General features: G+C 46.1%; 2 protein-coding genes across 2 annotated transcripts in view; one reads left to right on the forward strand and one right to left on the reverse strand.

The window, feature by feature from the left end:
- Positions 1-18720: 18720 nt before the first annotated feature.
- LOC309548317 (tRNA wybutosine-synthesizing protein 4-like) lies at positions 18721-86914 on the forward strand (the record flags this gene model as incomplete). Its single annotated transcript, XM_082248256.1, has 14 exons — positions 18721-18830; positions 21656-21780; positions 25150-25231; positions 26636-26822; positions 32235-32391; positions 40796-40985; positions 44918-45025; positions 46603-46702; positions 48677-48913; positions 51163-51366; positions 59115-59215; positions 84907-85094; positions 85670-85805; positions 86684-86914. Exons 1-14 carry the CDS (start codon positions 18813-18815, stop codon positions 86912-86914), a joined length of 2064 nt encoding a protein of 687 aa, XP_082104382.1. The 5' UTR covers positions 18721-18812.
- Positions 86915-98809: 11895 nt separating this feature from the next.
- The window catches only part of LOC309545660 (tyrosinase-like), a 44000-nt gene continuing 22828 nt past the window's right edge, over positions 98810-119981 (reverse strand). Inside the window, exons 4-5 of the mRNA XM_082244931.1 lie at positions 118598-118700; positions 98810-99031 (exon numbers count right to left, since the gene is read on the reverse strand). Of these exons, the coding sequence (XP_082101057.1) occupies positions 98863-99031; positions 118598-118700 (272 nt within the window). The 3' untranslated portion in view covers positions 98810-98862. The remainder of the gene's footprint in view (positions 99032-118597; positions 118701-119981) is intronic.

The following is a 119981-nucleotide window of genomic DNA, read 5'->3' on the forward strand; positions in this document are numbered from 1 at the left end:
TCCCCTCTTTAACCTCTTCCGGACGAACGGCCGCCTTTTTACTGTGGCAGGGAGGCCCCTGCGCAAACTGACGTAGCCTGCAGCTAGGGGAAGCCGATGCATGGGGCAGGCGGCTCTGATTGCCGCCTAACACCCGCGATCATTCCCCGCTGAGAGAGAAGAACGGTCGGCTGTTGTAAACACATCTGACCGTTCTTCTCCCTGGAATGATCACAGAGCGCCTGTGATCCTTCTATATAGGATCACATGTCTCTATGGTCATTTCACAAGTCACGCCCCCCCACAGTTAGAATCACTCCCCTAGGCTCACATTTAACCCCTTGATCACCCACAATGTTAACCCCTTCCCTGCCAGTGTCATTATTACAGTAACAGCACATATTTATAGCACTGATTACTGTAGTAATGTCACTGGTCCCCTCAAAAAGTGTCAAAAATGTCAGTTAGGGTTCCGATCTGTCCGCCGCAAAAATTGCAGATCACCGCCATTATTAGTAAAATAAATAGAAATGACATAAATCTTTCCCCTAGTTTGTAGACGCGATAACTTTTGCGCAAACCAATCAAAATACGCTTATTGGGATTTTTTTTTACCAAAAATATGTAGCAGAAAATAAATTGGCCTGAAAGGATGAAAAAATTTAGATTTTTAATTTTTTTTTTGGGAATGTTTTAAAGCAGAAAGTGAAATATATAGTTTTTTTTTTCCAGAATTGTCGCTTTTTATTTGTTTATAGCGCAAAAAATAAAAATCACACAGGTGATCAAATACCACCAAAAGAAAGCTCTATGCAATGTCAATATCTCCTAAACACTGCAAGTTTAGGAGATATTTATAGCACCTATAGGTAAGCCTTATTATAGGCTTACCTATAGGTAAAAGTCATCAAAGTGGGTTTACAACCACTTTAAGGGGGCAAATTCTTCCGGTCCAGAACTGGTTAAAGGGGCGTAACAGGGTGTGTGTCCTATGCCCATGTAGTTTTGCTAATAGGTGCCCTTCGTTCCCATCTCAAAAAGTTGGGAGGTATGTGATACTTTTTGGCATACTACACAATTTTAACTACTTGACGTCCGCGCTATAGCCGAATGAAGGCTACAGCACGGACCTGAATTGCCAAAAAGGAGAGGTATTATTTGTGCCCCCAGTGCCACCTACTAGTGCCCACCAATGTCACCCACCAGTGCCCACCAGCTCCACCTACCAGTGCCATCGACCAGTGCCCACCAGCGCCACCTACCAGTGTCACCCATCAGTGCTCACCAGTGCCACCTATCAGTGCCCCATCATGTGCCTCCTACCAGTGTCTTATCATTGCCCATCAGTGCCACCTATTAGTGCCAATCAGTGCCGCCTATTAGTGCCCTTCAGTGCCATCTACCAGTGCCCTTTAGTGCCGCCCATCAGTGCTGCCCATCAGTGCCACCCATCAGTGCTGCCTTATAAGTTCCACCTTATCAGTGCTGCCTTATCAGTGCCCATCAGTGTCACCTATCAGTGCCCATCAGTGCAGCCTCTCAGTGCCTAACAGTGCAGCCTACCAGTGCCTATCAGGGCCCATCAGTGCCGTCTCATCAGCGCACATCAATGAAGGAGAAAATTACCTGTTTGCAAAATTTTATAACAAACTATAAGAACTTTTTTTTTTTTTCAAAATTTTCGGCCTTTTTTGTTTATTCAGCAAAAAATAAAAACCCAGTAGTGATTAAATACCACCAAAAGAAAGCTCTATTTGTTTGAAAAAAATGATAAAAATGTCATATGGGTACAGTGTTGCATTTGTCATTCAAAGTGCGACAGCGCTGAAAGCTGAAAATTGGCCTGGGCAGGAGGGGGGTTTAAGTGCCCGGTAGACAAGTGGTTAAACTGTTCCCATAACAAATTTATCTATCAACATGTTCTTATGGGCAACTATTTCTGCAGAGTCAGACATAGCCTAACAAACAAGATGTTATGACTATAAATCAGGCATAATTGCAGGAAGAATAGAGAAGAATATACAGCATAAAACACCATTAACCCTTCAACTTTGTGAGATGCTTTTACTATGGGAAGAGAAGTGCGTGGCACACAGGTGCCGCCCTGTAGCAGTAAGGGCCGGTTCACACTATTGCGAGTGCGGCGATTGCATGTAATTCGGAGCGCACTGCTCCTTCATTACATGCGATCGGATGTGCGGATGCGAATTCAGCCATACACTTTGTATGGCTAAATTCGCACTGTATCCGCACCAAACTCGCACATGACCCTTTTTTTCAGCCGCATCAGGATCGGATCGCACTTGTGTGATCCGATCCTGTGCGAACTCTCAGATCTGACAGTTCGCACTGCGATATGCGATCAAACTGCAGGTGTCGTTAACATTTAATTGACTCCCCCTGCGTATCGCATATGGCAGTGTGAACTGCCAGATGTGCAGATGCAATGCGGGAACGCGATGCGGGAACACGCTGCATATTCGCAGGCTTCCCGCATCGCACAAGTGTGAACCGGGACTAAAACTGCTCTAGGGTGGACTTAAAGTAGTTAATGGTTTCTATGCATTAAAAGAGAAGTGTGGGATTCTTTTATTTTTCCCCCTCTACACTGAGAACCAAGCGATCAAACACTGCTGATCACTCAGTTCTGACAGCTTTCTGCTCTGCCCCCCTGTGGAGGGGTGGGGAGCAGCCGACTATCAGCGCTGGAAGTCGGACATGAAGTCGTACGGCAAAGTCGTCTGACTTCCATGTCGGAGCGGGGATAACCCGGCCTTCCATGTGTTGATTCTGAGATTTTTTTAGAATAAAGACAATATCTGATCCCTGTGGAAGGGGGAGTTCTTTCTACTGATGGCTCTTTTATGCTAATATAAAGTGCAGCGCTAGATAGTAACTGATACAAAGCAATGACAGTGTACCAAAAAATGACAAAAGTGAAGAAAAATAAAAATAAATTTAAAGGTGAAAACATAATAATAAGTCCCAAGTGTTGAGAAGTGAAGCATATAAGTGGAACCATCCAAAACTGGTACAGGTAATCAAACCAGGTAGGGAATCCCACACCAACGCGTGAATATAGGAATAAGCTCACCGGAGGATGTGTACCAAAGTACCATATAGCAAATGGGTCCATAGCGCTTGATATAATCCGTGGAGTTCACAATCAATTGTTGTCCTAGAACAGTGATGGCGAACCTTGGCACCCCAGATGTTTTGGAAGTACATTTCCTATGATACTTGTGCACTTTGCAGTGTAGTTGAGCGTCATGGGAAATGTACTTCCAAAACATCTGGGGTGCCAAGGTTCACCATCACTGCCCTAGAAGGTATCATTCATAGGATAGTGATGAATCCCTGGGAGTGGGTGGCACTAATAAATGGCACTGATAGGTAGCACTGTTGAGGAGGCACTTACAGGCATTACTGATGGGCACAGATTGGCATCTGTGATGTGCACTCACAGGCAATACTGATGGGCACTGATTGGCACCTGTGATGGGCACTGACAGGTATTACTGATGGGCACTTATTGGCACCTTCTCTACTTTAGTCCACAGCTCACCTCCCCTCCCCTCCCCTCTACAGCTCACCTTCCCCCATCCACAGCCCACCTTCTCTCCCCCTGTTCACAGCGAATCCCCTGTCCACAGGTCACCCTCTCTACTCTCCTCCACAGCTCACCCTCTCCCCCCTGTCCACAGGTCACCTTCTCTACTCTTGTCCACAGCTCACCCTCTCCCCCCTGTCCACAGCTCACTCCCCAGTCCACAGGTCACCTTCTCTACTCTCCTCCACAGCTCACCCTCTCCCCCCTGTCCACAGCTCACTCCCCAGTCCACAGGTCACCCTCTCTACTCTCCTCCACAGCTCACCCTCTCCCCCCTGTCCACAGCTCACTCCCCAGTCCACAGGTCACCCTCTCTACTCTCCTCCACAGCTCACCCTCTCCCCCCTGTCCACAGCTCACTCCCCTGTCCACAGGTCACCTTCTCTACTCTTGTCCACAGCTCACCCTCTCCCCCCTGTCCACAGCTCACTCCCCTGTCCACAGCTCACTCCCCAGTCCACAGGTCACCCTCTCTACTCTCCTCCACAGCTCACCCTCTCCCCCCTGTCCACAGCTCACTCCCCTGTCCACAGCTCACTCCCCTGTCCACAGGTCACTTTCTCTACTCTTGTCCACAGCTCACCCTCTCCCCCATGTCCACAGCTCACTCCCCTGTCCAAAGGTCACCTTCTCTACTCTTGTCCACAGCTCACCCTCTCCCCCCTGTCCACAGCTCACTCCCCTGTCCACAGCTCACTCCCCTGTCCACAGCTCACTCCCCAGTCCACAGGTCACCTTCTCTACTCTTGTCCACAGCTCACCCTCTCCCCCCTGTCCACAGCTCACTCCCCTGTCCACAGCTTACTCCCCTGTCCACTGGTCACCTTCTCTACTCTTGTCCACAGCCCACCTTCTCTCCCCCCCATCCACAGCTCACTCCCCTGTCCACAGCTTACTCCCCTGTCCACAGGTCACCTTCTCTGCTCTTGTCCACAGCCCACCTTCTCTCCCCCCCATCCACAGCTCACTCCCCTGTCCACAGGTCACCCTCTCTACTCTCCTCCACAGCTCACCCTCTCCCCCCTGTCCACAGCTCACTCCCCAGTCCACAGGTCACCTTCTCTACTCTTGTCCACAGCTCACCCTCTCCCCCCTGTCCACAGCTCACTCCTCTGTCCACAGCTCACTCCCCAGTCCACAGGTCACCTTCTCTACACTTGTCCACAGCTCACCCTCTCCCCCCTGTCCACAGCTCACTCCCCTGTCCACAGCTCACTCCCCAGTCCACAGGTCACCTTCTCTACTCTTGTCCACAGCTCACCCTCTCCCCCCTGTCCACAGCTCACTCCCCTGTCCACAGCTCACTCCCCAGTCCACAGCTTACTACCCAGTCCACAGGTCACCTTCTCTACTCTTGTCCACAGCTCACCCTCTCCCCCCTGTCCACAGCTCACTCCCCTGTCCACAGCTCACTCCCCAGTCCACAGCTTACTACCCAGTCCACAGGTCACCTTCTCTACTCTTGTCCACAGCTCACCCTCTCCCCCCTGTCCACAGCTCACTCCCCTGTCCACAGCTCACCCCCCCCCCCGTCCACAGATCACCCTCTCTACTCTCCTCCACAGCTCACCCCCCCCCCATGCACAGCTCACCCTCTCCCCCCTGTCCACAGCTCACCCCCCTGTCCACAGCTCACCCCCCTGTCCACAGCTCACTCCCCTGTCCACAGCTCACCCCCCCATCCACAGGTCACCCTCTCTACTCTCCTCCACAGCTCACCCTTTCCCCCCCGTCCACAGCTCACCTCCCCTTCCATAGGTCACCATCTCTGCTCTCATCCACAGCTCACCATCCATAGCAATCACTTCAAGCACCCACCATTTGTTCAATGTACTGTGAGGAGAGCATCTTCTATTTGTATTTTATCGTGCTTCTTCTCTCTGACAACTGAGATAGTCCTCCTGTGTTACATGGCCAGGGAAGGATCTGGGTGAAATCTGATAAAAGGCTTCCACTCCTAATTATATTTTATCAGAGTCATGCCTGCTAAGCAATGAGTTCTGATTGGTTGTTATGGGTCACTGGACAATCTTTAAATTGTATAAATCTCAGCAAATCAAATGTGTTAACAGACTCATATTTGAAAGTCTTGTTAAATTCATATGAAGAGAGTTTCAAAAGTTCTGCCCTATATTTGTTGTGAGAAGCACTAACTCCTTCATTGGAAATACTTACCGGTCAGCTTCATACTTTTCTTCAGCCATCTTTCCCTGTATATGACGGAATGACAATACACATTACACTCATTGCACTTTGCTGCTTTCTTCTGGACAATGTATATAATGTACATTAACTGTACAGACTTTATATTCATTATACTATGTTGTCATCTGCTAGAAACTTCTTTATAATATTAGGAATAATTGTACTGATTTTACATTATATTCTGCTGTCATCAGCTGGAGAATTTTATATTCTTTACAAAAATTGTATTGCCATTACATTCTGAGTGAGGATCTAAAAAAAAAAGAATTGTTGCTCTACATAAAGATGGCCTAGGCTATAAGAAGATTGCCAAGACCCTGAAACTGAGCTGCAGCAAAGTGGCCAAGACCATACAGCGGTTTAACAGGACAGGTTCCACTCAGAACAGGCCTCACCATGGTCGACCAAAGAAGTTGAGTGCATGTGCTCAGTGCCAGCTATCAGTGCTGCATACCAGTGATGTATAACAGTGCCACCTCATCAATGCCAGCTATCAGTGCCACATATCAGTACTTTATATCAGTGCAGGCCCATCAGTGCCCATCACTGCTAGCTATCAGTGCTGTATATCACTGCCTCCTCAATAGTGCCCATAAGTGCAGCCTCATCAGTGCCACCTCAATAGTGCCCATTGGTGCAGCCTCATCAATGCCCATCGGTGCCAGCTATCACTGCTGTATATCAGTGCCACCTCATCAATGCTTATCAATGCCAGCTATCAGTGCCGCACATCAGTCCTGTATATCAGTGCCACCTCATCAGTGCAGCCTCATCAATGCCCATCAATGCCAGCTATCAGTGCCACATATCAGTCCTGTATATCAGTGCCACCTTATCAGTGCAGCCTCATCAATGCCCATCAGTGCCAGCTATCAGTGGCGCATATCAGTCCTGTATATCAGTGCCACCTCGTCAGTGCAGCCTCATCAATGCCCATCAGTGCCAGCTATCAGTGCCGCACATCAGTCCTGTACATCAGTGCCACCTCATCAGTGCAGCCTCATCAGTGCCCATCAATGCCAGCTATCAGTGCCGCATATCAGTCCTGTATATCAGTGCCACCTCATCAGTGCAGCCTCATCAATGCCCATCAGTGCCAGCTATCAGTGGCGCATATCAGTCCTGTATATCAGTGCCACCTCGTCAGTGCAGCCTCATCAATGCCCATCAGTGCCAGCTATCAGTGCCGCACATCAGTCCTGTACATCAGTGCCACCTCATCAGTGCCCATCAATGCCAGCTATCAGTGCCGCATATCAGTCCTGTATATCAGTGCCACCTCAATAGTGCCCATCAATGAAGCCTCGTCAATGCCCATCAGTGCTGCATATCAGTCCTGTATATCAGTGCAGCCTCATCAATGCCCATCAATGACAGCTATCAGTGCTGTATATCAGTGCAGCCTCATCAATGCCCATCAGTGCCAGCTATCAGTGCCGCACATCAGTGCCACCTCATCAATGCCCATCAGTGCCAGCTATCAGTGCTGCATATCAGTGCCACCTCATCAATGCCCATCAGTGCCAGCTATCAGTGCCGCAAATCAGTGCTGTATATCAGTGCAGCCTCATCAATGCCCATCAGTAAATTACTTATTTGTCACATTTTATAACATAAACTAAGAAAAAAATGTTTAATTATTTTTTTTCTTTTAACAATTTTTGGTCTTTTTTTGCTTGTTTAGCAAAAAAAAAAATAAAAAAAAAACACTTACTGACTGTTTGGTAATTACCACTTACTGTCATTTTCATTTTTTTTTTTTTCTTTTATCATTTTGTAAAGCTGTGACATTATATTGTGCACTGAGTGATTAACTTCTATGGTTCCAACTTAGTACAATCACAATAAAGATAAACTGCAATCTAAATCTCCCCCGCTAGATGTCGCCATTTCCTATGTGTCTGGCTGCAGGAACGTTTCTTCACCAGGAACCACATATCACTGTATAGAGTTGCCGGGAGGAGGGAGATTGGGGGTGAGCGGTAAGTTGCACCATGTGTCTGATATGATGATTATTTATTATATATATATATATATATATATATATATATATATATATATATATATATATATATATATATATATATATAAAACACCCAACAGCTTTGCAATATAAATATAAATAGTATGATTGCAATATAATTCATTATAAGAGGATTTGGAGGGCCTTGCCCATAAGAGCTTACAATCTAATAGGGGGGATGTTTGCAATATAATTCATTATAAGAGGATTTGGAGGGCCTTGCCCATAAGAGCTTACAGTCTAATAGGGGGGATGTCTGCAATATAAATAGTATGATTGCAATATAATTCATTATAAGAGGATTTGGAGGGCTTTGCCCATAAGAGCTTACAATCTAATAGGGGGGATGTTTGCAATATAATTCATTATAAGAGGATTTGGAGGGCCTTGCCCATAAGAGCTTACAATCTAATAGGGGGGATGTGATAGTAAAGGTGAGAATAACAGGAAAGTTACAATAAGAGATACATGATTGCGGTGATATTAGGGATTGGGGCTGCATGGAGTATGTTTGGGTGTGGATCCTGCTGGGTTGTCATGCTCCCAGCCTTCTCCCTGACATGAGGCTGTGGGGGACTACAAGTCTCAGCATGCACCATCATACCTCTGGCTGTGGAGGGGGTGGTTGCTGAGACTTGTAGTTGTCTGTCAATGTACGAAAGAGAAAATTGGATTTTTGACTTACCATAAAATCCATTTCTCTGATGTTCATTGACGGACACAGCACCCACCCCTCTGTTTTCTTCTGACACTGCTTGTAACAAAACTGAGTGCCTATAGCAGAGAGAGGGATTATACCCCCTGGGACAGCTCCATAGGTGTAGTAAAGCTTTTTCCTGCCTAGTTTCCTACTCCTGTAGGGGGCAGTATAACCCAATGGTTAAGAAGAATCAGGAGCTGTGTCCGTCAATGAACATCAGAGAAATGGGTTTTACAGTCAAAAATCCCAATATTGCTGCTGACCTCACTATCCATGTCTGATTCTTCTTCTTCGAATGCCTGTCATTTTGCTTTTATTTTTTAGGCCTTGTTCACAGCACGAGTGAATGTGTGCATAATGTGCCATGTGAACGCACGCCTTTAACCACTTGCCGACCGCCCACAGTATATTTACATCGGCAGTCAGCCCCTCAGACAAAGCGACGTAGGACTACGTCACTAGCCTGTGAGGCTCTAGGGAGCGAGCGCGTGCCGTTGGAGACGCGTCCCCGCTCGTTCATGGACCCCCCCCCCCCCTGCGTGTGTGCCCAGCGGACCCGATGTCCACCGGTCACTCGCGATTGTCTGTTAGAGTGGGAGAAAGGCAGGCGGCTAATGTAAACACAACCGCCTGTCAGTCTCCCCTGTGTAAGAATTGAGATCATACGGTCCTGCTATGCAGAATCGTATATCTCTGTTCTTACACCACAAGCCACATCCAATCGCAGTAAGAACCACTCCCCTAGGGACACACTTAGCCACTTAAGCCCCGGAAGATTTTACCCCCTTCCTGACCAGAGGTTTTTTTGCGATTTTTTTTTTTTTTTTTTTTTTTTTTTACTGTGTGACTTAACGGACAATTGCGCAGTCGTGCGACGCTGTATCTAAACAAATTTGACGTCTTTTTTTTTTTTTTCCACAAACAGAGCTTTCTTTTGGTGGTATTTGATCACCTGTGCGATTTTTTTTTTTTTTGATCATGCGCTATAAACAAAAAAAATAGCGTCAATTTTGCAAAAATAACAATATTTTTCACATTTTTTTATATGAAATTCCCCAAAAAAAATGTAAAAATCAAAATTTTTTAACATTTTAGGCCAATTTGTTTTCTGCTACATATGTTTGGTAATAAAAAAAAATTGCAATAAGCGAATTTTGATTGGTTTGCGCAAAAGTTATCGCGTTTACTAACTAAGGGAAAGATTTTTGTCATTTTTGGTGTTTTTTCTTTTAACGCGTAATGGCGGCGATCTGCGATTTTTTTTTTTTTTTTTTTTTGCGACATTGCGGCGGACAGATCGGACCCTTGACTGACATTTTTGACACTTTTGGGGGTACCAGTGACATTACTGCAGTAATCAGTGCTATATATATGCACTGTTACTGTAAAAATTACACTGGCAGGGAAGGGGTTAACTGTATTGGAGAGGGAGGGGTTAAGCGTGTCCTAGGGGCGTGATTCTAACTGTGATTGGACATGGCTACTAGTGTAAAAACGGAGATCAATGGTCCTACATAGTAGAACCGTCTGATCTCCATCTTTACACAGGGGAGAATGACAGGCGGCTTGTTTACCTTAGCCGCCTGCCTTTCTCCCTTCCCGGCGAACGATCGCTGAGTGACCGGTGGACATCGGGTCCGCTGGTCACACGCACTGACTTTTCTGGGAACGAGCCGGGTAGGCGCGCTCCTCAGCGGGCGCGCGCTCGCCCGCTATTGGCTCACAAGCTAGTGACAGGCTGGTGACGTATATATACGTCACTTTGCCTGGCCGGGGCTGACCGCCGCAGTATATGTACTTGCGGCGGTCGGCAACGGGTTAAAGCGGAGTTCCACCTAAAAACCAAAAAAAAAATACATAAAAATACCCCCAGGACAGTCAGGGCTAGTACATTCCACAATGGCTACCCTCTGATCTGTCCCAGGTCGCACTTACCTGCACGAAGAAATACAAACCTTGAAAAAGTATTGGCCAGCGCTGCCATCTTAGGTGTGGGCAGCTTGAAGCCAGCGTGATCCTCTTCTGCGTCCTCTTCGGTCCCACGATGCACTGCGCCGGCCCCGTCGTCACTTCCGGTTCCGCAGCGTCACCCCTGCACAGCTTCTGGGCATGCCCAGAAGCTGTTTAGCAAGGTATGACGGCGTCAGCACCGGAACTGACGTCGGGGCCGGTGCAGGCGCATTGATTCCTGGGAGCGGTGACGTTCAGCTCCCAGGAATCATTGCAAAGCCAGGAAGTGACGACTCGCCGTGGCCGCCGAGGGGAGGAAGAGGAAGTAAGGTAAGTATATTTTCTTCTAAACAAGGTAAGAAAAAAAAAAAAATTGCGATTATCCATTTGTTTTTCAGGTGACCCCGGGCATGAAGATGGAACGAACTTTCATTTTCAGGTGGAACTCCGTTTTAACCCCTCCTTCTCAAATAAAGTTAACCCCTTCACTGCCAGTGTCATCATTACAGTAACAGTGCATATGTATAGCACTGATTACTGCAGTAATGTCACTGGTAACCCCAAAAGTGTCAAAAATGTCAGTCAAGGGTCCGATCTGTCCGCCGCAATCTCGCAGTCCCGCAAAAAAAAAATCGCAGATCGCCGCCATTACTCGTTAATAAAAAAAACACCAAAAATGACAAAAATCTTTCCCTTTGTTAGTAAACGCGATAACTTTTGCGCAAACCAATCAAAATACGCTTTTTGTGATTTTTTTTTTTTTACCATACAAATTGGCCTAAAATGTTAAAAAATTTGATTTTTAAATTTATTTGGGGAATTTCATTCATAAAAATATGAAAAATAGTTATTTTTGCAAAATTGACGCTCTTTTTTTTTTTTTTGTTTATAGCGCATGATCAAAAAATCGCACAGGTGATCAAATACCACCAAAAGAAAGCTCTGTTTGTGGGAAAAAAAGGACGTCAAATTCGTTTAGGTACAGCGTCGCACGACCGCGCAATTGTCCGTTAAAGTCACGCAGTGCCGAGTCGCAAAATAGGCCCTGGTCAGGAAGGGGGTAAAATCTTCCGGGGCTTAAGTGGTTAAAATGCTACGGTATGCATTTCTTTGTGCACATGCAGCTAGGCGCTGGGTCCATATGCACCATATCCCAGTGCTTTAGTGCACCCCCGGAGGCACATGTGCAGCATCCAGCCCCACTGCCTGCAGCCCATCAAAGTCTATGGCAGGCTGGAATGCGCTGTGGCTGTACCGGGCTGACCGCTTTACTGCATGGTACGTTCAGGGAAAGATTCTACATTCCTGAATGTCCTAAATGTGAGTACCACGCAGTATAGCGGTCATCTCTATCCAGCCACAACGTATTTCATCCTGTCCTAGACTGCACCCTGGCTGTAGGCGATGGGGTTGGATGCCGCACCTGTGCCTCCCAGGCGCACTAAGTCTCCACAATTGGAAGCACACGGGATAAACGCCAAGTGTTCATATGTGCTGCAGTGTGTTGGAATGTGCTGCACAAAAATGCATCCTGGCCTTCCTTCCCTGGATCACCCCCTGAGAAGGTTTATGTGAGAGGTGGCTCTGCTCACTTGCAAGAAACAGAAGACTATAAGGGTTTAAAAAGGCCCCGAGGAGTTCTTGTGTTTCCTGACTACTTGTTCACACACTACATATGATGTGACCAGGCTGGTAGGAGTTTCTTGCTATTTCTCCAGCTCCTCTGGCTGCCCCCCCCCCCCACATTGTCTTATTATGAGGGGTTCCCACCATCCCTGTGCCGAGTTCCTGGGTCTGTACACCCGCTGTGCCCATTATGAGGGGTTCCCACCATCCCTGTGCATAGTTCCTGGGTCTGTACACCCGCTGTGCCCATTATGAGGGGTTCCCACCATCCCTGGGCTGAGTTCCCGGGTCTGTACACCTGCTGTGCCCATAATGAGGGGTTCTCACCATCCCTGGGCTGAGTTCCCGGGTCTGTACACCTGCGGTGCCCATAATGAGGGGTTCTCACCATCCCTGGGCTGAGTTCCCTGGTCTGTACACCTGCTGTGCCCATAATGAGGGGTTCTCACCATCCCTGGGCTGAGTTCCCAGATCTGTACACCTGCTGTGCCCATAATGAGGGGTTCTCACCATCCCTGGGCTGAGTTCCCAGGTCTGTACACCTGCTGTGCCCATAATGAGGGGTTCTCACCATCCCTGGGCTGAGTTCCCGGGTCTGTACACCTGATGTGCCCATTATGAGGGGTTCCCACCATCCCTGTGCTGAGTTCCTGGGTCTGTACACTTGCTGTGCCCATTGTGAGGGGTTCCCACCATCCCCGTGCTTAGTTCCTGGGTCTGTACACCTACTGTGCCCATTATGAGGGGTTCCATCCATCCCTGTGCTGAGTTCCCAGGTCAGTACACCTGCTGTGCCCATTATGAGGGGTTCCCACCATCCCTGTGCTGAGTTCCTGGGTCTGTACACCTGCTGTGCCCATTATGAGGGGTTCCCACCATCTCTATGCTGAGTTCCCGGGTCTGTACACCTGCTGTGCCCATTATGAGGGTTCCCACCATCCTTTGTGCTGAGTTCCTGGGTCTGTACACCTGCTGTGCCCATTATGAGGGGTTCCCACCATCCCTGTGCTGCTGAATTGTCAGGTCTGTACACCTGCTGTGCCCCCATTATGAGGGGTTCCCACCACCCACCATTAACTTTCTTAGCGGTATTCCCGAGTGTAGCTCGGGGTTAAACTTCAGAGCCAAAAGCGGTAACCCCAAGCCACACTCGGGGTACCGCCAGAAGCATCGCTGGATCCTGAAAGCAGGGTTACTTACTAGGGCTGCAACGACTCGTCGACTACGAAAATTCGTCGACGTGCGTGAAAGGCGTTGACGCGTCACGTCACACGCCCCCTGCTCGCATTGCCGGCCGGGCCGCTCTATTGATTGGGGCCGCTGCAGGCTGCACTGCCCCGCCCCCGGCCCCCGCTGCGCTCCAGTCCAGAGTGTCCGGCTCTTCTACATCAGCCGCTGTGAGCGGCATGATGTCCCGGGGCAGCTGCACCTGCGCATCAACTGAGCTGATTCTCTGTGGCTGCAGACTGCCGCCAACGTTGATGATCCCTCCCACTCCAGCAGCATCATGTGATCGCAGGTGAGCCTAAGGGGTCTACACTGGGAGGGGGGCTTACTAAGTGGTCTGTACTAGGTGGGAGGGCTTACTGAGGGGTCTGTACTAGGTGGGAGGGCTTACTGAGGGGTCTGTACTGGGAGGGGGCTTACTAAGGGGTCTGTACTGGGAGGGGGCTTACTGAGGGGTCTGTACTGGGAGGGGACTTACTGAGGGGTCTGTACTGGGAGGGGGCTTACTGAGGGGTCTGTACTAGGTGGGAGGGGGCTTACTGAGGGGGTCTGCACTGGGAGGGGGCTTACTGAGGGGTCTGTACTAGGTGGGAGGGGGCTTACTGAGGGGGTCTGCACTGGGAGGGGGCTTACTGAGGGGGTCTGTACTGGGAGGGGGCTTACTGAGGGATCTGTACTGGGAGGGGGCTTACTGAGGGGGTCTGTACTGAGAGGGGGCTTACTGAGGGGTCTGTACTGGGAGGGGGGCTTACTGAGGGGTCTGTACTGGGAGGGTTGGGCTTACTGAGGGGTCTGTACTGGGAGGGGGGCTTACTAAGTGGTCTGTACTAGGTGGGAGGGCTTACTGAGGGGTCTGTACTAGGTGGGAGGGCTTACTGAGGGGTCTGTACTGGGAGGGGGGGCTTACTAAGTGGTCTGTACTAGGTGGGAGGGCTTACTGAGGGGTCTGTACTGGGAGGGGGCTTACTGAGGGGTCTGTACTAGGTGGGAGGGCTTACTGAGGGGGTCTGTACTGGGAGGGGGCTTACTGAGGGGTCTGTACTAGGTGGGAGCGCTTACTGAGGGGGTCTGTACTGGGAGGGGGCTTACTGAGGGGTCTGTACTGGGAGGGAGGCTTACTGAGGGGTCTGTGCTGGGAGGGGTCTTACTGAGGGGGCTTACTGAGGGGTCTGTACTAGGTGGGAGGGGGCTTACTGAGGGGTCTGTACTAGGTGGGAGGGGGCTTACTGAGGGGGTCTGTACTGGGAGGGGGCTTACTGAGGGGTCTTTACTGGGAGGGGGCTTTCTGAGGGGTCTGTACTAAGAGGGGGGCTTACTGAGGGGTCTGTACTGGGAGGGGGCTTACTGAGGGGTCTGTACTGGGAGGGGGCTTTCTGAGGGGTCTGTACTAAGAGGGGGGCTTACTGAGGGGTCTGTACTGGGAGGGGGCTTACTGAGGGGTCTGTACTGGGAGGGGGCTTACTGAGGGGTCTGTACTGGGAGGGGGCTTTCTGAGGGGTCTGTACTAAGAGGGGGGCTTACTGAGGGGTCTGTACTGGGAGGGGGCTTACTGAGGGGTCTGTACTGGGAAGGGGGGCTTACTGAGGGGTCTGTACTGGGAAGGGGGGCTTACTGAGGGGTCTGTACTGAGAGGGGGCTTACTGAGGGGTCTGTATTAATTACAGGATTAATTAGCTAATCAAAAAAACACTCAATTAAGCAAACAAAATAAAATAAAAATAATCGTTAGATTAGTCGACTAATCGACAGACAAATTAATCGTTAGTTGCAGCCCTATTACTTACCTTGTCCCCGGTATCCAGCGATGTGTCCCGGCGGTGTGCGGCGGCGGATCTTCCTCCCAATCTTCTCCGTGCCCCGGCTTCTGTCTCCTGCGATGTGACGTTCTCAGGGGGGTGGAACCGGCGGCAAATTCAAATGTGAAACACACCAAACACACTGATACAATGCAAAATAAAATAAATTCACATTAGTTTGCCCCCCCCCCCCCCCACCCCCAGTGCCCTTTCCTGCAGTTTTACTGTACTTTTTATGTATATATATGTGTGTGTGTGTGTGTGTGTGTGTATATATATATAAACTTATTTATAGTCATTTATTACCGTATATACTCGAGTATAAGCCGAGTTTTTCAGCACATTTTTTTGTGCTGAAAACGTCCCCCTCGGCTTATACTCGAGTCAAGAAAAAAAAAAAAGTTCCCGGCCGCTCCGACGTGCTTGAGTATTAACCACTTGCCGACCGAGTACGGTAATAGTACTGCGGCAAAGTGGCTCGTTATCGTCTGACGACGTAGTATTAACGTCGTCAGACACTCCCCCTTCTGGGCGGCGCTTGCGCGCCGCCGGAGGCTCGCTCCCGCTGTTTTCATTCACAGCGGGAGTCGGGCCAGGGGAGGAGCAGCGGCGATCGCCGCTGCTCTGCCCCGATCGCCGGGGATCTAGTGTGGAGATCCGCCCGCTTGTGTAAACACAGCGGGCGGATCTCCATAGTGACAGGGACTGACAGATCGGACTGTTCAGCATAGCTGGACATCCGATCTGTCCATGACTCACTCAGTCACCTCCCCCCACACACGTCAGTAAGCACCAGGCATACATTAACCCCTCCCTCTCCAATAAAATTAACCCCTTCCCTGCCAGTGTCATTTTTACAGTAACAGTGCATATATATAGCACTGATTACTGTAGAAATGTCACTGGTAACCCCAAAAGTGTCAAAAATGTCAGTCAAGGGTCCGATCTGTCCGCCGCAATGTCGCAGCCCCACAAAAAAAATCGCAGATCGCCGCCATTACGCGTTAAAAAAAAAAACACCAAAAATGACAGAAATCTTTCCCTTTGTTAGTAAACGCAATAACTTTTGCGCAAACCAATCAAAATACGCTTATTGTGATTTTTTTTACCAAACATATGTAGCATAAAACAAATTGGCCAAAAATTTTTTAAAAAATTGGTTTTTACATCTTTTTTGGGGGGAATTTCATATAAAAAAATGTTAAAAATATTGTTATTTTTTCAAAATAAACGCTCTTTTTTTGTTTATAGCGCAAAAAGTAAAAATCGCACAGGTGATCAAATACCACCAAAAGAAAGCTCTGTTTGTGGGAAAAAAAGGACGTAAATTTCGTTTGGGTACGGCGTCGCACGACCGCGCAATTGTCAGTTGAAGTCGCACAGCGCCGAATCGCAAAAAGTGGCCTGGACGGAAGACAGCAAAATCCTCCGGTGGTAAAGTGGTTAAAAATGGCGCCGCCCGGCGCATACATGTCATTGCGCACGCGCCGCCGCCGCTCGGGAGAGGCCCGGGAATAGCCGAAAGTATACGAGCGGTGACGGCGCGTGCGCAATGACGTGTCGGCGCCGGGCAGCGCCATTTTGAAAATGAAGGCGCCTCTGGAACAGGTAAGGGAAACTGCTGCACTACCTGCCATTCTGCAGGGCTGCGGGTATACTACAAGGGATGCAGTGCTGCGGGCATGGTCCACCTGTACCATGCCCACAGCACTGCATCTCCTGTAGTATGCCCACAACCCCGGATCCTCTTGTACCGTGCCAGTCACCCTGCATTATCCTGCACCATGCCAGTCACCCTGCATTATCCTGCACCATGCCAGTCACCCTGCATTCTCCTGCACCATGCCAGTACCCTGCATTCTCCTGCACCATGCCAGTACCCTGCATTCTCCTGCACCATGCCAGTCACCCTGCATTCTCCTGCACCATGCCAGTCACCCTGCATTCTCCTGTACCATGCCCGCCGCCCTGCATTCTCACCCTAGGCTTATACTCGAGTCAATCATTTTTCCCATCTTTTTGTGGTAAAAGTAGGGGCCTTGGCTTATACTCGAGTATATACGGTATATTATAATTTATGATTTTGTGTTTCAAACTTTATCATACCCGAGATGTTATAAAGAAGAACGCACAGTAAAAAAAAATCATATGTAAATAGTTGGTTTGGGCTGCTCATTCTTAAGAATTACATGCAAAATAATGGTACCGCTTTCAGCACCTAAAATCGGAAAGAATCATACCGCCAGGGAGGTTAAAATAAAAAATGTTAGAACTCCACTTTCTAGTTCAGTGAAGGTGACCTATTTGTTGAGCAGAGCCCGGGGCTGCTGATATGTTAAAACGTGTCTGATTACACAAATAAGAACAGGATTGTTAAAAAGGTGCAGATTCCAGGGCTCTCATCCTGGCATCATCACTCACTGATCCGCTGACCTGGAACAATCATGTAGACAGTGAAGTCTGAAAAGCATGAACTTTTGTTGGGATCAGATTCTCACTGGGTGGTAAAGCCAGCATTATGATATAGATGTCTGTCTGACTCGATGGTGATTGTGTCTTCACTCTTCTGTGTCTTGTCTTCTCTCTCCAGGGACCGGACACACAGACACTATTCCCAGGGATTGGAGTGCAGCAGGCACAGTCATCCTATATCTAGGAATTGGGCACACTGGTACTGTACCCAGAGAGGAAACTGTGATACCACCTCCAGGGACTGGAAACACTGCCACTATACCAAGAGAAGAAACAGTGATACCACCTCCAGGGACCAGACACACTGGCACTGTACCCAGAGAAGAAACCGTGATACCACCTCCAGGGACCAGATACAATGGTACTGTACCCAGAGAGGAAACGGTGATACCAGGGACCGGGCACACTGGCACTGTACCCAGTGAGGAAACAGTAATACCACCTCCGGTGACCCGCACACTAGCACTGTACCAAGAGAGGTAACGGCGATATCACCTTCAGGGACCGAACACACTGCTACTATCCCTGGGGTTTGGAGCGCAGCAGGCACAGTAATATCTGCAGGAACCAAGCACATTGGCATTATATCTAGTGATTGGGAGTGCTATGAGCACAGTCACACTACCTACCTCCAGGGACTGAATTTGAGTTCAGTGGGCACAATTTTCTTACCTCCAGGGATCGGGCACACAGACACTATTCCCAGGGATTGGAGTGCAGCGGCACAGTCATCCTATATCTAGGAATTGGGCACACTGGTACTGTACCCATAGAGGAAACGGTGATACCACCTCCAGGGACCAGACACACTGCCACTATACCAAGGAATCCGAGTACCAGCAGACACAGTGATACTATCTCCAGGGACCGAGCACCCTGACACTATACCAAGAGAGGAAACAGTGATACTATCTCCATAAACCGGGTCACTGCCACTATACCAAGGAATCAGAGTACAAGCAGGCACAGTGAAACCACCTCCAAAGACCGGGCACACTGCCACTGTACCCAGTGATTGGAATGCAGCAGGAACAGTGATACCACCTCCAGGGACCGGGCACACTGCCACTATACCAAGAGCGGAAACAGTGATACCACCTCCAGGGACTGGGCACACTACCAGTACCCCAGGAATTGAAGTACAGCGGGCACAGTGATACCTCCAGGGACCAGGCAGGCTGGCACTGTCCCCAGGGATCGAAGTGGAATAGGCACACTACCAGGATGAAGAGTCATGTGTGTGTACGTTGCCTCTTATTTCATATCAGAGATTGGGTGATTGGAGGTTGCATGCGGGGTGATGGAGATGTTGGGCATGAATGAATGACTAGATCACGGATAGCTGGAATAATCATACATAAGCCATGTTGGAATACTTTCCCGTCTGTGTGATAACCGCTATCGGCATTATTAGGTCTTGTTCACACAGGCTTCAGTTTGTGGAGTATCGGTGTGTACAGCAAGCTTTGGTAAAGTCCTTTCTCTTACTCCCCTAAGCAGATGTAGCCACCCGGCCCACCTCCTAATTCTCTATACTGACCACAATACTTCTCTAGTGTCCAGCCCCCCTACAAGTCTATGGGGCCGAATTGCTCACACCTGGAAATCCGGTGCAGATCCCAGCGGGGGAATGTAAACCTGGATGCAGGGTCTTAGTGTCAAGGTCAAGGGTAAGTATAAAGATTTGGAGGGCGAGGAGGCTACGTTTCCTTATGGGGCGAGCAAACATTCCAGGCCTTTTCTGGCACTTTTTGTTCACAGCAATTGTAACAATCTGTATTTTTTGCTAGAAAATTACTCAGAACCCCCAAACATTATATATATAATTTTTTTTTTTTTTTTTTAAATAGGCCCTGGAGAATAAATTGGTGGGTGTTTTGCAATGTTCTGTCACACGGCATTTGCGCGGCTGTTTTTCAAACACAATTTTTTATTGTATTTTTTTGGAAAAAATACATTTTTTTGCATTTTATTGCAAAAAAAAACAGAATACATAACGCAATTTTTTTGTAAAATATAAAAGATGTTATGCCGAGTAAATAGATACCAAACATGTCACGCTTTAAAATTGCAACAGTGGCAAATGACATAAAATTAACTTTCCATGGGCAACGCTTTAAAAGTCTTTACAGCTGACCACTTAAGATGCGCAGGGGAGGTCTGGTGGGAGAATTGCTGCCCATGATCTGACGTTCCAGGTGATACTTTACATGGGTGGGACGATCGTCCGTTTGACTTTGCCTTTGCAAGGGGGGTCAATGGCACTTCAATTTTTGTTTATTTTTATTTTATGTTGCATTCATATTTTTTTTTTTAATTCTATTGCTAGAATGTAAAAAATCCCTTGGGACAGCAATAGGCATGTGACAGGTCCTCTTAATGGAGAGATCGGAAGTCTATTAGACCCCAAATCCCTCCTCCAGCATTTGATCACACTAATGCCTCGTACACACGCATCGATTATTGGCCGGGAATTTTTGGCCAACGTCCGATCGGCCGATTTTCGTCTTGTTAGTATGATGCTTCCGACAACCGACTCCGACTTTTCGGCTGAAAAAAATCTGGTGTGCAGGCTATAAAATTTTTGTTGGCCGTCAACACAACGGCCGATTTTTCCGTCAGTCAGTACAGATTTCGGCAGACAAAAATCTGATGAGCAAGACTGGGCATGCTCAGAGAAGAAAAAACACACGGAAAGTAAACCATCACATGACATCACTTCTGAAGTTGGTTTTTGTTGGCTGAGAAAATTTGTGTGCAGTCTAGGCACATTCCAACCAACAAAACACCACTCTGGACAAAAGTCGGACGATCGGTCGGCCGATAATCGCTGCGTGTGTACGAGGCATAAGATTGGTGTTTTCAAATGCTTTTTGATTTTTGAACATGGCGCTGTTGGCATTCGGAAGTGATGTCAGCTCATTGCTTCCAGGTTACCATAGCCAAGAGCTGATGAAAGCCCATCCCGGCTTTGGCCAGCTCTCTGATCAGCCAGGGGAAGGGCCAGCTGGTAGCTCAGGTCACCCACTGGCATGGGGGAGCCCGATAAAGCTGAGAAAGGTTGGCAAAGGTGGGTGGGGGCGAGGGGAAGGGGGTCATAACGTCCCCTCCTGCTGCTTGTAAAAGCAATCCAGTGGCAACCTAGCCGCTAGGATTGCTTTTACAAGAGAGCCGACCAACAGGCATCATACCGGTATAACCACTTGAAGTTTACCAACATATGGGTACCTCGCTGGTCCGCAAGTGGTTAACCTTTTCGCAGCCAGAGACATTTTTGCAGGGTTTTTTGCACGTATTTAAAAAAATTTAAATTTTTAGGCCTGAAGATTACTTGGAACCCCCCAAACATGATACGTTTTCTGAAAGCAGACCCCCCCTGGAGAATTAAATGGCATTAGTTCCAATTTTAGGTCACACAATATTTGCGCAATGGTTTATGAAGAGCAAATTGTCAGTTAAAAAATAATACAGCCTACGGCCACATCACCCTGAACACGTCCGATCTCCTCTGATCTCGGAGGCTAAGCAGGGTCGGGCCTAGTTAGTACCTGGATGGGAGACCGCCTGGGAATATCAGGCGCTGTAGGCTTAAAAAAAAAAAAAATACAGCAAAGTTAATTTTAGTGCACACAAACACTACGGGGTGATTTACTAAATGCAAATACCCACAGATTGGGGTGAAGCCCATGTGATCAACGCTTGGTGTACCCACCCATTGGGGTGAAGCCCATGTGATCAATGCTTGGTGTACCCACTGATTGGGGTGAAGCCCGTGTGATCAATGCTTGGTGTACCCACCCATTGGGGTGAAGCCCGTGTGATCAATGCTTGGTGTACCCACCCATTGGGGTGAAGCCCGTGTGATCAATGCTTGGTGTACCCACCCATTGGGGTGAAGCCCGTGTGATCAACGCTTGGTGTGTGAAGCCCGTGTGATCAACGCTTGGTGTACCCACCCATTGGGGTGAAGCCCGTGTGATCAAGGCCTTACAGGCAGACTGGTGAGAAGTCATGTGACCTCTATGTTTGGTAATCGTAAAGGTTTGATGATTATTATTCCTTTGCAGGTCCAGAACACAAATGATTTCAGCACCGTCAGTAAAGTGTCGGCGGCAGCAATGGGCTACTTCACCGATGAATTCCAGAAATATTTTGTAAGTCGGACCAGCAGAAGATCCCCGCTCATCCACAGGTGAGACACCGACACCCTCCCGCAACCCGTGACTGCGGACAGGAAATCTATTTTTTAACCTGGGACAGCTACAGCGCAGGCTTCCAGTGCTGGGAGGGTGTCCATAGACGTCCTCCTGTGATCTTGGTGCGCTCTTTGATCGTTGAGTCCTTCACACTCGGCTGATCACAGATCGGGGTAGAGGGCCAATCACAGTGGCCCTTTACCACATGATCAGCTGTCAGCCAATGACAGCTGATCACGGAAGTAAACACAAGGCGTTTATCTGCTTTTTTCTCCTCACACTGAGAAAAGGAAAAAGCCGATAACCGGCTTCTGTTACAGAAACATCAGTCCCAAAAGTGTCCGCCTGCTAATCAGTGCTGCTAATCAGTGCCCATCAGTGTTGCCTATTAAAGCTGCCTCATCAGTGCCCACCATTGCTGCCTTTATCAGTGCCCACCATTGCTGCCTTTATCAGTGCCCACCATTGCTGCCTTTATCAGTGCCCACCAATGGCGCCCCATCAGTGCCCACCAATGGCGCCCCATCAGTGCCCATTTGTGGCGCCCCATCAGTGCCCATTTGTGGCGCCCCATCAGTGCCCATCTGTGCCGCCCCATCTGTGCAGCCCCATCAGTGCCCATCTGTGCAGCCTCATTAGCGCACATCAGTAAAGAAGAAAAATGACCTGTTTTCAAAATTTATTTATTTATTTTTTTCCATGTCTTTTTTTTTTTTTTCTTTTTTAGTAAAAAATAAAAACCTCAGTGGTGATTAAATACTACCAAAAGAAAGCTCTCCTTGTGTTAAAAAAAAAAAAATATATATATATATATAAATTTAGTTTGGGTACAGTGTTGCATGACTGCGCAATTGTCATTTAAAGTGCGACAGCGCTGAAAGGTGAGAATTGCGCTGGGCAGGAAGGGGGTAGAAGTGCCCAGTTGGCGAGTGGTTAAATCCTAAAACGAACCAGGAAATGAATTTGTTTAAGGCCCATGGACGCTGAGGCTCGTAGATGCGTTGGTGGGGCCTCAGCCGTGACATTCTGAATGAAGGGAGCCCATGTAAGTTATGGGGATGCAGCGGCTGCATGGACACAGCCGCTCACCCAAATTTTAAAGGCACGCTGTTGTGGCTGCGTGGCCCCAGATGCGGACAGTGTGCCTTTGTGAATGCGATCCTAAAGCTGAACATCCAGTATTATCCTTATTGCATAGTCACATTGCTCCAGCTTGGCACATTGTATATGTTACGCCTGAAGGGCCACTGGGGACCCAGACCATCGCTGTAGTAGTCACTCTACTACAATGATCAATGATATCTTCGGGGTCCTGTGCTGAGCGGCTGCTTCACTGCATACTGACCACATAGGGTCGCTTGCTTCACGCCACTGCCATTCACAAAATGCCTTGTATTCTATTCACAAATACAAGCCATTCTCTGATTGGATGAGGTGGTGTCTCAATCGCCTCCTAATCCAATCAAAGAATGCCTTGTATTCATTGAAAAAAAATACAATGTGTTCTGCCCACAAGGAATGAACTCTCAGGGATCGGATATGCATACTTCAATTGTAAATGTATAAGAACACTCGCGCCAATTGGTATAATAAATGTGGCAGTGGGATTGCTGCTGTGGACAACCCCTGAGGGTGATTAATGGAAAATATGTAATACCAAGTATTACTCACAGCGCATATCCTTGAACAGCTAAAATATGTGATCCTGAGTATAAATATGTGTAATGTGCTCTTGTGGTTAAAATAAAAGAACTCTATAACTGCTTATAGCTCTATTTGTGTGCACCCTATAAACAGGTTAACCGCTTGCCGACCGCCGCACGACTATTTACTGCGGCGGTCAGCCCCTCACAGGCAAAGCGACATAGGGCTACATCGCTAACCTGTGAGGCTCTAGGGAGCGAGCGCGCTGTCACAGACCCCCCCCCCCCCCGCACGCGCGTGTGCACTCGCGATCTTCCGTTACACCGGAAGAAAGGCAGGTGGCTAATGTAAACAAAGCCGCCTGTCATTCTTCCCTGTGTAAGAATGGAGATCAGACGGTTCTACTATGTAGAACCGTTGATCACTGTTCCTACACCAGTAGCCATGTCCAATCACAGTTAGAATCACGCCCCTAGGGACACACTTAACCCCTCCCACTCCAATAAAGTTAACTCCTTCACTGCCAGTGTCATTTTTACAGTAACAGTGCATATGTATAGCACTGATTACTCTAGTAATGTCACTGGTAACCCCAAAAGTGTCAAAAATGTCAGTCAAGGGTCCGATCTGCAGTCCCGCAAAAAAAATCGCAGATCGCCGCCATTTCCCTTAGTAAACGCAATAACTTTTGCGCAAACCAATCAAAATACGCTTTTTGCGATTTATCTTTTTTTATTTTTTTACCAAACATAGGTAGCATAAAACAAATTGGCCGAAAATGTTAAAAAATTTAGATTTTTACATTTCTTTTATGGGATTTTCATATAAAAAAATGTGAAAAATATTGTTATTTTTGCAAAATTGAGGCTCTTTTTTTTGTTTATAGCGCATGATCAAAAAATCGCACAGGTGATCAAATACCACCAAAAGAAAGCTCTGTTTGTGGGGAAAAAAAGGACGTCAAATTTGTTTAGGTACAGCGTCGCACGACTGCGCAATTGTCCGTTAAAGTCACGCAGTGCCGAATCGCAAAATAGGCCCTGGTCAGGAAGGGGGTAAAATCTTCCGGGGCTTAAGTGGTTAACTCGTGCTTATTTTGACTTTGCAGTCATATACCAGAATACATAAAAAAATATATAAAGAAGGATGCAAAAATCAAACCATATAGTATAAAGAAATACTGGTGCTAAAGAAATTACTGGTGCAGAAAAAATAGTGAAAATTATTAAACTGTGATTGGTGTCCAATATACTGCTAACTACGGGAAAGATTTATGTCATTTTTATTGTTTTTTTTTTTAACTAGTAATGGCGGCGATCTGCGATTTTTTTTTTTTTTTTTTTTTTTTTTTTTTTTTTTTTTTCTCGGAACCGCGACATTGTGGCGGACAGATCGGACCCCTAGCTGCCATTTTTTACACTTTTGGGAGTACCAGTGACATTAGTACTGTTAATGTACTAATGACACTGGCAGCTAAGGGGTTAACATTGTGGGTGATCAATGGGTTAAATGTGAGCCTAGGGGAGTGATTCTAACTGTATGGGGGTGGGGCTTATGGAATGACCACGCACGACTGAAGGAGGGCCAGCCTGCCGCAGTATATATGTGGTGGGCGGTCCGGTTAATGAGATAAATGGCCTTGTTGGAATGGGGAGCGTGAGTTTGGGATTAACTGATTCAATTCAACCACTATAATCTGCTGTCTCCCTTTTGTCCTGCAGGGGGTACTGTGTCCGCTCGCAGGCCATCAATCACTGCATCAAGGAGTTTCTCCAAGACACCAAGGATTGTGCGCACAGACAGGCGAGTGATCTGCGAGGGAAACCTCTGCCAAAAGCACAATGGGGTTTATTTACTGAAACTGGAGACTGTAAGATTGCCTATACATTTACATCACCAATAGAGGCCCACAAACCAAAAAACAGTAAACCAGGGGAAAAAAAACATACATAATATCCTAAATAACTAAAATATACAAAAAAAAAATAAAAAAGATGTCAACAAGACTCTTCATTTCAACAGATCTTGAATAATAATACTAATATTAATATTAGTCTTCTGCCATATCAAATAATAGTTTGATACAAATTATAGTGAAGTATACTTGTGTTCTATGGCAGGGCTCAAAGGCTACTAGCCAGGTCTTCAGGGTTACCCGCCACCAGTTGCCCCACCCAACCTCTACCCTGCCCTGCCCCTAATTCCACCCCCTAAACACGCCCTCATAAATTATCTCCTGAAATGACACTGGTAAATGTTTTATGCAGAATTGGGTTACAAAAATAAATATTAACAGCAACTTTATCAGTGTCCATCAATGCAGCCCAATTAGTGCCGATCAGTGCAGCCTGACCGGTGCCCATCAGTGCAGCCTGACCGGTGCCCATCAGTGCAGCCTGACCGGTGCCCATCAATGCAGCCTGACCACTGCCCATCAGTGCAGCCTGACCGCTGCCCATCAGTGCAGCCTGACCGGTGCCCATCAGTGCAGCCTGACCGGTGCCCATCAGTGCAGCCTGACCGGTGCCTATCAGTGCAGCCTGACCGGTGCCTATCAGTGCAGCCTGACCAGTGCCTATCAGTGCAGCCTGACCGGTGCCTATCAGTGCAGCCTGACTGGTGCCTATCAGTGCAGCCTGACCGGTGCCTATCAGTGCAGCCTGACCGGTGCCCATAAGTGCAGCCTGACCGGTGCCCATTAATGCTGCCTCATCAGTGCCTATCAGCGCAGGGGATCAGAGAGAGGAAAGGAAGAGGAGAGCCGGCCGGTTCATCAGAGAGCGGGGATCACCCGCTGTGACAGCTTTGAATTGAATCGCCTGGTGTTCGCAGTCACACAAAGTCCCGCCTCCTGGATTGGCTCGTTTGATAGATGTCACAGGTCCCGGCATTGGACCAGTGTGCTGTCGATCAAAGAAGCCGGTCCAAGAGGCGGGACTTTGTGTGAGTGCGAGCACCGGGCAATTTAAATCAAAGCTGTCACAGCGGGTGATCCCCGCTCTCTGATGAACCGGCCGGCTCTCCTCTTCCTCTCCTCTCTCTTCCCCACATTTTTATTTTTTTTCTGCCAGTAGTATCTGATGTTTGTACATGAGTACCACGTGTAATTACCCTAAAGGTCTCTATAAAGAGGAACACAGACAGTATACAGTACATGCGTGATGTTGATGGATGGTAATGGTGTGATCTCTCCTGTCCTCTGTACAGGTGCTGTCTTTGGGATGTGGATTTGACTCGCTGTATTTCCGGATGTGCGGGAATCTGGAGGCGCGGGGAAGCACTTGTTTCTGGGAAGTGGATTTTCCAGCAGTGGTGAAGAGAAAATGTCGGGTGATCGCAGGGACAGAGGAACTAAAGAGGATGCTTAGCGATAAGGCAGACTACGATGGCTCCGGTCAGCACAGTATCCATCATGTCATGTCTCTATGTGCCATTTAGGCCCCTTTCACACTTGTGCGACCTGAAAGTCCCACGACTTTGACGCGACTTAAAGCAATGCCTGTGTAATCTTGAGGTCTATGGAACTCAAGTCTCATCAAAGTCGGACCAAAGTAGTGCAGGGGCTACTTTTGGAGTCGCTGCGACTTGCAGTCACATATATATGAGCGGTATTCATTAGACATTATGGGGTACGACTTGTCATGCGACTTTGCAGTCCCAAGTCGCACCAGTGTGAAAGGGTCCTTAATGCTTTAGCAACTGATTTATTTAAATTGGAGAAACAAAAGTAGAATTGTTGCCTAGTGACCAACCAAAATTCTTGTTTAAAGGGTAACTCCACTGTGTAGAAAAAAAAAAAAAATATATATATATATATATATATAATGTGTGTGTGTGTGTATTGTGTGTATATATATATATATATATGTACAGTACAGACCAAAAGTTTGGACACACCTTCTCATTCAAAGAGTTTTCTTTATTTTCATGACTATGAAAATTGTAGATTCACACTGAAGGCATCAAAATTATGAATTAACACATGTGGAATTATATAACAAAAAAGTGTGAAACAACTGAAAATATGTCATATTCTAGGTTCTTCAAAAGTAGCCACCTTTTGCTTTGATTTCTGCTTTGCACACTCTTGGCATTCTCTTGATGAGCTTCAAGAGGAGTCACCTAAAATGGTCTTCCAACAGTCTTGAAGGAGTTCCCAGAGATGCTTAGCACTTGTTGGCCCTTTTGCCTTCACTCTGCGGCCCAGCTCACCCCAAACCATCTGGATTGGGTTGAGGTCCGGTGACTGTGGAGGCCAGAGGTCATCTGGCGCAGCACCCCATCACTCTCCTTCTTGGTCAAATAGCCCTTACACAGCCTGGAGGTGTGTTTGGGGTCATTGTCCTGTTGAAAAATAAATGATGGTCCAACTAAACGCAAACCGGATGGAATAGCATGCCGCTGCAAGATGCTGTGGTAGCCATGCTGGTTCAGTATGCCTTCAATTTTGAATAAATCCCCAACAGTGTCACCAGCAAAGCACCCCCACACCATCACACCTCCTCCACCATGCTTCACAGTGGGAACCAGGCATGTAGAGTCCATCCGTTCACCTTTTCTGCGTCGCACAAAGACACGGTGGTTGGAACCAAAGATCTCAAATTTGGACTCATCAGACCAAAGCACAGATTTCCACTGGTCTAATGTCCATTCCTTGTGTTCTTTAGCCCAAACAAGTCTCTTCTGCTTGTTGCCTTTCTTTAGCAGTGGTTTCCTAGCAGATATTCTACCATGAAGGCCGGATTCACACAGTCTCCTCCTAACAGTTGTTCTAGAGATGTGTCTGCTGCTAGAACTCCGTGTGCCATTGACCTGGTCTCTAATCTGAGCTGCTGTTAACCTGCGATTTCTGAGGCCGGTGACTCGGATGAACTTATCCTCCGCAGCAGAGGTGACTCTTGGTCTTCCTTTCCTGGGGCGGTCCGCATGTCAACCAATTTCTTTGTAGCGCTTAACCACTTGCCGACCGCCGCACGACTATCTACGGCGGCGGTCAGCCCCTCACAGGCAAAGTGACGTAGGTCTACGTCGCTCGCCTGTGAGGGTTTAGGGAGCGAGCGCGCGCCGCCGGAGGCGCGCTCCCGCTCCCGCGTGGTCACGGACCCCCCCCGCGCGTGTGACCGGCGGACCCGATCGCCGCCGGCCACTCTGCGATCGGCGGGGGAGAGGGAGAAAGTCAGGCAGCTTGTGTAAACAAGCTGCCTGTCATTCTCCTCTCTGTATGAGAGCTGATCACATGGATCTACTATGTAGATCCATTGATCACTCTGCATACAGTTGAAGCCACAGCCAATCACAGTTAGAATCACGCCCCTAGGGACACACACAGCCCCTCCCTCTCAAATAAAGTTAACCCCTTCACTACCAGTGTATTTTTACAGTAACAGTGCATATGTATAGCACTGATTACTGTAGAAATGTCACTGGTAACCCCAAAAGTGTCAAAAATGTCAGTCAAGGGTCCGATCTGTCCGCCGCAATGTCGCAGTACTGCAAAAAAAATCGCAGATCGCCGCCATTACGCGTTAAAAAAAAAAACAACAAAAATGACAAAAATCTTTCCCTTTGTTAGTAAACGCAATAACTTTTGCGCAAACCAATCAAAATACGCTTTTTGCGATTTTTTTTTTACCAAACATAGGTAGCATAAAACAAATTGGCCGAAAATATTAAAAAATTTTGATTTTTACATTTTTTTTTGGGGGAATTTCATATAAAAAAAAAGGGAAAAATATTGCTATTTTTGCAAAATTGACGCTCTTTTTTTGTTTATAGCGCGTGATCAAAAAATCGCACAGGTGATCAAATACCGCCAAAAGAAAGCTCTGTTTGTGGGAAAAAAAGGACGCCAAATTCGTTTAGGTACAGCGTCGCACGACCGCGCAATTGTCCGTTAAAGTCACGCAGTGCCGAATCGCAAAATAGCCTCTGGTCGTTTAGCAGCCAAATCCTCCGGGGCTTAAGTGGTTAAAGGTTTTTGTGACTGCACTTGGGGACACTTTCAAAGTTTTCCCAATTTTTCGGACTGACCGACCTTCATTTCTTAAAGTAATGATGGCCACTCGTTTTCCTGTACTTAGCTGCTTTTTTCTTGCCATAATACAAATTCTAACAGTCTATTCAGTAGGACTATCAGCTGTGTATCCACCGGACTTCTGCACAACACAACTGATGGTCCCAACCCCATTTATAAGGCAAGAAATCACACTTATTAAACCTGACAGGGCACACCTGTGAAGAGAAAACCATTTCAGGTGACTACCTCTAGAAGTGTGACTCTACAATTTTCATAGTCATGAAAATAAAGAAAACTCTTTGAATGAGAAGGTGTGTCCAAACATTTGGTCTGTACTGTGTGTGTGTGTGTGTGTGTGTATATATATATATATAGTGTATACAATTGTGACACAAATCATATTGTAATTGAATGGCATTAAAGATGACCTTTCCTTTTCAATCTGCAGCTGTGTAATTTTCTGCACAATGCAATGCAATATGGCCGCCTGGAGGTGTTCTGTACACAGAATGTATACTGACCACACCCCCAGAAACATCATTTCCTGCTTGTGTGATTGGCTCACCAATTTTCCCAGAAGTCTGCACTAAGATACAAGTCAGATTTCTGGCATCCCCTGCAACAAAAATGTCATTTTTGGAGAGTTACTCCCAATAGGAACACATCTAAAGAGATGCCATTGTCACTTTCCTCATTAACACCCTGCAAGTGCAGCAGGTGGTTGATTAATTATGAAACCACTCCCATTAGATTCACTCTGGACCTGGACACAGACAAACACACAGGGCACAATTCACTAAAGGTTATCGCATGCGTTATGACCGTCACGTGACCACTTAACGCATGTGATAATGTAAATTCACTATTGCTCGTATGCGGTATTTAGCGAAAACACCAAAAACACTTGTTAAATACCACACAAAAATACATTAAAGTCACATGAAAAAAAAGGAAATGTATGCATTAATCAACCACTTCTGTACCTGAAGTTTTGCCCCCTTAATGACCAGGCCATTTTTGGCGATTCAGCACTGCGTTACTTTAACTGACAATTGCGCGGTCGTGCGACGCTGTACCCAAATAATAATTTATTTTTTTTTCCCCCACAAATAGAGCTTTCTTCTGGTGGTATTTGATCACAGTGCATTTTTTTTATTTTTTTGCGCTATAAAACAAAAAAAGAGCGACAGTTCTGAAAAAAAAAAAAAAACAATATTTTCCACATTCTGCAATATAACATCCCCCCCCAAAAAAATAAATAAAAATCACATTTTCTCATCATTTTAGGCCATTCTGTATTCTGTTACATATTTTTGGTAAAGAAAAATCCCAATAAATGTATTTTTATTTGGTTTGCGCAAAAGTTATCGCATCTACAAACTACGGGAAAGATTTTTGTCATTTCTATTTATTTTTTTTACTAGTAATGGCGGCGATCATCGATTTTTTTTTTTTTTTTTTTTTTTTGCGGGACTGCGACATTGCGGCGGCAGACAGATCGGACCCCTAACTGACATTTTTGACACTTTTGGGGGAACCAGTGACATTACTACAGTAATCAGTGCTGAAAATATGCACCGTTACTGTAATAATGACACTGGCAGGGAAGGGGTTAACGCCAGGGACGATCAAGGGGTTAAATGTGAACCTAGGGGAGTGATTCTAACTGTGGGGGGGCGCGGCTTGTGAAATGACCATAGAGACATGTGATCCTATATAGAAGGATCACATGGCCTCTGTGATCACTTCAGGGAGAATGACAGACGGCTGTGTTTACATCAGCCGTCCATCCTTCTCTCTCAGCTGCGGAAGATCGCGAGTAGCCGGCGACCATCGGAGCCGCTGGTCACACGCACTGGCTCCCCGGGTGACGAGCGGGGACGGGCACGCTCACCCCCTAGAGTCTAGATTCTAACTGTGGGGGGGCGTGTGAAGTGACCATAGAGACATGTGATCCTATATAGAAGGATCACATGTGCTCTGTGATCGTTCCAGGGAGGAGAACGGTCTTCTGACACTGGCAGGGAAGGGGTTAATACCAGGGGCGATCAAAGGGTTAAATGTGTCCCTAGTGGGTGCTTTCTGACAGTGGTGGGGGGGGGGGATGGGCTTGCTGCATAAACACAGAGACCTGTGTTCCTAAATAAGAGGAACACAGGATCCCTGTGTTCATAATGGACAGAACAGCGGTCTGCTGTGTTTACAATGGCAGACCGCCGTTCTGTTTCCACGAGGAGCGATCGTGGGTGCCCGGTGGCAATCGTGGGTGCCCGGTGGCAATCGCGGCCTCCGGACCCACGAATTGGCTTCCCCTGGGGTAAATGGGTGTGTGGGCGCGCCCCCGCTAATGACGGACCGGTACGTCGTTTTGTGGGACAGAGTCGACATGCCCCAGTATATGTAAAGCGGCTGGTCGGCAAGTGGTTAAGGAGAATTTCTTCGTGAATTGCACAAGTTTTTTTTTTTCGGAACGTTGGGCAATTATTTTACCGCATACTCGGATGCGGTAAAATCTCACTTAGTGAATCGTTCCCACTGGGATTTCTTCAGAATAACAAAAGGCAGCAAGGTTTGTTAAAATCCTTGCACTGTACATTGATTATCCTGAGGGAAATGTTTTTTTCTCAACAAAACTGGAGTTACTCTTTAGATATTGCTTCAAATGAAAAGTGATTGGTTTTCAATGATCACAACTCCGCTTTTGTGTTCATTCTTTATCCAGTTTCAGTGGTTCTTCCTCTTCTTGTCGTCATTCTTTAGTGCATCTCTTTCTTTCTTCCACCCCCCCAGGATGTTCTGTCCTTCTCTCAGAGGGCTATAAGCTCCTTGGCGTGGATCTTGGTGACATTGCTGCCCTGGATTCTGCACTGGATGGTGCTGGGATGAGATGGAATTGTCCCACTCTTGTACTAGCAGAAGTAGTTCTGTGCTACATGGATCCCACCAGGTAGGTGCAGATACTGAAACACTAGGCTCTGTGTATTCCTTACGACCAGATCTCTTGTAAAAGCTAACTAGACGGGAGGGGACCCCCCCTCCCCCCGCCTTCCACACCTTTACCAAGATCTCCCGTCCCGCCTTCCACACCTTTACCAAGATCTCCCGTCCCGCCTTCCACACCTTTACCAAGATCTCCCGTCCCGCCTTCCACACCTTTACCAAGATCTCCCGTCCCGCCTTCCACACCTTTACCAAGATCTCCCGTCCTACCGGGAGTTCCAGTTGACCAGCCGGCACTTCCAAATGGTTGATCATAGAGGCGATCATGGACCCGAAGTTCTTTGATCACCTCTATGATATAGGAAACCCCCGAAGCAATCAGCTCAACATCACTTCTGGTTTCCACAGACATAAAAGGTGCCATTTTAAAAAATCAGAAGCATTTGATCTCACCGACTTTGGCATGATCAAATGCTTTTAAGGGCAGAGCAGGGATCAGGGGTCTTATAGACCCCAGATCTCTCCATAATGAGTACTGGTCACATGCCTATTGCTGTCACACGGGTTGTTTAAATTTTTGTGACTGCAATAAAAGGGATAAAAAAAATGTATTTAAAATAATCAAAAGCCTTTGATCTTACCGACTTTGGCGTGATTAAATTCTTTAAGGGTAGAGGAGGGATCAGGGGTCTTATAGACCCCAGCTCTCTCCTTAAAGAGTACTGGTCGCATGCCTATTGCTGTCACACGGGATGTTTACATTTTTGTGACAGCAATAAAAGTGATAAAAAAAAAAAAAATGTATTTTAAAAATCAAAAGTGTTTGATCTCATCGACGTTGGCGTGATCAAATTCTTTTAAGGGCAGAGGAGGGATCAGGGGTCTTATAGACCCCAGATCTCTCCATAATGAGTACTGGTCACATGCCTATTGCTGTCTCATGGGATGTTTACATTCCTTGTGACAGCAATAAAAGTGATAAAAAAAAAATGTAAAAGCGTGTGATCTCGCCAACGTTGGCATGGTCAAATTCTTTTAAGGGCAGAGGAGGGATCAGGGGTCTTATAGACCTCAGATCTCTCCATAATGAGTACTGGTGGTCACATGCCTATTGCTGTCACATGGGATGTTTACATTCCTTGTCACAGCAATAAAAGTGATAAAAAAAAATGTATTTTAAAAAATCAAAAGCGTTTGATCTCTCAAATGCTTTTAAGGGCAGAAGAGGGATCAGGGGTCTTGTAGACCCCAGATCTCTCCATAAAGAGTACTGGTCACATGCCTATTGCTGTCACATGGGATGATTTACATTTTTGTGACAGCAATAAAAGTGATAAAAAAAATGTATTTTAAAAAATCAAAAGCGTTTGATCTCACCGACGTTGGCGTGATCAAATGCTTTTAAGGGTAGAGGAGGGATCAGGGGTCTTATAGACCCCAGATCTCTCCATAAAGAGTACTGGTCACATGCCTATTGCTGTCACACGGGATGTTTACATTCCTTGTGACAGCAATAAGTGATCAAAAAAAAATGTATTTAAAAAAATTAAAAGTTGTGGAATCTCACCGACTTTGGTGTGAACAAATGCTTTTAAGGGCAGAAGAGGGATCAGGGGTCTTATAGACCCCAGATCTCTCCATAAAGAGTACTGGTCACATGCCTATTGCTGTCACATGGGATGTTTACATTCCTTGTGACAGCAATAAAAGTGATAAAAAAAAAAATGTATTTTAAAAAATCAAAACTGTTTGATCTCATCGACGTTGGCGTGATCAAATTCTTTTAAGGGCAGAGGAGGGATCAGGGGTCTTATAGACCCCAGATCTCTCCATAATGAGTACTGGTCACATGCCTATTGCTGTCACATGGGATGTTTACATTTTTGTGACAGCAATAAAAGTGATAAAAAAAATGTATTTTAAAAAATCAAAAGCGTTTGATCTCACCAACCTTGGCGTGATCAAATGCTTTTAAGGGCAGAGGAGGGATCAGGGGTCTTATAGACCCCAGATCTCTCCATAAAGAGCACTGGTCACATGCCTATTGCTGTCACACGGGATATTTAAATGTGACAGCAATAAAAGTGATCCAAAAAAAATAATTAAAAAAGAAAAATTTTAAAGTGCTTGCAAGCAAAGGCGAACGCATGTGTCGGTCCGGCACGCACACATACAACGATTGTCCCACACACGAGGTATCCTGAACATCAGATCATGGATAATAATTCTAGCACCAGACCTCCTCTGTAAATCTAAAGTGGTAACCTTTAAAGGCTTTTAAAGTGTCGCCTATGAATAGTAAAATTTACATTGTTTGTTGCCGTTGCAGGGGTGTGCACAATTTTAATGCATGACATCTTTGGTATTCATTTACTTGGCATAAGTCATCTTTCAAATTTCACCAAACAATTGGGTATTATATTGTGTTTAAGTATATTAAAATTCAAAAAAGTGTACTTTCCTCCTAAAAAAATAAAATAAAAATGCGTTTAAAATGGCTGTGACATAAAAGAATTGCAACACCCACCAATTTATTCTCTTGGGCCTCTGTTTTCAAAATAGATATAATGTTTGGGGGTTCTAAGAAATTTTCTAGCAAAACATACTGATTGATAAATGTAAACAAAAAGTGCCGAAAAAAAGGCCTGGAGCTAAAGTGGTTCCAATTAGGTTAGTTTGAGAATGAGCTGTAGGGTTGGGGTTGTTGGATTAGGGTGAGTATGAGCTGTAGGATTGGTGGTGTTGGGATTAGGATGAGTATGAGCTGTAGGGTTGGGGTTGTTGGGTTAGGGTGAGTATGAGCTGTAGGTTTGAGGTTGTTGGATTAGGGTGAGTATAAGCTGTAGGGTTGGGGTTGTTGGATTAGGGCGAGTATGAGCTGTAGGGTTGAGGTTGTTGGATTTGGCTGAGTACGAGCTGTAGGGTTGAGGTTGTTGGATTAGGGTGAGTATGAGCTGTAGAATTGGGGTTGTTGGATTAGGATGAGTATGAGCTGTAGGGTTGGAGTTGTTGGATTAGGGTGAGTATGAGCTGTAGGGTTGAGGTTGTTGGATTAGGGTGAGTATGAGCTGTAGGGTTGGGGTTGTTGGATTAGGGCGAGTATGAGCTGTAGGGTTGGGCTTGTTGGATTAGGGTGAGTATGAGCTGTAGAATTGGGGTTGTTGGATTAGGATGAGTATGAGCTGTAGGGTTGGAGTTGTTGGATTAGGGTGAGTATGAGCTGTAGGGTTGAGGTTGTTGGATTAGGGTGAGTATGAGCTGTAGGGTTGAGGTTGTTGGATTAGGGTGAGTATGAGCTGTAGGGTTGGGGTTGTTGGATTAGGGTGAGTATGAGCTGTAGGGTTGAGGTTGTTGGATTAGGGTGAGTACGTGCTGTAGGGTTAAGGTTGTTGGATTAGAGTGAGTATGAGCTGTAGGGTTGGGGTTGTTGGATTAGGGCGAGTATGAGCTGTAGGGTTGGGCTTGTTAGATTAGGGTGAGTATGAGCTGTAGGGTTGGGGAATGTTGGGTTATGGCAAGTATGAGCTAAAGGGTTGGGGTTGTTGGGTTAGGGTGAGTATGAGCTTTAGGGTTGGGGTTGTTGGGTTAGGACGAGAATGAGCTGTAGGGTTGGGGTCGTTGGGTTAGGGTGAGTATGAGCTGTAGGGTTGGGGATATTGGGTTATGGACAGTATGAGCTGTAGGGTTGGGGTTGTTGGATTAGGGTGAGTATGAGCTGTAGGGTTGAAGTTATTGGATAAGGGTGAGTATGAGCTGTAGGGTTGGGGTTGTTAGGTTATGGTGAGTATGAACTTTAGGATTGGGGTTGTTGGGTTAGGGTGAGTATGAGCTGTAGGGTTGGGGTTGTTGGGTTAGGGTGAGTATGAGCTGTAGGGTTGGGGTTGTTGGGTTAGGGTGAGTATGAGCTGTAGGGTTGGGGTTGTTGGGTTAGGGTGAGTATGAGCTGTAGGGCTGGGGTTGTTGGATTAGGGTGAGTATGAGCTGTAGGGATGGAATTGTTGGGTTAGGGTGAGTATGAGCTGTAGGGTTGGGGTTGTTGGGTTAGGATGAATATGAGCTGAAGGGTTGGGGGTTGTTGGGTTAGGGTGAGTATGAGCTGTAGGGTTGGGGTTGTTGGATTAGGGCAGGGGTCTTCAAACTATGGCCCTCCAGTTGTTCAGGAACTACAATTCCCATCATGCCTAGTCATGTCTGTGAATGTCAGAGTTTTACGTTTTACGATGCCTCATGGGATGTTTAGTTCCTCAACAGCTGGAGGGCCGTAGTTTGAGGATCCCTGGATTAGGGTGAGTATGAGCTGTAGGGTTGAGGGTTGTTGGTTTAGGATGAATAATGAGCTGAAGGGTTGGGGGATGTTGGGTTAGGGTGAGTATGAGCTGTAGGGTTGGGGGTTGTTGGGTTAGGGTGAGTATGAGCTATAGGGTTGGGGTTGTTGGGTTAGGGTGAATATGAGCTGTAGGGTTGGAGGTTGTTGGGTTAGGGTGAGTATGAGCTATAGGGTTGGGGTTGTTGGGTTAGGGTGAGTATGAGCTATAGGGTTGGGATTGTTGTAGGAGAGGTGCAAGGAAAGGACAGAAGATGGGTCAAGGATGGGAGAGGCGGCTCTATAGCGTGGGGAAAAAAATGTGGAACTATTCCTCAATAAAATATAGTTTTAGATGCCATCTCTCCTATCTCTCTTGTGTTTAGGTCAAGGAATGGGTAATTTTATTAATTTTCAAGGAAAATATTAAGTACAACATAAAAGAACAATATTAGTATAAATATTAAGTGTAGCGCTAAACCATAAACTTATATCACATGTGAATGCCACATATAATAAAATTATGAATAATAAAAAAACAATATGTAAAGTGAATTACATATAATTAAAGTCCATAAGGTGAAAAACAAAAGTCCCAAATAAATTGTGCAAAATGATCCAGAAAAGATCCTATAAAATTCTCCTCTTGTGACAACAACGGGAAGGTGAGTGAGGAACACCACGGTACAATGGTAAGGTAGAAGCTGCTTACCAGAAAGATATGCCCATTCAAATTAATGAAGTGGCCCCAAAAGTGTGTGTGTTATGGTAAACCTCAGAATCGCATTGAACACCTCCAAAGCATGGTCCTCAGGGCTCACTCAGACAACCAGGCAGGATTGAGTATGTGTAAAAGATATAAACAGAGACTATAGTGTAATCCCATAAAAAAATACCAAGATTTATTTGAAAAGTAACTTACAATATTCCAGATAGCAAGCGCATGTATATGTATCAAGGCTGTAGACCGGATCGCGGCGTCCCGCGCCCTCGCTAGAGCAGAAAGGCAGAGCCGGCACAGAAGGGGGGCGTGTTGACGTTACGTTTGGTACCGCCGACGCATTTCGTCATCAGTTGACGTCAACCACCACCCTGTGTTTATAAGTGATAGTGATGAGCAGGGAGCAGAGGGCCTGAGCCAAAGGTGGTGGAATTGAGTTCCACCAAGTTCCAGCTGAAAAAAAGCCCTGAGTATAAATATTAAGTACAACATAAAAGAACATCCTGAACAATTGCAAGATATGTATATACTAAAATATAAAAATAAACTGTTAAAGAAACGGAGTATATGAAAAGTAGCGTCCATTCAATATTTCTGTTCAAGTTATCATAGTGCACCTCAAGCAATGATTGATACGGCTATAAATAAACGCTATATTACCAAAAGTATTGGGATGCCTGCCTTTACACACACATGAACTTTAATGGCATCCCAGTCTTAGTCCGTAGGGTTCAATAATGAATTGGCCCATCCTTTGCAGCTATAACAGCTTCAACTCTTCTGGGAAGGCTGTCCACAAGGTTTTAGGAGTGTCTATGGGAATGTTTGACCATTCTTCCAGAAGCGCATTTGTGAGGTCAGGACAAGAAGGCCTGGCTTGCAGTCTCCACTCTAATTCATCCCAAAGGTGTTCTATCGGGTTGAGGTCAGGACTCTGTGCAGGCCAGTCAAGTTCCTCCATCCCAAACTCGCTCATCCATGTCTTTATGGACCTTGCTTTGTGCGCTGGTCCAAATCATTTGGTGGAGGGAGGATTATGGTGTGGGGTTGTCTTTCAGGGGTTGGGCTCGGCCCCTTAGTTCCAGTGAAAGGAACACTTAAGGCGTCAGCATACCAAGACATTTTGGACAATTTCATGCTCCCAAAATTGTGGGAACAGTTTGGGTATGGCCCCTTCCTGTTCTAACATGACTGCGCACCATCTGGTGAGTGTCCAACTTATTTGGTGATGGCGGTGACTCACGAGTGATATACATTACTCCACCTTGAAGTGATAATCATCACATTGAAGATCTTCACTATGGACACCTGATTGCTTGGACTTTTTATGAACATTTATTTGTACTTATCTAGTGTGCTACACTGTTTTTATTCTTGTATTATTTTATGTTGGTTGGGTAAACCACTTTAGTGTTAGCTGCCTAATTCTAACACACAGCGCAGAAATGTTATTATTATTTGAATGCGCACCAGCTCACTCATCCATATCTTAACCACTTAAGCCCCGGAAGATTTTACCCCCTTCCTGACCAGGGCCTATTTTGCGATTCGGCACTGCGTGACTTTAACGGACAATTGCGCGGTCGTGCGACGCTGTACCTAAACGAATTTGACGTCCTTTTTTTCCCACAAACAGAGCTTTCTTTTGGTGGTATTTGATCGCCTGTGCGATTTTTGATCCTGCGCTATAAACAAAAAAAGAGCGTAAATTTTGCAACAATAACAATATTTTTCACATTTTTTTTATATGAAATTCCCCCAAAAAAATGTAAAAATCAAAATTTCTTAACATTTTCGGCCAATTTGTTTTATGCTACATATGTTTGGTAAAAAAAAAAATCGTAAAAAGCGTATTTTGATTGGTTTGCGCAAAAGTTATTGCGTTTTACTAACTAAGGGAAAGATTTTTGTCTTTTTTTTTTTTTTTTTTTTTTTTTTACGAGTAATGGCGGCGATCTGTGATTTTTTTTTTTTTTTTTGCTGGACTGCGACGTTGCGGCGGACAGATCGGACCCTTCACTGACATTTTTGACACTTTTGGGGGTACCAGTGACATTACTACAGTAATCAGTGCTAAAAATATGCACTGTTACTGTAAACATGACACTGGCAGTGAAGGGGTTAACTTTTTTGAGAGGGAGGGGCTATGTGTGTCCCTAGGGGCGTGCTTCCAACTGTGATTGGATGTGGCTTGATGTGTAAGAACAGTGATCAACAGTCCTACATAGCAGAACCGTGTGATCACTATTCCTACACAGGGGAGACTGACAGGCGGCTTGTTTACATCAGCCGCCTGCCTTTCTCCCTCTCCACCGACGATCGCCGAGTGACCAGCAGACATCGGGTCCGCTGGGCACACGCGCGGGGGGGTCCGTGACCGAGCGGGAGCACGCTCGCTCCCTAGACCCTCACAGGCTAGCGACGTAGACCTACGTCGCTTTGCCTGTGAGGGGCTGACCGCCGCCGTAAATAGTCGTGCGGCGGTCGGCAAGTGGTTAATGGATCTTGCTTTGTGCACTGGTGCGCAGTCATGTTGGAACAGGAAGGGGCCATCCCCAAACTCCTCCCACAAAGTTGGGAGCATGAAATTGTCTAAAATGGCTTGGTATGCTGACGCCTTTAGAGTTCTCTTCACTGGAACTAAGGGGCCAAGCCCAACTCCTGCAAAATAACCCCACATCATAATCCCCCCTCCACCAAATGATTTGGACCAGTGCACAAAGCAAGGTCCATAAAGACATGGATGAGTGAGTTTGGGGTGGAGGAACTTGACTGTCCTGCACAGAGTCCTGACCTCAACCCGATAGAACACCTTTAGGATGAATTCGAGTGGAGACTGCGAGCCAGGCCTTCTCGTCCAACATCAGTGCCTGACTGCACAAATGTGTTTCTGGAAGAATGGTCAAACATTCCCATAGACACACTCCTAAACCTTGTGGACAGCCTTCCCAGAAGAGTTGAAGCTGTTATAGCTGCCAAGGGTGGGCCAACTCAATATTGAACCCTACGGACTAAGATTGGGACGCCATTAAAGTTCCCGTGTGTAAAGTCCCAATACTTTTGGGAATATAGTGTATGAACAGGCGAGTTTCAAGGAAGGTTGCTTACAAGCAAGGAATATATACCTTAGGTAGGGCATCCCCCAGTGATGGTGAACCTTGGCACCCCGGATGTTTTGGAACTACATTTCCCATGATGCTCATTAACTCTGCAGTGTAGTTGAGCATCATGGGAAATGTAGTGCCAAGGTTCGCCATCACTGCGTTGGGGTAATATTGTATATAATATGGTATTTAGGTCAAGTAATGATGAAACTAGAGTGAAATAATTGTATAATGGGAAGGGCATCTATCACATGAGATTCGTTTTGCTTCATTTGTTCTGCAGATCCACAGAAGTGATTGGCTGGGCAGCAAGACGATTTCCTCATTCCCGCTTCGTCTTATATGAGCAGTTTTCACCATGTGACCCATTTGGTCAGGTGATGATGAATCACTTTGTGTCGCTGAACTCTGCACTGCGCTCAGTGGCGGCGTATCCGTGGCTGGAGGATCAGGAGCACCGCTTCCTGCAGGAGGTCAGAATTGTGCGTCATTAATTTATGTCCCTTCCTGTCTGCTATGGATCCTTCACCAACTGCTTCCTACTGAGTGTCCTTTTCTTCTGTATGTAGAGCTCACTTTATAAAGGGCAAAAAGTTTTTATTTTGTACTCCAATGCCTGCCAATGCAGAAACTCTCCGTTTTCTCATTAAGTTGTTTGAGCAGATTTTGGGGAATTAAATGATCTACTCTACTTTTTTTGGGTGTGTTTAGGGTAGCTTACTCAATTTTTTTTTTTTGTATTTTTCTTTAGTTTTTTTTTTTCCTTTTTTGTGTGTTTTTTCCTTTTTTTTGTGTGTATCTGTATTGCTTTCGTTCTTTATTTTATTTTTTTTTTATTATTTTTTTTTTACGGTTTCTTTTTTTTCTTTCTCTTTGGCTCAAAAACGGATCCAGGATGGACCATTACTTCCTGTCTCTAAACCTATCTAGTTTTGAACCATATAAAGGAGTTGTAAAGTCAGAAGGATTTTTTTTTTATCTTCATGCATTCTATGCATGAAGATAAAAAACTTTCTGCGTGCAGCAGCTTCCCCAGCCCCCCTAATACTTACCCGAGGTCTCTCTCTGTCCGGAGATGTTCGCGAGTGTCTCAGCCGTCTGGGATTCTCCCTCCGGATTGGCTGTTGCTGCTGTCAATCAAAGTCAGCTAGCCAATCAGGAGAGAGAGAGAGAGGGCGGGGCCAGATGGGGCTCCATGTCTGAATGGATACAGGGAGCTGTGACTCGGGTCAGGTGCCCCCATAGCAAGCTGCTTGCTGTGGGGGCACTCAAGAGGAGGGAGGGGCCAGGAGAGCGAGCGTGGGACCTGGGCCACAAAACCGGGTGCAAAACCTCTGTACATTGGAGGGAAGTATAATGTGTTTATTTGTATAAGGGAAACAAATGAGACGAAACAAATGAGACTTTACAATCACTTTAAAGCCTGTGAGGTCATTGCTTTCATAACAAAATCATAGCCATGCCCAGACACACTTCCCATCAACATGCTTTAAGCACTTCAGCTTTGGAAGGTTTTACCCCCCCCCCCCCCCTTAATGACCAGGCCATTTTCTCTATCGTTCATCGACAGACGCAGCTCTGCTTAATCATAGACTATAGGTTTATGCTCCTCCCACTAGGAATAGGCCCTAGGCGGAAAAAAGTCTTGTCCACGCCTTCAGGGGCTGTCCCAGCAGGCATAACCCCCCCAGGCTCTGCGATACTCAAACAGTTTTGTTGCAAGCAGTGACAGAAAAAGACCCCATAAATCAAAAGTAGAGGGGCGGGTGCTGCGTCTGTCAATGAACTTCAGAGAAAAGGATTTTACGCTAAGTTCTTACAAAAATCCAGTTTTCTCTATCGTTCATCGACAGACGCAGCTCTCCTAATCATAGACTCATAGGGATGTCCCAAAGCAGTCAAAACATGGAGGGGTGAGAACAAGACAGGAACAAAAAAACCTGAATGCCCCAATGGCCAAACGTAGCCAAACAGGAACAACAGGATCTCCCCCGAAACATAGTTTTGTTCTGCCTAGTGACAGGGATCGCAGGCTGCAGTTTAAGAGAGAGCCCCCTTTTTTTTTGGTTTCTCTTTGAGGGTTCGTTGTTTCGGGGGAGATCCTGTTGTTCCTGGTTGGCTACTGTATCCAAATGAAATTTTTATCATTTCTTTCACACAAATAGAGCTTTATTTTGGTGGTATTTAATCACCGCTGGGTTTTTTTTTTTTTTACTAAAAAGAAAAAAAAACAGAAAAAAAAAGACAGAAAATTTAGAAAAAAAAAGTTTTTCTTATTTTCTGACTGTAAATAAGTAATTTTTCTCCTTCACTGATGTGTGCTGATGAGGTGGCACTGATAGGCTGCACTGATGAGGAGGCACTAATATGCTGCACTGACGGGTGGCACTGACGGGTGGCACTGACGGGTGGCACTGACGGGCAGCACTGATGGGCAATGACAGACAGCATTGATGGGCAGCACAGAGGAGAAGGCACTGATTGGCACTGACTGGCAGCACTGTGGGCACTGATTGAGTTCAGTGTGGGCACTAAATGTAGGCACTGATGGGCATTGTTAGGGTGACTTTTGGGCACTGTTTTATCTTTACTGTAACCAGGGCACTGATGATCAGTGCCCTGATTACCTGTCCTAGACTCCCCGTTGAGGCGGAGCCGCTGATTGGCTCTCCTCGCCACACACTCTGACAGTGTGAGGCGAGGAGAGCCAATAAATGGCACTTCCTCATTTGCATGTGACCGGCTGTGATTGGACACAGCCGATCACATGGGTAAAGAGCCAGGTCATTGGCTCTTTACCAAGATCAGGGACAGGTTCTTAATGACTTGGTTCCTAGGACAAGGCGCGGCCGCGCTGAGTTTGCCCGGAAGAGTGCCCGTTTTGGGGCGCCATCGTCTGATGTTCTAGAACGAGAGCCGCACCGCTCCGCTGTAATTTGACGGTGGGCGGGCGGCAAGTGGTTAATGAGTATTTAAACCTATAAACAAAAATGTATTATACTTTAGCTTATCATTGGTAATGTGCTGGCTGCATTAGTTTTCCTTTATCTTTGGTTGGGGGCCCGTGGAACCCAGCTTACCTTAGAGAGGTTGGGAAATCCCTCTCTCAGCTCCCTAGGCCCCTCTTATGTGTAAGTCACCCTGTGTATAATGGGGACACAGGGTGACCAAGGAAATGATGGGCCCCTACTTAATGGACACTGAGAATATGGTTTGGATTACTTCGAATGGGACAGTAATATTTATAAACCAGTAATCTCAAGAAATATATGAGGACTATTCCTGTTTGATTCTGAACATATTCATTGAAAGAGCTGGTCACATTGGCCTCTGTTCCATGTTCTTCAACGGACAGTCTGTTACTGGTGGTCTCCTGCTATTGTCTGTGTATTAAGGTGCGATGTGTTTTCTTTTAAGCCTGTCTGTCCCATTGTTACATAGTTAGGTTGAAAAAAGACACAAGTCCATCTGGCCAAACCAATAAAAAAACAAACAAAAAGAAAACAGTAAAGAAAACCCAACCATACAATCCCATATACACAATCCTATACCTGCAGTTGATCCAGAGGAAGGCGTAAAATTGTTAATTAACTCACCTATTGTTTGTCAAGATGACTAGATAATTAGTTCAGGTTAATTATATTTCTGTACACAATTTCATCTGCATAGGATAATGTAATCAGGCAACCCCTGACCTGGTGGGGTAATCTGATCAGGAGGGGGGGGATGTCCTCCTGTGTGGTATATATTGTATGTGAGTTTGTTCAATAAAGGTTCCAGACCTTTACAAGCTATTCTCGTCTAGTTTTAGTATGGGGCGGCAAGAATATCTGATATCTATGTTCAAGACTGAAGGAAGCGGTATTCTGATGGAAGCACATTGTGGGGTCACGGTTTCAGTTACAGATGGCATGAAAGGAAGCCATCCCTTGTTTACAACCGTCATGTGACATGCTGCGATTGGTCACATGGTACCAGCAGCGAACCAGTACGCTGATCAGTCATTGGCTGTTTTCGGTGGACACAGCAGGTGACAGATCGTGGCCCCTTCTGAGAGGACATTATGTGACGTCCTCTCAGAACGGTAAAGCCTGTAGCAGAATGATGGGCGGGAAGGTGTTAAGTACTTTGGTTTTCTCCCACACCTTAAAGACATACTGATTGGACAATTGGCTCCTATCCTAAAGTGGTTCTAAAGCCTAAACATTTTTTACCTTAATGCATTCCATTATTTTTTTTTTTTTTTACCCGCACCAAAACCTGTAATAAATAGATAAAAATAAAAAATTTTCAGATTTGGGTTTCGTTTTCACCTTCCCTATTGACTCTAATGCAAAATTTTGTAAAAAAATTTGGGGAACTTGAGGACCGCACTTTTAATTTCTGATATTTCCTCTCCTCACAGGGTTGGGAGAAATGTCGTATTTTGGACATGAACGAATTCTCCGTTTTGTGCGTTCCGGACCTGGAAAAATTACGCATCGAATCGCTGGAGCCATTTGATGAGTCTGAGGTATGAATTCTGTGTGTGTTAGACAGTTGAGTGCGATTCCTCTAGGAATGGAGGATGGCGGATTATTGCAGAGGGGAAATTAAAATGGACGGCGATCTTTTCTGGGCTGGAGAAAACTCAGGCGTTATCTGCCATGCTGCCTCTGATTCAGGCCCCTTTCACACTTGGGCAACTTGTCATTCAACTTTGGACATCAGAGTCGCACAAACTGTTGTTCCCCATGTTTTTCAATGATTCCCATTCATATACTTAAAGTTGCAGCAACTTCAAAGTAATTCATGCACTACTTTAGTCCAACTTTCATGCAACTTGAGGGCCATAGACATCAATAAATAGGAAAAAGCCGCGCTACTGACCCAAATAAGGATAATGCAAAATGAAGATCTATTGGGGAACAGATGTCAAATAAGCACCCAAGGTGAAATCACTTTTGTTTGTGGGAAAAAAAGGACGTCAATTTCGTTTGGGTACAGCATCGCACGACCGCGCAATTGTCCGTTAAATTCACACAGTGCCGAATTGCAAAATAGGCCCTGGTCTTTGAGCAGCCAAATCCTCCGGGGCTTAAAGCGGTTGTAAACCCGAAAATGGAAAAAAAAAACAAAAACCTGCAAGACAAAGCCATAATGAGCTAGTATACATCGCATACTAGCTCATTATGTATTACATACCTTAGAACGAAGCCCCGTCACGGACCCCCGGACATCGCTGTGGGCGCCGCCATGATCCCTCGGCGTCTCTTCCGGGTTCGGCGGCTCCGGCGCTGTGATTGGCCTGAGCCGCGATGACGTCACTCCCGCGCATGCGCGCGGGAGTGATTTTCCGGCAAGCTGCCGGCTAGGAAAACTGAAGGTCCCCCCGGACCTTCAGAGCGCATGCGCCGCTCGCGTGAGCGGCTGCATGCACTGCAAATATCTCCTAAACCGTGCCGGTTTAGGAGATATTAATTATACCTACAGGTAAGCCTTATTGTAGGCTTACCTGTAGGTAACAGTGTCAAAAAGCGGGATACTACCGCTTTAAGTGGTTAACTTGTACAAGCTAAGTTGTCGGCTAGCTTTGTATGGGGGCGGCTGGAAAATCTGATATCTATGTTCTCGACTGGGAGGAAGCCGTATACTGACGGAAGTCCACAAGTACAGTGTGGGTCGCGGTTCCATTACAGAGGGATGTAGACAATTCACCTTTTCTCAGTGTGGGAAAACCTAGCAATGTTTTCTACGTGGTGTCCTCCTGATCTGGTAAAATGCATCTAAATCCAGAAACAAAGATGTCGTATAGCGCAGCTTACCAGTTCATAGGTGTGGTGGCTGCATTAGTTCTATTTTATGGAGATTATTTTCCCTTTTAATTATCTTTTTATTTTAAAAAGAGTTGTGCCCCTTTATGTGGGAAGACTAGGCTTGTTGCTCATGATATCAGTTGCCCTTTTGGGGGTAGCAGCTGTGTACCTGGGATGGTATCCCTTGGGAAGTTGGTGCACCATGCCCGATAATTTGTCAGATATTGATTGTTGGCCCTATCTCTCTTTCTGGAGCTGATCCGGTACATGATCTCTGTCTCTATATTTCCATCAGGAGCTCCACCTCAAGTGTTCTCATTACTTTATCTTGGCGGCCTCTCGAGGAACTCTAGCGCACTGTACGGCCCTACGACCGCTCTGCGATACTCGCATAGGTATGATGGATGGTATGAACAGCGTGGCAGCAGACTCAGAGGAAACGGATCCAACTTCCGGGCTGATTACATAATACACGGATCTCATGCTGGGAATAACATTGAGTGTCCTCCCCTACAAAGCAAAACTCTGATTTCTGTATGTGTGTGCATGGTCCCATCTGTCCTGTTTCTGATTGGATGTCTGTTTGCTGGGTCCTTGTATGTGATCCCATCTATCAATGGGTGTATGATTTTCATCTGCCAGTGGGCGAACCCCTGTGTGAGATTCCCATCTGTCATTGGCCGGACCCCTGTGTGTGATTCCCATTGGCCAGACCCCCCTGTGTGAGATTCCCATCTGTCATTGGCCGGACCCCTGTGTGTGATTCCTATTGGCCAGACCCCTGTGTGTGATTCCCATTGGCCAGACCCGTATGTGTGATTTCCATTGGCCAGACCCCTGTGTGTGATTCTCATTGACCAGACCCCTGTGTGTGATTCTTCTCTGCCTTTAGCCAGACCCCAGTGTGTGATTCCCATCTGCCTTTGGCCAGACCCCTGTGTGTGATTCCCATGATCTGCCTTTGGCCAGACCCCTGTGTGTGATTCCCATCTGCCTTTGGCCAGACCCCTGTGTGTGATTCCCATCTGCCTTTCTGTGTGTGATTCCCATCTGCCTTTTTGTGTGTGATTCCCATCTGCCTTTGGCCAGACCCCTGTGTGTGATTCCCATCTGCCTTTGGCCAGACCCCTGTGTGTGATTCTTCTCTGCCTTTAGCCAGACCCCTGTGTGTGATTCCCATTTGCCTTTGGCCAGACCCCTGTGTGTGATTCCCATCTGCCTTTGGCCAGACCCCTGTGTGTGATTCCCATCTGCCTTTGGCCAGACCCCTGTGTGTGATTCCCATCTGCCTTTGGCCAGACCCCTGTGTGTGATTCCCATCTGCCTTTGGCCAGGCTCCTGTGTGTGATTCCCATCTACCTTTGGCCAGACCCCTGTGTGTGATTCCCATCTGCCTTTGGCCAGACCCCTGTGTGTGATTCTTCTCTGCCTTTAGCCAGACCCCTGTGTGTGATTCCCATTTGCCTTTGGCCAGACCCCTGTGTGTGATTCCCATCTGCCTTTGGCCAGACCCCTGTGTGTGATTCCCATCTGCCTTTGGCCAGACCCCTGTGTGTGATTCCCATCTGCCTTTGGCCAGACCCCTGTGTGTGATTCCCATCTGCCTTTGGCCAGGCTCCTGTGTGTGATTCCCATCTACCTTTGGCCAGACCCCTGTGTGTGATTCCCATCTGCCTTTGGCCAGACCCCTGTGTGTGATTCTTCTCTGCCTTTAGCCAGACCCCTGTGTGTGATTCCCATTTGCCTTTGGCCAGACCCCTGTGTGTGATTCCCATCTGCCTTTGGCCAGACCCCTTTGTGTGATTCTTCTCTGCCTTTGGCCAGACCCCTGTGTGTGTTTCCCATCTGCCTTTGGCCAGACCCCTGTGTGTGATTCCCATCTGCCTTTGGCCGGGACCCCTGTGTGTGATTCCCATCTGCCATTAGCCAGACCTCTGTGTGTGATTCCCATCTGCCATTAGCCGGACCCCTGTGTGTGATTCCCATATGTCTTCTGTGTGAGATATGTGAGATTGATCAGACTCCTGTTTGTGATTTTCTTCTTTGCCGGGACCCCTGTGTGTGATTCCCACCTGCCTTTGGCCGGAACCCCTGTGTGTGATTCCCATCTGCCTTTGGCCGGGACCCCTGTGTGTGATTCCCATCTGCCATTAGCCGGACCCCTGTGTGTGATTCCCATCTGCCATTAGCCGGACCCCTGTGTGTGATTCCCATCTGCCATTAGCCGGACCCCTGTGTGTGATTCCCATCTGCCTTTGTGTGATTCCCATCTGCCTTTGAACGGACCCCAGTGTGAGATCTTCCCTGTGCTCCAGCTGAGGGATCCCTGATTGTAATCCTGAGTCTCCTTTTTTGTTTTCTCTATGTAGAGTTCTCAGTGCTTCCAGCTCAGGAGTTCCGTGGCTCTCTCCCTGTGAATCCTCTCACCACTTCTGTCTGTGGTCTACGCCGTTTTGGTCACCGCTCCTGTCCAGTGTCTTCCCAGGTCATCATCTCCGCTGGTGGGTTTGGGGAAGGAGACGGCAAGCACCGAAGATTAGACGACATCCATCTTTTATTACGGAAAGATGAGGCCTGGGTGCAGGAGATGAACACAGACCAATGGGGTAATCCCTTTATTTTTATTACATGGTATTGCTCAAGCACTTGTATCACTTGTATCATTTTGGAAGGCTTCTAAGATTATTCAAAATTCATTGATGGGTGTACCTAATCTGCAGGTGACCTCCTTCTGGCCTGCAATTGACGTGCTTCTGACTTGCTTCAAGCAGGTTTTGCGTTCTCATAGGCCCACCCCTTTCATTCATCAACCACTTGGATTCATCAAGGATTTTCCCCCTTAACCACTTAAGCCCCGGAAGATTTTACCCCCTTCCTGACCAGGCCCTATTTTGCGATTCGGCACTGCGTGACTTTAACGGACAGTTGCGCGGTCGTGCGACGCTGTACCTAAACTAATTTGACGTCCCTTTTTTCCCCACAAACAGAGCTTTCTTTTGGTGGTATTTGATCACCTGTGCGATTTTTTGATCATGCGCTATAAGCAAAAAAAGAGCGCCAATTTTTCAAAAATAACAATATTTTTCACATTTTTTTATATGAAATTCCCCCCAAAAAAAATGTAAAAATCAAAATTTTTTAACATTTTCGGCCAATTTGATTTATGCTACATATGTTTGGTAAAAAAAAATCGCAATAAGCGTATTTTGATTGGTTTGCGCAAAAGTTATTGCGTTTACTAACAAAGGGAAAGATTTTTGTCATTTTTGTTGTTTTTTTTTTAACGCGTAATGGCGGCGATCTGCGATTTTTTTTTTTTTTTGCGGGACTGCGACATTGCGGCGGACAGATCGGACCCTTGACTGACATTTTTGACACTTTTGGGGGTACCAGTGACATTACTACAGTAATCAGTGCTATACATATGCACTGTTACTGTAAAATTACACAGGCAGTGAAGGGGTTAACTTTTTTTAGAGGGAGGGGCTATGTGTGTCCCTAGGGGCGTGATTCTAACTGTGATTGGCTGTGGCTTGAGGTGTAGGAACAGTGATCAACGGTCCTACATAGTAGAACCGTATGATTTCTATTCCTACACAGGGGAGAATGACAGGCGGCTTGTTTACATAAGCCACCCGCCTTTCTCCCTCTCCACCGACGATTGCGAGTGACAGGCGGACGATCGGGTCCGCCGGTCACACGCGCGGGGGGGTCCGTGACCACGCGGGAGTGGGAGCATGCCTCCAGCGGCGCACGCTCGCTCCCTAGACCCTCCCAGGCTAGCGACGTAGACCTACGTCGCTCTGCCTGTGAGGGGCTGACCGCCGCAGTAAATAGTCGTGCGGCGGTTGGCAAGCGGTTAATGACCAGGTCACTTTTTTCAACTTGGCACTGCGTGACTGTAACAGACAATTGCGCGGTCGTGCGACGCTGTACCCAAACAAAATTGACGTCCTTTTTTTCCCACAAATAGAGCTTTCTTTTGGTGGTATTTGATCACCTCTGCGATTTTTTTTTTTTTTTCTTTTTTTTTTTGCGCTACAAACAAAAAGCGAAAATTCTGAAAAAAAAATCTATATTTTTCACATTCTGCTATATAACACCCCCCCCCCCCAAAAAATGTAAAAATCAAAATGAACATTTTAGGCCAATTTTTCTGCTACATATTTTTGGTAAAAAAAAAAAAGGCAATAAGCGTATTTTGATTGGTTTGCGCAAAAGTTATCGCGTCTACTAACTACGGGAAAGATTTAGGTCATTTTTATTGTTTTTTTTTTTTTACTAGTAATGTCGGCGACCTGCGTTTTTTTTTTTTTGTGGGACTGCCACATTGCGGTGGACAGATCGGACCCCTAACTGACATTTTTGACACTTTTGGGGGTCAAAACAAATATAACAATATTTTGCACATTCTTTTATATGAAATTCCCCCCAAAAAAAAAATGTAAAAATCTAAATTTTTTAACATTTTCGGCCAATTTGTTTTCTGCTACATATGTTTGGTAAAAAAAAAATCGTATTTTGATTGGTTTGCGTAAAAGTTATCGTGTCTACTAACTACGGGAAAGATTTATGTAATTTTTATTGGTTTTTGTTTTTGTTTTTTTTTAATAGTAATGGCGGCGATCTGCAATTTTTAGTGGGACTGCGACATTGCGGCGAACAGATCGGACCCCTAACTGACATTTTTTTACACTTTTGGGGGTACCAGTGACATTACTACAGTAATCAGTGCTATACATATGCACTGTTACTGTAAAAATTACACTGGCAGGGAAGTGGAATTTATCTCCTGTCCTGTCTATGTCAAAGGATTGTATCAATTCTCCTGAACGTTTCCTCTCTGTCTCTGTAGATGGACATCTCTTGCACTCTCTTACACCTCTCACCGGTGGTCATGTTTTAGTCTTGGGAGGTCGATTCTCCCCTTCTAGGCCGGCAAATGGTGCCCATATTCTACAGTATGATGAGGAGACCCAGAGCGTGAAGATGACACCTAGAGATCTCCATCCTGAATTGCATCGCTGGAGACACACTGCGACCGAGGTGTCCCTCCAAGGTAATGTCTGAGCATTGGGAACCCACATTTCACCGTATTTATGGGTTTTCTGCACTGTTCTAAATGCCCCTCTGCAGAGGCCAAGAGGAGTACATCTGTGAATTGCTTTTTCTTAGGTCCTCCCACATGCTGGTCATTTAACCACTTCAGCCCGGAACAGTGCTGTATTTTGGCCTAGGCCAACAAGGCCCAGGCCTAGGGCAGCACCTTGCAGGGGGGCAGCAAAAAAGCCGCCCCCTCCACCTGAGACTCTTTTGGCCTCTGGTTGCTAGAGCTGCCTCTCCCACCTCTCTCTCTCTCTCCCCTCCTTTCTCACCTCTCTCTCTCTCAACCCCTCCTCTCTGATCCCCCCTCTCTCTCATCCCCCCTCTCTCTCTCATCCCCCCTCTCTCTCACCCCCTCTCGTTCTCTCTCTCATCCTCCCTCTCTCTCTCTCTCTCTCACCTTCCCCCCTCTCTCTCATCCTCCTTCTCTCTCTTTCTCTCACCTTCCCCCTCTCTCTCATCCTCCCTCTCTCTTTCTCTCACCCCCCCCTCTCTCTCTCTCTCATCCCCCCCCCTCTCTCTCTCTCTCTCTCATCCCCCTCTCTCTCTCTCTCTCTCTCTCTCAACCCCTCTCTCTCACTTACCCCCTCTTTTTCTCTCTCTCATCCTCCCTCTCTTTCTCTCACCCCCCTCTCTCTCTCATCCCCTCTCTCTCTCATCCCTCTCTCTCTCTCACCCCCCCCCCCTCTCTCTCTCTCATCCCCCCCCTCTCTCTCTCTCATCCCCCCCCTCTCTCTCTCTCATCCCCCCCTCTCTCTCTCTCTCTCTCATCCCCCCTCTCTCATCCCCCCCCCCTTTCTTTCTCATCCCCCTCCCTCCGTCACCCACCCCCCTTTCTCTCTCTCCCACCCCCTTCCTCTCATGAGATCTCAGGGGTTCATGCTGGGACTTGGAGTCCTTCAATTTTGGAGTGAGTCACATCCGTTAAAAAGGAAGGATTGGGGAAAATTTACATAGGAGTCGGAAAGGCGGCGCCCAATTTTAGTCTTGCCTAGGGCAGCACAAAACCAAAATACACCACTGGCCCGGAAAGGTTTTACCTCCTTAATGACCAGGCCATTTTTTGCGATTTGGCACTGTGTTGCTTTAACAATTGCGCGGTCGTGCAACGCAGGTACCCAAATACAATTGATGTCCTTTTCTTTTCCAATAAATAGAGATTTCGTTTGGTGGTATTTGATCACCTCTGCGGTTTTTCGTTTTTGCGCTATAAACAAAAAAAAAAAAAAAGCGACAATTCTGAAAAAAACACAATATTTTCTTCTTTCTGCTATAAAACATTCCCAATAAAAAATTTTTAAAAAATATATATTTTTTTTTATCAGTTTAGTCCAATTTGTATTCTGCTGCATATTTTTGGTGAAAAAAGTCCCAAAAAGCGTTTAATAATTGGTTTGTGCAAAAGTTATCGCGTCGTCTACAAACTAGGGAAAAGATTTGTCATTTTTATTTATTTTTATGTTTTACTAGTAATGGCGGTGATCTGTGATTTTTAGCGGGACTTCGACATTGCGGCGGACAGATCGGACCCCTAACTGACATTTTTGACACTTTTGGGGGGGGACCAGTGACATTACTACAGTAATCAGTGCTATATATATATGCACTGTTACTGTAATAATGACATTGGCAGGGAAGGTGTTAACACTGGGGGTGATCAAAGGGTTAAGTGTGTTCCCTATATGTGCTTTCTAACTGTGTGGGGGGATTGATTTAAAAGAGGCAGAGAGAGAGATCGGTCAGCTTAGGTGAATCACACGATCTTTCCCTGCCTCTCTGACAGGAGAGCCGCCTTACATTGTTTACATTCCAGGCGGCTCTCCTGTCGGTATTGCCGTTGATTGCGGGAGGCCGGCGGCGATCGAGCCCGCTCCTCCCGCGGTCTGCCCTCCTGCTGTGTCTAATCACCACGTAAAATGGATCTATGCGATTATGCGCAGCTGAGCCGCCCTGCTGCAGTAAATTTGCGTGGGGCAAGTGGTTAAAGCTGAACTCCACCTGAGAAGCAGAAAATTATTTGCAGACCGTGTAAACAGGAGGATATGCGGGCAGCTGCGCTCCAAAAAAGGACCATCTTTATTAACCACTTTAGCTCCAGGCCTTTTTCTGACATGTAACAATCAGTATTTTTTGCTAGAAAATTAGTTAGAACCCTCAGGCTGCTTCCTGGTCGTTCCTGGTTTTAACCGGGAGCGATCCGATGCGACTTTTTGCGGGGCAGGATTCCAGTGAGGCCGGGATTGCCACCACTCGTCTATATGCTCTTTTCTTTTGCTTTTAACCACTTTACCACCGGAGGATTTTGCTGTCTTACGTCCGGGCCACTTTTTGCAATTCGGCACTGTGCGACTTTAACTGACAATTGCGCGGTCGTGCGACGCCGTACCCAAACAAAATTTACGTCCTTTTTTTTCCCACAAACAGAGCTTTCTTTTGGTGGTATTTGATCACCTGTGCGATTTTTACTTTTTGCTCTATAAACAAAAAAAGAGCGACAATTTTGAAAAAATAACAATATTTTGCACATTTTTTTTATATGAAATTCCCCCCCCCCCAAAAAAATGTAAAAATATAATTTTTTTTATCATTTTCGGCCAATTTGTTTTCTGCTACATATGTTTGGTAAAAAAAATCGCAATAAGCGTATTTTGATTGGTTTGCGCAAAAGTTGCAGGAAAGATTTCTGTCGTTTTTGGTGTTTTTTTTTTTTTTTTAACGAGTAATGGCGGCGATCTGCGATTTTTGCGGGACTGCGACATTGCGGCGGACAGATCGGACCCTTGACTGACATTTTTGACACTTTTGGGGGTACCAGTGACATTACTGCAGTAATCAGTGCTATAAATATGCACTGTTACTGTAAAAATGACACTGGCAGGGAAGGGGTTAATTTTATTGGAGGGGGAGGGGTTAATGTATGCCTGGTGCTTACTGACGTGTGTGGGGGGAGGTGACTGAGTGACACAGGGACAGATCGCATGTTCAGCTATGCTGAACCCTGCAATCTGTCACTGTCTGTCACTTTGTTTACACAGGCGGGCGGATCTCCAGACTCGATTCCCGATGATCGGGGAAGAGCGGCAGTGATCGCCGCTGCTCCTCCCCTGGTCCGACTCCCGCTGTGACTGAAAACAGCGGGAGCGAGCCTCCGGCGGCGCGCGTGCGCCGCCGAGAAGGGGGAGTGTCTGTCGACGTAGGTCTACGTCGTCAGACCTACAAGAGCCACTTTGCCGCAGTAGGCTCAACGTGAGCAGCTGCAAAGTGGTTAAAGGTAAATGAGAGATCTTTTTGACCCCAGATCTCTCAATAAAGAGGATCTGTCATCCTTCTAAAATAAAGGGACAATGTAAAAATAAAAAGTAAAATAAGAAAAAAAAAAATCCCTCTGTGCTCATGCGCAGAAGCAAACGCATACGTAAGACCCGTCCACATATGTAAATGGTAAAACGGTGTTCACACCACACATGTGAGATATCGCCCTGATCGCCAGAGCGGGAGTAATTATTTGAGCCCTAGACCTCCTCTGTAACTCTAAACTGGTAACCTGTAAAAAAGTGTCACCTATGGAGGTTTTTACCCACTTGCGGACCCGTCAGTACTTTGATGTTAAATACCAGGGTTATGGCAGCAGATAGGATTATTACAAGGGATGTTTAACTTCCTTGTAATAGGCATAAAAGTGATCAAAAAATAAATAAATAAATAATAATAAAAAAATGATAAAATATAAATAGGAGAAAAATAAATTAAAGCTCCCCGTTAGCTCGCGCGCAGAGGCTAACGCATACGCAAGTCGCGCCCAGATATGTAAACGGTGTTCAAACAACACATGTGAGTTATCGCCACGATCGTTAGAGCGAGAGCAATAATTTGACACCTCCTCTGTAGCTCTAAACTGGTAACCTGTAGACATTTTTCAAAGTGTCGCCTATGGGGATTTTTAAGTACCAATGTTTGTCGCCATTCCACGAGCGTGCGCAATTTTGAAGCATGACATGTTGGGCATCAATTTACTTGACGTAACATTATCCTTCACATTATAGAAAAAAAATATTTACTGTTTTTTCTTATTTTTAATTAAAAAGGGTGAATTTTTTTCCAAGAAAATGCATTTGTAGGACCACTGCGCAAATACAGTGTGATAAAAAATATTGCAACAATCTCTGTTTTATTCTCTAAGGTCTTTGTTAAAAAAAAATATATATAATGTTTGGGGGGTTCTAAGTAGTGATCGGCCAAGATCGTTTTTTTTTTTTTTTTTTGTGCCGATACCGATATTTTGGATATCGGTATTGGCCGATGTTTTCGACCATTTTCGCAGGTACAGTTGTGGAGGGATCTAAAAGACCCCAAACCCCTCCTCTGCACTTAAAAGCATTCAAAACAGCCACGTTTGGCTGTTTTGAATGCTGTCATTTTTTTTAATCTTGCACCAAATATGTACGTCCCCTCCCACTCCTTGTAATGACATCCGATCGGCTTCTCATTACAAGAGAGCCGACCGTCGGCTATGGACGCCGGTACCGGGGTGATGCCTCTAGCTGCAGACATCATTCCGGTACAAGCACTTTCCCGAAATATCGGTAATATCGGTAACCTCCGGGGCCGATTCCGATATATCGGGGAAAAGTGCATATAGGCCCTCGATATATCGGCATTGCCAATAATCGGTCGATCCCTAGTTCTAAGTAATTTTCTACCAAAAAAAAAAAAATGATTTTAACTTGTAAACAACAAGTGTCAGAAAAAGGTCCGGTCCAGAAGGGGTTAAGTACCTTAGTTTGTCGCCATTCCACGAGTGTGCGCAATTTTAAAGCATGACTTGTTAGGTATCTATTTACAGGGTTTGTACGGTCATGAAAATCCTGGAAAAGTCATGGGATTTTGACATGACACTTTCCAGGACTGGAATAGTTATGGAAAATGAGTAAAACCCACTAAGTTTTGGAAAAGTCATGGAATTTTGTGCAACTATTTTATTTAGAAATGTATTGTATTTTACTGTATTCTATGGGAGCGGGGGACAGTAAGTGGACTATTTTCTCTGTTTCGGGTTTAGGCGGATTAATCAGCTGCCGCAGCGCACTGCACAGCTGAAACCTGGTCACTGGCCTCTTCAATATGAATAGACCGTGACAGGCTGGGAACTCTGCGGCGGATTGATCCGCTGAAACCTGAAACTGAGAAGTGCACTTACTGTCCCGCTCCCAGGGGCATACCAACGGCGGGGGGGAAGGAGGCGCGCGCACAGGGGGGTGTCAGCCGGGCCACTCGGATCGCAGCACTGGGGGGTGTCAGCCGGGCCACTCGGATCGCCGCACTGGGGGGGTGTCAGACTGGTGTCCGCCGGGCCGCCCGCATCGCCGCACTGGGGGGTGTCCGAAGGGCCGCCCGCATCGCTGCACTGGGGGGGGGTGCTGGCCCCCCTCAGTGCTCTTTAGCCCTTCCTCAGTGCTAATAACCCCCCAGTGTTCTTTAGCCCCCCCCCCCCAGTGTTCTTTAGCCCCCCCCCAGTGCTCTTTAGCCCCCCCCAGTGCTCTTTAGCCCCCCCAGTGCTCTTTAGCCCCCCCCAGTGCTTTTCATCTCCCCCCCCCATGCTCTCTGGCTCCCCCAGTGTTCTCCACCCCCCTGTGCTCCCTAGCTCCCCCCTCAGTTATTTCCAGTTCCCCCCCAGACAGTGCTCTACAGTCCCCCTTCCCCCTGTGCTCTCCATCCCCCTGGTTTTCCCTGCTTCCACCCCCCTGCGCCTTCCAACCCCCCTGCAATGCTTTCCAAACCCCCCCCTTAATTCTCTCTAGTCCCCCCCCCCCCCTCCGTGCCATTCAGCTCCTCCAGTGCTCTCTGCTTCCCCTGTGCCCCCCGGCCTCCCTAGTGCTCTTCTATCTTCTATCATGTCTGCAGTTCTTGACCATCACTTGCATCATGTCCGCACTCTCTGACCATCTCTTGCATCATGTCTGCACTCTCTGACCATCTCTTGCATCATGTCCGCACTCTCTGACCATCCCTTGTATCATGTCCGCAGTTCTTGACCATCTCTTGTATCATGTCCGCAGTTCTTGACCATCTCTTGTATCATGTCCGCACTCTCTGACCATCTCTTGCATCATGTCCACACTCTCTGACCATCTCTTGCATCATGTCCGCACTCTCTGACCATCTCTTGTATCATGTCCGCACTCTCTGACCATCTCTTGCATCATGTCCGCACTCTCTGACCATCTCTTGTATCATGTCCGCACTCTCTGACCATCTTCTGTATCATGTCCGCACTCTCTGACCATCTTCTGTATCCTGTCCGCAGCCTTTAACCACCTCCTGTATCATGTCCACAGCCCAACACTTTTTTCCTAGGACTTGACCCCTGAGTATAGACAAGAGTAAGCGCCGCATTTGTGCATCTGTGCCATCCATACCAGTCCACCTGCACCTCCATCATGACTGTGGCTTGGGCCTACAGAGTAAGCGCCGCATTTTGTGCATCTGACTGTGCCATCCATACCATGGACCTCCATCATGACTGCCTAAACTGAAGCTTTTTCCCCATGTATACTACAGATTGTCATTTATTTTAGTAAAAATATGCTGGGTGTGACATGGATTTTCTTCTTATTTAACATGTATACATAGAGATTTCATGAAACTTTAGGTCATGAATATTTACGTGAAGTCATGGAAAAGTCATGGACTTTTATTGGTAAAAATGTGTATGAACCCTGTATTTACTCGGCATAACATAATCTTTCACATTATACAAAAATTTGGGTAACTATTGTGTTTTTTTTTTTTTCCAGGGTCTCTGCTAAAGAAAATATATATATATTATATACAAATATATATATATATATGTGTGTATGTATGTATGTATGTATATAAATATATACACACACTTTGGGGGTTCCATGTAAACAAAATGTTCCAGAAAAGCCTGGTCTTCAAGTGGATAAGTGCTATGGTTTTGAAGGAGATATCTAATAGGTGTAATGGTCAGGTGTCCACCAACATTTTGGCCATACATCGGGGCTGATTTACTAAAACTGGAAAGTGCAAAATCTGGTGCAGCTGCGCATATTGTAGCCAATCAGCTTCTAATTTCAGCTTGTTCAAATAAGCTTTGATAATAAAACCTGGAAGCTGATTTTCTATTTTGCGTAGCTGCATCAGATTTTGCACTCTCCAGTTTTAGTAAGGCCCCTTTCACACGGGCGATCCGATCCGGTCTGTCTGTCAGTTTTTTAGGGGGACCTGATCGGATGCTCCATGCACCCCTATGGAGCAGCGGATGTCAGCGGTGACATGCCCGCTGCTATCTGATCCGATCCTGTCCGTGAAATCCGGACAGATGGAAACCCTATTTTCCATCCGTCTGGAAGATCAGATCGGATGAAAACGGACAGTCAGTCCTTTTTCATCCGATCGCCTATAGAGGAAAGCGAGGCTCTGAAAACTTCGTCTCTGCACAGTGAACGGAGACGGACCTGTCATCCGCCTGCTCAGTCGGGATCTGCGGATTGATCCCTGCTGAGCAAAACGGAGGCCGTCGGGCGCATCGCCCATGTGTAAGAGGCTTAAATCAACCCCATTGCATATCAAGAGACATTCAGATATTTCTGTGTTGGGTGTTTAATTAGGTGGGGATTTTGCTGTACAATCCAACCTCCTATATTTACATTAAATAACAATATTCTTTTTATCCATGGTCAGGACAGCAATACATCTTTGTGTTTGGAGGTCGCTCTGTGCCGTCTGCGGCCCTGCAGGAAGACGGCCTCTTTCTCCAAGTGGAGGAGCTGCGCTGGGTCCAGGTAAGTGTTGAAGAGCTGAGAACAGATGCAGGGTTGATTTACTAAAGGCAACTGCTTCGCAAGGACATTTTTCCCTAGCTTAGTAAATAAGATGAAACTGCAGGGCTGTGCCATACAACACATGTGTTTTCAGTAATGATGCTGGAATTAAATGAATAATGATAAAAATGGGCATAAAATAAGTGCAGACAGTAACATTTGCAGTGTTGCTTCACATTGGTGGTCGTTGGAGGACTTCCCATTTATCATGATTGTCAGTGCAACCATGTTTGTTTTTACAAGTGGTCAGTGAAATGTTCCCTTACCCACTTTGGGACCGCCCGCCCGCAATGTACTGTGTACAGGCAAAGCAACGTACCCATCCTGCTTCCGGTCTTGGGGCACGCACATTTGAGCCCCCCCCCCCCCCCCCCGCCAAAACACACTTTGTACACAGTAGAAGCCTGTCAACCAATGATTCATGGCCGGGATCTACTGATTGGCTGTGTGCAATCACAGTCTAGAGCAGCGATTGCGAACCTTGACACCCCAAATGTTTTGGAACTACATTTCCCATGATGCTCAACTACACTGGAGAGTGCATAAGCATCATTGGAAATGTGCTCCCAAAACATCTGGGCTGCCAAGGTTCTCCATCACTGGCCTAGAGCCATGTGTTGGTAAACAACACAGGGCTTTGTACAGAGAGAACAATTTTTCTGTTTCTTATCCCTGCAACCCCTTGATCGCCTTTTAGATGTTAACCCCTTTCTAGCCAGTGTCACTAGTACAGCGACCCCCTATCCAGCCAGTGTCACTAGTACAGCGACCCCCTATCCAGCCAGTGTCACTAGTACAGCGACCCCCTATCCAGCCAGTGTCACTAGTACAGGGACCCCCTATCCAGCCAGTGTCACTAGTACAGCGACCCCCTATCCAGCCAGTGTCACTAGTACAGCGACCCCCTATCCAGCCAGTGTCACTAGTACAGGGACCCCCTATCCAGCCAGTGTCACTAGTACAGCGACCCCCTATCCAGCCAGTGTCACTAGTACAGCGACCCCCTATCCAGCCAGTGTCACTAGTACAGCGACCCCCTATCCAGCCAGTGTCACTAGTACAGCGACCCCCTATCCAGCCAGTGTCACTAGTACAGCGACCCCCTATCCAGCCAGTGTCACTAGTACAGCGACCCCCTATCCAGCCAGTGTCACTAGTACAGCGACCCCCTATCCAGCCAGTGTCACTAGTACAGCGACCCCCTATCCATCCAGTGTCACTAGTACAGCGACCCCCTATCCAGCCAGTGTCACTAGTACAGCGACCCCCTATCCAGCCAGTGTCACTAGTACAGCGACCCCCTATCCAGCCAGTGTCACTAGTACAGCGACCCCCTATCCAGCCAGTGTCACTAGTACAGCGACCCCCTATCCAGCCAGTGTCACTAGTACAGCGACCCCCTATCCAGCCAGTGTCACTAGTACAGCGACCCCCTATCCAGCCAGTGTCACTAGTACAGGGACCCCCTATCCAGCCAGTGTCACTAGTACAGCGACCCCCTATCCAGCCAGTGTCACTAGTACAGCGACCCCCTATCCAGCCAGTGTCACTAGTACAGCGACCCCCTATCCAGCCAGTGTCACTAGTACAGCGACCCCCTATCCAGCCAGTGTCACTAGTACAGCGACCCCCTATCCAGCCAGTGTCACTAGTACAGCGACCCCCTATCCAGCCAGTGTCACTAGTACAGCGACCCCCTATCCAGCCAGTGTCACTAGTACAGCGACCCCCTATCCATCCAGTGTCACTAGTACAGCGACCCCCTATCCAGCCAGTGTCACTAGTACAGCGACCCCCTATCCAGCCAGTGTCACTAGTACAGCGACCCCCTATCCAGCCAGTGTCACTAGTACAGCGACCCCCTATCCAGCCAGTGTCACTAGTACAGCGACCCCCTATCCAGCCAGTGTCACTAGTACAGCGACCCCCTATCCAGCCAGTGTCACTAGTACAGCGACCCCCTATCCAGCCAGTGTCACCAGTACAGCGACAATAGGGTTAGTTTACTCAAGGTAAATAGTCTGTGCACTGCAAGCGCAGTTGCTCTAGCTCTGAGGGGAACATGCAAGGAAAATAGAAAACTTAATTTCTCTAGCGCTCATCGACAGACGTAGTCCTCGGTGATACACCACCTTCGGGTTATGTTACCTCCGCAGGAGCAGGACTAGACAGGAAATTAAAAAGCTCTGGCCACACCCCAGGGGCAGTCCCAGAGGGTATATCCTCTCTCTCTCTGCCTCAGCAAATCAGTTATTTTCTGTCTAGTTAGGAGTAAGGACCTAGATACCTTGCTGGGATCTTAGGTCCTGGCAAGAATTTTTTTCTTAAAGGATTTTTAGACAGCTTTTTTTCTCCAGTGTTCCTGTGAGATCTTCAAGCAAGAAAGCTGAACTGGGCGACGGGCTGGATGTTGAGATCCGGTGGTCACCCCAGTTCAGCCTACGAGCGCGTGCAGGCCATAGCTCCGCGCTGGGTCGGCCGCGACAAAGTCCCATTAAAAGGACTGAACCCGCGAGTTAAACGTCTCGCTGAAACGCCAAAGACCATGAGTCACGGCGTCCGTATCGGTCGACAGCCCTCCCGCCCCGGTGGAGAGGGGTACTGTCAGGAGTTGGTGCCCGCCTGGTTCCGGTATGGTGAGTAGTATGTTCCCCCTTTTTCCCTGACGGGTTTTGTGGTGAACGCGGGCCCCTCTCTGTATGGTAAGAAAGAGTCCTTTCTATCCTATAACATGTCACAAATCCTCCTACTTTGAGTGTGATTTTATGTGTGCAAAAGCCAGGAGGCTTGGTTTGGGAGCTAACAATCTATTGTATACATGTTTAAAAAATATGTAAGCTGTGGCATTCTGGGAATCTTATGGGTTAAGTATAAGCTACCTACCAGTCAGAAGCCACGGACATGTAGACTGCCTTCCAAATCAGATCTCCAGCTATTAGCAGGCCTCCCGAACGGCCATGCGGTCCGCCAGGGCCGGTACCGCCAACCACGCATATCCCCATGCAGAGAGAGTGTTGTGTGCCCTGCAGCACACCGCTATTCAGTATAGGCCGCCGCCATTTTTTTTGCTGGATCGCACGAGCCGCCATTTTGGCGTAGCCTCGTGTCTCCAGCATGGGGGCGGCCATGTTTGAGGTGATCCTACACCTCGTGGAGCTTGGGGGAGGCGCCGGAAGGCGTGCAGAGGGGCGGAGCCGCCTCCTTTCTTCCTGGGCAGCCAGCCAAAAGACTTCCTGTTTGTCTAGACAGCGCTGTAAGCTGTTGCAGTTTAACTCTGAGCATCAAGTGGTGAGCCTGGGGGTCTATTTCTCTCTCTCTCGATCGATAGGGATCCCTAGCAGGTAACACTAAGGGGCTTTTTGTGGCACTGGGGGTCAGAAAAAAAAAAAAAAAAAAAAAGTTTTTTTCTTTACTTTTGAATTATATTATCCAGGAAGTAACTGGAGTTATTATGGACCCTGCCACACAGATTCCCCCACCTGTTTCCCTCGAGGGGGCCTCGGGACCCGCCGGTGCACAGAGTATAGAGTCATTTACAGCAATTTTGGAGTCTATGGTGGCTCGGGTGGAGGCGGCCTGTCAGGGACGGGGGTCAAGGAAGCGACCCCCGCCTACCCCTATACTATCTGACACCTCTGACTCAGATTCAGAGATGGTCACTGCAGTTGCAGGTTCCTCTGCAAGGGCTGTTATCCCAGGTAAAGCCCCCTCAGACAGTGAGGAGGACGCTTCTTCTCCTGCTATAATTCAGGAAGAAGCATTGGTGGACGCACTAGTTGTGGCAGTGCAGGAAACCTTAAAACTTGAGGCTTTACCGGCAGAGGCAACTGAAACAGAGAGGCCTTTTGGGACTAATAAGCCCATCAAGACGGCGAAGGCTTTTCCTGTACCTAAATGTTTTGGTAATCAGATTAAAGGAGAATGGGAGCATTCTAAACGTACCTTTACTATTTCCAAGCGTATTGCTAGACGCTATCCGTTTGAGGAATCCATCATTAAGAAATGGACGGTACCACCAGTCGTGGATCCGCCTATTGCCAGGCTGAATAAAGCCACGGTTATTCCAGTGGAGGACACTTCGTCCTTTAAGGATCCGGTGGATCGAAAGATAGAAGCAGAGTCCCGCACTATCTTTTCTCTGATAGGGTCAGCATTTAGACCAGTAATCGTGATTGGTCTAGTTTCCCAGACACTTACGGAATGGGCGAAAATGGTACGCCAAGATCTTAGGGGAAAAGATATTCCCCAGGAGACATCTGATTTGATGGAACAGATCATACAAGGGCTACGGTTTATCTGTGACGCAGCCTTGGACACTACTCCCTTATTAGGGCATGCATCTAAGTTAGCAGTGATCCTCAGACGTGTTCTGTGGTTAAAATGCTGGTCAGCTGACCTAGGTTCCAAAAAGACCTTGACCAATCTCCCTTTTCAGGGGAATCGTCTATTTGGGGCCAACCTAGATGAAATCATTAAGGATGCCACTGGGGGCAAGAGCACTTTTTTGCCACAGGCTGCAAAAGCTAAGGGACCTCGCAACAAGCGAGGACCTTTCTTTACCGCCCATAAAGGGCGCCCGGCTGGTACTCCCGGGAAAGGCAAGACTCCTCCAGGAGGGTTCAAGAAGGGCTGGTCGGACAAGCAGAGGACCAACCCAGCCAAACCCGAAGTAAAGGAGTACACAGCCTGAAGGTGCGCCCCCACCCGGTTTCAGGGTGGGGGGACGTTTTCACCGGTATTCAGGACATTAGATCGAGCATCAACCACTACTACCGGTGCGATTCTTCCCTTCCAACATTTAAGTACCACAGGAAGCGGTAGTTACCGTTCCCTGAATAGATCTTTTCCTTTACCTTTTCCCAAGATTAGTCCCGATACCTCACAGGAATCGGATCTGATTGACCAGATAGGCCAAGTAGCCTCTAGTCGGGTGACTTCGGTCCCTGAGGTTCAACCAGAAAAGATCACTTTTCCTGATAACTATCAGGTATCTGATAAATGTGTGGGAACAGAAAACGACCAGACTTTCTCGGATGGTCGGGGCCAGATACCTCTAGGGACGCCTGGTTCAGATCCAATCAGCGCCAGTGGTCCTAGAAATTCTAGGCTGGCCTCCTCAAGCCGGCCTGGCCGACTTGGACATGTTAGTCGCAGACGTTCCGTGGGAACTTCGTCTCAGGGAGTGTCTGTGGTCTCAAGGACCAATTTACCTTCGTGCTTTACAGTCGCTGGTTTTAATGGCCTGGCCATTGAGACCCAAGTACTGAAGGACAGAGGTTTGTCTACTTCAGTCATTCCTACCCTTATTAAAGCAAGGAAAGCGACTTCCAGCAAAGTCTATTATCACACATGGAAGACTTATATTGCGTGGTGCGAATCTTTAGGATTTCCTCCACGTACCTATTCGGTGTCTCGAATATTGGCCTTTTTGCAACAAGGGGTTGAGCAGAAGCTAGCCTTGAGCACCATCAAGGGTCAAGTTTCAGCATTAGCAATCTTCTTTCAGAAACCTTTAGCTACCAAATCCTTGGTGCGGAATTTCATCCAGGGGGTGCGGCACCTGGCTCCTCCAGTCCGCGCGCCCTTACCGCCCTGGGATCTTAATTTGGTTTTGTCGGTTCTACAGAAACCTCCCTTTGAAAACATCAGGGAGATTCCCTTGCTTACTTTATCCCAGAAGGTGGCCTTCTTGGTGGCTATTACTTCTGCTCGCAGGGTGTCAGAACTGGCTGCATTATCATGCCAGTCCCCATACCTAGTGATTCATAGGGATAAGGTAGTACTTCATCCTAAGCCATCTTTTCTTCCTAAGGTGGTTTCAGATTTTCATCTGAATGAAGATATTGTACTACCTTCCTTGTGTCCTCAGCCCAAGCATCATCGGGAACATGCGTTGCATTCCTTAGATGTGGTTCGGGCAATCAGGGTATACCTGAAAGCTACGGAATCATTCCGTAAGACGGATTCACTTTTTGTGATCACGGATGGCCCCAGAAAGGGTTTGCCTGCATCTGCCGCGACCATTGCCAAATGGATTGGACAAACGGTGGTACAGGCTTATTCTATTAAGGGTCAGAGTCCTCCGTTCCCTGTTAGGGCGCACTCCACTCGAGCGCTCAGTACTTCCTGGGCCTTTTGCCATCAGGCGTCAGTGGTCCAGGTATGTAAGGCGGCCACTTGGTCGTCGGTACATACCTTTACAAAATTCTATAAAATTGATGTGACGGCATCGGCGGATGCCTCATTTGGCCGCAAGGTTTTGCAGGCCGCAATTTGAGGAGACCGGTGGTCTACCTCGAGGGTTTTTTTCTGTTTGAAAAAAAAAAAAAAAAAAGAAAAATTTTTTCTCTCTTTTGTTGAGTCTCATCATTAAGGATGAGCATTGTAAACTTCTAGTTGGCACCGGTTGGGCCTTCTAGATTGGGATTTGATTTCATTTTCCCACCCCTCAGTTGTGATACTGCTCTGGGACGTCCCGAAGGTGGTGTATCACCGAGGACTACGTCTGTCGATGAGCGCTAGAGAAAAATGGATTTTTGTAAAATCTTACCGTAAAATCCTTTTCTCTTAGCTCATCGACAGACGTAGTCCCCGCCCCTCTGTTTTGGAGTTGGGTTGGGTTAAATTCTCTAAGCACTGCTTTTTCACATAACTGATTTGCTGAGGCAGAGAGAGAGAGGATATACCCTCTGGGACTGCCCCTGGGGTGTGGCCAGAGCTTTTTAATTTCCTGTCTAGTCCTGCTCCTGCGGAGGTAACATAACCCGAAGGTGGTGTATCACCGAGGACTACGTCTGTCGATGAGCTAAGAGAAAAGGATTTTACGGTAAGATTTTACAAAAATCCATTTTTCTCTTTCGTTCACTGAGGGACACAGCTCCATGTCTAATAGAGCCAGAGCTCCCCAACCTTTTTAGCGCCGCGGACTGGTCAGCGTTTGATAATTTTACCGCGGCCTGGTCGCCGCAAACTATGCAGAGCGGTTTTGGTGTGTGGGAATCACCTGTCCCGATAAATCCATATTTCAAGTAGGACTCATGGTATTGTCTGTTAAAAGTTACATGTTTCTTTGATGTTGAGGGCTCTTCTTCTGTCTCTTCACTGGGCCTTTTCTTTTTCCCAAGGAAACTTTCTAACGACGTCTGATTCGTACAAATTTTTGCTAATTTGTGGGTTACATTTGTGCAAACACAATATACACCAAGCACTGTTAAACATGAGAAAGTACCGGTGAACAGAGAGAAGAGCGATACACACCTTCCCTTTACCAAAGCTACAACGCCACTGCCGCTTTCAGCCGCTCAGCTCCAGATGTCGCCTAAAACCGCCCCGATATCACGATATTTTGCGCATGCGAGGTATTGCTGCTGCTTTAGGTGGCGTCTCTCAGCTCCCGGTTAACCTCTCGTCCACAAACCAGAGAGAAATACACCACAGTAAATGAAATGGAAATAATTTAATGTTCCTTGGGCGGCCCGGTACCGGTCCGTGGCCCGGGGGTTGGGGACCACTGTTCTAGACCAGGGATTCCCAAACTACAATTCCCATCATGCCTAGTCATGTATATGAATGTCAGAGTTTTACAATGCCTCATGGGATGTGTAGTTCTGCAAGAGCTACAGGGCCGTAGTTTGGGAATCCCTGTTCTAGACCATTGGGCTTTATGCTGCTCTATAGTTCTATAGCAGGAAGTGATGGTATACCCTCTGGGACTGCCTCAGGGTCGTGACCAAAAAGGTTTCTGCCTAGTCCTACTCTTAGAGAGAGCAGCATAAGGCCCAATAGTCTAGAACCGGTCCGCGGCCTGGGGGTTGGGGACCACTGTTCTAGATGAGGGATTCCCAAAATACGGCCCTCCAGTTGTTCAGGAACTACAATTCCCATCATGCCTAGTCATGTCTGTGTATGGCAAGAGTTTTACAATGCATCATGGGATGTGTAGTTCCGCAACAGCTAGAGAACCGTAGTTTGGGAATCCCTGCTCTAGAAGACATGGAGCTGTGTCCGTCAGTGAACCTCAGAGAAGGATTTTTACAGTGAGACAAAAATCCCAGTTTTTTGCTTGCACATGATTGGATGATAGAAATCAGCAGAGCTTCCCCCGCAGATCTAGAGCACAATATATTTGTCTTTAGTAAATCAACCTGACTGTATAGTATTGGCACTGATCATCCTATAAATGTCACTGGTAGTGGCAGTCATTCAGTTCCCCGTTTTTTGTTTTTTTTTTTTAAGCGTTTATTTTACAGTTTTCCAAATAATCAATAACAGTCAAACAGAAATTCTATACATTTACAGAGGCAGATGCATATGAGGAGAAATAACAAGGAGCGGTACAAGGCCAATAAGTAACCAACGTGTTGAAATGAGGGGATTGCATCTCCCTTAGACCCCTTTCACACATGGAGTCCCTTCAGATCCGCCTTTTTTTTTTTTTGGCGGATCTGAACGGAAGCCCCATGCATCCCTATGGGGCATCCGATGTCAGTGGAGACATGTTCGCTGACATCCAATCCGATCCGTCCAAAATGGACGGATGGAAACCCTATTTTCTCTTACGCCCTCCGACAGTCGCCGCCTCTTCATATTCGTCACAATGGGGTATTAGACTTTGCTCCGAAGGAGTAGCTAGGCAACAGAATATGTTAACATTAAAGCTTTTAACATATCCCACCCTCAAGGGGTGGTCCCCTCAGTCAATACCCTCCTACTTCCTGCAACCATATCTCAGTTTCAATGTCTAGCTTGTCAGGAGTAGCTGGTTCTCTCTGTGCTGGGGCTTTGTGCCCCAGCCTCTTTCTTCTTTTTTGATTTTTTGTTTGAGTTTTCTCTCTACCTTTACTTAACTGTTCTTTTTGTCAGCATTAGTTAGTTCTTCTGACGAAGAGGATCATGCGGGCTGGGTCTCGGGCTGATCCCCCTGGTCGCAGGTCGTGGATCAGTGGCTTCCCAGCCTGCCATCGAGCGTTCAGCCAGGTAACGCTCCTGGCACAGTGAACGACCCATCCCTGTTCGGTGCAGGGATGATTGGTGAGGTGGCTACCTTACTGGACGCTGTGCGGTTTCTTAACCCCAATTTTGTGCGTCTTGTATGCGACTCTCCCTGCCTCATGTGCAGCGGCTTGTTCGCCTATGCGGGTCCCCCACACCATTGAGAGGTAAGTGTATCTATGTGGGGACCTGTCTGTCTGGGGGGGGTGTCAGTCTGGGACTGTGTAACCTGCCTCTATTCACACTGTTTGTCTCCCTATCTCTCGGCTGCATGCTGCGGGCTGCAAGGGGGGGGGGGGGGGGAGCTGTGTGACACTGTCTGTGTCAGCCTTGTTCAGTGTGAGAAGCTGTGTGCTGTGGGGCATGTTTTGTGGCATGTTGGGGCACGATACAGCGATCGCTGCAGCGATCTGCCATGTTTTTTTATATGGATGGTGTTATATGCATAACTGTACTGTAGGAGCGGCGGTTTCGGCGCCAAACGGCGCCATTTTGCCTGCACTCGCTCCGGCCGCATGTTCTCCATGCAGGCGGCCATTTTCTTGTAGCCTCCCATAGGCTTTAATAGAGCGCCCTGGTTTCATCACTTCCTCTTCTCCTGGGTACACCGATCGAGGCAGCGGCAAGGGTCTCCTCAGGTTTTATCCTTCTGTTCTTGCTATATCCATTGCCTGTGTTCAGTTTATTGTTCCCTGTGGGGGTCTCATTGTGCTTGTGTGTGGTGCGGTGGGCTGCGCTCGCCGCGCTTGTTAAAGGGGCAGTTAACCCTTTATTCTCCGGCATATCATATTGGGGCAATGGATTCTCAGGAGGGCAAATTTCCTGCCACCTTGGTGGAAAGCCAGGGGACCGCTGTTTCCCCCCCAGGGGGGGATTTAGCCACTATTGTGGCTGGCCTTGCTGCTCAGGTGCAGATGCTGGTGGCTGCTCAATCTACTAAAAGACCCAGAGTTTCTATTTCCTCTGATTCTGAGGGTGAAGGTGATGGGGCTGTTATGGCGGGGGTCTCCTTATCAGGGTCCCGCTCCTCCCTGGATCTCGTGGGGTCCGAGGTGGAGGCTGAGGTTGAGGGGGTTGATAATTCTCCCCCTGGCTCGCCTGAAGAGCTTGCAATCATGGATGAATTGATTGCTTCCATAAAACAAACGCTGCGTTTGCAGGATGAAGTGTGTCCCCCCGCTGCCTTGGCGGCTTATGGGACGCAGAGAAAACGCAGGACGCCGCAGGTTTTTCCCTGCAATGATGATTTTCAGCGCGCTGTTAAGGAACAATGGCGCAATTTACGCAAACCTTTTGCTGTGCCAAGTAGGTTCAAGCTGCGTTATCCTTTTTCGCCTTCCACTGATGAACGGTGGTGTGTGCCACCCCCGGTGGATCACGCAATTGCGGTTTTGAACAAATCTACTGCGATTCCTGCAGAGGATTCCCCGGTGTTCCGTGATGCCACGGATAGAAGACTGGAGTCTCTTGCCCGTCATACTTATTCTGTTACGGGTTCGATGCTTAAAGCTCTGTTTGCCTCTCTTATGGCGGCCCAGGCTGTCGCAAGTTGGACGCAGATGCTTAGGCGCGTCCTAGTGGCCGATTCGGCCTCGCCGGCGACCCTGGATATGGTGGATCAAATCCACCAGGGTGTCATGTATCTGTGTGATGCGGACTTGGACTTAGTCCTGTTGGCTGCACGTGTAAACAGCGTGGTGGTGTTGTCTCGCCGCCTGGTTTGGTTGAAGTGTTGGTCGGTGGACCAATCTTCGCGTAAGACCTTAGCCAATCTGCCTTATGATGGGTCTCGCCTTTTTGGGGAGTCCTTGGATGCGTTGATTAAGGGGATCACCGGAGGTAAGAGCACTCTCTTGCCCCATTTCCCCAAGGCTAAGGGGGCTTCTGGGAAGAAACATGCTAATTTTCGGCCTCCTCAGGGGTCCTTTCGTGCCTTTCGGTCACACTACAAGGGCAAACCGTTCAAGGGACAGGGCTCTCAAAAGAAGCCCTGGTCTGGTAAACAGAAGTCCGGTCAGCCCATAACAGTGCGGCCTGAAGGGGCGCCCTCACCCAGTTTTGGGGTGGGGGGACGCTTGCTCGGTTTTCTTCAACCCTGGTTGGCCTGTGTGCGGGACCGGTGGGTTCAGGAGATCGTTCGATCTGGTTACAAGATCGAGTTTCTCTCTCGGCCGGAGAGCAGATTTTTTCCCCTCAAATCTTCAACTGTCTCCAGAGCGTTTACGGGACCTGAACCTGGCGGTGCGAGACCTGAGGGCTCAGGGAGTGGTGGTTCCGGTGCCTCATCGGGACAGATTTCGGGGGTTTTATTCCAATCTGTTCATCGTGCCCAGGAAGGAGGGCAAGGTTCGTCCAATTCTGGACTTGAAGGCTCTAAACCGCTCTGTGCGGGTTCGCAAGTTCCGCATGGAATCCCTGCGGTCGGTCGGTGGTGGCTGCCCTGGTTCCGGGGGAATTCATGGCCTCCATCGATTTGAAGGATGCGTATCTTCACATCCCGATTTTCGAGGGTCACCAGAGGTACCTTCGATTCGCCATTGCGGAGGATCATTACCAGTTTGTGGCGTTACCTTTTGGTCTCGCCTCGGCTCCACGGGTTTTCACCAAGGTGCTTGCACCGGTTCTGGCATTGCTGAGGGCCCAGGGCATCTCTGTCCTGGGGTATCTGGACGAAATCCTGGTTCGGTCTGCGACCAGCCAGGGTCTGGAAAAGGATCTGTCTGTCACGATGCAAACTCTGCAGGAGTTTGGTTGGACGATAAATTTTCCAAAGTCGACGCTGAGTCCGTCGGTTCGTCTTCCCTACCTGGGAATGATCCTGGACTCGGTTCAGGCAAAGGTCTTCCTGCCGGAAGACAAACTCAGGACTCTTCAGGAGGAAGTCAGGTCCCTCAGGGACGTTCCGCACTCGTCTCTGCGGACGTGCATGAGATGTCTGGGATTGATGGTCTCGGCCTTCGAGGCGATTCCCTTCGCCCAGTTTCACACGCGGGGTCTCCAATCGGAGATCCTGTCCAGGTGGGACGGGCGACCTCAATCTCTGGATCTTCAAATCTCGTTGGGCCATCGCACCAGAAGGGACCTTCTGTGGTGGCTCCAGTCCCCGATGGTGTCGGGGGGCAAGTCTTTTCGTCCTATCTCGTGGACGGTGATCACTACGGATGCCAGCCTGTCGGGCTGGGGTGGTGTTCTGGGCGTTCTGTCCGCCCAGGGAACTTGGTCGGAGGGGGAGTCCTCCCTTCCGATCAACATTCTGGAATTGCGTGCGATAAATCTCTGCCTTCATCATTGGACGGACCGGCTGCAGGGCTGTCCGGTTCGGGTGCAGACGGACAATGCCACGGCGGTGGCCTACATCAACCACCAAGGGGGCACCAGGAGTGCCCGAGCGGCTCGAGAAGTGGCCGACATTCTGTCTTGGGCCGAGACTCATGTCCCGGCGATAACGGCAGTTCACATTCCAGGGGTGGAGAACTGGCAGGCGGACTATCTGAGTCGCCAGACCCTGGATCAGGGGGAATGGTCTCTCCACCCGGCTGTCTTCCAGATGTTGTGCGCGAAGTGGGGTCTTCCAGATGTGGACCTGTTCACGTCTCGTCTCAACAACAAGGTGAGAAGGTTCGTGGCAAGGACGCGCGACCCTCGGGCAGACGCGTCGGACGCGTTAGTGGCCCCGTGGCATCAGTACAAGCTGATGTATGCGTTTCCACCGATTCAGTTGCTGTCCAGGTTCCTTCGCAGGTTACACTCGGAACGCAGCACGGTGATTCTTGTGGCGCCGGATTGGTCTCGCCGGTCCTGGTACGCAGACCTCGTGAATCTGGCGGTCGACGCCCCGTGGCGTCTGCCTCTTCGAGACGATCTCCTGTCTCAAGGGCCGATATACCATCCTGCTTTACAGTCGCTGGCTTTGACGGCCTGGCTGTTGAGACCGAGGTCCTGAAGGAGAGGGGTCTCTCCCCTGAGGTCGTTGATCAACGCGAGGAAGTCTTCCTCGGGGAAGGTTTACTACCGTACTTGGAAGGCCTATTTTGCCTGGTGTGAGTCCAGGGGGTTTTCACCCCGCACGTACTCGGTTTCTCGAGTATTGTCCTTCCTTCAAACAGGTGTCGATCAGCGTTTGGCGCTGGCTACGATAAAGGGTCAGGTGTCTGCGCTGGCCGTTCTTTTTCAACGTACCGTGGCTTCCAACTCCTTGGTTGGCACTTTTGTTCAGGGTGTGCGGCATCTGGTTCCTCCTAGGAGGGAACCTCTGCCTCCTTGGGACTTGAATCTCGTTCTATCTGTGTTACAACGTGCTCCTTTTGAACAGATCAGGGAGATCTCGTTGTCTATGTTGTCCAAAAAGGTCGCCTTTTTGGTTGCGATCACTTTGGCTCGCAGAGTGTCGGAGCTGGCGGCTTTGTCCTGCAAGTCTCCGTATCTGGTTATTCACTTGGATAAGGTGGTCTTGCGACCTAATCCTTCTTTTCTTCCGAAGCGAGTTTCGGAATTCCATCTCAATGAGGATATTGTCTTGCCTTCGCTGTGCGCGAAGCCTAAACATCCGAAAGAGGTGAGATTACATTCTTTGGATGTTGTTCGGGCGATTAAGGTTTACCTTAAATCGACTGAGTCTTTTCGAAAGACGGATTCTTTGTTTGTTCTTCCAGAGGGTCCTCGGAAGGGCATGGCAGCGTCGGCTTCTTCCATCGCCAAATGGATCAGGCAGACCGTTGAACAGGCATATGTCTTGCAGGGGAAAGTTCCCCCTATGCCTGTGAAGGCGCACTCTACTAGATCTCTGAGTACGTCTTGGGCCTGTCGTCATGGGGCTTCTGTAGCCCAGGTGTGTAAGGCAGCGACCTGGTCGACCGTACACACTTTCACAAAATTCTACAAGGTGGATGTTCAGGCATCGGCGGATGCTTCCTTTGGCCGCAAGGTTCTTAGTGCGGCTGTTCCCTAGGGTCACCTGTTGGGATCCCTGGCTGTTGGGATACGTTTTTTTTTTTATCCCTAGGTTATTTGTTTTTCCTGGGTTGTTGCTCCTGTTGAGCGCACTTTTTCATGTTGCCCAGCTGGTTTCCTTCCTTTGGTAAGGTTCCTTTCTTTGATGCGGAGACTGCGTTGCCTTACGGCGCGGATGCGTTTCCCACCCCTCATGTTTGCACTGCTTTGGGACGTCCCCATTGTGACGAATATGAAGAGGCGGCGACTGTCGGAGGACGTAAGAGAAAACGGAATTTTTGTAAAATCTTACCTGTAAAATTCCTTTCTCTGAGTCCTCCGACAGTCGCCGCCCCCGCCCCTCTTTTGGGGTTTTGGTTATATACTCTACTGCTATTCCACTGAAACTGAGATATGGTTGCAGGAAGTAGGAGGGTATTGACTGAGGGGACCACCCCTTGAGGGTGGGATATGTTAAAAGCTTTAATGTTAACATATTCTGTTGCCTAGCTACTCCTTCGGAGCAAAGTCTAATACCCCATTGTGACGAATATGAAGAGGCGGCGACTGTCGGAGGACTCAGAGAAAGGAATTTTACAGGTAAGATTTTACAAAAATTCCGTTTTCTATCCATCTGGCGGATCGGATGAGAACGGACAGACGGTCCATTCCCATCCGATTCCCCCATAGAGGAAAATGGGGACCTGACAGCCCGGTCTCCGCACACAGCGCAGAGACAGAGCTGCCATCCGCCTGCTCAGCAGGGGGATCAGCGGATCGATCCCCCCGCTGAGAAAAACGGAGTCCGCCAGTGAAAGAGCCCTAAGGGAGGTAAAATACGCAGTTGTTCTTAGGGCCACAACTAGCCCGAAAAGTAGCACTACCATCTGCAGTATCTGCAAATTGAGTGCAACCAGACAACAAGACAACCACCCACCCTAGCAAACATACATACAACACGAAAACATTCACACCACCCTCCACAACACCCTATGCTCCCTCCAGGGGAGACGAAAAGACTTTCAGATGGCATTACTCGAGGGGCGTGGCCTGGAGGCAGCGGCATGAGAGCACGCTAACACACTAAGCTCCAGGCTTCCACAGCCGGCCCGAGCAAACACTGAGAGAATCCCGGTATGTCACCGGGTAGAAGACGAGGGGCAAGTACAGCTGTCCGTACACCAGGCAAGAAAAAGGAGGAGATAATACAATACCTCCGCTCTCCACAATCCGTGACCCCGACGGCGTCCAGCGGGAGTGCAGCCGTGGGGGAACATATGGAGGAGGAAGCTGGAGAGGCGAGCGGTCCGCAGAGCGAGACGCAGGCGGAGTCTGAGACGGCGTCTGTGGCGGGAACACGTGGCTCAGGCACGCAGGGGAACCAGCAGACAGCAGCTAGCTCACAGGTAGACCCGGAGATCCGTGCATTGCTGAGAGCCCTCCCTACACGAACAGAGATTGAATCCCTTGTACAGAGGATTGAGGAGACTCACAAAAGGGACCTACAAGCAGTAAAAAGGGATATACAGGCAGTGGTGGAGAGAGTTCAAACAAATGAGCAAGTAACCACCGCGCTGGAGACGCGGGTTGCAGCCCTAGAAAAGACCCGGGAGGACTCTAGGGAATCAGTCATTTCGCTTCAATTACACCTAGAGGATATAGAAGACAGGAGCCGTAGGAATAACCTACGACTCAGGAACATCCCAGAGTCAGTGGGAGGAGAGGACCTGAGAGGAAAGGTAACAGCTCTATTTCAAAAAATCCTTGGCTTAAACCTCTCAGACTCAATAGAACTGGATAGAGTCCATCGGGCAACAGGCTACAAATCTACGGATCCAGACAGGCCAAGGGACGTGGTCTGTAGGATGCATTACTACACCCAGAAGGAAAAAATCCTAAGGCAAGCATGGGATTCCGGAACAGTAGATCTGGAGGGTATGGCTATCAAAATATTACCAGACCTGTCCAAGTCAACACTGCAGAGGAGAGCCTTATTACGCCCAGTACTGGAAGCTGCACGCAAGGAGGGATATACATATCGATGGAAATACCCTCTAGCCGTGACTTTTCGGAAAGAGGCAAGAGCATTTACTTTGCGGCACCCTACAGAATTAACAGGCCTTTTCCCTTTTTTGGGGATACCCCCCATAAACGTCTCAAATTGGCTGATTAGCTTACCACGAATGGAAGGAAGACCGCGGAGGGGGTCTATGGAGGAGAAGATCGCCCGGTAGCGTGAGTCTTGAACTAAATATGCTTAAGTAATGGAACATTGACATATGGTATTTTTCTTGCCTATCAAGACGGTGACTTACCTATCATGTTTTGTCTCTGGGAGGATGCCAGCCTCCCTTTTTTTCCCCGCCACTGATTGCTACCCCCCAAATACATGAGAGAGGGAGTATCCGCCTCAATTTCACCCTTACTTTTTTTTTTTTTTTTTTCTCCTACCTCTCTTGTCTCTGAGAACACACTATATGACACCACTCCTTCTTCACCAAGATAGACCAAGGCTTAATGATTCCTACACCATACCCACACCCCATTTTCATCTGGAACTTTTCCAGAATATCCTGAGGAATATTTACACCTTTCAATGAAAAGGGGGACACTCTCCTCTTTTTTTTTTTTTTATTCAGGAGGAAAAAGAACATGGAGATGTGATTGCCCCCCCCCCCTCCCCCCCCCCGATTTTTTTATGGACTCCCCCATATTTTTTTTCTTTTTGGGGCCCGACTGGGGCTTAGACTATAGGGGACCATGCCCTCTTTTTTTTATTTTTATTTATATTTTTTTTTTTTTTTTTTTAGGAGGGTGGAGGGGAGGGGGGAGGGGAAAATACTATTCTAAAACAAATTTGGTGGTCCAGATGACAAATATGTAAGATTAAATGGGGGAGGTGGGGAGGAGGGGTGGAGTACGGGGTAAAGGGACGAGATGGTAATGGAATGTATTGAATTGATCTGAATTGATTACACCCACTTGTCCCCTTCCCCCTCCTGGAACGAGAGTATCTTTGAAGAGGGTTAATGTGAGGTGGGTTGGAGGGGGAGGATGGAACAATTGACAGTTTTCTGTGTACAGGGTTCGGGAGGGGATGGGGATGAGGGAAGGGGTTTTGAGGGAAACGGTGGATGGTTATGAATGTATATATATGGGGAGGGGCTCGGTTGGGGATAGCCATGGGGGTGGGGGGGTGGGCGGGGGGGGGTGATATGGGTTCCCGGGTCAGTTTAGATGTAGAGGGAGACACAATTTAGTTAAAGAGAAAGAAAAGAGGAGTTTAGGAAACGTGGGAAAACATAACGCCAATAAATAAAAGAGATTAATTTAGGTAAAGTGTATTCCCCCTGTATAAGATTGTATGCGAAATTCGTCTCCAGAGATACCTATGTTGCCCCCTACCTCCTCTCTCCCCGATCCCCCCCTCCCCATCCCCCTTCTCCTCTTTCTGTCCCCTCTGTGGTCTCCCCTAGTACGCACATACCTCTCCTCCCCCCCCCTGGTTTGAAAGCATTGGAAAGGGAGATATAGACTAAGATACACCCAACACAATGAAAATGTGACGATGGGGGACTTAAAACAACTGGATACCCCTAGGCGACAAGATAAGATAGGTGGGAAGGCCAAGGACAAAAGTTGTAAGATAGAAGGCAGTAATTAGGATAATTAGGATAAGGTTAAACTGATCGAAACCCCAATAGGAGTAAAGATGGGCCGACTGATGGGAGCCTGGAGATGCCAAAGAGGCTGTTCTCCACACCTAGACCCCTACAGGGCAAGCGACCAATTGTTGGTCTATGACCACTGGACGCCTAAAATAGCCCACAATTTCTTTTTTTTTTTTTTTTTTTATATTTCCTAGGTTCTATCTCTTCCTTTTTTTTTTTTTTTTTTTTCCTTCTTCTCCCCTAACAAATCCCCCTGACTAGCTCCAAGCTGCTATATTCTAGCATAATGGCTACACTTAAAATATACACGTTAAACGTCAAGGGATTAAACACGCCGGAGAAAAGACGAATTCTACTCTCTGAACTGAAAAAATCAGAAATAGATATAGCCTACGTACAGGAAACCCATTTTAAAGAAATCAAAACACCAATACTTAAAAATAGATTCTTTCCCCAAGTATACCATTCAACCAGTACGAGTAGTAGAACTAAGGGGGTATCAATAGTGATATCAGGGAAAATCCCATGGACATGCACACAGACAATGTCAGATACAGAAGGCAGGTTTCTCTTTGTTAAGGGGAATATCGGAAATGCCAAGGTTACACTAGCTTCAATATACGCCCCAAACACTCAACAGGATGTCTTCCTGGGAAAATGCTTAGAGAAGTTACAGGAATTTCAGGAGGGGCAGCTTATCCTGGGTGGTGATATGAATATGCCTTTAATACCATCAGAGGATACATCAACTGGCACATCTTCTACCCCACCCAGAACACAGAGAAGGGTTGCAAAACAATTATACAGGTCACATTTGATAGATGCATGGCGATTGCTACATACAGGAGAGAAGGACTTCACCTTTTTTTCCACACCACATGCTTTATACTCCCGGATCGATTATTTTTTGATACCACACTCACAATTGCACTCGGTCAAATCAGTAACAATTGGCATTATAACATGGTCAGACCACGCTCCACTGACACTTACTTATATCCTACAAGAAACCCCCCTAGTCAGATCACAAACATGGACTTTAAATACAAGTTTGCTACAAGAAACAACAGTTATATCGGAGGTAGAGAAAGAAATAGAGCTCTATTTCCAAAATAACGAAGGGGAGGAGACAAGTCTAGGGGTAGTATGGGAGGCCCATAAGGCAGTGATCAGGGGTATATTTATAAAGCACGGTGCACGGCTCAAAAAGATACGTATAAAACAAATGAACCAATTTACACAGAAACTATATGAATTGGAAGCCCGACATAAACACGCCTCTAATGCAGAACTGATGAAAGAAATCACTAACACTCGTAAACAGATAGTAGATATCCTTCAATATAGGGCTAAAGTAGCCTTACAGAGAACCAGAAAGACAATATATGAGTCAGGGGACAAATGTGGGAAAATGCTAGCTAGATCTATACGGGATACAAGAACAAAAACATATATCCCTAAACTTGTCTCCTCAAAAAGCCAGAAAACCGAAAAACCAGAAGAAATTGTAGAGGAATTCAAGAAGTACTACGAATCTCTATACAATCTAGACACACAAAAACAGGAGTCAGAAGAGATGACTAGATACATTATTAGATCAGGCATGCCGGGCCTACCAGAGGAGGTGAGGGAGTCGATGTCCGCAAACATATCAATAGAAGAACTCCAGAAAGCAATTAAAAACACCAAATCAGGGAAGGCACCAGGGCCAGATGGCCTACCAATTCAATATTACAAGACACTCTTCCCTAGACTAGGTCAAAAGATGGTAGATCTATTTAACAGATCTGCTATACAACCATCCAAACACGAAGACATGTTAAGAGCACATATAACAGTGCTATTAAAAGAAGGAAAGGATCCGACAGCATGCTCCAGTTATAGACCCATATCATTACTCAACACAGACTCAAAATTACTCTCCAAAATTATAGCAAGCAGACTACAGACTCACCTCACCTCCCCTCCCTGATACACCTGGACCAAGTGGGCTTTGTGCCTAATAGAGAAGCACGAGATAATACAGTAAAAGCCCTTAATCTCCTGTATGTAGCCAAAAACTCTAAGCAAGCATGTATCTTTATTGGGACAGATGCTGAAAAGGCATTTGACCGGGTCAGTTGGAAATTTATGTTCAAAGTACTACAATACGTGGGGATTGGGGAAAAAATGTTAATTTGGATAACTCAACTTTATACCAATCCAACTGCCCGAGTCAAAGCAAATGGTGTCTTATCAAAAAATTTCAAGATTTCCAACGGGACAAGACAGGGCTGTCCCTTATCCCCCTTACTATTTACTTTAACGTTAGAGCCCTTTCTATGCACCATACGGAACAACCCAGACATACAGGGAATAAATATAGCAGGCACTCAACAGAAAGTCTCGGCTTATGCAGACGACATGCTTTTTACGCTTATGAACCCACTCTTGTCCCTACCCAACCTTCTGCAGGAATTCAGACAATACGGAGCTTTATCTAATCTGAAAATTAATTTAGGAAAATCCGAAGCTATGGGAATTGGGCTAACTAATGACCTAAGGTCACAATTATGTGTAAATTTTGCTATGAGATGGACAGGAGAGGAGTTAAAATACCTGGGAACGCTCCTGCCGGCAGAGCCATCCCGGGTGTATACGCTCAACTTTCCACCCCTCATGAACAAAGTAAAGGAACAATTACGAAGGTGGCAAACGGGACTAAGTTCATGGTTCGGAAGGTGTAATATCTTGAAAATGGCCATTTTACCGAAGTTCCTGTACATGTTCCAGGCGATGCCAATTTCAATACCGTCAATTTACTTTAGACAGATACAGTCAGAATTCCAAAAGTTCATATGGAGTCAGAAAAGACCTAGGCTCCAGAGAACACTAATATATCTACCTAAAATAAATGGGGGTCTAGCAGTTCCGGACATATCAAGATACTACCAGGCGGTACATCTAGGCAGGCTCATAGATTGGTGCTGTCATACTAAAACCAAAATATGGCCTAACATAGAACAGACGCAAAGCGTTATACCTTTGAAGAGGGCCCCATGGTGCCCAGGCCTTTTAAATAAGGAGACGATGCAACACCCAACAGTAGGAACCACAATTAAGATATGCAGAAAACTCCTCCGAAATACAGCAATAACAACAAGGTACTCACCATTGTTCCCAGTATTAGGGAACCCAGCATTTAACCCAGGATATCAGGATGCCCAATTTAATAGAATAAGAGAGAGAGGGAAATTCCAGGCATCCCATTTTATAAAAGCAGGTGCTTGGGTAACTATAAATGAATTGAAGGACCCAAGAGGGGACTTCGGACTTGACTATTGGAGGGCATTACAACTGAATCACTATCTACAATCACTTCCACCCCCTACAGAATTTGATAGACCACTGACGGCCTTTGAGAAAGTGTGCACACAAAAAGACGCAGTTGCCCACATACTTTCAAAGACATATTCCCTGATAATAGCTCCGCCTACTGACTATAGACCTCACTACTTTAGTGGATGGGAGAAAGAACTAGGGATTGAATTCACACAAAAACAATTACAGCACATAATAAAATATACGTTTAAATCCTCGATATGTACAAGAATACAGGAAACAAATTACAAATTACTATCAAGGTGGTACTATACACCAACAAGGTTACACAAATTTTCAGAACAAACATCGGATAGATGCTGGCGATGTACGGAGGAAAGGGGAAGTCTATATCATATATTCTGGCAATGTCCTAAAATAAAGAGATTTTGGTTTCAGATCAAGGAAATAGCTCAGAAGTTTACTGAGTTTGAAATTTCGGAGGACCCCAAATTTTTTCTTTTTCACGCAACAGAATGGACAGATCGACAATATAAAAAATCGATTTTAAGACATTTGCTAGACTCAGCTAAAGCATGTATCCCTTTAAGATGGCGGGATTCAAACCCACCAACCATCAATATGTGGATGCATAAAGTGGAGGAAATAAATAAATTTGAGGATATGATCCTAACTGGACAAGGTAAAAGAGAACTGTATACTAAAAGGTGGGCCACGTGGAATCAATTTATAGCCTCAGAGGAGGGAAGAGCCCTGAATTTAGCAGAGTAAAGAACAAGATAAACATATCTTAAGGAGAGGGGGGGGGGTGGAATGGGGGGAGGGAGAGACGGAGAGAAATAGATTAAAATTTTTTTTTTTTTTTTGTCACTGTCTCCTACCTCATGAGGAGGAAGGAGTCTAAAATAACTAAAGAAAGGGAGGGAAGACAGGGGAAAGGGGAAGGGGAGGGGGGAAGGGAAAAGAAAGAGAAGGGAAAGAAAAGGGGAACACAAATTTCAAGATAATAAATAAAAAGAAATAAACAAGAGAGAAATAGGACACGTAAATGATGAAACACAGATGAGAAAATCACAAAATTAGGGTTTTTTTTTTTTTCCTTCACGAGTGGATAAACCCCACAAGGGGATATGAGGTGGAGGGAAATAGAACACAGACGATATGAAATGAAGGAAGAGAGGAAGATGAGTGAGACATAGTTGGAGCACAAAATGGTACAATGAATAACGGGTTAAGACACAAATTAAACACAGATGGGAAAATCACAAAATAGGGTTTTTTTTTTTTTTTTCTCTTTTTGGGGTCTCTCTCCCATACCCCTATATACACACTCCCTCTCCAGGCTTACTGAGAAGGAACTTCCTTCCTCTAAAGGAAAAAATTAAGTGGCTAAACAGAGAAACACCATAGGGGCTTACGCAATAAAAACAAATATTGTAAGTAGACTTCCACAGAAGAAGCTTTGGCAGATTCGCATAGATGAGGGAATCGAAGTGGCTCAGGAACTAGTCAGGGGGAAATAACCTACCCCAAAGTATTCCAACTAATATAATCAATTCCTTATCCCTTTTATCTTTCCTCCCCCTCCCCCACCCCATAGAAAAAATTTTCTCGTCCCTTTTTTTTTTTTTTTCCCTTTCTCTTTTCTTTTTTTTTCTTTCTTTGTCTTCTTTCTTTCATCCTGATCTTGGTATAGGATATTTAAAAATAGGAAGGAAAATGAGAGAAACAAGGGGGATCAAGGCAATTTATTTTAAATATGGAAGGATATAATCCAAAGTAAGAGAGATATGGGCAGAAGTGAATAATAACATTGTATAGGTTGTATAAGGATTGTATCGAAATATTTGTAAAATGTAAACAAGGAATGTTCCCTTTATTGTTTTGTTTCTTTGATATAAATAAATAAAATTTAAAAAAAAAAAAGATGGCATTACTCAGAGGACACTCATCTCAACCATACTCCAGTCTCTACATGCATTGAGAATAATGGAGTTTCTTTCCACGATATCCAACCAGGACTGCCAGATTTTCTCAGTTCCCCGTTAGTGTCAGATTTGCCGCCGCACTCGCCACCATTACTTCCATAAGAAAAAAAAAAATTGGATCAAGCACTGTGTGTTTTTCTTGATTATTTTTTTTTTTCTTCTTTATATTTTCATTGCAATCGGTTATTTGCATGGACTCTTTCGTTGTTATTTGGTGATTGCACATTTATGTTGGACAATATTTCACTATATGTTGGACAATTTTTCACTATATTATTTTCAATATTATTTTGATATTATATTCTGATTTGTACAGTCATTTAGCATTCACATAGCACAGCATTTATTGTGTATTGAACATTTTAGTAATGTTTGTACAATTTTCTGATAATTCGTGAAATCGGTGTTTTTTGTTTTCGACCTCAGTTGCAATTAAAAAAAAAAAAAAAACGAAGGAGCAGGATGGAAACATTTTCTAAAGTACATTTTTTATGTTTTTTTTTTTTTTTTTTTTCATTCGGTAAAGTTCATTTACTTCAAAACCGAATGTTAACCACTTTACCACCGGAGGATTTTGCTGTCTTACGTCCAGGCCACTTTTTGCGATTCGGCACTGTGCGACTTTAACTGACAATTGCGCGGTCGTGCAACGCCGTACCCAAACGATATTTACGTCCTTTTTTCCCCACAAACAGAGCTTTCTTTTGGTGGTATTTTATCACCTGTGCGATTTTTACTTTTTGCGCTATAAACAAAAAAAAAGCGTAAATTTTGAAAAAATAACTATTTTTCACATTTTTTGTATGAAATTCCCCCCCCAAAAAATGTAAAAATCTACATTTTTTTACATTTTTGGCCAATTTGTTTTCTGCTACCTATGTTTGGTAAAATAAATCACAATAAGCGTATTTTGATCGGTTTGCGCAAAAGTTATTGCGTTTACTAAGGGAAAGATCTCTCATTTTCGGTGTAAGGGAAAGATCTCTCATTTTTGGTGTTTTTTTTTTTTAACGAGTAATGGTGGCGATCTGCGATTTTTTGTTTTTTTCTTTTTGCAGGACTGCAACATTGCGGCGGACAGATCGGACCCTTGACTGACATTTTTGACACTTTTGGGGGTACCAGTGACATTACTACAGTAATCAGTGCTATACATATGCACTGTTACTGTAAAAATGACACTGGCAGGGAAGGGGTTAATTTTATTGGAGAGGGAGGGGTTAATGTATGCCTGGTGCTTACTAACGTGTGTGGGGGGAGGTGACTGAGTGACACAGGGACAGATCGCATGTTGAGCTATGCTGAACCCTGCAATCTGTCACTGTCTGTCACTTAGGAGATCCGCCCGCTTTGTTTACACAAGCAGGCGGATCTCCAAACTCGATTCCCTGACGATCGGGGAAGAGCAGCGGCGGTGATCACCGCCACTCCTCCCCTGGCCCGACTCCCGCTGTGAATGAATACAGCGGGAGCGAGCCTCCGGTGGCGCGCGTGCGCTGCCCACAAGGGGAGGAGTCCAGCGATGTAGGTCTACGTCGCTGGACGGGAACTAACCACTTTGCCGCAGTAGAGCTCGAGTGAGCGGTCGGCAAGTGGTTAAATGCAAACTTTTAAAGTACTTTCAAAAGACAGTCATCATGTCATTGAGTGTACTGATGAGAATTTTTGTACAAAATGTTTGTTAGAAAATCTACTAGTGTATGGCCAGCTTTACATTGGTGGTCAGGAGGAAGAATGCTTGCCTTACTGTCTAAAATATTATTGATCACACAGGCTGGGGTCATGGTTCTTCTGGACTGAGCAGTGCTCATATGTCGTTACATGAGAGCCGCTCAGTCCTGGAAGAATGCCCACCTCCCGCCTCTGCTGAAGAGGTAGAAAAGCCGGGAATTATGCCACAGGACTGGAAAAAAGACTTGAAGAAAAAAAAAAACTATGTAGGGTTTAAAAAAAATACTGATGGGTTGGGGGATCCTGAAGTTCCACTTCAAAGAGACCATCTGGGTTTTCTCTGACTTCTAAGACCCTGCCGTGACGGTACTCACCGTCACTGGGAGTGAAAGACCGATACTTAATTGACACTGAGAATATGGTTTAGATTGCTTCAAATGGGTTATGTGTTTACACTTATGACAATGTGTCTGGTACTTCAATGTCAGAGACAAACAATCTGTCACTGGTGATCTCTTCCTATTGTCTGTGTATTAAGGTGTGATGTGGATTCTGTTAAGCCTGTCTGTCCTATTATTAATTGTTAATGAACACACATATTGTTTCTGTCCAGATAGCTAGATAATTAGTTCAGGTTAATTCTATTTCTGTATACAAATTCATCTACATATGATAATGTAATCAGACAACCCCTGACCTGTGTGTGGTAATCTGATCAGGAGGGGGAGGTCCATTCTGTATATAAATTATGTGTGACTGTTCAATAAAGCAGAAGGTTCCAGAACAAGCTAAGTTGTCGGCTAGTTTTGTATGGGGGCGGCTGGAAAATTTGATTTCTATGTTCAAGACTGAAGGAAGCCATATACTGACGGAAGTCCACAAGCACAGTGTGGGTCTTGGTTCTGTTACACCTGCTAAGTCCTGCAGTGACATACGGGTTCATGGAAGGAACCATCCCATCCCATAAATAAAGCACCTCCCACCAGTCTTCATAAAGCCGGATGTGTTGGGAGTCATTATAATGTGATTTGATGATGCCTCTCCCACCACTTGTATGACCATGGCTTGTTTGGTTTTGCAGGTCCGGGTTACAGGCACTGTTCCTCCTTGGTGTCATAGTCACAGCTGTTCTGGATGGAAGGGTGCAGCTGTTATATCTGGGGGTCTCCTCAAATCCGGTCTTCCCACAGGATCAATTTATATCCTTCATCCACGTCAAACGCATTTCGAGTGGGAAAAGCTGGAGACTAGCCCTCCTCTGACTCCCAGGTAATGGGGGTTTCCTAGACTCCACCTCCTGGTGACCTGACTGCCTCTGTTATAATAAATATTATTTTTATTGAATTTAGAGCATGGGGAGCTGGGTGGTATTTTGGGTCTTTTTTTTATTTTGAAGGTAGGATTTTTTAAATGTGTGTGTATTTTTTATCTATTTTTTTTAATATAGAAGGTGTCTTTTTGGGTGTATTTGGGGGCTTTTTTATTTAGAGGGTAGGGTTATTTGTGGTGTCATTTATTTATAATTTTTTTTTTTTTTTTTTTTAGGTAGGTGGGTGTTTTTGTTTTTTTTTTTTTTTTTTATATTTATTTAGTTGTTTTGTTTTTTTTCTTTTTTTTTTAGAGGGTGAGGATTTTATCTATTTTTGCACCTTTTTATTTGGAGGTTGGGTTTTTTTGAATGGTGTATTTATTTATTTTTTTAGAGGGTGATTTTTTTTATGTAATATTCCCCTTTTTAGTTTTTAGTTTGGGTTTTTTTGATGCATTTCATTTTTTTAAGCATAAACCTTCCTTAATTTTTTTTTTTTTTTTTTTTTTATACACGATCACTGCCCTCTCCCCAGGTACGCTCATACCTCACATGTGATTGGAGATAAGTTGCTTCTGGTAGGAGGAGTTTGGATTCACAGACGAGGTGTACCAGGGCTGGCCGTGGTCGATCTGAAGACCGGAGAAGTCAGCGAATTTCAACTTAACACTGTGAGTATGTGACTGAGGGCAACCATCCTTCCACAAAACACACATAACACCTTCCCCATAACCCTCTACTGTTTGCTCCTTTCATTCTCACCCTTCCATATACGCCTTGTAACTGATCAACCGGCACCCCGACTGGGTACCTCAGTTGACGGATGCTCCTAGTGCTTCCCGAGGGCTCCAAGCACTCCACCAGACACCATAACCACCTCAGACCCCACAAACTGCCGCAGCTTGGTTGGGTTCTCGCCATCACCTACCCACCCTGGACCTACGACAAGGCTCCAGGTTCCAGTGGGTGAACCTCCTCTTTCCCCAGAGAGTGAAGGAGGAACAAGCTCTTAGAAGAGCTTAGTGATTATTCAAGGGAGTATGAAGAGCATAGCAATCCCTTGTAACAGATTCCCCCAAACATGAGTCGAGACTTCATGAAGGGGTAAAAATGGACTGTTTATTCAAACACATGCACAAAGAGATATACACTGTAGGACAATCCCCCCTCCCCTTTAGCAGCCAATCCACATACACATGTACATCCCATAATTAGTTTATCTTAAGGCAGACAGAAACAATAGAACAATGGAATACAGACACTTGCCAATAACAAACCCCACCCCATCTCACTATCTAGCAAGGGTCTGAGACACTCCTGCAATATTCTAGCAATCTGAAAAGTCAAACCATTCATCTTTCTACATTTCCTGAGAGATATTGCTGACAAATATTACTGTCCCATCTGAAACAATTCAAACCATTAATTATCTGTCTTTCACTCCCTCACACGCCTTGACCCCTTTACCCTCCTCGCCCTCTCACCTAAAACTCCTCTGTCTGACACCCTTTTATAGGTTTTCATTGTAACACTGTCCTTTTGCTCCCAGGCTTCGTTGTCATGGCCGCTAATGCTTCATGGTCACAGTTCTGTTGTTCTTCAAGATTCTAAGCAGATTGTTATTCTGGGCGGAGGTGGAACCTGCTTCTCATTTGGGACTCATCTTAATGCTCATCCTGTAGTGGTGAATCTGAGCTCTGAGCTAAGTCTGACCATCTCACCAGGCCTTGGTGAAGATGGGCTGGCAGGTCTGAAAAGTGTGCTGATGTCCTCAAGCTGAACTCTACCGACTGCACAGGCATGTGATGGTTATACAAGACTGCCAGAGGTTCCTGGGTTAAGAAGAGGGAGTTTGGAGGAGTCGAGATCTGGCTATCGGTTCGTTTAAATGCTGGAGACTGACCAGCCTCAAATGAAAAAGGGGGCATCCCTGAGACAAGAAAGTCCACTTTTTGGCCTTTTCCTAACTTGTTTCTCACGTTATCATGGCGCTGTTAGGGCATTAGGTTTTCTCTAAGCCTGGGTATATAGTAAAATATTGAATTCTCGTCCAATCAAGGGAAATAGGAAGTCTTAAACCTTTGGGCTATACTGCCACCAACAGGAGGATTCAGCAATTGCGAAAAAATAAAATGTAGGCCAGCTTTGGATAACCTCTCTGTAACTAGCATCCCTGGGAGGATAAGCATGTTTTCTGCAGAAACAAAAGATTTCCCCGCACACTTGTCAGCCTGCAAAACAACCGATCTGGCCCTGTCTAACAGAGGGTTTTGTTTGCACACATTTGCAAATATTTGTATAAGCAGGGCTTTTTTTTCTCAGAGAATAGGTGCAGGAACACCCCCTCCCTTATGAGTCACCCCTTGTCTCTGCCCCTACCCACCTGCGAGCACCATCCCTTGGTTCCACCCCCTACCCACCTCCCAGTACCACCCCTTTTAGAGAATACAGAACCAAGTAGAATTCTGTGGTGCTAAGTCATTCGTATGGAACTAGTTAATTACAACAAGACAAGCCGCAAAATAGATCCCCTTCTGCCAACAACAATGTCCCCTCCACAACAAAATACCATCCCAGCAACAATAGACCACCAGCAGCAACAACAGATCTCCCAGCAGCAAGCATCATCTAACCCTCCAGCAGCCAGTAACAATAGACCTGTCTCTCTCAATAGTACAGTAGATCCCTCCCAGCAACAACAGACCCCCCCCCGCGAATATAAGACCCCCTCCCAGCAACAATAGATTCTCCACCAGCAACAATAGACCTACCCAGCAACAATAGACCCCCTACACAAAAAAAGATCCCCACCAGTGATGATTGATCCCCCAGTGGCAATCATCAATGGATCCTACAGCACATCCCTAGCACCCCTTGCCATTACATACATTCAGTAGTAGAGGTGCCGGAACTGCGTCCCCCCTGAAAAAAAGCCCTGTGCATAAGCTGCAGTGCCCACACCAAAGGATCTACCTGTTGGAGGGTCATCTGACTTGGGTTCAGTTGGACAATGCCATTGTGGTGCGGTACATTAATCAAGAAAGGTAGAGCGGATCCTGGTATGGGCAGAACTTTGTATTCTAGCTTTCTCAGCTGTTTACATTCCAGGAGTAGATAATGATAATTAGCTGGCAGCATCTAGACCTAGGGGAGGGACCTCTTCACCCAGACGTGTTTCAGGGCCTGTGTCACAGGTGGGGGACACCAGAGGTGGACTTCAGGTTCAGTAACAGACTGGTCAGGTTTGTATCTGTGTACAAAGAGCCACTGGTAGAGGCAGAGGATGTTCTGATGGAACCCTTTGATCAGTACACCTTGAAGCTTCTCCCTCACCTGCTCTGCAGGATAGATATAGAGGGCATCACAATGATCCTCACTGCTCTGGATTAGCCCAGAAGTACAGTACAGTAAGTGGTATGCCAATCTGATAAGGCTTCTAGCAGACGCACCATGGTCCCTTCTAGACCCTTTGGATCTGCTGTCCAAAGGGCTGATTTGCCATCCTGCTTCTTGGCCACTGGCGTTAAAGGCATGGCTGTTTATATTTAGGTTCTAAGGGACTGGGGAACCCTGATTCCGCAAATTGCTTTGATACTTATGGCTAGGAAGTCCACTTCCCACAAAGGTATATCATTAATTCTAAAACAAGTACCTCACTTGGTGTGAATCCAGAGGCTTTGACCCCAATAACTTCTCTGTGGGATGGATTATTTCCAGAGAGACTACTGAGACTATTGTCTTCCAACTTTTTGTTTAAGACCCTCGTGTCGGGGGTTTCCCATGTAGTTCCCCCAATTTAATCCCCTTTGACTCAGTGGCACCAAAAGCCACTGTTTGAACCCATTAGAGACATTCCTCTTTCTGTTTTTTTTAATGCACAGATTGTTTTCCTTATAGCTTTCATCTCTGTGAAGTGATTGTCTGAGCTGCCAGCCCATTTTTGGTCTTGCATAGTGACAAGGTGATGTTGATACCTAGAAATTCCTTCCTGCCCAAGGTCTTTCATCAAACAGGACGTTGTTCTCTCATCCTTGTCTTGCTCCAGTTCATCAAAAGGAATTCCTCGGTTGTCTGGATGTGGTTTAGGCTGTGTCTCTTAATCTCTTAATAAAGGTCTTTTTTAGAAAGATGGATCTTAGAAGGGCACCTTGGCTTTTCTTTCATTATCTCTGGGTTACTTAACCACTTAAGCCCCGGAAGATTTTACCCCCTTCCTGACCAGGGTTTTTTTTGCGATTTTTTTTTTTTTTTTTTTTTTTACTGCGTGACTTTAACTGACAATTGCGCGGTCGTGCGACGCTGTACCTAAACGAATTTCACGTCCTTTTTTTCCCACAAACAGAGCTTTCTTTTGGTGGTGTTTGATCACCTGTGCGATTTTTTTTTTGATCATGCGCTATAAACAAAAAAATAGCGTCAATTTTGCAAAAATAACAATATTTTTCACATTTTTTTATATGAAATTCCCAAAAAAAAAAATGTAAAAATCAAAATTCTTTAACATTTTCGGCCAATTTGTTTTATGCTACATATGTTTCGTAAAAAAAAAAAAAAATCACAAAAAGCGTATTTTGATTGGTTTGCGCAAAAGTTATCGCGTTTACTAACAAAGGGAAAGATTTTTGTCATTTTTGGTGTTTTTTTTTTCTAACGAGTAATGGCGGCGATCTGCGATTTTTTTTATTTTTTTTGCGGGACTGCGACATTGCGGCAGACAGATCAGACCCTTGACTGACGTTTTTGACACTTTTGGGGTTACCAGTGACATTACTGCAGTAATCAGTGCTATACATATGCACTGTTACTGTAAAAATGACACTGGCAGGGAAGGGGTTAACTGTATTGGAGAGGGAGGGGTTAAGTGTGTCCTAGGGGCGTGTTTCTAACTGTGATTGGACATGGCTACTAGTGTAAAAACAGAGATCAACGGTCCTACATAGTAGAACCGTCTGATCTCCATTTTTACACAGGGGAGAATAACAGGTGGCTTGTTTACATCAGCCGCCTGCCTTTCTCCCTTCCCGGCGAACGATCGCGAGTGACTGGCGGACATCGGGTCCGCCGGTCACACGCACTGACTTCTTAGGGAACGAGCCGGGGCGGGCGCGCGCTCGCTATTGGCTCACAAGCCGGTGACAGGCTAGTGACGTACCGTTACGTCACTTTGCCTGGCCGGGGCTGACCGCCGCAGTATATGTACGTGCGGCGGTCGGCAAGTGGTTAAACAAATTGTTGGGACTTATGGTCTCAAGTATCAGAATCGCCCCTTTCCTGTTAAGACTCGGTCCACTGGGGCAGTGATCTCCTTTTGAGCTTTCAGCATTGGGTCTCTGTTTCCCAGATTTGCAAGTCGGCAACATGGACCTCTCAAAGCTTGAAGGCTTCCTGTGACCTTCAATGGACAGGAAAGAATATAGATTTCTGTAAAAATAATTGTCTTAGAGTCAATTGAGAGGCACTGGTCCCGCCTCTTTTGTGTTTTTAGGATCCTGCAGTACTACTTCATTATAAATCTGAAGTTTGCTGGGAGTAGAAGAGGTTATAATCGGGGCTGGTCCACTTTTTTTTTTTTGGCATTGTCTTATCCTTCTGTAGATGACAGTATGACCTGTAGGTTTAAGGCTTTCTATATCCCTCAGTGGGCTCCAAGAATGGAGAGTGCAAAAATATATATTTTTTAAAGAAAACTGCAGACAGCAAATTGTATTTTATAATAAAAACTGTACTAAAAATATGTTTTGGTATTATGTATTACATTGTTGCCCTAAAAATGAGATTTTTTTTAAATGTTATGTAGATCCTATTAAAAACAAAAATGGGACAGACCATAGCTTGGTGACCTCCAGCAGAAGAGACTCAGAATGGCAGAGCCTGGGGGTCACCAGTCTTTGTAAGGAGCACATTTTCATATGAGGAATAGGGATAAGCGAAACAATATTGGCAAAACAAATTTTGCATCTTCACCATTGGCAGAACTCCTGATCTTTCTGATTGAACTGCTTAGGTAGAATTTGCATGGGGAAAACATCTTGTCTAACAAACAAAGGGTTGGGGGGGGGGGGGGGCGCACACCCTAAACATGCATTTCTAAAGCTGGTGCTGCTATAAAAACCAATATAAGCATTTCAACTACGGGAACTTAGAGGCCTACAGACTTTTGCGGATTTATGCGACCCGATCAAAGGATCTCCTCACTCATACCAGGTTATTCTTGCAAAATATAATCTTCCTGCTTCACATACCTTTTTCCTGTCACAATGTCTTCATTTTATATGTTCCCCCAAACAGGAACCTAGAGACAGGTTCAAAAGTTCTCTTATAGAGACCCTGCTAGAGTCCGGAAACTTCAGCATCTCCCACATATACAAACCGTTTTCGAACTCTTGTACATCCTCCTTCACTGACTCCACTGCCTCCTATTGGTTAAAAGATTTCCTGGGAAAGAATGTCCTCTCTGATATCTTTCAGGGCTACCGATCCACGCTTCAACTTACTCCCAACAAAGTTTGGAAGGAAACTCAGCTGAAAATCCTTCACCGCGCCCATATTCCGTTTCTGTTGGATAAGTCCAACCCCGCCTCCAGTAAGTGCCCCTTATGCAAACCCGAGAGACCCTCTTTAACTCACAAATTCTGGACATGCTCCTATATCTCATCTTTCTGGGATCAAGTACTGACCTTCATCCACAGCATCGCCCTGCTTCAAATGCCCAAGGATCCTATGCTTTTGATCTTTGGCTACTGGGACAAACACTTGCAACTATGGTCGAGGCTCATCTTCTTCCCCACCGCGAATTTGTATCCTTACTGTTTTATTGGTGGCCAGGAGGGTAATCTTGACTCAATGGATCTCTTCAACATGCCCTTCTATTTCTCAATTACAAAGAGAGCTAACTAGTCTCTTACGCAAGGACTGTATCAACACAGACTTCAATTCTTTCATCTCAACGTCGATTTTTCAACAAATGGAAACCCTACTTATCTTCATCTTTGATAAACTCGAAACTATTTGATGTCTTTGAATCATTTTCCTATAAGGAACCGTCTTTGGCCGTTACCCCTCCGGAGAGGGGTTAATGAGTTCTCACCGCTCTCCTACTCCCCGTCCCAATCCCCCCCCCCCCCTTCGCCCCTTTATGATATTGCTAGAGAACCTGCTTCAACCTAGGTCTTGTGAACAGTTTCTACCTGGTAGAGGGGTGTTCGCGCCCATATTCTCTCTACCCCGTGGTTTAATATTCCCCATCTTGTTCTTTTGTTTAGCTTTGTAAGTTAAAATGCTGACATCTATATGGCTTCTTGTGTCTTTATCTTGATCTTTGTATTTCAATAAAATTTTAAATAATAAAAAAAAAAAAAACAATATACATATATTACTACAGAGGATAGCGCACATGTGTAAAAGAAACGACTATCAAATATAAAGGCAATCAAAATGAATAAAAATGGGGATTTGGTCCCACCATATGGCCATATTGTTCTCAAGCCCACCACTACGTCAAAGGTACCCCATTGTCAGTGGGTCCTACACTATCCATAAATTGAAGGATAAATCCAACCTCTCTATACCACTCCTTACATGGGAGAGATGTGCAACTGCACTATAAGGGACTCCTATATCTGCTTGCTGGTGGACACTGATAATGAAGTACAGGTGTGGGAGGGTGGGGGTGCTCAACCTCAGGAGTCTGATCAGGACTGAGGGTGTCCATCAGCAAGCAGATATAGGAGGAGTCCCTTATAGTGCAGTTGCACATCTCTCCCATGTAAGGAGTAAGTATCTCCAATGGTATAGAGAGGTTGGATTTATCCTTCATTTTATGGATAGTGTAGGATCCATTGACAATGGGGTACTTTGACGTAGTGGTGGGCTTGAGCACGGTATGGCCATATGGTGGGACCAAATCCCCATTTTTATTGTCATTTCTTTTGCATGTGTGCACTATCCTCTGTAGTTATACAAGAAAAAATCTAATTGTTTTAGAGGTTGTAGTGTTTTTTTTTATTTAATGGATTTAGGGTAGGTAAGTTGTATTTTATTTAATAATCGTTTTTGTGCTATTTCCTTTATTTTATTGATTTATTTTTATTTTTTTAACTATATAAGAGTACCAAGGATAGTTGAAAGGAACTTCCATGACCCTCAGAATCCATTTTATAAAGCTCATTGCACCTTGAGGTCACAAAAATCACTTTAATTTGTTTTTCCCTATAGCCTGCAATGCATAATGCTGAAATCTCCCTGTTTTTCACTGAAATATTAGGGAAATGAAAGCTCTCCGTTTCTCTTGTATATGATGAGTGAATATCTTAAGCAATTTTTGCATCTCATCCTTCTGCATGGTTATGCTGTTGTTTCTGCATCCTCCCAAACAAAAATGATGCTTTAGTTTGGAGATGGGGAAAGGAATTTTATCCCTGTTGGAGCAAAGGCAATTTGACCATCCCTGGATGAACATTCTACAGCGTTAATTCGAAGTACACCATATTGTCAAAAGTATTGGGATGCCTGCCTTTACACTTTGCTGCTATAACAGCTGCAACTCTTCTGGGAAGGCTGTCCACAAGGTTTAGGAGTGTGTCTATGTGAATGTTTGACCATTCTTCCAGAAGAACATTTGTGAGGTCAGGCTCTCTTGTAGATGGGAAGGCCTGGCATGTATCTGTTTATTCTTAAAACACATGTAATAAAATGGATTTGACTCAAACAGTGTGGAGATTGGGCCAGCAAAGTTCATTGTCGTCCTCCGGATGTGCCAGATGACAATCCTGTGGATGCTGTAGATGTATCGGGGTCCGCTTCCTGCTTAATCCGCTCTAATTCATCCTAAAGGTGTTATATCAGGTTGAGGTCAGGACTCTGTGCAGGCCAGTCAAGTTCCTCCACCCCAAACTCGCTCACCCATGTCTTTATGGACCTTGCTTTGTGCACTGGTCCAAATCATTTGGTGGAGGGGGGATTATGGTGTGGAGTTGTTGTTCAGGGGTTGACATCCGATTTTCCTTCCTTTCCGTTTTTTGAACGGAAAAAAATAGGGTTCTGTTCCGTTCCAAAAAACGGAACAGAACTGACAGGAAGAAAATCGGATGTCAGCGGATGGTATTCCGCTGACATCCGCAATGCCATAGACTTACATTATGTCCGCAAATCATCCGCAAAAAAATAGGATGATTTGCGGACATATGGACCGCCCGTGTGAAAGAGCCCTAAGACTGGGATGTCATTAAAGTTCATGTGCATGTAAAGGCAGGTGTCCCAATACTTTTGGTGATATAGTGTATTTGTTAAGTATAAGTTATGTTTTGTGCATTTAGAAACGCACCAAAGCCTGTTTTATTGAGTTAGCCAGACCCAGCTCCTGCAGAATATTTTTTCCACAATCTTCCTGGCTCTTACAGTAAAGAACCTCTTCAGTGTTCAATAGTTTGATTTACTAAAGGCAAATAGTACACTGCAGTTTGCAAGTGAAGTTAATTTTATTTCTCCCCAGAGCTTAGTGAGTGTGGTGAAACTCTTATTTCCATTTAGTAAATCAACCCCCGTGTCTTTTGGAGGACTGAAATAACGACATGCATCGCTTATTGTGGTCCAAGGCTGTGTGAAGATGAACCTCATGTTCATGATGATGCCTCACTAGAGTATTTTAGTGACACCATTGTGTGTGTGTCTAATAGTGAAAAAATATCTTGCATGCTTTGTTTCTGTTCAAGTTCAAATCTGGGATTTTTTTTAATGTAGAATAGAACTCCGACAACACCAGATAAAGAATTCTGACACATTTACAGGATAGTTTTTGGGTATGTGATTCAAAAGTAGTAACAGACAAGGCATCTAACATTGTTAGATATTTTAATTTTTTGTACAATTTAAACTAAACTTTGTCAACAGGTTAGTCAACTGTGAAATCAGCTCATGTCTGTGAGCAGCTTGCACCCAATGAAAGTTGATCATTTGAATGAGCATATTGAATTGATAAACACAAAGGGGTTGCTTTACAAAAACTGGAGCACTCAAAACCTGGTGCAGCTGTGCATGGTAGCCAATCCGTTTCTAATTTCAGCTTGTTCAGTTAAGCTTTGGTTAAAAAAAAAAAAAAATCTGCAGATCAGGGAGGAAAGGAGCCTGATCATAGCACCCACACAGAGCTTGTGCTAGGAACACCAGGAGACCCTACCCTGCTCATGTAAGGAGTGAAGGAGCAAAGGAACTTTCCCTACTATCCCCATATTTGTCATGCTGTGGAGGTCTAGAGAAGATACCTGACCTGTTGGTAGTAGCGGGGCAGCTGGACACCTGCAGCCTTGGTGGGGCTGGATGGTGGAGGAGAGGAGTGCCGAACCATGACAGCTGGACGGGAACAGGTCCGGGTGGTGTGAGGCACGATCCTGGCCTGAAGCAGAGACGCCAACGTTGGGCGTGTAGCCCAGAAGGGGTCAGCAGGACATGGTGGGGCTCGGCCATCATTGGTCAAATTCGGCAGCAATCGGGGAAAACCTACGAAGCCGATAGCTGGTCAGGACTGAACCACCTGGATGCCGGCAGGGGAGCGCTGCATGGACCTCATGAGGAAAGGAGACCAGCCACTGCAACATAGAGAAGTCTGTCTCAGTATCCACAAGGAGGAGACAGAGGAAATTAGTAGCCTCTGCAGATTGACAGCCATATACGGAGAGATTGGAGATTACCCCTTGTATAAGTTTCCACCTGAATAAGTCATGTCTCAGGAGCGGTAAGTTATTTTTTCTTTTTCCCCTAATTTCCTTTTCGTCACATACAAACTGTGGACATTCTGTGACATATCTATTGAAGGGAAACATATTTACAACAGAGAAACAGTAAAGAAAATCACGATGAGGGGGAAACCAGTCAAAGGAGGTGGAACTGTAAAATCACGTAGCCCTGGGACTGTAAAAAAGTATGTGACCCAAGAAAGGAACTCTGAGAAATCGACTACTGAAAAACAAGAGCCTGGGGAAAACAAGTGACAGGAAATAATAACAATTGACAAACTAGGACATCAGGGGAGATGACTACACTTAACCAATCAAAAATAGACCTAGAGATTGAAAGTGACCCAGAAACAGCATTTATGGAAGAGCAATGCATTAAGACCCAACTGCCTACAAAAGTAGAAATGACGGATATGCTTCCAAAATTAGAACTGTTTCTGAAAACCGATATGGCAAGGCTTTGTGGGGATCTAAGCCAGATATTGACACAGCGTGGAAGATACAGAAAGGAGACTGGACGCTCATACTCATACAGATAAAATAATTAAAAGAGAAAATTAAAATATTACAAATTGTACAAAGGAATATGGTATACCAATTAGAAGATCAGGAAAACCGAAATAGAAGGAAAAATCTACGAATAGGAGTTATACCAGAAACATCACAAGGAGAAGATTTTACCAGAAGTAATGAAAAAAAAATGTTTTACCCTCTTTTAGGCAGACCGACATCGGAAGTTTTAAAAAAATCGAAAGAGTCCACAGGATTAGAACACCGCAAATTGTAGCAATAGATGCTCCAAGAGCCATAATAATTAGGTTTCATTATTATGAAGAAAAAGCACAAGTATGGAGAAATTTGAGGGGTGCTTCAGCAATAAAATGAGGAGGCAAACCTTTAGATCTTTGCTGATTTAGCGCCTGGTACATTAGAAAGGAGGTACCCCAAACCACTCCTGGAACAGATGTAGCTACATGATGTACGGTATAACTGGGGCTATCCAGCCTGCTTAGTTGGTCAGAAGAATGGACGGTCAGCTAAGCTGAGCTTTCTAGAAGAGTTACAGGACTTTTGAAAAAGGTTAGAGCTTCCTTTAATGGACATCCCCAGTTGGTCGGATAAAAGGAAAGTAGAACCACAAATAGAAGAAGACCAATGGCAATTAGGGAAACATACAGCCAGAGCTACAATGGAATGGTTTAAATCAGGGATCTCCATACTGCGGCCAGAGGGCCGGATAAAGGCAAGCAAAGGGTCACAAGGACTTTTGAAAAAGGTTAGAGCTTCCTTTAATGGACATCCCCAGTTGGCAGCATAAAAGGAAAGTAGAACCATAAATAGAAGAAGACCAATGGCAATTAGTCCCTAAGACTATACTTCACCATCTTCACCATGAAACATGGTGGTGGCAGCATCATGTTGTGGGGATGCTTTTCTTCAGCAGGGACAGGGAAGCTGGTCAGAGTTGATGGGAAGATGGATGGAGCCAAAAACAGGGCAATCTTAGAAGAAAACCTGTTAGAGTCTGCAAAAGACTTGAGACTGGGGCGGAGGTTCACCTTCCAGCAGGACAATGACCCTAAACATATAGCCAGAGCTACAATGGAATGGTTTAGATTAGGGATCTCCATACTGCGGCCCAAGGGCCAGATGTGACCCTTTGCTTGCCTTTATCCGGCCCTCGGGGCACTATTTCTCCCACTGATATGATGCACTATTCCTCACACTGACACCAACAAGGGGGCATTATTTCCTCCACCGATACCAAGGATGGGATCCTATTCCTCCTACTAATAGAGACACTACTCCTCCTATTTACCACCAACCCTGAGGCCATATTTATTCTCAGTGATGCAGGGCCCGGGACATTTTCTGCCCCCCCCCCCCCCCCACACTGGCCATAATCCGGCCCTCCTAAAGTCTGAAGGACAAAAAACTGGACCTTTGTTTGAAAAGTTTGGAGAACTCTGGTTTAGATGGCCCAGTCAAAGTCCAGACCTAAATCCAATTGAGAATCTGTGGCAAGACTTGGAAATTGCTGTTCACAGACGCTGTCCATCCAATCTGACAGAGCTTGAGCTATTTTGCAAAGAAGAATGGGCAAAAATGTCCCTCTCTAGATGTGCAAAGCTGGTAGAGACTTCCCCAAAAAGACTTACAGCTGTGATTGCAGGGAAAGGCGGTTCTACAAAGTATTGACTCAGGGGGGTGAATACAAATGCAGCCACACTTTTCACACATTTATTTGTAAAAAAAAATTGAAAACCTTTTATCATTTTCCTTCCACTTCACAATTATGTGCCACTTTGTGTTGGTCTATCACATAAAATACATTTACGTTTTTGGCTGTAACATGACATAAAAGTGGAAAATTTCAAGGGGGATGAATACTTTTTTAAGGCACTGTCAATCCTGCATCAATAATAGGTCCACTCCAGCAAATATGGACCCCCCAGCAGCAACAAATGGATCGCTAAATAATTACAATACACTTCTTCTGCAACAATAAAGCCCCCCCCAGCAAGAGTAGATCCTTCCCTCAACTGTAGATCCCTCGCAGCAATTATTAACCTCAAAGCAACAAAAGAGCCCCCCCCCAGCAACCATAGACTTCCTCAGTAACAACAGATCCCCCAACAACAACAGATCTCCCAGCAGCCGGCATCAATTGACCCCCCAGCACCCCTTGCTATTACATACATTCAGTGCTAGAGATGCCAGAACTGCGTTCTCCCACGATCCCGCTGAAAAAAAGCCCTGGAAGACGCATTCACTGTGCATGGGGTATTTATTGATAGCAATCTATTTCCAATGGATCATTAAACACATTATTCATCATTTTAATCAACTTTTACATCAAGCTCTATTGAGTATTGTTTTTAATAATTCTGATTATCTCAATTATTATTATGATTGCAAATTTTCTTTGAGATTAATTGATTAATTTTCATAACTCCATCCTCTTCAGTTGCGGAAACTCCCATGCGGCTCATCCTTTTTAGAGGTATACAGTTCCAAAATATTCTCCTGGTCTCATCATATCGCTGTTCCTCCAGCAGTTATAGAATGCGGTGATGCAGCTTGAACCTCTGTGTCCATAAATAGTATTTGCGGTGGGATAGGAAGCCGGTGTGATGCCATTTTGTACATAGTATTCGTCTGCAAGCCTGCAAAGAGACAAAGGCTTACCGTCAGACAGGGGCAGACTGCCAACTTTAAGCCCAGGGGGCAAGTACAAACCAGGGGCCCATGGTGCAGCGACTCGGCCCCCCTCCCACTCTCCCTCTTCCCAGCCTCCTCCTGACCCTCATTTCAGGCTGAAGCACTGCTCCAGGTACTCTCTACTCACCGGCTGAATCTGTGTTCCCAATCTGGCCCGCAGGGGGCGACTGGGGGGGAATTGGGACAGCTCAGTTGGAGCTGGCCAGGGGAGGAGAGTCTCAAGTGGGGCATGGAACCAGCCTCTGCCCAGACACAATTTACACCATCCAAGCTTTTCTTGTCTTTATCCTGCACTCAGTAGGTCACTGGCAGAGACTTTTTACTTCTCTTCACCAGGAATCCTTTAGGCATGTCTGTGGCAGAAGCAGTGCAGCCTTTTTAAAGGACATCAGAGTGGCCCAGTCCTCTCCTGCCGTCAGAGCAGACAAGGCAGCGGTGAAGGAGTACATGATGATCTCACAAGTACTGTGACCCCCCTGATCAAAGCCCCAAATATGCAATCTTTCCTGAACCTAACCTTAAAGCCCAATCCACCTCTCTCCCACCTTCACTAGAGAGCAATGTGGAAGGTAAGATGCAACAAAGCTTTGACTTCAGAGCTAAAAAAAATGTCAGCACTGCTCTCTCCAGGGAACAAACTAGCTAAAAGCAGAGTCACTTGAGTTCCTGGGTCACTGCTGGGAGGGGGGAGCAGGTCCAGCTGATCTGAGTCACTGCTATATTTGGGCATAGCGACATCAAGTAAGAGGATTTAGCGCTGTTTATATATTCATTCAATTTGATGCAGTGTGCCGCATATGGTCTGAACACTGACAGGCTGACCCTCCACCCCTTCAACCTCTGCAGCAATGCTGGCATCACTCATACGTCTATTTCCCAAAGACAACCTCTGGATATGACGCTGAGCACGTGCATTCAACTTCTTTGGTCGACCATGGCGAGGCCTGTTCTGAGTGGAACCTGTCCTGTTAAACTGCTGTATGGTCTTGGCCACTGTGCTGCAGCTCAGTTTCAGGGTCTTTGAAATCTTCCTATAGCCTAGGCCAGTGATAGTGAACCTTGACACCCCAGATGTTTTGGAACTATATTTCCCACGATGCTCACTACACTGCAAAGTGCATGAGCATCATGGGAAATGTAGTTCCAAAACATCTGGGGTGCCAAGGTTCGCCATCGCTGGCCTAGGCCATCTTTATGTAGGCAATTCTTTTTTCTCTTACGTCCTCCGACAGTCGCCGCCACTTCATAATCTTCACTAATGGGGAAATTGACCTTGCTCCGCAGGAGTAGCTAGGCAACAAGATTTGTTAATATCAAAGCTTTTAGCATACCACACCCCCTAGGGGGTGGTCCCCTCAGTCAATACCTCCCTGCTTCCTGCATTCTCAACCCAGTTTCTAATGCCTAGCTTAGGAGTAGCAGGCTGATCCTGTGCTGGGGCTTTCAGTCTCAGCCTTCTATCCTCTTTTTGATTTTATTTTGAGTATTTTTCTCTTTCTTTTACTTAGCTGTTCTTTTTCTCAGCATTAGTTTAGTTTCTTCGGATGAAGATGATCATGCGGAGCTGGGTCTCGGACTGGCCACCCTGGATCCCAGGGTTCAGGGCCAGGGGCTTCCCAGCCTGCCATCGAGCGTTCAGTCAGGTTTCCCTAGCATATTGAACGACCCATCCCTGTTCGCTGCAGGGATGCTGTCTGTGAGGTGGCTACCTCACCGGACGCCATTTGCGGTTTCGCACCGCAAGCCACTGCATCCTGACTGCGACACTCCCTGTCCTCAGTGCAGCGGTTTGGTCGCTGGAGAAGGCTCCCCATGCCATCCGGACTGGTGAGTGCAATTCTATGTGGGGACCTGTCTGTTTTGGGTGTCAGTCTGTGACTGTGTGACCCTGCATGTCTGTGTATGTGCTGAGCTCCCTGTCAGATTCCTGTGCAGAATAGCTGCCTTTCTGTGGGCTGCGGGGGGGGGGGGGGGCTCTCCCACTCTGCTATGTGAGAGTATGGGGCAGACTGGACTTGGACATGCTGTGCGCCGGCCGCTACTGCGGTCCGCCATTTTTTTGCGGCAAATTATGGTGACTGGCACTGTGTGGTACGGCGCGTTGTTTTGGCGCCAAACGCCGCCATTTTGGCGGCGATCAATCAGGCCACATGTCGGCGCCATTTTCTCATTGCCTAAAAAAGCCTCAGCCGAGCGGCCATGTTTGTGTAGCCTTTCATAGGCTTTATAGGGCGGTCAGTCATTGCATCTCTTCCTTTTGCTCTGGAACAGCGATCGGTGGCAGCAGCCTGTGTGGTCTCTCCAGGTTTTTACCTTTCATTTTCCTGTATTCTTTGCCCAGTGTCCTTATCCCTGTGGGGGTCGGTTCATGCTGTAGTGTGCGGTGGGCTACGCTCGCCGCGGTCTTAAAGGGGCAGTCCTCTTTTTTCACTTATTGCTGGGGCATGGATTCTCAGGATTGCAAGTTTCCTCCCACCTTGGTGGGGGGCCAAGGGGCTGCTGCATCCCCCCAGGGGGCTGATCTTGCTACTATTGTGGCGAACCTGGCTTCTCAGGTGCAGATGCTGATGGCTGATCGATCCGCAAAACGGCCCACAGTGTCTATTTCCTCTGATTCAGAGGGCGATGGGGCTGCTATGGCTGGAGTGCCCTTCTCAGGGTCTCGCTCATCTCTGGACCTTGGGGGGTCTGAGGGAGAGGCTGAGGTAGAAGGGGTTGATAATTCTCCCCCTGGCTCGCCTGAAGGGCTTGCACTCATGGATGAGTTGGTTGCTTCTATCAAGGAAACGCTGCATTTGCAGGATGAACCATGTCCTCCTGCTTTGATGTCCTCTTATGGGACGCAAAGGAAACGCAAAACAACACAGGTTTTTCCTTGCTCTGCGGAGTTTCAGCGCGCTGTTGATGAGCAATGGCGCAATTTAAAGAAGCCCTTTACTGTGCCTAGTAGGTTCAAGCTGTGTTATCCCTTTACACCCTCCGCTGATGAGCGTTGGTGTGTACCGCCTCAGGTGGATCACGCGGTGGCGGTTTTGAATAAATCTACTGCGATCCCCACTGAGGATACCCCGGTGTTCCGGGACCCTACGGACAGGAGATTGGAGTCTCTGGCCCGTCATGCTTATACGGTTGCTGGTTCTATGCTGAAACCTATTTTTGCTTCCATTATGGCAGCCCAGGCTATTGCGGATTGGACGCAGGTGCTCAGGCGCACCCTGGTGGCTGACTCTGCCCCGCCGACAACTTTGGCTATGGTGGATCAAATTCATCAGGGTGTCATGTATTTGTGTGATGCGGACTTGGATTTAGTCCCTTTGGCTGCACGCCTCTCGAGTGTGGCGGTATTGAACCGTCGCCTGATATGGCTGAAATGTTGGTCGGTTGACCAATCTTCTCGCAAGACTTTAGCTAATTTACCCTACGCGGGTTCTCGCCTTTTTGGCGAGTCTTTGGATACTCTGATAAAGGGAATTTCCGGGGGTAAGAGTACTCTCTTGCCCCAAACTCACATGAATAAGTTTGTTCGCGGTAAGAAGAATACCTCGTTTAGGCCCTCTCAGGGGTCCTTTCGTGCCTTTCGGTCGCACTATAAGGGCAAGCCCTTCAAGGGCCAAGGCTCCCAGAAGAAGCTGTGGGCAGGTAAGCAGAAGTCCGGCCAGTCCGGGTCCACTGCCCATGCCAATTCGGCCTGAAGGGGCGCCCTCACCCGGTTCTGGGGTGGGGGGACGTTTTGCTCGGTTTTCTTCAACCCTGGCTGGCCCGCATTCGGGACAGGTGGGTTCAGGAAATCGTTCGATCTGGATACAAGATCGAGTTTCTCTCTCGGCCGGCGAACAGATTTTTTCCCTCCAATCTTCAACTGTCTCCGGAGCGCTTGCAGGATCTGCACCTGGCGGTGCGGGACCTGCGGGCCCAGGGAGTGGTGGTTCCGGTGCCTCATCGGGACAGATTTCGGGGGTTCTATTCCAATCTGTTCACTGTGCCCAGAAAGGAGGGCAAGGTTCGTCCGATTTTGGACTTAAAAGCTCTGAACCGCTTTGTGCGGGTTCACAAGTTCCGCATGGAATCCCTGCGCTCGGTGGTGGCTGCCCTGGTTCCGGGGGAATTCATGGCCTCCATCGACTTGAAGGATGCGTACCTTCACATCCCCATTTTCAAGGGTCACCAGAGGTACCTTCGATTCGCCATTGCGGAGGATCATTACCAATTCGTGGCGTTACCCTTTGGTCTCGCTTCGGCTCCGCGGGTTTTCACCAAGGTGCTTGCGCCGGTTCTGGCATTATTGAGAGCCCAGGGCATCTCTGTCTTGGGGTATCTGGACGATATCTTGATTCGGTCTGCGACCAGTCAGGGCCTGGTGAACGACCTGTCCATCACGATGCAGACTCTGCAGGAGTTCGGTTGGACGATAAATTTTCCAAAGTCTACGCTGTGTCCGTCGGTTCGTCTTCCCTACCTGGGGATGATCCTGGACTTCAAGCGAAGGTCTTCCTACCGGAAGACAAGCTCCGGACGCTTCAGGACGAAGTCAGGTCCCTCAGGGACAATCAGTGCTTGTCCCTCCGGACGTGTATGAGGTGTCTGGGATTGATGGTCTTGGCTTTCGAGGCGATTCCCTTCGCCCAGTTTTACACGCGGGATCTTCAGGCGGAGATCCTGGCCAAGTGGAACGGGCATCTGCAATCTCTGGATCTGCGGATTTCGTTGCGCCACCTCACCAGAAGGGGTCTTTTGTGGTGGCTCCAGTCCCCGGCGGTGTCGGGGGGCAAGTCCTTTCGTCCTTTGTCATGGACGGTGATCACCACGGATGCCTGCCTGTCGGGCTGGGGTGGTGTTCTGGGCGTTCTGTCCGCCCAGGGAACTTGGTCAGAGGAGGAGTCCTCCCTTTCCGATCAAAATTCTGGAATTGCGAGCGATAAATCTCTGTGTTCTGCGTTGGACGGACAGGCTTCAGGGCCGTCCGGCTCGGGTTCAGACGGACAATGCCACAGCGGTGGCCTACGTCAACCACCAAGGGGGCACCAGGAGTGCCCGAGCGGCTCGGGAAGTGGCCGACATTCTGTCTTGGGCCGAGACGCACGTCCCGGCGTTTTCTGCAGTTCACATTCCGGGGGTGGAGAACTGGCAGGCGGACTATCTGAGTCGCCAGACCCTGGACCAGGGGGAATGGTCCTTTCACCCGGATGTCTTTCAGATGTTGTGCGCGAAGTGGGGTTCCCCAGATGTGGACCTGTTCGCGTCTCGTCTAAACAACAAGGTGAAAAGGTTCGTGGCAAGGACGCGCGATCCTCGGGCGGACGCCTCAGATGCGTTAGTGGCGCCCTGGCATCAGTATCGTCTGATGTATGCCTTTTCACCGATTCAACTGCTATCCAGGTTCCTTCGCAGGTTGGCCTCGGAACCGCACACGGTGATTCTGGTGGCGCCAGACTGGCCTCGCCGGTCTTGGTACGCAGACCTCGTGAATCTGGCGGTCGATGCTCCGTGGCGTCTGCCTCTTCGAGAAGATCTGTCTCAAGGACCGATATTCCATCCTGCTTTACAGTCGCTGGCTTTAACGGCCTGGCTGTTGAAAGCCAGGTCCTGAAGGATAGGGGTCTCTCCCCTGAGGTCATTGCCACTTTGATCAAGGCTAGAAAAGCCTCTTCGGGGAAGGTTTACTACCGTACTTGGAAAGCGTACTTTGCCTGGTGTGAGTCCATGGGGTATTCCCCTCGCTCATACTCTGTATCGAGAGTGTTGGCTTTCCTTCAAACGGGTGTGGACCAGCGTTTTGCGTTTGCCACGATTAAGGGTCAGATTTCTGCGCTGGCCGTTCTCTTTCAACGCCCTGTGGCGTCTAATTCTTTGATTAGCACCTTTGTTCAGGGGGTGCGACACTTGGCCCCTCCTAGGAGGGAGCCTTTGCCTCCATGGGACTTAAACCTTGTTCTGTCTGTGTTGCAACATGCTCCCTTTGAAAAGATCAGGGAGATCTCGTTGTCTCTGTTGTCCAAGAAGGTTGCCTTTTTGGTGGCGATCACTTCGGCTCGCAGAGTGTCGGAGCTGGCAGCTTTGTCCTGCAGCTCTCCCTATTTGGTGATTCACTTGGATAAGGTGGTCTTGCGACCTAACCCGTCCTTTCTTCCGAAGAGGATCTCGGAATTTCACCTCAATGAGGACATTGTCTTGCCTTCGCTTTGCGCGAGGCCCAAACATCCGAAGGAGGTGGCTTTGCATTCCTTGGATGTTGTTCGGGCGATCAGGGTTTACCTGTCATCGACTAAATCCTTTCGCAAGTCGGATTCCCTATTCGTCCTTCCAGAGGGACCTCGGAAGGGCATGGCGGCGTCGGCTTCTACCATCGCCAAATGGATCAGAAAGACCATTGAGCAGGCCTATGCTTTGAAAGGGAAGGTTCCTCCTTTCCCTGTGAAGGCGCATTCTACCAGATCTCTGAGTACGTCTTGGGCCTGTCATCATCGGGCCTCTGTGGCCCAGGTGTGTAAGGCGGCGACTTGGTCGTCCGTTCACACCTTCTCAAAATTATACAAGGTGGATGTTCAGGCATCAGCAGATGCTTCCTTTGGCCGTAAAGTTCTTAGTGCGGCAGTGCCTTAGGGTCCCTTGTTTGGGTCCTTGGCTGTTGGAGTGTTTTTACCCCTAGGTTACTTGTTCTTCCTGGGTTGTTGCTCCTGTTGAGCACGTTTTTTCCTGTTGCCCAGTTGGTTTTCTTACTTTAGTAAGGTTCCTTTTTTTCCTGATGTGGGTACTGCGTTGCTTTAGGCGCGGCTGCGTTTTTCCCACCCCTCATGTCTACACTGCTCTGGGACGTCCCCATTAGTGAAGATTATGAAGTGGCGGCAACTGTCGGAGGACGTAAGAGAAAACTGAATTTTTGTAAAATCTTACCTGTAAAATTCCTTTCTCTGAGTCCTCCGACAGTCGCCGCCCCCGCCCCTCTTTTGGGGTTTGTTTATGTACTCTACTGCTATGCTACTGAAAGTGAGTTGAGAATGCAGGAAGCAGGGAGGTATTGACTGAGGGGACCACCCCCTAGGGGTGTGGTATGCTAAAAGCTTTGATATTAACAAATCTTGTTGCCTAGCTACTCCGGCGGAGCAAAGGTCAATTACCCCATTAGTGAAGATTATGAAGTGGCGGCGACTGTCTGAGGACTCAGAGAAAGGAATTTTACAGGTAAGATTTTACAAAAATTCCGTTTTTCAGATCCTCAGAGAATTCTTTGCCATGAGGTGCCGTTTTGAACTTCCAGTGACCAGTATGAGAGAGTGAGAGTGATAACCCCCAAATTTAACACACCTGCTCCCCATTCACACCTGAGACCTTGTAACACTAACGAGTCACATGACACTGGGGAGGGAAAATGGCTAATTGGGCCCAATTTGGACATTGTCACTTAGGGGTGTACTCACTTTTGTTGCCAGCGGTTTAGACATTAATGGCTGTGTGTTGAGTTATTTTGAGGGGACAGCAAATTTACACTGTTATACAAGCTGTACACTCACTACTTTACATTGTAGCAAAGTGTCATTTCTTCAGTGTTGTCACATGAAAAGCTATAATAAAATATTTACAAAAATGTGAGGGGTGTACTTACTTTTGTGAGATACTGTATACTCTTGTGATTTTCCCACACTTACACTCAGGGGGTGTTTGTTCAGCAGGTTTTCTGCAAGTGGACATTTGTCAAACAGATGTCCTGGTATGCTTACACAAGATGTCCTCTCTGCTTCCATTGTTTATACAGGTGTTCTGGTCAACTCTAAATCTAGCTTGAACTTTTGACATGGTTGACCTATAACAGTGATGGCGAACCTTGGCACCCCCAGATGTTTTGGGACTACGTTTCCCATGATGCTCAACTCCACTGGGCATCACTGGAAATGTAGTTCTAAAACATCTGGGGTGCCAAGGTTCGCCATCACTGACCTATAGCATGACTGATTCAAAAGAGCCACCTAGTGGCTGAATTTGAGAATGTTACTATATTTGACATCAGTGTAAAAAGGCAGAAAAGGATACGCCCAGGTGGGATTGTCTTCTCAAAAACCTTCCAAATAAAAAGCCAGGAACAGAAACTGAGAGCAGGACTTTGTGTTGCCGTAACACCAAGGAAGGTCTCTGCTAGAACCTGAAGACGATTTGCACCCGAGATCCTGCAATATCCCGGGGTCCTTGTTGCTAAGGAGATTATGAAATTTCTGTAAGCGGAGCTAAGTAACCTTTTCGTGTATTCTTATTGAATACAGACCATAGTTTTGCTAGGAAGTAGGTAGCATTTTTCCATGGTATAGGTATATCTGTCAGGCTTGTAATGTATTCCTATAATTGTTTGTATGTACAGAATTTCTGTTTAGTAAAAGCACATTATAATACCACTCGGGTCTAAGTTTCCTTGGTTTTTATCGCAGTAACCTTTAAAAAAGTAAAACAGAGGAAAGATAAGGGATAGCTGAGCTGCACAATCGCTGATGGATGGGAAGGGGGAGAGCTGAGCTACTGAGTCACTGCTAGGAGAGGAATCCGGTACAGCTGAGCTGCTGAGTCACTAATTGCAGGGGGGGAACGGGGGTGGTTCTAAATATATACTGTATGTATGTATTTAAAGAAAAAGGACTGTCTACTTAAGCTTTAAATGTTGCCTGCCCTTTGTAATAAAAAAAAATAATAATTTTGTTTGTTTTGGGGTTTTTTAATTGTTTAGTTTTTAACCACTTCAATACCGGGCACTTTCACCCCCTTCCTGCCCAGGCCAATTTTCCCCTTTTAGGGCTGTTGCATTTTGAATGACAATTTCGCGGTCATGCAACACTGTACCTACACCAAATTTATGTCATTTTCCCCCCACAAATAGAGCTTTATTTTGGTGGTATTTGATCACCTCTGGGTTTTTTCCTTTTTGCTAAACAAATAAAAAAAAAAATTTGAAAAAAATAAAAAGTTTTTTTGTTTGTTATACAATTTTGTAAATAAATACGTTTTTTCCTGCACTGATGAGACTGCACTGACAGGCACTGATGAGGAGACACTGATGGGGTGGCACTGATATGCAGCATTGGTGGGCACTGATAGGCGGCATTGATGGGCACTGATAGGGGGCGCTAATGGGCACTGATAGGCAGCACTGGTGGGCACTGATAGGCGGCACTGATCAGTACTGACGGTCGGCACTGGTGGGCAATAATGGGCACTGTTGGGTGACACTGATAGATGGCAATGATGGGCACTGGTGGGCAGCACTGGCAGGCAGCACTGATGGGGAGGGCAATGGGGAACTCCCTGAGCCCTGATTGCCATCCCTGGTGGCCATAGTGGGCATCCCTGGGGTCATGGGTGGGCATCCCTGGTGGTTTTAGTGGCACCCCCCCGAGGGTCTGCACTGGTAATCAATGATCTGGTTACCAGTGCCGACCCCCCCCCCCCCCCCCCCGTCAGGGGAGCCGCCGATCTGCGCTCCTTTACTTGTGCCTTTCAGGCATGAACTAAGGAAAGCCGATCAACGGCTCTTCCTGTTTACTATGTGACCAGCCATGATTGGATCTTTACCGAGATCGGAGATGCAGGGAGTCAGACTGACACTTCGCATCACCGATTGCCGCTCCGGGGGGCGCGCAGAGCGTATTATCCTGCCGCCGTCATATGACGTCCGGTCAGGATAATACAACCACAATCCCGCCGTCAAACGCCTATAGGGCGGGCGGGATGTGGTTAAACACATAACGACCGCCCACCGCAGATATACTGCGGCAGGCAGCCGCTGCTGGGCAAAGTGACGTAGGGGTACGTCATTCACTCAGCCGCCTGTGGGGGGGGGCGATCGCGCCGCTCCCGCCCCTGCTCATTCACTGAGATCCCAGCGCGAGTGACTGGCGGCTCCGATGGCCACCGGTCACTCGCGATCTCCCGCTGCAGAGGGAGAAAGACAGACGGCTGATGTAAACACAGCCGCCTGTCATTCTCCCTGGTGTAAGCACAGAGGCTATGCGATCCTGCTATGTGAGATTGTATGTCTCTGTGATTACATCAAAAGCCACGCCCCCTGACAGTTAGAATCACGCCCCTAGGGACACACTTAACCGCTTGGATCACCAATAAAGTTAACCCCTTCCCTGCCAGTGTCATTTTGACAGTAACAGTGCATATGTATAGCACTGATTACTGTAGTAATGTCACTGGTAACCCCAAAAGTGTCAAAAATGTCAGTTAGGGGTTTGATCTGTCCGCTGCAATGTCGCAGTCCCGCAAAAAAAAAATCGCAGATCGACGCCATTACTCGTTAAAAAAAAAAAAAAAACAAGAAAAATTACATAAATCTTTCCCGTAGTTAGTAAACGCAATAACTTTTCCGCAAACCAATCAAAATACACTTATTGCGATTTTTTTTTTTTACCAAAAATATGTAGCAGAAAACAAATTGGCCTAAAATGTTAAAAAATTTTGATTTTTACATTTTTTTTTTTTCAGAATTTCATATAAAAAAAAATGTGAAAAATATTGTTATTTTTTCAAAATTGTCGCTCTTTTTTTGTTTATAGCACAAAAAATAAAAATTGCACAGGTGATCAAATACCACCAAAAGAAAGCTCTGTTTGTGGGAAAAAAAGGACATCAACTTTTGTTTGGGTACAGCGTCGCACGACCGCGCAATTGTCCGTTAAAGTCACGCAGTGCTGAATCGCAAAATAGGGCCTGGTCTTTGAGCAGCCAAATCTTCTGGGGCTTAAGTGGTTAATCTTTTTTCCAAGTGGCTATGTAATTGTGCAGCTTCTGGTCCTGGGCTGGTGTGAGGAGACTATCTTCCCCTCTATTAGACCCCAAATCTCAGTAGAGAGATTTGGGGTCTAATAGACCCCCAGATGTCACTATAAAGAGGACCTGTCATGGCCCATGCTGTCACAAGGGATGTTGTTCATCCCTTGTGAAAGCAATAAAGTTGATTATAAAAATAAATCTATGTGCTACCAAATGGAGAGAAGGGAACGGAAAAAAGAGGAGGTAACAAGGTGGAACAATGGAGCACCAGAAATCTGCAGCTAATTTTGTAGCGTCACCACGTACAACAATGTAAAATAAAAAATATAAAATCAGCGCAGATATTCTAAAATCGGTGAACCATAAATATCTAAAAGTAGATCCTTAAAATGAATCAATAATAATGTAAAATATCAATCTTTAAACAATAAATAACAAAGGTGCTTAAGTGCCAAAGTGAATGTGCACAAATGGTAGTAAATATAAAAATGATAAAAAGTGAGATCCTGAATCAATAGCACTTGAATAAGTATCCTGTGCAAGGTGAACGCTGTGAAAGAATCAATGATATAAGGTACTGATCAACATTCAGCTAGAAAAAAAGAAGGAAAAAAAAAATATTTTAAAGGAAGTGCCCTATGAAGAGTGAACCCATCCGACTCTTCAATATAATACTAAAGTGAATCAATGAGAAGTAATGAAAGTGATCATCATGAAGGAATAAAGTGCTGAAACAAAGAAAAATATTAAAAATAATATAAGTGCCCTATGAAGGGTAAACCATTAAAACTCTTCAGTAGCACAAAAAAGTATTTTATATGATAAACGTGAACAAATATATCTACAAATTAGATATATACACTGTATTCAGTGTCAAGGTGAGAACTGTGTAAAAATCCAAAAGAAGTTTTAACAATCAATATTAGATAAAAATAAATAGTGGAAAAAAAGTTCATATATGGTGAAGTGATCAGGTGCTTTCAGTGACTCCCAGTGCAGACTTTGGTGAGCTAGAGATCCAGAATTAGGTGTAATGGCCGCTCACCTCCATTAACACTCATTAAGAGCGTTTCAGGTGTCACACGTCGACCTGCAGACTTTAGGGAATAAATCCTCTGATAATATGGATGCCCTGTGTATATCACACTCCAGATCTTCTATGGTGGCCTCAGATGGATAATGGTTGCTGCAAAGCTTTTTAAAGCACTCGTTTACCAGGGAAAGACATGAAGGGTTCTCATAGTGTAGTATGTTCAAATAAGGTTTAATCAATCAAAGTAAAGGTTACACTTACAATATTGTAGACAAAAACATGCATTCAAATGTGAATAGACGCCGCCGATGCGGTCTGCAGTGCTTGCTCCAACGCTTCCGGTCTCGGCCGTAGACCCGGAAGTGACGTCACCACGGCTTTCCCCGACGCGTTGCGTCACAATAACACGTGACTTTATCAAGGGTAGCCTATTGGGTGACAGTCTGTGGAATATATAGCGTTCTGGTATCCATGGGAACCAAGTTAGATTACATCCTGCGGTTAACCCCATATATCACTCTGGCTTTCATGCAGTAATACTAATGGAGATTCGGAGCCAAGCTGCAAATCCTAAAGATGATTGGGCAACGACATATATTGATGAAAATAAAAATAAAAAGCCATATTAACATGGAATAAATATATGTATAAAAATGACACATTAAAATACCGCTTATAATAGATAAGTGGGTATGGCGACACCTAGTGTTCATAAATAAGAATGCTCTCAATAATGAGTGCTTAAAAGGAAAATAATAAAAATTGTTTTGTTTTTTTTTTCTTTGAATTATAGTATTTACTGATATATGAAGCCTTTTACTATTTTCCTTTTAACTCACTTTACCACTAGAGCATTTTGCTGTCTTACGTCTGGGCTACTTTTTGCGATTCGGCGCTGTGCGACTTTAACTGACAATTGCGCGGTCGTGCGACGCCGTACCCAAACGAAATTTACGTCCTTTTTTTTACCCACAAACAGAGCTTTCTTTTGGTGGTATTTCATCACCTGTGCGATTTTTACTTTTTGCGCTATAAACAAAAAAAGAGCGTTTATTTTGAAATAATAACAATATTTTTCTCATTTTTTATATGAAATTCCCCCCAAAAAAGATGTAAAAACCAATTTTTTTTTAAATTTTTGGCCAATTTGTTTTCTGCTACCTATCTTTGGTAAAAAAAAAAATCACAATAAGCGTATTTTGATTGGTTTGCGCAAAAGTTATTGCGTTTACTAACTAAGGGAAAGATTTCTGTCATTTTTGGTGTTTTTTTTTTTAACGAGTAATGGCGGCGATCTGCGATTTTTTTTTTTGCGGGACTGCGACATTGCGGCGGACAGATCGGACCCTTGACTGACATTTTTTACACTTTTGGGGGTACCAGTGACATTACTGCAGTAATCAGTGCTATATATATGCACTGTTACTGTAAAAATGACACTGGCAGGGAAGGGGTTAATTTTATTGGAGAGGGAGGGGTTAATGTATGCCTGGTGCTTACTAACGTGTGGGGGGGGGGGTGACTGAGTGAGCCAGGGACAGATCGGAGTGTTCAGCTATGCTGAACACTCCGATCTGTCACTCCCTGTCACTTAGGAGATCCGCCCGCTCTGTTTACACAGGCGGGCGGATCTCCAAACTAGATTCCCCGACGATCGGGGCAGAGCAGCGGCGATCGCCGCCGCTCCTCCCCTGGCTCGACTCCCGCTGTGAATGAAAACAGCGGGAGCGAACCTCCGGCGGCGCGCGAGCGCCGCCTACAGGGGAGGAGTCTAGCGACGTAGGTCTACGTCACTAGACGATAACGAGCCACTGTGCCGCAGTAGCAGCACAGTGACTAGTGGTAAAGCGGTTAAGCATTCATTATTGAGAGCATTCTTATTTATGAACACTAGGTGTCGCCATACCCACTTATCTATTATAAGCGGTATTTTAATGTGTCATTTTTATACATATATTTATTCCATGTTAATATGGCTTTTTATTTTTATTTTCATCAATATATGTCGTTGCCCAATCATCTTTAGGATTTGCAGCTTGGCTCCGAATCTCCATTAGTATTCCTGCATGAAAGCCAGAGTGATATATGGGGTTAACCGCAGGATGTAATCTAACTTGGTTCCCATGGATACCAGAATGCTATATATTCCACAGACTGTCACCCTTGAAAAAGTCACGTGTTATTGTGACGCAACGCGTCGGGAAAGCCGTGGTGACGTCACTTCCGGGTCTACGGCCGAGACCGGAAGCGTTGGAGCAAGCACTGCAGACCGCATCGGCGGCGTCTATTCACATTTGAATGCATGTTTTTGTCTACAAAATTGTAAGTGTAACCTTTACTTTGATCGATTAAACCTTATTTGAACATACTACACTATGAGAGCCCTTCATGTCTTTCCCTGGTAAACGAGTGCTTTAAAGAGCTTTGCAGCAACCATTATCCATCTGAGGCCACCATAGAAGATCTGGAGTGTGATATACACAGGGCATCCATATTATCAGAGGATTTATTCCCTAAAGTCTGCAGGTTGACGTGTGACACCTGAAACGCTCTTAATGAGTGTTAATGGAGGATGAGCGGCCATTACACCTAATTCTGGATCTCTAGCTCACCAAAGTCTGCACTGGGAGTCACTGGAAGCACCTGATCACTTCACCATATATGAACTTTTTTTCCACTATTTATTTTCATCTAATATTGATTGTTAAAACTTCTTTTGGATTTTTACACAGTTCTCACCTTCACACTGAATCAGTACCTTATATCATTGATTCTTTCACAGCGTTCACCTTGCACAGGATACTTATTCAAGTGCTATTGATTCAGGATCTCACTTTTTATCATTTTTAGATTTACTACCCTTTGCGCACGTTCACTTTGGCACTTAAGCACCTTTGTTATTTATTGTTTGAAGATTGATATTTTACATTATTATTGATTCATTTTAAGGATCTACTTTTAGATATTTATGGTTCACCGATTTTAGAATATCTGCGCTGATTTTATATTTTTTAATTAATAAAGTTGATTCCCCTTCCCCCTGTGCTTACACGTCAATGCGAACGCATTCGTAAGTCCCACGCGCATATGTAAACAGTGCTCGCACCACACACGTGAGGTATCGTCGAGAATGTTAGAGTGAGATCAATCATTTTAAAGCGTCGCTAATGGAGATTTTTTTGGAGTACCGTAGTTTTGGTTCCGCTCCATATGCGTACATGTTCGGTATCTATTTACTCGCCCTATCATCTTTTATATTTTAACTAAAAAATTGGTATTATATCGTGTTTGTGTACAATAAAATTCACTAAAGCTTCTACTTTGTTTCCTCTTTCACTTTTCTCCCCTTCTGTTCTTTCTCGCCCTCACCCTCTCCCCCCCCCCCTTTTTTTTTCTTCTCTTCTTATCTGTTTTCTTTATATTCCCTTATAAAAATGGGCGTGAGAAGGGTTACATAGTAGGTGAGGTTGAATAAAGACAATAGTCCATCCAGTTCAACCTGTGTAAGTGTGTATGGACGTAATCATCTCACATAGCCCTTAATGTCCTGATCCTTGAGATGTACGTCTAAGAGTCTTTTGAAAGCCACCATACTTCCTGCAGAAACCACCTCTTGTGGTAGAGAATTCCACAATCTTGTAGCCCTAACAGTAAAGAACCCCCCACGTTGCCTGAGGTTAAAACGCTTCTCCTCTAATCGCATTGTATGCCCTCGAGTCCTCATTCAATCCTTTCGACTGAACAGCTTTTTTCTATGCTGAGATCACCATTGAGGTATTTATAAAATGTTATCATGTCCCCTCTCAGGCGTCTCTTCTCCAGGGAGAATAAATCGAGCGATTGCAGACGCTCTTCATAATTAATTAGTTAGTCTTGCAATTTCTTCTTTTTTTTTTTTTTTTTTTTTTTTTGCTGAATACAAGATTGGTTTTTTTTTTGTACGAGTATATGTTCATGTATTCATGATATTTATATACAGTTTGCAGTGTCTGCACCTTCCTGCCTTAATAAAATCTGCACAAATACCGTGTGACAAAAAATTGCAACACTCACAATTTTATTCTCTGGGATCTCTGCTAAAAAAAAAAAAAATATATATACAGTGGGTACGGAAAGTATTCAGACCCCCTTAAATTTTTCACTCTTTGTTATATTGCAGCCATTTGCTAAAATCATTTAGGTTCATTCTTCTTCCTCATGAATGTACACATAGCACCCCATACTGACAGAAAAACACAGAATTGTTGACATTGTTGCAGATTTATTAAAAAAGAAAAACTGAAATATCACATGGTCCTAAGTATTCAGACCCTTTGCTCAGTATTTAGTAGAAGCCCCCTTTTGATCTAATACAGCCAGGAGTCTTTTTGGGAAAGATGCAACAAGTCTTTCACACCTGGATTTGGGGATCCTCTGCCATTCCTCCTTGCAGATCCTCTCCAGTTCTGTCAGGTTGGATGGTAAACGTTGGTGGACAGCCATTTTTAGGTCTCTCCAGAGATGCTCAATTGGGTTTAAGTCAGGGCTCTGGCTGGGCCATTCAAGAACAGTCACGGAGTTGTTGTGAAGCCACTCCTTCGTTATTTTAGCTGTGTGCTTAGGGTCATTGTCTTGTTGGAAGGTAAACCTTCGGCCCAGTCTGAGGTCCAGAGCACTCTGGAGAAGGTTTTTGTCCAGGATATCCCTGTACTTGGCCGCATTCATCTTTCCCTCGATTGCAACCAGTCGTCCTGTCCCTGCAGCTGAAAAACACCCCCACAGCATGATGCTGCCACCACCATGCTTCACTGTTGGGACTGTATTGGACAGGTGATGAGCAGTGCCTGGTTTTCTCCACACATACCGCTTAGAATTAAGGCCAAAAAGTTCTATTTTGGTCTCATCAGACCAGAGAATCTTATTTCTCACCATCTTGGAGTCCTTCAGGTGTTTTTTTAGCAAACTCCATGCGGGCTTTCATGTGTCTTACACTGAGGAGAGGCTTCCGTCGGGCCACTCTGCCACAAAGCCCCGACTGGTGGAGGGCTGCAGTGATGGTTGACTTTCTACAACTTTCTCCCATCTCCTGACTGCATCTCTGGAGCTCAGCCACAGTGATCTTTGGGTTCTTCTTTACCTCTCTCACCAAGGCTCTTTTCCCCCGTTAGCTCAGTTTGGCCAGACGGCCAGCTCTAGGAAGGGTTCTGGTCGTCCCAAACGTCTTCCATTTGAGGATTATGGAGGCCACTGTGCTCTTAGGAACCTTAAGTGCAGCAGAAATCTTTTTGTAACCTTGGCCAGATCTGTGCCTTGCCACAATTCTGTCTCTGAGCTCTTCAGGCAGTTCCTTTGACCTCATGATTCTCATTTGCTCTGACATGCATTGTGATCTGGAAGGTCTTATATAGACAGGTGTGTGGCTTTCCTAATCAAGTCCAATCAGTATAATCAAACACAGCTGGACTCAAATGAAGGTGTAGAACCATCTCAAGGATGATCAGAAGAAATGGAAAGCACCTGAGTTAAATATATGAGTGTCACAGCAAAGGGTCTGAATACTTAGGACCATGTGATATTTCAGTTTTTCTTTTTTAATAAATCTGCAACAATGTCAACAATTCTGTGTTTTTCCGTCAATATGGGGAGCGGTGTGTACATTCATGAGGAAGAAGAATGAACTTAAATGATTTTAGCAAATGGCTGCAATATAACAAAGAGTGAAAAATTTAAGGGGGTCTGAATACTTTCCGTACCCACTGTATATATCTATCTCTATCTATCTATATATATATATATATATATATATATACAGTCAGGTCCATAAATATTGGGACATCGACACAATTCTAATCTTTTTGGCTCTATACACCACCACAATGGATTTGAAATGAAACAAACAAGATGTGCTTTAACTGCAGACTTTCAGCTTTAATTTGAGGGTATTTACACCCAAATCAGGTGAAAGGTGTAGGAATTACAACAGTTTGTATATGTGCCTCCCCCTTTTTAAAGGGACCAAAAGTAATGGGACAATTGGCTGCTCAGCTGTTCCGTGGCCAGGTGTGTGTTATTCCCTCATTATCCCATTTACAAGGAGCAGATAAAAGGTCCAGAGTTCATTTCAAGTGTGCTATTTGCATTTGGAATCTGTTGCTGTCAACTCTCAATATGAGATACAAAGAGCTGTCGCTATCAGTGAAGCAAGCCATCATTAAGCTGAAAAAACAAAACAAACCCATCAGAGAGATAGCAAAAACATTAGGTGTGGCCAAATCAACTGTTTGGAACATCCTAAAAAAGAAAGAACGCATCTGTGAGCTCAGCAACACCAAAAGACCCGGAAGACCACGGAAAACAACTGTGGTGGATGACCCAAGAATTCTTTCCCTGGTGAAGAAAACACCCTTCACAATAGTTGGCCAGATCAAGATCACTCTCCAGGAGGTAGGTGTATGTGTGTCAAAGTCAACAATCAAGAGAAGACTTCACCAGAGTGAATACAGAGGGTTCACCACAAGATGTAAACCATTGGTTAGCCTCAAAAACAGGAAGGCCAGATTAGAGTTTGCCAAACAACATCTAAAAACGCCTTCACAGTTCTGGAACAACATCCTATGCACAGATGAGACCAAGATCAACTTGTACCAGAGTGATGGGAAGAGAAGAGTATGGAGAAGGAAAGGAACTGCTCATGATCCAAAGCATACCACCTCATCAGTGAAGCATGGTGGTGGTAGTGTTATGGCGTGGGCATGTATGGCTGCCAATGGAACTGGTTCTCTTGTATTTATTGATGATGTGACTGCTGACAAAAGCAGCAGGATGAATTCTGAAGTTTTTTGGGCAATATTATCTGCTCATATTCAGCTTGACATATTCATGCTTCAGAACTCATTGGACGGCGCTTCACAGTGCAGATGGACAATGACCCGAAGCATACTGCGAAAGCAACCAAAGAGTTTTTTAAGCGAAGGAAGGGAAATGTTATGCAATGGCCAAGTCAATCACCTGACCTGAATCTGATTGAGCATGCATTTCACTTGCTGAAGACAAAACTGAAGGGAAAATGCCCCAAGAACAAGCAGGAACTGAAGACAGTTGCAGTAGAGGCCTGGCAGAGCATCACCAGGGATGAAACCCAGCGTCTGGTGATGTCTATGCGTTCCAGACTTCAGGCTGTAATTGACTGCAAAGGATTTGCAACCAAGTATTAAAAAGTGAAAGTTTGATTTATGATTGTTAATCTGTCCCATTACTTTTGGTCCTTTGAAAAGTGGGAGGCACATATACAAACTATTGTAATTCCTACACCGTTCACCTGATTTGGATGTAAATACCCTCAAATTAAAGCTGAAAGTCTGCAGTTAAAGCACATCTTGTTTGTTTCATTTCAAATCCATTGTGGCGGTGTATAGAGCCAAAAAGATTAGAATTGTGTTGATGTCCCAATATTTATGGACCTGACTGTGTGTGTATATATATATATATATATACAGTATATGTGTGTATATATATATATATATATATATATATATATATATATATATGTGTGTGTGTTATGTTTGGGGGTTGTAAGTAATTTTCTAGCAAAAAAATTACTACATGTAAAATATTACATGTAGGAGAGAAATGTCAGAATTGGCCTGGGTGGGAACTGATTAAGCTATAAGTATGACCACAACAATGTAATTTCCTGTCTTAAAGGAAAAAAAAGAAATTGAAAAGTAAAATTACTTTTTCTTACCTGTCTACATTTGCATGGTGACCGCCAAAACAGGGGTCATTGGCGGAAATGGGAACTTGGCTCATCGTTCCACCAAGGAAAACATGAATGCCGTTGTGTATGCCTGCAAGGAGGAGAGAGAATGCGCAATGAGCATCACATCCTATATCGCTATGACCTCACATTACACACACCAACATTATACAAGGTTCAAGAAATCTATTGTCATTCTATAATAAAAAAAAATAAAAATCATACAATGAAATACAGATATACAGTGCATCCGGAAAGTATTCACAGTGCTTCCCTTTTTCCACATTTTGTTAGGGTACAGCCCTATTACACAATGGATTCAATTAATTACTTTTCTAAAAATGTTACAAACAATCCCCCATAATGACAACTTGAAACAAGTTTGTTTGAAATCTTTGCAAATTTATTAAAAGTAAAAAATCCCATATACATAAGTATTTAGGGCCTTTGCTCAATTCTTTGTTGAAGCACCTTTGGCCCCAATTACAGCCTCAAGTCTTTCTGAGTATGATGCTACAAGCTTGGCACACCTATATTTGGGCAGTTTCTCCAATTCTTCTTTGCAGGGCCTCTCAAGCTCCATCAGGTTGCATGGGGAGCATCGGTGCATAGCCATTTATAGATCTCTCAAGAGATGTTCAATCCGGTTTAAGTCTGGGCTCTGGCTGGGCCATTCAAGGACATTACAGAGTTGTCCCGTAGCCACTTCTTTGTTATCTTGGCTGTGTGCTTAGGATCGTTGTCCTGTTGGAAGAAGAACCTTCCCCACAGTCTGTGGTCTGGAGCAGGTTTTCATCAAGAATGTCTCTGTACATTGCTGGATTCATCTTTCCCTCGATCCTGACTAGTCTCCCAGCTCCTGCCGCTGAAAAACATCCCCAGGGCATGATGCTGCCATCACCATGCTTCACTGTAGGGATGGTATTGGCCAGGTGATGAGCGGTGCTTGTTTTTCTCCAGGCATGACACTTGCCATTCAGGCCAAAGAGTTCAATCTTTGTTTCATCAGACCAGAGAACTTTGTTTCTTATAGTCTTAGAGTTCTTCAGGTGCCTTTTGGCAAACTCCAGGTGGGCTGTCATGTGGGCTTTTTTTTGAGGAGTGGCCACTCTACCATACAGGCCTGATTGGTGAAGTGCTGCAGAGATGGTTGTTCTTCTGGAAGGTTCTCCTCTCTCCACAGAGAAACACTGGAGCTCTGTCAGAGTGACCATCAGATTCTTGGTCACCTCCCTGACTAAGGTCCTTCTCCCCCGATCGCTCAGTTTGGCCAGGCCAGGAAGAGTCCTGATGGTTCCAAACTTCTTCCATTTACCGATGATGGAGGCCACTGTGCTCATTGGGGCCTTCAATGCCGCAGACGTTTTTTCTG

This window comes from Pelophylax lessonae (assembly GCF_965119305.1).
Source record: "Pelophylax lessonae genome assembly, chromosome: 2".
NCBI classification, from domain to species: Eukaryota; Metazoa; Chordata; class Amphibia; order Anura; family Ranidae; genus Pelophylax; species Pelophylax lessonae.